Source organism: Narcine bancroftii, chromosome 2 (genome assembly GCF_036971445.1).
Source record: "Narcine bancroftii isolate sNarBan1 chromosome 2, sNarBan1.hap1, whole genome shotgun sequence".
In the NCBI taxonomy this organism is placed as follows: Eukaryota; Metazoa; Chordata; class Chondrichthyes; order Torpediniformes; family Narcinidae; genus Narcine; species Narcine bancroftii.
In genome coordinates, this window is record NC_091470.1 from 210335809 (window position 1) to 210457704 (window position 121896).

The 121896-nt window shown below is 45.9% G+C and overlaps 1 protein-coding gene across 1 annotated transcript; it reads right to left on the bottom strand.

The window, feature by feature from the left end:
* Positions 1-65250: 65250 nt before the first annotated feature.
* dipk1c (divergent protein kinase domain 1C) lies at positions 65251-112164 on the bottom strand. Its single transcript, XM_069915383.1, has 4 exons — positions 111815-112164; positions 101688-102377; positions 90098-90262; positions 65251-65458 (listed from the first exon to the last, which is right to left on the bottom strand). The coding sequence occupies exons 1-4, from the start codon at positions 111980-111982 to the stop codon at positions 65255-65257; spliced, it is 1227 nt and encodes a 408-aa protein (XP_069771484.1). The 5' UTR covers positions 111983-112164; the 3' UTR covers positions 65251-65254.
* Between the last annotated feature and the right edge of the window lie 9732 nt (positions 112165-121896).

The window sequence follows — 121896 nt, forward strand, 5'->3', positions numbered from 1 at the left end:
GTAACACAGCCGGTCAGACATGTTGATGGTAACATTGTCAATCAGAAGGGTCATTGGTAACACTGCCAGTCAGACGGGTCGGTGGTAAAATCACCAGTCAGACAGGTTGGTGGTAACACCGCCGGTCAGACAGGTCAGTGGTAAAACTATCATTCAGACTGGTCAGTAGAGCCATGGCAAGTCAGACTGGTTGGAGGTAACACCGCCAGTCAGACAGGTCGATGTTAACATCACCAGTCTGAAGGGTCATTGATAACACTGCCAATCAGACGGGTCAGTGGTAAAACTGCCATTCAGATGGGTTGTTGGTAACACTATCATTCAGACAGTTCTGTGTTAACACTGCCGGTCAGACGGGTTTGTGGTCACACTGCTGATCAGATGGTAACATCGACAGTCAGACAAGTTGGTGGTAACACTGTCAGTCAAACAGGTCGGTGGTAACACCACCCTTTGATGGGTGTGTGGTAACACAGCAGGTCAGATGGGTCAGTGGTAACACTATCATTCAGACGGGTCTGAGGTAACTCGCCAGTGAAAAGGGTCGTTGGTAACACACATTCAGATGGGTCAGTGGTAACAGTGCTGGTCAGATGGGTCGGTGGTAATAAAGTTGGTCAGATGGGTCAGTGGTAACACTGCTGGTCAGACTGGTCGGTGGTAACACCGCCAGGCAGACGGATCGGTGGTAAAATCACTGGGCAGATGGGTCGGTAGTAAAATCGCCGGGCAGATGGGTCAGTAGTAAACACGCCAGTCAGACAGATCAATGGTAACACCGCCAGTCAGACAGGTCAATCGTAACACTGCCATTCAGATGGATCGGTGGTAACACTGCAATTCAGAAGGGTCAATGGTAACACTGCCGGTCAGGCGGGTCTGTGGGCACACTGCTTGTCAGATGGGTCAGTGGTAACATCGACGGTCAGACAAGTTGGTGGTAACACCGCATTTCAGATGGGTTGATTGTGGGGGGCGTGGCAAGATGGCGTAGGGAGCGGACGTGCCTTCCCGGTCTCCCCCAGGCAGTTATATAAATACCCGTTTTAAGAATATTTCTTTTCTGTTAAAAGTCTTTGTTTTGTTTATCAATTGTTTTTAGTTTAAAATGGCAACAAAGATTAAGGAAAATAGAGTTCAAATACAGAACAAAACTACACTCTCCGACTTTGGAAGAAACTCGGCCTACTTGCCCAGACAGAACCACGGAGTCAAGGCTGGAATCTTCTTAAGAACGGAGCTCATTAATTGGACTGTCGGATAAGCTGGCCTTGGACACCCCTCTGAAAGATGTTTAAAATGGCAACAAAGATTAAGGAAAATAGAGTTCAAATACATAACAAAACTACACTCTCTGACTTTGGAAGAAACTCGGCCTACTTGCCCAGACAGAACCACGGAGTCAAGGCTGGAATCTTCTTAAGAACGGAGCTCATTAATTGGACTGTCGGATAATCTGGCCTTGGGCACCCCTCTGAAAGATGGTGATGAATATTGCCCGTGAGTTTTAAAAATCCAGATAACATTAAAGTTTATTAGTGTTTTTTTTGGATGGAATATCGGAAGGATGAACTTATTATCTATAAATACGGAACAAAATTACATTCTTTGACTTTGGAAGAAATTTGACCTATTTGCCCAGACAGAGCCGGAGTTGGTGCTGGAATTTTCTCAAGAACAGAACTTATTAAAGTTGATTTCAGACTTCTTTTTGAAAGATGGCGACGAATGTTGATTTGAAATATTTGAAATATTTTCTGAAGATAAACATAAATATGGAACTCTTTGACCTGCAATAAGGTTTATCAGTGATTTTTTTTTGGATGGAATATTGGAAGAGTGAATTTATTATCTGTGAGTATGTATACATTGCAAACAGATTTTAAGAGTTTTGAAAAGGTTTTTTTTAAACTAAACAACAAGATCAGTTTAATATTGAGAAAATTGGAAAAAACGGAAACTTTATTAAATTTGGAAACTCAGTAGAAAGAAACTATGAACAAGATTGATGATTTATAAAATTAAAGTTGAAGGAGCAATGTCCAAGAAGAGTTAAAAATTTTGAATAAGTTTTTCTTGAAAATAAACAATAATTTCAACTTAACATGAGAAGATTGACAAAGTGGAAAATTTGATATTAAATTGGGAAACATAGAAGAAAGAACTTATGAATAACATTGATGCTTTAGAAGATCAAGACCGAAGGAATTATGTTCAAGAAAATTTTAAAAGATTTGAAAAATCTTTTTTTGAAAGTAAGCTACAAATTCAACTTGAGACTGAGAAGAATGGAAGATTCGGTGTTGAACTGGGATGTTCAGAGGTGTTTTAATTCAGTGGATGAAATTCAGGAAGACTTGAAAAAAAATTTAAAAAAAAAGCTTTTATTGATTGTAAACAATGTTTAACTCAGTGTTGGGAGGGTGGAAAGGGTGCAAAATTTAATATCAAGTTTGGATTTTCAAAAAAAGGAGTTTATGAATAAGATTGGTTAAATTGATGGACCGGGGTTTTATGGATATAAGAAATGATGATTTTTCAGTTTATACGTGTATTTTGTCTGCCTGGGGGTGGGGGGGGGAGGGAGTGGTACTTCTGCTCCCGAAAGTCATATGCCACTTGTGATTTATACCACACCCATTTGGGTTTTTGGGAATTAACTACCACAAGGTGGTTTCCTAAGGGGTTAGGGGAGGTGGGGGGGGGGGGGTGAAAATTTGAAAATTATTTAGTATCTATTATGTAATATTATACTAAGTCAATTTGAAATGAATGTATGGAGAAACTATAAATAAATTTCAAAAAAAAAGATGGGTTGATTGTAATATCGCCAGACAGAAGGTTTGGTGGTAACATCGCAAGTGAAACTGGTTAGTGGTAATAACGCCTGTCAGATGGATCAGTGGTAAAATCGTTGGTCAGAAAGGTTGGTGGTAACAGCACCGGCCAGACGGGTCAGTGTTAACACCGCCGGGCAGAAAGGTCCATGGTAACACAGCTAGTCAGACAGGTCGGTGGTAACATTTTGGCTTTGAGATGGGTGAGTGGTAACACTACCATTCAGACGGGTCAATGGTAACACATCTAGTCAGAGGGATCGATGGTAACACTGGCATTCAGATGGGTCTGTGTTAACACTGCCAGTCAGACGGTTCTGTGGTCACACTGCATGTCAGATGGGTCGGTGGTCACATCGACAGTCAGACAAGTTGCTGGTAACACCACCGTTCAGATGGGTTGATTGTAACATCGCAAGTCAAAGTGCTTAGTGGTAATAATGTCTGTCAGACGGATCAGTGGTAAAATCGCTGCTCAGACAGGTTGGTGGTAAAATCGCTGGTCAGACGGGTCGGTATTAACACTGCCATTCAGATGGGTCAGTGGTCACACTGCCAGTCAGATGGGTCGGTGGTAAAACTGTCATTCAGACCGGTCGGTGGTACCATCGCAAGTCAGACTGGTCGATGGTAATACAGCTAGTCAGATGGGTCAGTGGTAACATTGGCATTGAGATGGGTCAGTGGTAATACTGCCCTTCAGATGGGTCAGTGGTAACACCGCCAGGCAGATGGGTTGGTGGTTACACTGCCGGACAGACGGGCTGGTGGTAACATTGCCGGACAGATGGTTCGGGGTTAACACTGCAATCCAGATGGGTCGGTTGTCACACAAGTGGTCAGATGGGTCGGTTGTAACACTGCCTGTCAGTCGGGTCAGTGGTAATGTCGCCATTCAGACTAGTTAGTGTTAACACTGTCATTCAGATGTGTCGGTGGTAACACCACTGGTCATTCAGTTTGGTGGTAACATTGACAGTCGACAGGTTGGTGGTAACACTGCCGGTAAGACGGGTCAATGGTAACATCGACAGTCAGACAAATTGTTGGTAACACCGCTGGTCAAATGGGTTGGTGGTAACATCACCAGACAGAAGGGTCAGTGGTAACATCACAAGTCAAACTGGTTAGTGGTAACACTGCCAGTCAGACAGGTCGGTGATAACACTGCCATTCAGAAGGGTCGGTTGTAACATTGCCGTTCGGACAGGTTGGTGGTGACACTGCTGGTCAGACTGGTCGGTGGTATTACTGCAGGTCAGACAGGCTTGTGGCACACTTCCATTCAGACGGGTCAGTGGTAATATCGCTGGTCAGACTGGTGGGTGGTAACATCGCCGGTCAGACGTATCAGTGGTAAAATCGTTGGTCAGACAGATCAGTGGTAACACTGCCGGTCAGATGGATCAGTGGTAAAACTATCATTCTGACCGGTCGGTGGTACCATCGCACATCAGACTGATTGGTGGTAACTCTGTTGGTCAGAAGGGTCAATGATAACATCACCAGTCAGAAAGGTCAGTGGTAACACTGTCAGACAGACAGGCGGTGGTAACATTGCCAGACAGACGGTTCGGTGGTAACACTGCCATTCAGAGATGGGTCGGTGATCACACTGAAGGTCAGATTGGTCGGTTGTAACACTGCCTGTCAGACAGGTCGGTGGTAATGTCACCATTCAGACTGCTTAATGTTAACACTGTCATTCAGATGTGTCGGTGGTAACACAGCTGGTCAGTCGGGTTGGTGGTAACACCACTGGTCAGTCAGTACAGTGGTAACATTGACAGTCAGACAGGTTGGTGGTTACACCACCGGTAAGACCCCAACAATGAAGACGCTGTTTACATCCGGTACCGCACGGATGGCAGTCTCTTCAATCTGAGGCGCCTGCAAGCTCACACCAAGACACAAGAGAAACTTGTCCGTGAACTACTCTTTGCAGATGATGCCGCTTTAGTTGCCCATTCAGAGCCAGCTCTTCAGCGCTTGACGTCCTGCTTTGCGGAAACTGCCAAAATGTTTGGCCTGGAAGTCAGCCTGAAGAAAACTGAGGTCCTCCATCAGCCAGCTCCCCACCATGACTACCAGCCCCCCCACATCTCCATCGGGCACACAAAACTCAAAACGGTCAACCAGTTTACCTATCTCGGCTGCACCATTTCATCAGATGCAAGGATCGACAATGAGATAGACAACAGACTCGCCAAGGCAAATAGCGCCTTTGGAAGACTACACAAAAGAGTCTGGAAAAACAACCAACTGAAAAACCTCACAAAGATAAGCGTATACAGAGCCGTTGTCATACCCACACTCCTGTTCGGCTCCGAATCATGGGTCCTCTACCGGCACCACCTACGGCTCCTAGAACGCTTCCACCAGCGTTGTCTCCGCTCCATCCTCAACATCCATTGGAGCGCTCACACCCCTAACGTCGAGGTACTCGAGATGGCAGAGGTCGACAGCATCGAGTCCACGCTGCTGAAGATCCAGCTGCGCTGGATGGGTCACGTCTCCAGAATGGAGGACCATCGCCTTCCCAAGATCGTATTATATGGCGAGCTCTCCACTGGCCACCGTGACAGAGGTGCACCAAAGAAAAGGTACAAGGACTGCCTAAAGAAATCTCTTGGTGCCTGCCACATTGACCACCGCCAGTGGGCTGATAACGCCTCAAACCGTGCATCTTGGCGCCTCACAGTTTGGCGGGCAGCAGCCTCCTTTGAAGAAGACCGCAGAGCCCACCTCACTGACAAAAGGCAAAGGAGGAAAAACCCAACACCCAACCCCAACCAACCAATTTTCCCTTGCAACCGCTGCAATCGTGTCTGCCTGTCCCGCATCGGACTGGTCAGCCACAAACGAGCCTGCAGCTGACGTGGACTTTTTTACCCCCTCCATAAATCTTCGTCCGCGAAGCCAAGCCAAAGAAGAAGACAGGTCAGTGGTAACATCGACTATCAGACAAGTTGGTGGTAACACTGCCGGTTAGATAGGTTGGTGGTAACATCACCAGACAGAAGGGACGGTGGTAACATCGCAAGTCAAACTGGTTAGAGGTAACACTGCCAGTCAGACTGGTCGGTGGTAATACTGCCGGTCAGACAGGCTGGTTGCACACTTCCATTCAGATGGGTCAGTGGTAATATTGCCGGTCAGACTGGTGGGTGGTAACATCGCTGGTCAGATGTGTCAGTGGTAAAATCGTTGGTCAGACGGATCAGTGGTAACACTGCCAGTCAGATAGTTCAGTCGTAAAACTTTAATTCAGACCAGTCGGTGATATCATCGTAAGTCAGACTGATTGGTGGTAACTCTGTCAGTCAGACGGGTCAATGATAACATCGCCAGTCAGAAGGGTCAGTGGTAACACTGCCATTCAGACGGGTCGGTGGTAACACTGCCGGTCAGACAGTTCTGTAGTAACACTGGCATTCAGACAGGTCAGTGGTAACACCGCCAGGCAGACAGGTTGATGGTAACATCGCCGGGCAGACGGGTCAGTAGTAAAATTGCTGGACAGATTGGTCAGTGGTAAAACTCTCATTTAGATGTGTCGGAGGTAACTCCGGCAGTCAGACGAGTTTGTGGTAACATTGATGGCCAGACGGGTCAGTTGTAACACTGCCATTCAGAGGGTCAGTGGTAACACTGCCATTCAGATGGGTCAGTGGTAACGTTGACAGTCAGACAAGTTGGTGGCAACACCATCGGTCAGATGGGTCAATTGTAAAATAGCCAGACAGTTGGGACAGTGATAAAACTCTCATTCAGATGTGTCGGGGGTAACACTGCCGGCCAGACGGGTCGGTTGCAACACTGCCATTAAGATGATCAGTGGTAACACTGCCGGACAGACTGGTCAGTAGTAACATTGCCGGTCAGATGGGTCGGTAAAAAATAAAGCAGGGGCAAGGTTTCATCTGACGTCCTTTCACTTTTGACCGAGAACCTTAGAACATAAGAACTAGGAGCAGGAGTCGGCTATCCGCCATCCGGCCCTTCGAGGCTGCTCCGCTATTCACTAAGGTCATGGCTGATCTAATGATTGGCTCGTCTTCTCCTACCATCCTTTTCCCCATATCCTTATGTAAAAATCTATCCAACCTTGTCTTAAATATATTTACTGAGGTCGTCTCCACTGCTTCAATAGGCAGCGAATTCCACAGATCCCCCACCCTCTGGGAAAAGCAGTTTCTCCTCATCTATGTCCTAAATCTGTTCAGACAAAGGGTGTTTGGTTACTTTGTTTCTATTTCCAGAAATAAGCCAGACCTGCTGAATATTTGCAGATTCTCCTATTTTTTTTCAATTTCAGATTGCCTGCATATGCAGCTTTTTATTTTCAATTAAAGTCAGATATGGAGGTTTCTGTGCGGGAATTTTGCAATTTTAAAGGTTTAAAGCACAATCCTACTGAATCAAAGGATTGTAAACCACAAGAACTATGTGGGTCCAGAATTGCTTAATTGAATAATATGCAATATTGTCTTTTTAATATTTTTAAATGTAATTTGGCAATGCAGTGCAGTAACTGTGAAAGTAATAGAAATTCTCCGACTACAATACAATGTTGGAACAGAGAGCAGGTTGACAGAAGTACAAGTAAATGAGGAAGGTTTTTTTTTCCTTAATTCATTTTTTGGGACTTGAGTGTTTATTGCACATGCTGAACTGCCCTTGAAGACATCAAACTATGTGGCAATCCCTGGAATATCCAAATGGCAACAAAACAGCATAGTTGTTACTGGTGCAGACACCAGGAAGTGGGGAGCAGAGACATAGCTCTTCTGCAGGGCCCCACTGCCCAGTCTTCAGAAAGGCTCAGGCCAAAAGCGTTGGTTATACATCCTTACTCATGTGGACGCTATGTAATGTTAATAGACTTCTGGAAATTAAAATCAATCCTGACTTCCTACAAAATAAACTGTGCAGACGGAGAGAGGAGGGAAGTTTCAGAGAGACTGGATCTATCTTCCATGCTTCTTGGAACATGTTTTATTTTTACCAATTTTCTGCCTGATTTCAGGGAATTGACCTGAAACGTTACTGTCGGCTGAATACTTACAAAGCTCTCTGCTTTTATTTCCCCTTTCTGAGGAGATCACTTTGTGCAAACACTGCAGGAGTTCAGCCATTTCTTTGCAGCAGCGCAGTGGAACTTACGCAGTTTTGGGAAGGTCCCCAAGTCTCTGGGTTGTCCCCAGAATCATCCATGACAGAGCCCAGAAGTGGCTGAGTAAGTCTTTGATGTGTCCACAGTAGAAAGTAGGACCTAATTTCAGCGCAAGCAGTCTAAGCAAATGCAGTGTGATGGATAATGCCACATTGCATGTGTTCTCCATGCAAGATTCTCAGCATACCATTCACAGGAAAAGTCACAGAGTCACAGTGTGGAAACAGGTCATTTGGCCCAACTTGCGCACACTGACCAAAATGTCCCACCCACACTAGTCCCATCTGCCTGCATTTGCCCCATCCTATATGTGCATCCGCCCAAGTGTTTCTTAAACATTGCAATATTATCTGCTTAAACCACTTCCTCTGGCAGACCGTTCCATAGGCCCAGGACCCTTTGTGTGTTCCGGAGATATGTTCATGCCTGCGTGTCCATGGACCAGGAGTGAACAGTGTCCACAGGTACAAGGATTGGTGGGTGCCATAGGGAGTTGAGTGTGTTTTCGATGGGGATGATTGTATTATAATCTGAACGTGTAAGTAGTGTGTCACTGAAGCACTGTAATATGTGATTTTTAAAAAATGTATAACCATATAACAATTAAAATACGGACAAAGGCCATCTCGGCCCCTCTAGTCCGCACCGATTTAAGAGAATTCCACTAGTTACACCTACCTGCTCCCTGCCCATAACCCTCCAATCCCCTCACATCCATGCACTTATCCAACCTTCTCCTAAATGACAAAATTAACTTTGCTGCAACCTCCTCTTCCAGAAGGTCATTCCACTCAGCCACCCCTCTCTGTGTGAAGAAGTTTCCTCTCATGTTACTTCTAAACTTTTGTCCCCCTTACCCTTAACTTATGACCCCTTGTTCAAATCTCACCTACCCTCAAGGGGAAGAGCCTATTCACATATAACCATATAACCATATAACCATTTACGGAGCGGAAACAGGCCATGTTGGCCTTTCGAGTCCGCATCGGTTCACTGATTTTGTGCGCCCTCTTCAGGCATTGGTGATTTTAAGTGTAGTGTATCTTTGAGAATTTTAACATCTATCCATAGGTACTCTGTACTTTGGATGTGAAATCTCATATTAAAATATTCAAAAACATTGGCTGTGTGGGAGAAGCCAGTGAGTGGCCATGGACAATTACTTCTCAGATTGGAGGCCTGTGACTAGTGGTGTGCTGCAGGGATCGGTGCTGAGACCAGTGTAGCTTGTCATCTAGATCCACAATCTGGACAACAATGTGGTGATTGGATCAGCAAGTTTGCAGACAATACTCATCTACTCTATCTATTCCCCTTCATAATTTTATATACCTCTATCAAATTCCCCCAACATTCTACGCTCCAATGAATAAAGACCCAGTCTACTCAATCTTTCTTTGTATTCTAGATACTGCAATCCAGACAACAATTTAGTAAATTTTCTCTGTACCCTCTCTACCTTATTGATATCCTTCCTCGAATTTGTGGACCAGAACTGCACACAGTATTCCAAATTTGGCCTCACCAATGCCTTGAACAGTCTCTACATCACCTCCCAGCTCCTATATTCTGTGCTTTGATTTATAAAGGCCAGCATTCCAAAACCCTTCTTTACCACTCTATCCACATGAGAATCCACTTTCAAAGAATGATGAAGCATCATTCCAAAATCACTCTGTTCCTCTGAATTCCTCTTCACTGCATATGTCCTGTTTCGATTATTCTTCCCAAAATGAAGTACTTTGCCCTTATCAATATTAAACTCCATCTGCCATCTTTCAGCCCACTCATCTAAGCAGCCCAAATCCTTCTGCAGACCCTGAAAACCATCTGCACTATCCATAACTCCCGCTATTTTTGTATCATCTGCATATTTACTGACCCAATTTACCACTCCATCATCCAAATCATTAATGTAAATGACAAACAACAAGGGACCTAACACCAATCCCTGAGGCACACCACTCATCACCAGCCTCCGTCGTGACAGACAGTTATCCACCATGATCTCTGTTGCCTATCTTCTAACCACCGTTGAACCCATCTGACTATCTCAACATTAATATCTAGCACCTGACCCTTCCTTACCAACCATCGATGTGGAACCTTATCAAAGGCCTTACTGAAATCCATATAGACAACATCTACTGCTCCTACCCTTATTAACCTCCCTAGTCACCTCCTCAATAAATTCAACAAGATTTCACAAATCTCTGTTGAGTGTCCCTGATCAGTCCCTGTCCCTCTAGATACTTGTATATATTATCTCTAAGAAAACTTTCCATTAGTTTACCAACCACCAACACCAAACTTACCAGCTGATAATTGCTGGGCCAACACCTGGAGCCTTTTTTAAACAGAGGAGCCACATTTGCAAAACGCCAATCCCACGACACTATGACTCCCTCCAGTGACTGTTGAAAAATCACTGTCAGAGCCTCCACTATTTCCTCCCTGACTTCCCTCAAGGTCCTGGGAAAAATCCTGTCGGGACCCGGAAACTTATCAACCTTAAATGCCTCAAAAGATCCAATAGGCCTTCTTTCCTAATCCTTATGTTTTCTATAATTACCCCTTTTTCCTCACATCCTACATGATTCCATATCCTTTTCCCTAGTGAATACCAATGAGAAGAACTCATTCAATATCTCCCCCATCTCATTTGGTTCCGCACACATTTGTCCACTCTGATTCTCTAAGGGCACAATTTTATCCTTTACTCTCCTTTTACTATTCTTTGGTTTGGCTTCGCGGACGAAGATTTATGGAGGGGGTAAATGTCCACGTCAGCTGCAGGCTCGTTTGTGGCTGACAAGTCCGATGCGGGACAGGCAGACACGGTTGCAGCGGTTGCAGGGGAAAATTGGTTGGTTGGGGTTGGGTGTTGGGTTTTTCCTCCTTTGTCTTTTGTCAGTGAGGTGGGCTCTGCAGTCTTCTTCAAAGGAGGTTACTGCCCGCCGAACTGTGAGGCGCCAAGATGTACGGTTTGAGGCGATATCAGCCCACTGGCGGTGGTCAATGTGGCAGGCACCAAGAGATTTCTTTAGGAAGTCCTTGTACCTCTTCTTTGGTGCACTTCTGTCACGGTGGCCAGTGGAGAGCTCGCCATATAACACGATCTTGGGAAGGCGATGGTCTTCCATTCTGGAGACGTGACCCACCCAGCGTAGCTGGATCTTCAGCAGCGTAGACTCGATGCTGTCAACCTCTGCCATCTCGAGTACTTCGATGTTAGGGATGAAGTCGCTCCAATGAATGTTGAGGATGGAGCGGAGACAACGCTGGTGGAAGCGTTCTAGGAGCCGTAGGTGATGCCGGTAGAGGACCCATGATTCGGAGCCGAACAGGAGTGTGGGTATGACAACGGCTCTGTATACGCTTATCTTTGTGAGGTTTTTCAGTTGATTGTTTTTCCAGACTCTTTTGTGTAGTCTTCCAAAGACGCTATTTGCCTTGGCGAGTCTGTTGTCTATCTCGTTGTCGATCCTTGAGCAGGAAAGGGCTTTGGCAAATACTAGAGCGCATCGGATGCCCCCCAAAGCTCCTCAACATGATTATCCAACTGCACGAAAACCAACAAGGTCGAGTCAGATACAGCAATGAGCTCTCTGAACCCTTCTCCATTAACAATGGCATGAAGCAAGGCTGCGTTCTCGCACCAATCCGGTACCGCACGGATGGCAGTCTCTTCAATCTGAGGCGCCTGCAAGCTTACACCAAGACACAAGAGAAAAACTTGTCCGTGAACTACTCTTTGCAGATGATGCCGCTTTAGTTGCCCATTCAGAGCCAGCTCTTCAGCGCTTGACGTCCTGTTTTGCGGAAACTGCCAAAATGTTTGGCCTGGAAGTCAGCCTGAAGAAAACTGAGGTCCTCCATCAGCCAGCTCCCCACCATGACTACCAGCCCCCCCCCACATCTCCATCGGGCACACAAAACTCAAAACGGTCAACCAGTTTTACTATTCACATATTAATGAAAACCCTTCGGATTTACTTTCACCCTGTTCGCTATAGTCACCTTGTACCTTCTTTTCGCTTCCCTAATTTCTTTCTGAAGCTTCTTTTTACAATCCATGTATTTTCCAAGCATCTCGTCCATACCTTGCTTCCTGTATTTAATGTAGGTCTCCCTTTTATCTCGATCCAACTTTGAAAAGCTTATCTCTTGAACCTTTGGCCCTGCCTTTTATTCTAACAGGAGCATAAAGGTTCAGTACCCTCAAAATCTCACCTTTAAATGACCTCCAATTCTTCTCCACCTCCTTCCCATAAAACAAATTAGCCCAAACTACTCCTTACAAATCTCTTCTCATTTCATCAAATCTGGCTTTCCCCCCACTCAAAAACCTTAATCGTCGGAGCAGACCTATTCCTTTTTATAATTATGTTGAAACTAATGGTACCATGATCACTGGATCTGAAATGCTCCCCAAGACACTCCTCAGTCACCTGCCTTAACTCATTCCCCAACAGTAGATCCATCATTGCCCCTTCTCTAGTGGATACCTCAACATATTATTGCAAAAAATTATCCTGCACACATTTTACAAATTCTAATCCATCCAACCTCTTCACAGAATGTGTTTCCCAATCTATATTAGGAAAATTAAAATCCCCCACTAACACAATATGATTATTACAAATCTCTGCTATTCCTTACACATTTGCTCCATTTCTTGCTCCCCACTATAATACACTCCTATAATTATAACCTCACCCTTTCCATTTTTTAATTCCACCCATACCACCTCCCTTGACGAGTCTTCCAATCTATCTCGTATCAGCACGCTGGAATATTTTCCCTGACAAGCAATGGCACACCAACCCCACCTTTTACCCCTCACATTCTATCACACCTGAAGCAGAGAAATCCCGGAATATTTAGCTGCCAGTCACATCCATCCTGCAACCACGTCTCACTAATCACCACCACGTCATACTGCCAAGTGCCTATCCACACCATCAGCTCGTTCATCTTCCTTAACAATACTCCTAGCATTAAATGCATTTCAGAGATTTTCCACATCTTACCTTTTGCTTATCCCCCATCTTTACGGATAACTTTATTACCATCATCTCCCTCCAACCTCCATCATGACACTGATCCTTTTCCTCCTTGATCATCTGCCTTTCTACCCCCAAACTTTGTCTACAATCCTTCTCTCTTTGCTGACAAACCTCTTTAATGTTTTCCTTTATATGGACCCCTTCCCCAAACCACACTAGTTTAAAGCCTCCTTAGTAGCCCTAGCAAATGCCCCGCCAGGATCCTGGTCCCTTTGGGATTCAGATGTAATCTGACTGTTTGGTACAGGTCCCACCTCCCCCAAAATAGGTCCTAGTGATCCAAGAACTCGAATCCCTGCCCCTTACTCCACATCTTTATCCATGCATTCATCCTCCACTTGATTCTATTCTTGCCCTCACTATCATCCAGAGATTACCCCCTTTGTGGCCCTTCTTTTTTAGCTCCCTTCCTAATTCCCTATATTCATTTTTTTAGGACCACTTCACTCTTCCTCCCTATGTCATTGGTACCAACATGTACCACGACTTCTGGCTCATTACCCTCCCCCCTTAGGATGTCTTGGATACAAGAAGTTACATCTCTTGACCAATTAACCCCATCACTCTTACCTCGCTCCTCCTCTTCCTCACAACACCACCCGAGCTCCGGTTGCCACCTCCTCCGATTCACCGCTCGAACCAGAGAGGTCTGAGCCCCGGTAAGCACTAGAATTTAAGGGTTTACCTTAGTCTTTACCTCCAACACTCTTCCTCCACTGAAGAAACCATCTCTGTGAAAGGAAAAAAAAAAGCCTCCCTCTGTGAATTGTTCAATTCTTACACTCACATCTAAAAACAACCAAATATGGTTTGCATAACTCAGGAGAACAGTTCTGTAAAATATTACCATACCATGCTGAAATATCCCAGAAATCCCATCTGAAGCACTGCACCATATCAAAGTAACCGACCTTATCATTATTCAGAGTGTTGTGCCAGCCTTTCTGAGTAGATTGCTGCATTGCGACCTCTCTCTCTTCCTGTCAACTGGTTGCCACAAGGAAGAATGAACAAGGCCCAAATGTTCATTTGAATCAGGACCTATTGTATAGATCAAAGGCAAATGTACTATCAACAAAGGAAAATATAACTTAGAAGCTAAAGTCCTGGTTTCATGACCTCTTACATAATTTCCTTAATTCCACACTGCAGGGCTACATGCTGAGGAATGCACCAATGGTTTGCGCTGGGGGGAAGACCGTGGTCTAGAATCCATCCCTCACCGGGCATTGAGGGGCTGAGACCAAGGGGAAGTCCCTCAATCAATGGGTGGGGAGTAAAGACAAGGGACCACAGTGGTGGCAATGGTGCTACGTAGCAAATCAGAGGATTAAGTAACAATGTATTTAATGTAATCAGTTTTACATGTAAGAAGAGTTTGGGTAGGTACAGGGATGGGAGAGGTATGGGGGGCTATGGAATGGGTGCAGGTCAGTGGGACTAGGCAAAACAATGGTTCACAGAATAGAAGGGCCGAAGGGGCCTGTTTCTGTGCTGGAATGTTCTTTGGTTCTATGTAAGTAATAGAATGAAGGATGCAAAAGGCCTTCAGTGCAGAATATTATTATGACTACAGGTTCAATCCAGTAAAATGATGTTGTTTTGATTCTGTATATAGTAAAATCCATTGTGGTTGTGAAGCCACGATCATACTTTAAAACCCTTCACTAGATCACAAGACATTGGACCAAAAACATGCAATTGGCCCATCCAGTCTTCTCCTATCTGAAATGGTTGAATAGCTATGTTCTTTTAATCTTTTCTATGGTGAAAGGAATTGGAAATTTCATAATTTTATGTGGGGATTTATTCTTGGGTGGATTTATTATTTTTGTGAAGCAATTCACACTCAAAATTAAGCTCCAATTAGCTCTTTCAATTGCCATTTTGTAACTAACCACAGCAGCCAGTTTAAGAAACATTTCCAAGTGAATGAACTGCAAACATCAGCAGAGCCTTGGGTTTTACATGGCCTTTCATTGAAAGTTAAGGACCAGTGACTTTTTTTGCAAAAGGCAATGTTTTTACAAGTGTGTAGTGTAGGTGAGAGACATCTGCTAATGTGTTAGAAAAAATACTGGACAGCTTCCAAAGTTCTCTAACTTATTTTGACACCAGATGAAATTTCTGACTCAATTATTGGCAAGTTAGTTGCCAGGTGTCACTAATTAACAACAGTTCATTAATCAAAAGCTGGTGGTCCATGACTCTCATTAAAGAGTTATTCACAATATCTGATATTGCACTGAAAAAATGAGAGCTCAAATTATGTTGCCAGCTGCACATTTCATTGTGTACAGGAAGAATCGAAAGCTGCATATATTTCCCAGCCTGTGATATTTTATTTGAGGGGAGCATTAATCAATCTATGGTTGAGGAGCTAGTGCTTTAAACCAAAGAACATTACAGCACAGAAACTGATCTCTTCACCCTTTCTAGTTTGAGCTGAAGGGTTCAAGGAGGAGGCCTGGCAATTATCGGCCTGTAAGTTTGACGTCTGTGGTAGGTAAATTAATGGAGAAAATTCTTAGAGATAGTACTTATAAACATCTGGATAGACAGGGTCTGATCAGGAACACTCAACATGGATTTGTGGGAGGAAGGTCATGTTTGACCAATCTGATTGAATTTTTTGAAGAGGTGACTAGGAATGTGGATGAGGGTAGCACAGTGGATGTTGTCTATATGGCCTTCAGTAAGGCCTTCGATAAGGTACCACATGGAAGGTTAGTTAGGAAGGTGCAGTCTTTAGGTATAAATTTTAAGATAGTCAAATGGATTGAACATTGGCTGAAAGGGAGAGGCCAGAGAGTGGTAGTGGATAATTGTCTGTCAGGTTGGAGGCCGGTGACCAGTGGTGTGCCTGAAGGATCTGTATTGGGCCCATTGTTGTTCGTTATATACATTAATGATCTAGATGATGGGGTGGTGAATTGGATTAGTAAATATGCAGACGATACTAAGATAGGTGGAATAGTGGATAATGAAGAAGGTTTTCAAGGATTGCAGAGGGATTTGGGCTGCTTAGAAAAGTGGGCTGAAAAATGGCAGATGGAATTTAATGGTGATAAGTGTGAGGTGCTTCATTTTGGTAAGAAGAATCAGAATAGGAGATACGTGGTAAATGGGAGAGCATTGAGGAATACAGAAGAGCAGAAAGATTTAGGAGTGACGGTACATCGTTCCCTGAAGGTAGAAACTCACGTGAATAGGGTGGTGAAGAAGGCTTTTAGTATGCTGCCCTTTATCAATCATTGCATGGAATATAGGAGTTGGGAGGTGATGTTGAGATTGTATAAGACGTTGGTGCGGCCTAATTTGGAGTTCTGTGTGCAGTTCTGGTCGCCTAATTATAGGAAGGATATAAACAGAGTGGAGAGAGTGCAGAGAAGGTTTACCAGAATGTTACCTGGGCTTAAGCATCTAGAGTATAGGGAGAGATTGGACAGATTAGGTCTTTATTCTTTGGAGCGTAGAAGGTTGAGAGGGGATTTGATAGAAGTATTTAAGATTATGAAAGGGATAGACAGAGTGGATGTGGATAGACTATTTCCGTTAAGAGGAGGAAAGATTAAAACAAGAGGACATGAGTTAAGAATTAAGGGGCAGAGGTTTAGAGGTAACATGAGGGGGAACTTCTTTACTCAGAGAGTGGTAGCCGTGTGGAATGATCTTCCGGGAGAAATAGTGGCGGCGGAGTCAATTGTATTATTTAAGAAAAGGTTGGACAGGTCTATGGATGAGAAGAAGATGGAGGGTTATGGGCATTGTGCAGGGAGGTGGGACTAGAAAGGGGTGTTTGGTTCGGTGCGGACTAGAAGGGCCTAGTGGCCTGTTTCCATGCTGTAATTGTTATGTTATGTTATTTTATTTCTGCCTAGTCCCATTGACCTGCACCCAGTCCATAGCCCTCCATACCTCTCCCATCCATGTACCTGTCCAAATTCTTCTTAAATGTTAAAATTGAGCCCACATTCACCTTTTTAGCTGGGAGCTTGTTGCACACTCCCACCTCTCTCTGTGTGAAGAAGTTCCCCCTAAATATTTCCCCTTTCACCCTTAACCCATGTCCTCTGTTTGTATCTCATCCACCCTCAGTGGAAAAAGCCTATCTTCATTTACTCTGTCTGTCCCCCTCATAATTTTAAATACCTCTATCAAATCTCTTTTCATTCTTCCATGATCCAGGGAATAAAGTCCCAACCTGTTTAACCTTTCCCTGTAATTCAACTCCTGAAGTCTGGGCAACATCCTAGTAAACCTTCTCTGTAATTTTTAAAAATCTTATTGATACCTTTCCTGCAGTTAGGTGACCAAAACTGCACACAATGCTCCAAATTTGGCCTCACCAATGTCTTGTATAACTTTACCATAACATCCTAACTCCTGTACTCAATACTTTGATTTATGAAGGCCAATATGCCAAAAACTCTCTTTACAACCCTGTCCCCCTGTGACACCACTTTCAGGGAATTGTATGTCTGTATTCCTAGATCCCTCCATTCTACCCCACTCCTCAGTGCCTGGTCATTCACCATGCTTGTCCTTGGTTTGTCCTTCTGAAATGCAATACCTCACACTTGTTTGCATTAAATTCCATCTGCCATTTTTCAGCCCATTTTTTTCAAGCTGGTCCAGATCCCTCTGCAAACTTTGAAAACCTTCTTTACTGTCCACAATGACTCCAATCTTAGTGTCATCTGCAAACTTCCTGATCCAATTTATCACATTACCATCCAGATCTTTGATATAGATGACAAACAACAATAGTCCCATCACCAATCCCTCAGGCCCATCTCTATTCAGGTCTCCAGTTTGAGAAGCATCACCCACCACTACTCTCTGACTTCTCCCATCTAGCCATTGTCGAATCCAGTTCACTTCTTCACCATGAATACCAAGAGTCTGAACCTTCCTGACTAACCTCCCATATGGGACCTTATCAAAGATTTAACATGACCTACCATGCACCAAGCCATGTTGACTATACCTCATCATTTTCTGGTTATCCAAATAATTGTATTTCCAATCTGTTAGGACACATTACAGTAATTTACCTACTACTGATGTCAGCGTCTATAATTTCCAGAGTCACTTCTGGAGCCTTTTTAAAACAATGTAACAATCTGAGCTACCCTCCATTCCTGCAGCCCCTCACCTGTTGCTAAGGACATTTAAATATTTCTGCCAGAGCCTCTGCAATTTCTACTCTAGCCTCCCTCAATGACAGAGGGAATATCTTGTCAGGTCCTGGGGATTTATGGACCCTTGTTTGCTTTAAGACAGCAGGCACTTCCTCTTCTTTAATTTGTATAGGTCCATGACCTCACTGTTTATTGTCTTTATTTCCCTTAACTCTGTGCAAGTTTCCTAAGTGAATATTGATGAAGAAATAAAAAGTTAAGATCTCCCCCATCTCTCTTGGCTCCATACAAAGCTGACCCCTCTGATCTTTAAGGGGATCAATTTTATCCCTTACTATCCTTTTGCTCTTTAATAAGCCTGTTGATGCTCTTTGTATTTTCCTTCACATTGTCTGCCAAAGCAATCTCACATCTTATTTTGCCCTTCCCGATTTCTTTTTTGAGGTTTTTCCTGCATTTTATAAACTCCTCAAGTACTTCATTTGCTCCATGTTGCTGATACCTGTTATACACCTCCCTCTTCTTCCAAACCAGATCCCCAATATCCCTCGAAAACCAACATTCCCTGTGCCTGGTAACTTTGCTTTAATCCTGTCAGGACATACAAACTCTGTACTCTCAACCCTGTTGGGACCTTTGAAGGTCCTCACACATCCTCGCCGGGAAACAATTTATCTCAATCCACGCATTCTACATCCTTTCTAATTTCCTCAAAATTAGCCTTTTTCCAATTTAGAATCTCAACCCAAAGCCCAGATTTATCCTTCTCCATAATTAATTTGAATCTATGATCACTGGACCCAAAATGTTCCCTTACACATACTTCTGTCACCTGTCCTGTCTTGTTCCCTAAAAGGAGATCCGATATTGCATTCTCTCTAGTTGGTACCTCAATATATTGATTTAGAAAACTTCCCTGAACACATTTGACAAACTCTAAGCCATCCAGTGTGGGAGCCCCAGTCAATAGTTAAAATCTCCTATGATCACAACTTTGTTTCCTGCAACTGTTGGCTATCTCTCTACAGATTTTCTCCTCCAATTTTCACAGATCATTGGGCAGCCTATAATTGTTGATCAATGGGATCTTCTCTGGGGAAGGTATGCCCTGTACAAACAGAACAGGTTGCACCTGAACTGGAGAGGGACAAATATCCTTGTGCGCAGACGTCATCGAGCTGTGGAGGAGAACATTTGCTTGGTGCTCTGCACGGTATATTCCATTGATGCAGGGAAAGGATAGTAAGGTGAAAGAACTATGTGTACAAGAGATGCAGAAAATATCATTAAGAATAAAAGAAAAGCTTACAAGAGCTTTAAAAAATACCAAAGGGCAAAGCTCTCGAGAATTACAAGATTGCCAAGAAAGAGCTTAAGAAAGGACAGGAGAGCAAGACGGGGCCATGAGATAGTGAGTAGGATTAAGGAAAACCCTAAGGCATTCTCCAAGTGAAGAACAAGAGGATGACTCACGTAAGGATAGGACCCATCAGGAGTGATCATGGAAATGTGTGCATGGAGTCAGAGGAGGTAGCTGAGGTCCTTAATGAATACTTTGCTTCTGTATTCTCCAGAGAAGAGGACATTTAAATTGTGAGGATGACTTAAAGTGGACTGAAACATGAGCATGTTGACATTAAGAAAGAAGATGTGTTGGAACTTTTGAAAAGCATGAAGTTAGATAAATTCCCGGACTAGACATGATTTACCCAAGGCTCAAGATGTTCAAGATGGCGGCATATGAGGTTACAGCAGCCACTTCAGGTCCCGATCAGGAATGACCACCCTCTACTACCCATCAACAACAGTAGTGGAGAGAGCGGAGAGCACCAGGTTCCTTGAAGTTCACTTAACTAATGACCTATAGTGGACACTCAATATCTCCTCACTTGTCAGGAAGGCACAACAGCGACTGCACTTCCTGAGAAAACTGAAGTGGGCAAGGCTACCAGCCACCATTATGTCAACCTTCTACACAAGCTCCATCGAGAGTGTCCTGACCGGCTGCATGACAGTGTGGTACGGTTGCTGCAGAGAAATGGATCAGAGATCAATCCACAGGACCATAAGCGTGGCAAAGAGGATCAATGGAGTTTCCCTTTACCCCCATTGGCATGATCTACCAAGATTGTTGACTGAAGAAGAGGGTGCACTAAGTCAAGGAGGACCCCTTCCGCCCTGCACACAGCATCTTTCAGCTGCTCCCATCAGGGAAGAGATACAGGAGGATCAGATCTGAGCCAGCACCACCAGGCTGAGGAATAGCTTCTTCCCACAGGCAGTGAGAATGCTGAACAACCAAAGGAACTGCTTGCACTGACCATCCAAGACTCTCACATTCATGAAACAATATTTATTTATTTATTTGTACTGGTGGTCCAGTCTTTGTGTTTGTCTGTATGTGTGTTACGTCTGGCTGGCTGTCTGCATGGTTTGCACCGAGGACCAGAGTATGTTGTTTTGTTGGGTTGTACTTGTACAATCAGATGATAATAAACTTGACTTGACTACAATGGGGAGCGAGGGAAGAGATTGCTGAGGCACTGGCGATGATCTTCACATTGTTACTGCTGACAGGAGAAGTATTGGAGGATTGGTTCTCCTGCTCAAGAAAGGGAGTAGAAATAACTCAGGAAATTAGAGAGCAGTGAGTCTTACTTCAGTTGTGGGCAAACCTTTGGAGAAAATCCTGAGAAATAGGATTTACTAGCATTTAGAGAGGCATGAACTGACTAGGGGGAGGTCATGTCCCACAAGCCTGATTGAATTCTTTGAGGATCTAACCATGAACATTGATGAAGGTAGAGCAGTGGATGTAGTGCATATGGATTTCAGTGAGGCATTTGATAAGGTTCCCATCCAAGGATCATTAAGAAAATAAGGAGGCCTGGAATCCAAGGAGTTGGATACAGAGTTGGCTTGCCTACAGGAGGCAGAGGGTGGTTGTAGATGGTTCACAATCTGCATGGAGGTTTGTAACCAGGGGCATTCCACAGGGATCTGTTCTGGGACCCTTTTATAATTGACCTGAATGAGGAAGTGGAAGGGTGGGTTAGTAAGTTTACAGATGACATGAGAGTGGACGGTGATGTAGATAGTCTGGAGGGTTGCCGAAGACTACAAAGGGACATTGATAGGACGCAGAGCTGGGCTGAGAAGTGGCAGACAGAGTTTAACCCAGAAAAATGTGGTGGTTTATTTTAGTAGATCCAGGTTGAAGACAGGATACAATGTTAATGGGAGAACTCTGAGCAGTGTTGACAAACTGAGAGATCTTAGGGTTCATGTCCATAGGACATGCAAAGCTCCAGCACAGTTTGATAGTGTTGTTAAGAAGGCGCATGGTGTGTCAGCCTTCATTAACTGTGGGATCAAGTACAAGGGCCGTGAGGTAATGTTGCAGCTGTTCAAGACCTTGGTTAGACTCAGTTAAAATATTGTGTTCAGTTCTGGTCATCTCATGACAGGAAGGGTGTAGATCCTATGTCTTTTCTTCTTGGAGAAGTAGAGATAGAGGTGACCTGGTAGAGGTGTTCAAGATGATGAGAGGCATTGATAATGTGGATGGCCAGGGGGTTGTGGCCAGGGCTGAAATGGTTAACACCATGGGGCATCGTTTTTTCAGGTGCAAGGAGGATGCAAGGGGTAAGTTCTTCACACGGAGAGTAGTGGGGGTAGGCAATGTGCCGTCAGCAACAGTGGTAAAGGCAGCAACAATAGGATCTTTTTCTTTCATAGTATATGGAAAAACTTTGACCATGCATGTAGTCAATTACAAAATTAAAAATACAAGTACAAAAGTAAATCCAGTAGTTGTTCCATGATGGTGATACCAAACTCCTCAATCCCCACCCAGCCAAGAAAAAAGCCCAAAGAAAAGGATAGGTATGGAAAAAAATAGATGGAAAAGACAAAGATAAAGATGGAAAAGAAAGCAGAAAAGAGCCACACACTCATGGATCAAAAATTCATGTTCAATTAATTTTCTTTGGAGAAGATCAATGCAGGTTTCGAGGATTAGGATGAACATAGTTAAAAGTTTACACCAGAGATTTGTAAACATGTACGCCAAACTTGTAACAATATGTTGTACTTATTTTTTAAGTGATAGGTAATTTTCTTGAGGGGAATACAATGATGTATTTCTGCATTCCAATGCACCAGACCATGCAACTGCCAGACATTTTCTAGCTTCAGCCAACACAAATGACCAAACTATATTAGTTTGTTTGGATAGTTAGAGTTTAGGTCTTACCCCTGTAGTATTACCCAGTAAAAATTATTCTGGGTTTTGTAGAGATTTGATACCTGTGATCTGCTCCAGGAAATTTCCTAGATCAACCCAGAAAGTCCTTACTTTGGAACATAATCAAGATGATTGTAAAACCCTTCTCGCCACATCTAAAACATCTGTCCGATAGGTCTGATTTGAATTTATTTAGTTTCTGAGGTGTGAGATATAATTGATGCAAAAAGTTGTATTCTACTTGCAGCAGGATCTTTGAAGAGACTTTTCGATGGGTCCGTGAAACTGACATGTTACACAGTAGGGAAAATCTAGGTTGTTGGTAGAGTAGATTATTATGTCAGCACTACACTGTGGGGCCTAACCTATGCTGTAGACTTCTATGTTCTAACTGGGTAGGGGGAAGGGAGAGGAACATGAGTTGATAGGTGATTGATATGTACAGATGACAATGGTGGGAGGGGAGACAAAGAGAAGATATTTTGAGATATTCAGGGTGTGTGTGACAGGTTGGTAGATATTCTGAGAAGGTCGTGGTGTGTGGGACTGGCCAAGAGGAGTGTTTGGAGTCAAGGCGTTGGGAGCTCCCGTGTGTGGTAGGCCGAGGGGAGTGTTTGGAGTTGGGCATCGGAAGCTCTGGTGTGTGGTAGGCTGAGGGGAGGGTACGGAGTTGGGCTTCGGGAGCTGCAGTGCGTTGTAAGCCGAAGGCAGTGTTTGAAATTGGGCACCAGAAGCTGCGGTGTGCGGTAGGCTGGGGGAGGGTTCAGAGTTTGACATTGGGAGTTCTGGTGTGCGGTAGGCTGAGGGGAGGGTTCGGAGTTTTCACCAGGAGCCGTGGTGTAAGGTAGGCCAAGAGGAGGGTTTGAAGTTGGATGTTGGAAGCTGCGGTGTGTGGTAGGCTGAGGGCAGTATTTGGAGTTGGGAGCCAGGAGCTGTGGTGTGCAGTAGGCCGAGTGGAGGGTTTGGAGTTGGGTGTTGGGAGCTCTGGTGTGCGGTAGGCTGAGAGGAGGGTTCGGAGTTGGGTGTTGGGAGCTCTGATGTGTGGTAGGCTGAACTGAGGATTCATAGTTAGGCGTTGGGAGCTCTGGTGTGCAGTAGGCTGAGGGGAGGGTTCTGAGTTGGGCATCAGAAGCTCCGGTGTGCTCTAGGCCGAGGGGATGGATCGAAGTTGGCACCAGGAGCCGTGATGTCTGGTAGGCTGAGAGGAGGGTTCGGAGTTTGCACTAGGAGCCGTGGTGTGCGATAGGCCAAGGGGAGGGTTTGGAGTTGGGTGTTGGGAGTTCTAGTGTGCGTTAGGCCAAGGGGAAGGTTCGGAGTTGGGCACCAGGAGATCCGGTGTATGGTCAACCGAGGGGAGGGTTCAGAGTTGGGAGTTGGGAGCTCCTGGGTGCGGTAGGCCGAGGTGAGGTTCTACGATGGGCGAGGATAGTTTGTCTGGGTTTACTTTGTTCTCCCTTGGCTACTGAGGTGCATTGTAATAAAGTAATAGAAAACCTGGCTGGGATAAAGCCAAGATGACAGAGACAGTTGCAGACTCTTCATGTGTTTATCATACTCCTCCAATTTGTTTTCATTTTACATTTAAAATGTAAAATAATTAAATAACACAAGTGCTTTTATTTGGTTATGATTTTAAATTCAAATAACAATTATGTACTTCCTTTAAAACTGCATCTTCTTTACATTCCTTCCATTTTGATGTTAAACATAAAATAAAAATGTATAATTAATTTAAAATAATTTGGTCTGGTCGTGGACATGCGCACATTAATACACTTTGTGCACTGGCTGCAAACAAGAACACATGCTCACCCACCCACCTACACACGCTCACACACCCACCTATGCACACGCACTCTCACTCCCACACAACATATTCTCACACACTCCCACATACACACACATTCCGACACACACACGTGAACACAGAGCCATGCACAAACATGCACACACATGTATACACATACACATGCACTCACTCACACAATCTCGAACATACATGCACAAACACACACAAACATATTTACTTGAACACTCACACTCACACAAACACTCACACATACATGCTTGCACAACATTCATTCATCCACATACCTACACACACTCATTCACCACACACACGCTTACATACACAGTCATAACATATGCTCACCACACACGCACTCACACACATTCATACACATACATGCATTCTTGCATGCGTGCACGCACATACACACATTCAAACACACACAGACACAAGCACTGTGACAGATTATGTTATATTTTATATTGTATGTTTTAAAGGAGATACATTCCGGCATGTTTTTTAGTGTGGGTCACAAACATTTAAAAATCGATTTCATTTAAAATGCCAAAGCTCTGCTCAAGCCAGACAGTACAGGCTCTGAGTGCCTTTGCAAAAACTTTGAAGAATGCCTATAGAGACTTCACAAGTGGGTGTTGTAGAGTAACGGATTGTTGCTTTGGAAAGCAACAGATGAACGGACACGGAAGATGGGTCCGAACCCACAGTCTGTCTGAGTGCAGTTGGCATTTCGAAGGGTGTCATGGTTTTCCCTGAGTGAGAGAGAGAGAGAGAGATTCAGTTCTACAGTGTTACAGTCAGCAACAGCAGCTGGGACTGGAACAGGACAAGCTGGCAAGCTTGTGGAAAACCCCATTTGGAAGATGGGTTGTGAGTGCTTAGTTCAGCCTGGTCAAAACCCTTGTGGTTCATGCAAGAGGAGAGGACTGGCTGCCTAATGATTCACTTGGAATAAGAGAAACAAAAAGGTACTCTATGGTGACCTGAAAGAAAGAGGATGTCATCTGGAGAACCCTGAAAGGGGGAAAGTTTCATCAGCAAGACACTGATGTGGCTGATTAGAAGGGATCAGTTTGTGTCCAATGAGCAACAAATCTCTCTCTGAAAACCAACAAGAACCTTCCTGACCAGTAACCATTTACCTTTCAAGCACCAAAGTCTGGTGAACTTTATAAATGTTCTGTGCACAATATAAGCATTGCCTGCACCAGTGAACTTGAAGGAATGAGAAGTGAGATTGGACTGTGAACCAAATAACTTTTCTGAACTTCCACACACATTACATTCTCGTGCGCTTAGAATTAGAAAGGGGGATAAGTTAGGTTGTTAATAGTAATAAGTTAAAGTTTAATCCTGTTTTCATGTTTAAGGATAATTAAAAGCAACTTTTGTTTAAGTAACCATTTGTCATATGACACAAAATAGCTTTTACCTGCTGGAAGGCAGACAGATTCACCAGTGGCAGAAATTGCCGGAAGTGCCTCTTAATGACTGTGATTTACAAACAGAGAAAAAGAGTCCCGTCCTTCCCCCCGCCACCCCAAGGGTCAGCGAGTGTCTGTAGATTCACCTCCAGCACTTCTGCAGTCTCATAGAGTTTAGTCCAAACAATTCACAAACTGAGCTCCAGATCCAAAGCTCCGACACAGTCAGGGACCCTCTCACATCCTGGCTACGATACTTGGTACCCCTTCAGCCAGTTATGAGCCAGTCTCCAGCAGTCCACATGCTGGTGGAGCGTGTCCCTTGACCACAGTCGCCAGCAGACTCCGTGGGTTCCTCATCTCGAATCACCAGCAGCCCACCACCTGTGTGGGTTCTTCAGCCATGGAACCCCTCGCTGGTCCGCCATGGTGATCACCATCTCCTCTACTTCTCCTTCTCAAACAGGGGTGGGGGGGTAGTCTCCCTGTTTTCTGGTGCCTTGTGCCAGGTCTCTGCTCCCCTGGTGTATGCAACCCCTTGAGACTCCTCCCAATCATTACAGAATTTATTTTTATTTTGTTCATGTTCATTTTTATTTTGACAATGCAGCACGGTAACAGGCCATTTGGCTCATTGAGCCTATGCCACCCAAATACCTCAATTAACCTGCCAACTCCTGTGTTTTTGGAGAATGGGAGGAAAATGGACCAACCAGCGGAAACCCATGCGGAGAATGTTGAGGCTCTACAGACAGCAGTGGTTTTGAACCCAGGCCACGGCTGCTGTCATAGCATCGCACGATCTGCTACACTAACTGTGATGCTCATTTCATTTAAGGTTATTTCTTCCCCAGGGATCACAAAGGGATAATCTCGCCAACCCCTTCCCTCAGTTTCTTCCAGAATTTCCCTTCATGTCTCTTGTGGGAATTACACTTTCTCTGTTATTTCTTCATGACAACGCTGATCAGAGTGAAACGTGGATTATTGTACAAAGTTTCTCAGGCAATTGAAAACCTCAGATAGAATCACTAAAGTATTTAATATTTGGAAGATCCTCACATAGCAATCACGTGGCTGGCCATTTCACCATGACTCATTTTGACTATCAGTCGGATCTTGGAACGCCAATTCATTTTTCTCGTCCACAGATTATCTCCAATTACCAAGGTGCCCAGCATTAGCTCTGCTTGTTTATTGAGACAGCTAGATATGATATTACAGAGAGAAACATCATGTGCAGGTTGGTAGTGTTAGCAGCTTTCTTTGAAAGACTATGCTAAGGAAGCCACTTCCTTGTCAAGCACCACGTTCCGTTCTGATTCGATGTTTGCGTTACCAGGATAGAAAATTGATTTTAAGACGAGCAGTACAGAATGCTAGAAGAAATTAGGTCCCTCTACTTGTTAAGAATAATAGAGTAATTTTCTATGCTGATTTGAGTCAAGCTGTAATTAAACATCGTAAATCTTTTAATTCAGCTAAAGCTGTTTTGTGGAAGGAGGGTTATAAGTTTGCTTTTTGTTGTCCTGCTGTGCTTAAAGTATTTTATAGGAGTATCAAATTCAGTTTTTTAATGATGCTTTTGCTAATTCTCTACCTGATAATAAGCAGGGGAAAGAATAGGAAAAGATCCCTCAACTGCTTGTTTTGGTTCCGAAAGGGAAGAATGGAAAGCAAGAGATGGAAACTCAGCAGTTGATCGATATCGGAACTGATGATGATCCAGGTTAACCGAGATTTGGATGAAGCTTATCTTACCTACTTAATTTTTTATTTTATTTTTTAAAATATTTTATTTTTGCTTGTTCTGTTCAGGGGGGGAGGGGTGGTTTGAATGCCAATGCTTCTGAAGTCATCGGTCAGTTTGTGGCATTTATCACTCCTGTACAATTGAGGGGGGTGATACCATTCTATTGTAGTCAGGTTTTTTTTTCTCTTTTCTTTCTTTCTTTGAGAAGATCTCTAAACATGTTTGTAATAGAGCCATGGAGAGGTGCCTCTTATGTGGGATGTATATGTGATTTTTTTTAAGGCTAATTTAAATTTTGCTACTTTTAATGTTTACGGGCTGAATAATCCGATTAAGAGAAAGAGGGTATTAGCCTATATTAAAAAGTTGAAAGTTGATATTGCTTTTTACAAGAGACAAATTTGACTGAAAAGAAACATCAGAAGTTAAAGAGAGATTGGGTTGGACAAGTTATAGCATCTTCTTTTAATTCTAAAGCAAGGGCTGTTGTTATTTTCATTCATAAAAAGTAATCTTTTAAATTGGACTCCGTTTTTGAAACAGTTGGTAGACTTTTAATAGTTAACTGTAATTTTTTTTCTGAATATTGGACTTTAATGACTGTTTATTCCCCTAACATAAATGATAAGCAATTTATGGTAGTCTGGTGGCGCACTCACTCAGGGCGAACTCGCCCTGCGTGTAACGCCATGTGGCGGGGCAGCCCTGGGAAGATTAACCATCAGCGGTTTCTTCCTCACTCAAACCTCCCATGTGGTGCATGCCCCAGGCAGCAATTGAGACGTCATCATGCACATGGTGGCTGAACCAATGCTGCCCCCGCCAAATTCAAATAAAACAGTTGTTAACAATCCTCACCATGGTGGGTGTGCTTCTTACACTGCTCACCTGCCATATTGGTGACCCCAACGAACCAAGACATTTTTCTGGCCTCTAAACCACGGATTCAGCAGAGGTTAACGCAGTCTCGATCAAGCTTCCCCCCTTCTGGATCCAATGCCCGAGGACATGGTTCGGGCAAGCAGAAGCACAGTTCCAGCTTCGAAACATCTCCGCAGATGCCACAATGTTTTACCACGTCTTGAATGCACTGGACCAAGACACGCAGCAAGGGTGGACAACCTCATCCACTAACCCCAGCTGTGGGTAAGTACACCGTCCTCAAAAACCTGCCACTGGCGACATTTGGGCTCACCCCCCAGCAACGGGCTTTGAGGCTCCTGCACCTGGACAGGCTTGGAGACCGCAGTCCCTTGGGACTGATGGACGAAATGCTGGCCCTGGTGGAAGACCACAAGCCCTGTTTTCTCATCTGTCGAATTTTCCTCGAGCAAATGGCAGAGGACATCCAACTTCTCCTTACCAGCGAGGATTTCTTAGACCCAGACAAAGCTGTGGCCCAGACAGATGCCCTCTTGTGAACGAAAAGGGAGATTGAGACAGCCCTCAACAAGGTGGCATGACTGGGAATCAGCCAACTCCAAACCTCCTCTAAGACCAAGCTGGAGGAGAGCCAGTTACAAGTGGGGTTGGTTCACCCTGAGCGAGTGCGCCACCACACAACCCCCCAGAACCGGCTATGTGTCTCGCCACTTGGGCCTGGCCGTCTGCAAGAAGTCCAGATGAGCTACCTTCAGGCGGTCCACCGTGAAATGTTCCTCCCTCCTCCTGAACACCCAGTGTGAAGGTTCTGCTGAACCAGTGTAGGACCTTGTACAGACCCTCGTATGGGCGCTGTAGCCCACCCAAGTGGCGAGACACCCGCCCAAGTGGTGAGACACTGGGGGGTTGTGTGGTGGCGCACTTGCTCAGGGCGAACCAACCCCACTTGTAACGCCATGTGGCGGGGCAGCCCTGGGAAGATGGCACCAACAGGGGTTTCTTCCTTACTCAAACCTCCCACGTGGCGTGCACCCCGGGCAGCGATTGAGATGTCATCACACACATGGTGACTGGACCAATGCTGCCCTTAAAGGGGCATGTGCCAAATTCAATTAAAACAGTCATTAACGACCCTCAGCACAGTGGCTATGTTTCTTACACTGCTTACCCACCACAGTAGACTCCTTTTTTAATTTAAGTCAAGCTTATAACATCTTGATAGGGGGTGATTTTAATTGTTGTTTAGACCCATTGTTAGATAAATCTCCAAAGTCAGTTATTAGAACAAAAATGGCCAAACAGTTAATGACATTAATGAAAGATATGAATCTAGTAGAGATTTGGAGGAAATTTAATCGTAAGGAGAAAGATTTTTCATTTTATTTACCTTGAAATTACCTCTATTCTGGAATAGATTTTTTTAGTGTCAGCGCAGTTACAAGGGCAAGGTTTTAAATCTGAATATATCAGGATTTTGTCTGATCATTCTTTGTTGTTCATTACTTGTACTGGTTCAGAGAGAGTGGAGAACACATATCGTTGGAGATTTAATCATATTTTGTTGAGAAATTCTGAATTTATTAAATTTATGAGGGATCAAATAAGTTGTTTCTGAAAATAAATGTAGATTCTGTTGATAGTAAATTTGTTTTATGGGATGCTTTGAAAGCTTATTGTGGGGTCAGATTATTAGTTATATAACTAAAATTTAAAAAAAATCAACATGGTTGAAACTAATAAATTAGAGAAGGAGATAGAGATTTTGGAAAAAGGCACAGTGGTATTCTATGAAAATTAAGAAAGCTTATTTAACTACATTGAAATTGCAGTATAATTCATTACAAACTTATAAATTTGAGAAGTTATTCCAGAGAACTAAACAGCATTATTATGAGTTGAGAGAAAGGGCCCATAAAGTGTTAGCGTGGCAATTAAAAACTGAACAGGCCTCTAGAACAATAAATGCCATTAGACATGATTTGATGATTACATAAACCTCAAGAAATTAATGATGAATTTGGTACATTTTATGAGAAATTGTATAATTCTGAAGTATTGGAAGATAATGTTAAAATTGATAACTTTTTGTCTGAATCGACCCTATCTTTCCATAAGCTTGCCAGCTTGACCTGTTCCAGTCCTAGCTGCTGTAACACTATAGAAGTGATCTCTCTCTCTCTCTCTCTCTCTCTCTCTCTCTCTCTCTCTCTCGCTCTCTCTCTCTGTGTGATAAGAGTGAAATTATACCTTTGGCTGATGTGGATTACACGTCTTGTAAGTATATTGCAAAATTTAAGTGGTCTGATTGGATTAAATATTTAGGAATTATAATAGATAGTAATTATAATCATTTATATGAATTGAATTATTTACTTTGGTTCTCTAAAATTAAATATTATTTAAATCAGAGGAATGATTTACCTATGACATTAATAGGACTGTGTGAAAATTAATGTCTTTCCCCATACTTAATATCTTTCTTAGTCTATTCCTTGTAGGATTACCCCCAATTTTTTTAAAGATTTGAATGCTTTGGTGAAGAAATTTTTGTGGAAAGGGTGTCGTTGCAGAAATTGACTTGGAAATGTGCTTTAGGAGGATGGCAATTTCCTCATTTTCAGAATTGTTATGAATCAGAGCAGTTGAAATTTATTAATAGATGCTTGAAGTGGATAAACCTTTGGTTTGGGCCAAGATTGAATTATCTCAGATTGACGAGAAGAGGATGGATCATTTTATTTTAAAATGGAATTCCCAACTTTTATAGAGTTCTAATTTCCCACTGTTGAAGCATTTAATGGAGTTATGGACTAGGAAGAATGGAATTATAGGTAAGGAAGGTAAGGTTTTTTCCCTTTACATTAAATAATCGATTTTTGAAATTGTGGGAATAGAAAGGAATTAGATTGGTAGAAGATTATTATGAGGCTGGGTATTTCATTCCATTCCAAAGAATGAAAGAGAAATATGAAATTCCCTTGAAAACTTTGTTTTCTTATTATCAATTTAGAGCTTTATTGTTGAATAATTTTAGGCGAACGTTACAGTTACCTAGACAGTCTAAATTTGAAAGTTTACTAACTGAAGGTGGTAAGAAAGGATTTATATCTGAGATGAATGCTTTATTACTGAATAAAATGTTTAAGCCTGATATTTATAAATCTAAATTAAAATGGGAAAAAGATTTGTCTGTATCTATTTCTCAGGATGATTGGATGAGTTTATGTGAGGAGAGTATGACTAAAATTGTAAATGTAAAGTACAGATTGGTTCATTATAATTTTCTTCACCAGTTATATTTAACTCCTGAGAAGTTAAGGAATTAAAAGTTTATTTCTTCTGATTTATGTTTTAAGTGCCATCAACAAGTTGGCTCTTTCTTGCATTCTACTTGGTTTTGTGAAACAGTGAGACCTTTTTGGAATAGAATTAAGGAACTTTTAGAAGCTTTATTTAAATTTACAAATTTCACAATCCTATGGAATTTTTATTAGGTTTTATTAAGAAATTGAGTTTGGAATTAAAATTAGATAAATCTCAAATTGCTTTTTTGAGATTGGCATTAGCAGTGGCTAGAAAATGTTTGGCAATCACTTGGAAAAATGAGACTGATTTGAGTATTAAATGGTGGCATTCGGAAATGAGGTCTTGTATTCTGTTGGAAAAGATCATGTATAATTTATGTAACAATTATTTTTCCTACAATTACTGGGGTTGCGCCAAACCATAATGATAGTTGATGGTTGTTATGGCAGTTGATCTCCTCTTCTATTCTCTTTTTTCTTTTTTTCTTTTTGGGTAATTTAGAGGGGGGTTGGGATGGGTGGGGGGTTAAGGTTGGGGGGGTTGGGGGATTATATGGGGTAAAATATTATGTACTTACTTGTATTTTTATTGTATGATTTATTGTAATTAATAAATAACATTTACAAAAAAGAGAAAGAAAATACTATACTGAGAAGACATGGTGATCTGGACATTCAGCAGAGCCACAGAAGAGGGCGCCACTGAGTGGTTCGATCATGAGGTTGTCCTTATGTCTTCAGTGGTAAGTTAGGCCCAGGGTGTTGAGTCCACAGAAATAATCTTCAGCAAGTCAGATTTTCCTTAGGAGCACTGGTGAGCAGATGAATGGCATTGGTGAATCTGAGGCTGCAGCAGTTTCTATCAGAATCAGAATCAGAAACAGGTTTATTGAAAGGCCAATTTTGAAGAAATGAGAAAGGATCTAGAATGCGTGGATTGGGATAAGTTTTTGGGCAAGGTTGTGCGAGGTAAGTGGAGAACCTTCGAAGATGAAATGCTAAGAGTACAGATTTAAATTGTTCCTGTCAGGATTAAAGGCAAAGTTACCAGGCACAGGGAACGTTGGTTCTCAAGGGATATCGGGAATCTAATTTGGAAGGAGAGTGCAGTGCATAATAGGAAGTGGGCAACATGGAGCAGATGAGGTACATGAGGTGTCTAAAAAATGCAAAACCTCAAGAAAGAAATCAGGAATTGTTTTAAAAAAAAAAGGACACAAGGTTGCTTTGGCAGACAATGTGAAGGAAAACTGTAAGGGTTTCTACAGGAACATTAAGAGTAAAAGGATAATAAGGGACAAAATTGGTCCCCTTGAAGATTAAATTAAATTAGACATACAGCACGGAAACAGGCCAATTTGACGATGAGTCCGTGCTGGCCAATTTATACCTCATTAACCTACACAGCTGTATATTTTTAAAAGGTGAGATGAAACTGGATCCCCCAGAGAAAAACCCACACAGACATGGAGAGAACATACAAACCCCTTACAGACAGCGCAGGATTCAGACTGAGGTCCGGTCCCAATTGCTGAAAAGGCATTGCACTGACCGCTACGCCAACCGTGCTGCCCATCAGAGTGATTGGCTTTGTATGGAGCCAAAAGAGATAAGGAGGTCTTAAATGTTTTTATTTGCATCAGTATTCACTCATGAAACAGATACGGAGTCATGTGTTCAAAACAAGCTTGGAGGTCATGGAACCTGTACAGATTGAAGAGGGGGAGGTCTTCAGGCAAATAAGGGTGGAAAAATCCCTTGGACTTTGAGGGAGACTAGTGTAAAAATTGTAGGGGCTCTGGCAGAAATATTTAAAATGTCCTTTGTTACAGGTGTGGTGCTGGAGGTTTGGAGGATAACTCATGTTGTTCCGTTGTTTAAAAAAGGCATCAAAAATAACCCTGAAAATTATAGGTCAGTGAGCCTGACATCAGTAGTAGATAAATTATTGGAAGATGTTCTAAGAGATCGGATATACAAGGATTTGGATAGCCAGAAATTGATGAGGGATAGTCAACATGACTTTGTCCACGGTAGATCATGTTTAACCAATCTTATAGAGTTTTTCAAGGAGGTTATCAGGAAAGTTGACAAAGGAAAGGCTGTGGATGTTGTCTATGTGGACTTTAATAAGGCATTTGGCAAGGTCCCACATGGGAGGTTAGTCAGGAAGGTTCAGACGCGTGATATGTGCGAAAAAATGGCAAATGGAATTTAATGCAAACAAGTGTGAGGAGTTGTAGTTTTGAAAGACAAACCAAGAAAGGATGTTCATGGTAAATGGTAAGACATTGAGCCATCTGGAAATACAGATACAGATATAAACAGGATGCAGAGTTGGCCAGAAAAGAGGCAGATGGAGTTCAATCTGGATAAGTGTGAGGTGTATTTTGGAAGGACAAACCGGAAGTACAGGGTTAATGGTTGGTTATTTAAAAATGTGGATGAACAGAGGGATCTTGGGGTCCAAATCCTCAAGGTTGCTGCACGGGTTTATAGGATAGTTAAGAAGGCCTACGGGCATCATTAATAGGGGGACTGAATTCAGGAGTAGAGAGGTCATTTTCCAACTCTACAAATCTCTGGTAAGACCAGCCTTAGCGTATTGTGTTCCTTCTGGTCACCTCAATACAGGAAGGATGTGAAAGCTATGGAGAGAGTGCAGAGGACATTTACCAGGATGCTGCCTGGATTAGGAAACATCTTAAGAGGCAAGGTTAGCAGAGCTGGGACCTTTTTCTTTGGAGCATAGAAGGATGAGAGGAGATGTGATAGAGGTCTACAAGATTATGAGAGGCAGAGATAGGGTGGACAGCCAGCACCTGTTTCCCAGGGCAGGATCAGGAAACACCAGAGGACATGTGTACAAAGTGAATGGTAGGAAGTTTAGGGGGGACATCAGGGTAAATTTATTACTCAGAGAGTTGTGGGTGCCTGGAATGACTTGCCAAGGATGGTGGTGGAGGCTGAAACATTGGGAGCATTTAAGAGACATTTAGACAAGCACATGGATGGGGTAGGGGAGCATTTGCATCGTCAATGACCTTGTTTTCCTAACACTCACATCTCCATCCTATGTACAGGCCTGTGTGAAAATACATTATTATGTACATTTGTGCAGGAGATACACACGTGCAGAGATACATGGAACACATTAGATGCAGTTCCAGATGGGCAGACATTAAACTATGTGAGCTGTACTCCTGGAGGCTCATGCTAAAGAATGCCATTTAAACTGAAAACTGATGTGGACTGGAAAACATTTATAGGGTAGGGAGGCTTTACTATATTTTTATACATATATGGGTTGGCACAACATTGAGGGATGAATGGGCTTTAATGTGCTGTATTATGTTCTATAATTCCATAAAAGTGGTGTCACATGTGAACCATAGAACAATTACAGCACAGAAACAAGCCACTTTGGCCCCTCTAGTCTGAGCTCAACCACTTTTTCTTGTCCATTCCCATTGACCTGCACCCAGACCATAGCCGTCCATACCTTCCCCCATCCATGTACCTGTCCAAATTCCTCTTAAATGTTAAAATAGAGCCCACATTTACCACCTCAGCTGGATGCGTGTTCCACACTCCCCCTCATGTTTCCCCTAATATTTAAGAGGATTTTGGACAGGTACATGGATGGGAAAGGTATGGGGCGGGGGGGGGGGCTAGTAGAATTAAGCAGAAAAATGGTTCAGTACAGACTAGAAGGGTTGAAGAAGCCTGTTCATATGCAGTTATGTACATGGTTCCATGGTATCGTCATGAACATTTGTCACAAAATTCCTTGTTTTGCGACAGCTGTATTGTTTATTACAGGTGCAAAAATTGCTATAAATTACAATGCCTAAATTTAAAATGTAAAAAAAGGAAATAACGTGCAAAAAAAAAGTGAAAAGTGTGGTAGTGTCCACAGGTTCATTGACCATTCATAAATCTGCTGCCGAGGGAAAAGCTGTTTTTGAATGATGAGCATGTGTCTCCAGACCCATGCACCTCCTTCCTGATGCTAGCAGTGAGAAATGGCATGGCCTGAATGGTGAGAATCCTGACGATAGATGCTGCTTTCATGAGATATCCCTTCTTAAAATTAGAGGGAAAGGTGAGTGGCAAAATGGTTGTTGAATTGTGGGGAATCAGAACTGGGGTTGGTGACTGGGATCACACTGAGTTAACAGGGTCACTTGGTCAAGGGCAATGGGTGAGTTGGGATCACGAGGAGTGGGGAGACTGGGAGATTGGGGATGATTACTTCCTGAGATCAGGAGGTCTGTGGTTATGGGAGAAGAAAGGGAATCCACTTGGATGAAGGCTGTCTCTCCGCGACAATGGGATGTTGTCTAAATAGGAATTCCCAAGGGAGAGAAGGCAAATTACAGAAACTTCCCGAGGTCAGATTCCTGCCAATTATCTTATGTAGTGGTTAACATAACACCTTTTACAGCACCAGTGATCAAGACCAGGATTTGAATCCCACGCCATCTGTAAGATATTTCTACTATGACAGATTATGTTGTGTTTGTATTGTATATAAATATCTTTTTGGATGATAAATTGGGGCAGGGTTTTTTTAGTATAGGTCATATACAAACACTTCGAAACAGATCTTATTTAAAATAATGGAGCTCTGCTTATGCTAGACAGGCTGGCGCCAAGAGCATTTGCAAAAGCTTTGGAGAGTGCCCAAGAAACTTCCCTAATGGATTGTTGTTTACAAAAAGGCAACAGATGAAAGAACTTGTCAGAGCCCCAGGCTGTCTGGAGGGGAACTTGCTGTTCTAAGAGGGTCATGTGATTTTCCAAGCAGTGAGAGTAAAACAGGCTTTCTCTCTGAGGGAGGGAGAGGGAGGGAGAGGGAGGGAGAGGGAGGGAGAGGGAGGGAGAGGGAGGGAGAGGGAGGGAGAGGGAGGGAGAGGGAGGGAGAGGGAGGGAGAGGGAGGGAGAGGGAGGGAGAGGGAGGGAGAGAGAGAGATATTAGTTCTGCAGTTTTACAGTCAGCAGCAGCAGCTGGGACCTGAACAGGACAAGCTGGCAAGCTTGTGGAAAACCCCATTTGGAAGATGGGGCAAGTTTCTTTGGCAAGATACTGAAGTAGCTGGTTATAAGGAATCCTAAATAACAAATCAACAATAAATCTCTCTCTGAAAACCAAAAAGAACCTTCCTGAGAGGTAACTGTTTACCTTTCAAGCACCAAAACCTGGTAGACTTTATAAATGTTAAATTCTGTGCACAGTTTAAGAATTGCCTGCAACCAGTGAACTTTAAGGAATGAGAAGTGAGATTGGACTGTGAATCAAAGAACTTTCACACACATTACATACATGTGCACTTAGAATTAGAAGGGGGTTAAGTTAGGTTAGTTAACAGTGACAAGTTAAAGTGTGATTCTGTTTCCATGTTTAAAGATAATTAAAAGCAACTTTTGTTTAAGTGACCATTTGTCTTGGTGAGTATCTATTGGTGCTGGGTTTTGGGGTCCTCTGGACCTGGAACAGTCCGTTCTCCCTGTGTCTGTGTGGATTTTCCCTGATGTCTCTAATTTCCTCCCACCATTCGAAATGTATCAGGGTGGAGGTTAATTGGGTGTAAATTGGATGGAACAGGCTTGTGGGCCAGAATGGCCTGTTACTCTGCTGTATTTGTCTAAATCTAAATCTGGGATCTGTTCAGGGACTTCACTTTGAAATGCTCAGCTGCAGACTAAATGTGCCTAAAGACAGGTGTTGTGGCAGAACTAAACTGACCAATTTGCCCTGGCAATGCTTTAAATGAGCATTTGCATCGTCAATGACCTTGTTTTCCTAACACACACATCTCCATCCTATGTACAGACTTGTGTGAAAATACATTATTATGTACATTTGTGCAGGAGACACACACGTGGAGAGATACATGGAACACATTAGATGCAGTTCCAGATGGGCAGACATTAAACTATGTGAGCTGTACTCCTGGAGGCTCATGCTAAAGAATGCCATTTAAACTGAAAACTGATGTGGACTGAAAAACAGTTGGTGAATCATACTCAAGACAAATATTTTATTTCTATATATATGTTTCTTATGTGGAATCTTGAGAGTTACAATTGGCAAGTGATGAGTTACCTTCCTGCTGGGAACAGGATGCTCCCCTCTCAAAACTTCTTCTCAGATTGATTGCAAAAGGCAGCACTCGGGGACAGCCAGGTGTTAATTGGCCTCATGCCTGAAGCCCCAGACTCAGTCTGTCTGTTGAGGGATTGCCCATCTAGTCAGTAGTGAAGGATCCACATGATTTAATGTGATTCTGAATGATGAGGTCATTTGTTTCTGTAGAACTTCAAAGTGGTTCCGATCATATTTCAATGGGAAAGCTTGCTGGAGGAAGGAGGCAAACATTAGTTATCTCTTACACAGCCAGCAGGCAGATCTATTTGAAGAGGTGTATTAGGTCTGAGCTTGCAACATGTCCCACAAACCAAGGGAAATATGTGAAACATGAAGCTCATGATTCACAGTTTCTTATTCATTCAACTATTTCATGAAAATAAAATCATTTTTTACATTTACGTTTTTTGTTCCTTTTCTGAATTTAGGGGCATAGGTTTGCACTGAGGCAGTTACTGCAGATGTTGAACATGACTGACTGCATTTCCAGTAGAATTATGTTCCTTCGCCACCCCCCCTCCCCGCCAGCACCCCCCTCCCACCACCCACACCCCCCACCACCTGCAGCATACTTAGGGAATAAAGGACCCACTTTGACAACTTTACTGCTCAAAGGCTTTTGAAATCAATTTGGTTCCAAAGAAAATTGAACTTTAAAATGAGCAATTAATCTACATGGTTCTTTAACACAATACTGTTCCTTTTCACAAAAAGCGCAAGACATCGGAGCAAAAATAGGCCACTCAGCCCCTCGAGTCTGCCCTGCCATTCAATCATGAACTGATCCATTTTCCTGCTGGCTCCACTGCCCGGCCTTCTCCCCATAACCTTTATTGATACCCTGGCTAATCAAGAACCTATCAAGAATGTATCAAGAAGGAAAGCACCACTAAAAACTCCAGAGACCAAAATTAAAGTAGATAGTCTCGGGTGAAATGGAGAACGTCACTGCCCGGAGTAGGCAGGTCATTGCAGCAGTACACCTACTGGCACATCTCTCAGCGATTTTGCCTTTTGCAATTTTGGTGCTCATATGGGGTGGGTTTAAAGTACAGAAGGTTTGGGTCTGGAACTGTATTAAAGAAATACAAGACAAAAGGGAAAGTTGCATCAGCAACACGCTTCACTGCCATTTTAAATTATATACTCAAGAAGAACTTTAAAAAATGTCAGTAGAATATAATTTTGCTCCAACTGAAGGAACTTTAATGTGTTTGTGATTACATGAGAGTACTGTTTATTAATCCTGCAGTTGCATATGGTTTATATGAGAACATCAATGGTTACAGCAGCAGCTACCCAGGTTCAAAACTGTCAGGAGATCGTACATTCTTAGAGAAACCACACATGGGATAGTAGGTTAAGTGGGAGTAATTGAGCGGCATGGGATCAGGGACTGGAAGGACCTGTTATAGAGCTGTTGGTCTAAATGTAAACAATGTAAATCATATTGCTTCCACCCAAGTCAAGGAATTATTAGCAGGGATCTTGGGCTGGCTCTCAAAAAGAGTTGCCAATCTCTTTCCCCGTAACTTTGGAACTGTTTTCAAACATTGACCTGAATTCCTTTTGGGGCCAAGCATGAGTTCTGCACCTAACATTATCCTTGGACATTTCTTTTCTCCCAAATATCCTACTCGAAGTTGGAATACTTAGTTCTAGGCAGGAATTATGGATTGTTTGATTGTTTTGTGTGCTGAAAAGAGTAAGAAGCTTAGTTCTGTGCTCTATCCAGGCACACTATCCCGGCAAGCCAATGACACAGCAGTGAGTGCGACAATAGCAAACAATTAAATAGACAAATAAACAGGAGAACAGTGTATGGAAGGGTGTAATTCATCAAATAGTGCAGGGTATGGAGAAAGCACCCACCACATTAGTTGAAGAATTATTAAAACAGACACTGCAAGGGTGTGGGGCCCATGAAAGAGTCCAGTAACAATGCAAAAGAAGCTATCCTTGAAATTGGAGGTTTGTGCCTACAGCCACTTGCATCTCTGCCTGATGGAAGGGGAGAGAAGAAATTAGGATTGGGATGAGGTGAGCCCTGTAATATTTTAGCAGTTCTCCCAAGAGGGCAGGAGGTCTCAGTAGGGCCGATGGATGGGAGGGGGTGTGTGAGTCACCCTGAGCTGCCTTCACATCTCTCTACAGTTTCTTGTGGTCTTGGGCAGAGCAGTTCTCATCCTGGGTTGTGATGTATTTGGACAAGATACACACTATGAATCATGTTAGGGTTGGGGTTAGGGTTAGAGACTTCGGGGACATGCCAAATTTCCTCAGACTTTGAAAAAAGTAGTTTCTGGATCTGGGTGTAGAACGACAGGAGATTCCTGATGACCTTCATCACCCCTGAGTGGCACTGAAGTTGGTCCTTGTTGTCTCCCTGAGTCACAGGAAGAAGATACAAATTCCACTCAGCACTTGAACTCAAGACTGAACTCTGGTGCTGTGATGTGGTGTGTCTGCTGGCTGTGTCCCTGTGCCTCCATGCGTGAAATGCTTTGATGGAATAGACAGTCTTTGGCACTGGTTCCTTCTTAAACTCTTCACCTCTCTGTGGCGCAGCCATTGGCATTTGCAACATTGTGTAACCGTGTTCATTGTAGCAAAGTAAAAGATAGGCTGAAGTGGTGTCCCCGAATGGTTCTAAAGTTTATAGAACCCACAACACGCAGCAAGATGAATCCTGCCAACTCGCCCAAGCGGCAACCACCAATGGATCTCCTGCAGCAGTTTACACTGTAAGCATCCACTCGCCGCCATTCTGGGCAAACCAGCCACGCAGCTGGCTGCAACTTGCAGAATCACAGTTCACCCTGTGAGGAATAACAGCCAAGGACACGAAGATCTGGCATATGGTCAGCACCTGGACCCCGCCACAGCAGTGAAAATCGCCCCGTTTGTCAACAACCCACCCATGGATGGCAAGTACACGATGTTTAAACGGTTTTTGTTCGAGTCATTTGAAATTAATTGACATGCAGGGCCTAGGTGATCGCAAACCCTTAGAACTGATGCAGGATGGAGTTTGTGGCCCTGTTCTTTTCCAATTTGCTGGTCCTCGTTGCCACCTCCATCTCCAACGTGGACTTTGCCGAACCGCACCTCGTGGCAAGAGAAGCTCTTCCGTACTCCGCAACCCGACTCCATCCACGTGCAGCCCATTTGCACAGTGAGATCAACAGCACAAACCTCAGCCACCTCATGCGCCCCCATGGCAGCCATCACTGCAGCCCAGCCACCACACAGCGACAAAACAGCAGGGTACTGCTGTTACCATCATCAGTGGGGCCGCAATGCCAGATGGGGCATACTGCCCTGCACATTTTCAGGCAGCAAACCCAGTCTGATGCAGGAAAATGAGCAAGCTGGTCGCCGTTAGTGACCTCAGCAGTTGGCACCAGAAAAGGCCTGCTTTATCTTTGCGACCAGAAGGCCCAGTTAGAATTCCTGATGGACACCGGTGCAGAAATCAGCATAGTTCTGCCCACGTTCTTTGAGTGAAAGAACAATGCCAGAGGCCTACCCCTACAGGCTGCCAATGGTTCAACCATCCCCACCTATGGGACACGGTGCATAACCATTCACACCAGAATACTATTTTCAGGTGGGACTGTACCATTGCCTCAGTAAGCCAGGCTCTCCTTGGAGCAGATTTCCTCTGAGTGAACGAACTCCTGGTCGACCTCAACCTATGCCAGCTGGTTAATGCCACCACCTTCCAGGATTCTCCCTCACACTGTGCCAACACACTTTCCAGCCTTTGGGAGTCCATGCTCTCGAACAAAACGAGTACAGTGCACTGCTCGCCAACTTCCCTGCTCTACTGGCCCCCAACTTCCATGATGAGGAACCAGAGCATGGTGTGTAACACCACATTGAGACCACCAGACCACCAGTGTACGCCTGGGTGCAGTGACTGCCACAAGATAAGCTCTTCCAAGTCAAGGCCGAGTTTGCCATAATGGAGAAATTGGGGATCATCTGCTGTTCCAACAGCTCATGGGCTTTGCCACCACACATGGTCCCAAAGAACTCTGGTGGCTGGCATCCCTGTGGAGACCTCCACAGGCTCAATGATGCATGGTACCAGACAGATACCCCACCCCACACATACAGGACTTTGCTCCATGACTCCAAGGTGCCCAGAATTTTTTCAAAGTCGATCTGGTGAAGGGTTACCACCAGATCCCAGTGCACCAGGACGGCGACTGGAAGCTGGCCTCTTTGAGTTCCTGAGAATGCCATTCAGGCTGAAAAACACAGCCCAAACATTCCAGCACCTCATGGATGTAGTGGCAAGAGACCTGGAGGGGATTTTTGTGCACCTGGACGACATCCTCATTGCCAGCCCAGACACCAGGACCCAAAAAGAAAATTTAAAATGCCTGTTTGCCCTGGCTTTCAGGCTTTCAGACCATCAACCCGTCCAAATGCCAGTTTGGTTTGTCCACCTTCGACTTCCTTGGGCATCTCCAGCAAAGGAGCAACACCAAAGGAGCTCCAGCAAAGGAGCAACACCTTCGCCTTCAAGGTTGAGGCCATTCGGAACTTTTCCAGGCCTAAAACCCTCAAAAGCCTGCAGGAATTTGTTGGGATGGATAATTTCTATCATCGCTTCCTCCCAGGAGCATCAGCCGCCATGCAGCCTCTCTTCAAACTCATTGAGGCAGGTAACAAAGAGCCCAGCTGGTCTGTGGAGACACTCCAGGCATCTGAGGAGACCAAAACAGCACTCTCCAAAGCCATGTTCGTGGCACCCCTGGATCCAAACTTACCCCTGCTGTTAACGACAGATGCCTCAGACTGGGCAGTAGGCATAGGGCTGCAACAGTGGGTTCCAACAGCTCGTGGAACTAATCGCCAGTAGCGGCCACTCACTTTCTTCAACAAGCATCTCCAACCGAGTTGAAGTACAGCGTTTTTGATCATAAACTGCTGGCAATGTACCTGGCCACACACCATTTCTGGTACATCCTCGAAGGCCAAGTGTTCACGGCCTACACGGACCACAAGCCACTGGTGCAGCCGTTGGGCAAAGTCTCGGACCCATGATTGGCGAGGCAATAATGGTACCTTTGTATATCTCTGAGTATACAACAGACATCTGCCACGTAGCGGAGAAGTCCAACGTGGTAGCTGACGCACTGTCCAGGCCAACGATTTCCAAGGTGACGGGTGGCATTGACACAGCTCAGCTTGCCCAGGGACCAGGCTGAAGATACCAACACAAAGGCATACCGCACCGCCATTACCAGTCTACAAATTGAGAAGTTCGTACTGAACCCAGGAGGCCCAACAATATTTCTACAGGCCACCCCAGGCCAATCCTGCCCACAACCTGAAGATGCCAGGTATTCAATCAAGTGCATGGACTCTCTCATCCTTCCATCTGGTCAACAGTCCACCTCATTTCGGATAGGTTCATATGGCACGGGCATGCTGAGGGATTTGGAAGGGCTTGTGCATGAATCACAGAAGGTTGGTTTACAGGTACAGCAGGGGATCAAGAAGGGAAATGGGACTTTGGCCTTTGTTGTTGGAGGGATTGAATTTAAAAGCAGGAAGGTTCTGCTGCAACCGTACAGGGTCCTGGTGAAGGCACATCTGGGGCACTGCATGCGTTTATGACCTCCTCACTAGAGAAAGGAATCTGCTTTGGAGACAGTGCAGAGGAGTTCACCAGGTGGAGTTGAGGGGCTTCACCCATAGGGAGTGACTGAGTTGCCTGAGAATATCCTCGCTGGACTTTAGAAGAATGAGAGGTAATCTAATAGAAGCATATTACATTTTGAAAAGGATAAACCAGATAGAAGCAGTGGTTTCCACTGGAAGGTGAGTTGAGTACTAGGGGAACTACGCTCAAGATTCAGGGGAGAAGATTTAGGGCAAAGATGAGGGTGAGCTGCTTTTCCCAGAGAGTAGAAAATCTGTGGAATTCTCTGCCGAGGGAAGCAGTAGAATGTGGCTCATTAGATATATTTAGGGCAGAGTTAGATTGTTGCGCAGTTGGGGAATCATGGATTGTAGGAAAATGGGAGATAGGTGGGGCTGAGTCCACAGCCTTAAATTGTGGAGCAAGTTCGTTGGGATGAATGGTTGACTCCTCCCCCTGTTTCTCATGTTCTGGCCAGATCACCATCATGGAGACTTTCTGGTTTGAAATCCTTCTTGTGTAATGCAAGCTCTTCTGTGGGGGTGGCACAGAGGTTCCGCTGATCGAGCAGTCTCTTCACGTTCCAGGTTCAATCTTGACCTCCGGCAATGTCTGTCTGAGTTGGTCTGTTTGCCCCGTGACCAGGAGGGTGCAGGGTGCAGATGAGCAAAGTCTCTGGGATGGGATTAAGAGATGTGGGAGAATAAAGTTAAATGAGGCTGGGATTGTTGAAAATGGGTACTGGCGTGGACTTGGAGGGTGAAGGCCTGTTTCCATGACTATGCATGTAAAATGCAGGACTCAGTTTAGACATATCTCACGGTACAGGCCATTTTGGCCAAAAGTCCGTGATGCCCAATTTACACCCTATTAACCTACAGTCCCAGTACATTTTAAAGGGTGGGAGGAAACCGGAGCCCTTGGTGAAACCCCACGCAGACACAGGGAGAACGTACCAACTCCTTACGGACATCATGGGATTTGAATCCCGGTCGTGATTGCTGGTGCTGTAACAGCTTTTCGCGAACTGCTATGCCCAACCATGCAGCCCAGTTGTGAAATGAACATCGCAAAGCTGCAAAAGGAAATTGGTTTGAGAAAAGAACAAATGATTGCACCTAGATCACAATTTTATAACTCTAATACTTTCTGAAGTAATTATGATCCAAACAAACAGTTTTGAAGTTCAATCATTGTTATAAGATGGCTAATTTTCACACGCCAAGATCTGATGAACAGCCATGTGATAAGAATGAAATAATACGGTGGTGCTGTGCAATGAGACATAGCAATTGGCCAAGACATGAGCGTCTTGCCTGCTTTCCCTTGGAAGAGCCATGCACCTGAGGGTAGACAGGAGTTTCACTTCACACCTCACTTACAGGACAAGATGCTTGACAGTTCCGTGCTCCACCACGGACACACTAGTATTCACACCCCCCCACTCTCATCCACACTCGCACACACACTCCACCACGGGTTTGATGCCAAATGGTACACCAATGTGTATATGTACATATGTACAGATGGTAGTGTAGGATGACTGTGATTGGCTGAGAGCGTAGCCACACCTACTGGCAGGTCTTAAAGGATTGCTCCTAGCCAGACCAGGTCATTCTGGACTGGTCGACCTATTTGTGATATGCTCCAATCTTTAGTTAATAAAAGCCTTGGTTTGGATCAACAAGTCTTTGGTTCTTTCGATGCGCATTACAGTGCTTGAACTTGCAACTGTCTGTGCAGACTGGGCTAGATCTTCACACTGCATGAATCAAGGACTCAAGTCAATGAACATCAGCTGAGCTGGAGTTGGAGATTCCCATCGCAGAAGTTCTGACGTTATCCATCTCCAATCACTCTGATGGCAGATTCACCATGGAAACCCTTGGCTCTGCACTCACCAAAAATAGAAATGATTGAGATGCATGTGGAAAGGATCGGGGAACTTGTGGTGTGGTGGCAGGACAACCACCTCCCCCACAATATCAGTAACACCAAGGACCCAGAGAAAGACAGACTTCTGGAGGAGTGCCAGGGCTCATTCCCCAGTCTGCATCAACAGTGCTGAGGTGGAGATAGTAGACAGCTTTAAGTTGTTAGGAGAAACATCTCCAGTGGCCTGTCATGATCCATCCACAGTGACACAGTGGCCAAGAAAATTCACCAACAGCTTTATGTCCTCTGAAGCCTGAAGAAATTTATTGTGTTACCTGCATCGCTTAACAACTTCCACAAGTGCCCCATTGAAAGCATCCTGTCAGAGACTGGTCCACCCAAGGCTACAAGATCTGCAGAGAGTTGTGAACATGCCTCAGACCATCACAAACTCCTCCCCACTTCATTGACTTCATCTACAACTCACATTACCTTGGACTCATCCCATCGTGGCCACACTTTCTTCATTCCCATCCTGTCGGGAAGAAGTTCTGCAAGTGTTGGATCACACAACTCCAGATTCAAGAACAGTTTCTTTCCTGCCGTTATCGGAGTCTTGAATGAAGCACAAAGTAGTAAAATTACTGATCTTGGGTGTGTCCTATTTGTTGTTGTCCTGTGTATGAGATATTTCCTGGTCTGCTCGTGAAACAACCTCTTGCACTGCCTCTTGGAACATGTGACAATGAAGTTCAACTTGCAACTTCTTAAACTAGTTAGAGACCTATAATGAGTCTCCTCCTCAACAGCGTGAGTCATTGACATTCTATGGCCCTTTCTCGGGAAGATCCCATGGAAGATTAAGCATACAAGCAAGACAAAAATATTTGGTTTCTGGTCACCAAGCTGCAGGGAGAAATTGCCATTGTGCACACAATAATATTTCACTTGCTACTGGATGAGTGAGTGTTGCATGGATTAAGTCGTTCTGTCACTGAGGCACCCAGCTCTCCAACCCCATAACACCTTGAGGCCACCTCGTTGGTTGGAGTGAAGACTGGGATTGGTGAAAGCTCCTTTTTCTGCAAGTAAGGTTTGAAAGGGACTGCTGAGGGAAGGTCGACTGAGTAGAAGAAATGTTTCTGTTAACCAACTAGGAGGGATAAATTGGACACATTATGTGAATATGAAATTGGGTACCTTGGCTGGGGGTTGGGGGAACTGAGAAGTTGAGGAAATATGCAGAGAGAGAGACGGGGATGGAATATAAAGGATGATGTTTAAGAGGGATTACGATTGTTTGCACATCAGCATATTGTAAGCATTCCTGATTTGATGAGATATTAAACATTCAGTGGCATTGAAGCCTCTCCCATCCGCACCTCCATCACACCACCGACAGACTTTTTCTTCTCAGCAGTGGGAAAGACAAAGTACTAGAAATTAAATTGTGCCAAGCATGTTTTCTGAGGGTTCGCCGGGTATAAAATTGGTTGCAGACATAAACTTAACCCTTGGGTCATGAAAAAAGGCTCAGTCCTACATCAGAAGCATGCAGAAGGGAGTCACGTGATGGAGTAGTGGCCGGACGGTGAACTTCAGCCCTCTCCAGAAAAGTCGGAAAAACAAAGGAAAACACAAAGGCACAAAAATAAAAATTAAAGAAAAGTGAGTATAAAGGTGGAAAGAAGATGGCGACGAAAAAAGAAAAATCGAAATCAACGGTAAGAAGAGAGGAAGAGAAGACAACAGAAGAAGAAGGAGAAGGCCTTACCTGTTCGAAGAGGCCCGCGGTGGAGAGAGAAACCCGCTCCCTCAGGTCGGTAGAAAGTGGACTACAAAAATGGCTCGCTGAGCCGAGTAAAAGTGCACAACCGCGCATGCGCGAGGAGTCACGCATGTGCGATGCGCATGCAAAAAAACACACCGACGGGAGGGGTGACCAGCTGGGGAGTCGATCTCCAGAGCCGGGAATGACAGCTGCAGAATACCTGCAGCAAGAGGAGAACATAGAAGACAATGAAAACAAGAAAGAAGAGAAGAAAAGGGCAACAAAGAAACAACAGATGGTCAACCCAGAGGTAGAAGAAGAGGAAGAGGAAGAGTGCAGTGAAATAGAAGAAGAAGGGAAAGGCAAGATAAAGGATATACTTTCTCTTATTAAAGAATACATGGAGTCATTTAAAGAATGGCAAGCGCAAGAATTTAATGATTTAAGAAGAAGAATAAACAATACAGAAGAGAAATGAATAAAATAGATATGACCTTAACAGAAATGGGAAAGAGAATGGACAAGATGGAAGAGCGGGAAGCAGCAGTAGAAATGGAGGTAGAGGACTTAAAAAAGAAATTAGAGGAATCTAATAAAAAAGTTATAGAGACACAAGAACTGTTAGCTCAGAAAATAGATATAATGGAAAATTATAACAGAAGAAATAACATAAAGATAGTGGGCCTTAAGGAAGATGAAGAAGGCAAGAATATGAGAGAGTTTATGAAAGATTGGATCCCCAGGATCCTAGGATGTCTAGAACTACAGCAAGAAATGGAAATAGAAAGGACACATAGAGCAGTGGCCTTTAAACCACAACCACAACAAAAGCCAAGATCTATTTTAGTAAAATTCTTAAGATATACTACAAGAGAAAAGGTACTGGAGAAGACAATGGAAAAAGTAAGAGTGGGCAACAAGCCACTGGAGTACAAAGGGCAAAAAATCTTCATTTATCCAGATATAAGTTTTGAACTCCTGAAGAAGAGAAAGGAGTTCAATACAGCAAAGGCGATTTTATGGAAGAAAGGGTATAAATTTATACAAAAGCATCCAGCGGTATTGAAAATATTTATTCCAGGACAACAAAACAGACTATTCTCGGATCCAGAGGAAGCACGAAAATTTGCAGAACAATTACAAAATAGACTGAGGGATGAAGACGTGTAACGAGAGTACAAAAGACTGCGAACTAAAAAGACACATAAGTTTTGAACTCCTGAAGAAGAGAAAGGAGTTCAATACATCGAAAACGATCTTATGGAAAAAAAACTATTCTCGGATCCAGAGGAAGCAAGGAAATTTGCAGAACAAGTACAAAACAACCAGAGAGATGAAGATATGTAATAAGAGTGAAAATGACCACGATTTATATGAATGTGGGTAAAGAGGTATATGTGTGTCTATGTATAATGTGCATACATGAATGTATCCATATTTAGAGGAAAATATAGATAGTATAGACAAGAATTAATAAGGGAAGGAAATGGAATAGAGGGAATAAGGAGGGAACTAAAAGAGTGACCTTTGTTACATATGAAAAGTGAAATCTTTTTTGGGGGGGGCTGGGTGGGGAGGAGTTGCGGTCACTGCAAAATCAGTTGACGCTTGCGAGTGAATTCGCAAATCCAAATGGAGAGGGGAGATGTGGTTGTCCGACAAGGGATAAAGGACAACTCAGGAGGGGAAGGGGAGATTGGGGCTAAAGAAGTTTTAAATAGGAGAATAAGGAAAATGTTTGATGTTTTAGGAATGTTGTCTTATAAAGGGTTCAAAACAAGAAAACAGAAATGGATAAGAAGGAAAGGTAATGATGGAGAAACAGAAAGGGAAGATAAACAAAGTATAAAATGGCTACATTGAACTATATGACTTTAAATATTAATGGAATACATAACCAAATTAAAAGGAAGAAACTGCTAAATTTACTGAAAAAAGAAAAAAATGATATAGCATTTGTGCAAGAAACACATTTAACTGAATTGGAGCACAAGAAATTAAAGAGAGATTGGGTAGGACACGTAACAGCTGCATCGTATAATTCAAAAGCAAGAGGAGTAGCTATATTAATAAGTAAAAATGTGCCATTTAAAATAGAAGAGGAAATAATAGATCCAGCAGGGAGATATGTAATGATAAAATGTCAGATATATTCGGAGTTTTGGAATCTACTCAATATATATTCACCAAACAAAGAAGATCAAAAGTTTATGCAAGATATCTTTTTGAAGGTAGCAGATACGCAAGGGAACATATTAATAGGAGGGGATTTCAACCTGAATTTGGATTCAAATATGGACAAAACTGGGAAAAAAATTAACAGAAAGAACAAAGTAACCAAATTTATAATTAAATCGATGGAAGAAATGCAACTTTTGGATATATGGAGGAAACAACACCCAAAGGAAAAGGAATATTCATATTACTCGGCTAGACATAAAACATACTCAAGAATAGACCTATTTTTGTTATCAGCTCGTATGCAAGATAGAGTAAAAAAAACAGAATATAAAGCTAGAATACTGTCAGACCATTCACCCTTAATATTGACAATAAAGTTAGAGGTCATCCCTCCAAGAATGTATAGATGGAAATTAAACCCCATGTTACTTAAAAGGCAGGATTTTAGAGAATTTATTGAAAAACAAATAAAAATGTATTTTGAAATAAATACGGAATCAGTGGAAGATATTTTTATACTATGGGATGCAATGAAAGCATTCATTAGAGGGCAAATAATAAGTTATGTAACCAAGATGAAGAAGGACTATAATCAGGAAACAGAGCAGTTGGAAAGGGAAATAGTAAATATAGAAAAAGAATTAGCAATGAAGGAAGATACAACTAAAAGAAGAGAATTGGCAGATAAAAAAATAAAATATGAAACACTACAAACATATAAGGTGGAGAAGAATATAATGAAGACAAATCAGAAATATTATGAACTAGGTGAAAAAACGCACAAAATCCTAGCATGGCAGCTTAAGACAGAACAAGCTAAGAAAATGGTATTGGCATCAAGGAAAAACGACAAACAAATTACATATAATCCAAAAGAAATTAAGGAAAACTTTAGAGAATTCTATGAACAATTATACTGAACTGAAAACGAAGGGAAAGAAGGGAAAATAGATGAATTTCTGACTAAAATTGAACTACCAAAACTACAAATAGAGGAACAAAATAATTTAACAGAGCCATTTCGAATAGTAGAAATACAAGAGATAATAAAAAAATTACCAAATAATAAGATACCAGGAGAGGATGGATTCCCAATAGAATTCTACAAAACATTTAAGGACTTATTAATTCCGCCCCTCCTGGAAGTAATCAACCAGATTGATAAAACACAAAGCTTACCAGATTCATGTAAAACAGCAATAATTACAGTAATACTAAAGCAAGGGAAAGATCCACTCTCACCAGCGTCATATAGACCAATATCTTTACTTAACACAGATTATAAGATAATAGCTAAACTATTAGCAAACAGATTAGCAGAGTATGTACCGAAAATGGTAAATTTAGACCAAATTGGATTTATCAAAAAAAGACGCACAACAGACAATATTTGTAAATTTATTAACTTAATTCATGCAGTAGAAGGGAATAAAGCACCTACAGTAGCAGTTGCTTTAGACGCAGAGAAGGCCTTTGACAGAGTAGAATGGAATTATTTGTTCAAAGTATTGCAAAAATTCAGTTTACTGGAGAAGTATATTAATTGGATTAAAGCATTAGATAAGGGACCGTTAGCGAAAGTGACAGTAAATGGACATGTATCAAAGCAATTTAACTTAAGCAGGTCAACACGGCAGGGATGCCCACTATCACCTTTATTGTTTGCGTTAGCTATAGAACCACTAGCAGAATTGATAAGAACAGAAAAGAATATAAAAGGAATAAAAATAAAAGACAAGGAATATAAAATCAGTTTATTTGCGGATGATGTTATAGTGTACTTAACAGAACCAGAACTATCAATAAAAGAATTATATAAGAAATTGAAGGAATATGGAGAAGTGTCGGGTTACAAGATAAACGTAAATAAAAGTAAAGCAATGCCTATGAATAATGCGGATTTCTTAAAATTTAAGAAGGAATCACCATTTAGATGGCAAATGCAAGCAATAAGATACCTAGGTGTACAAATAAATAAAAATCTCGGCCAACTATATAAACTCAATTATTATCCACTAATGAAAAAATTACAGGACGATTTAGAGCATTGGAAAGATTTACCACTAACACTAATAGGAAGGATAAACTGTATTAAAATGAACATTTTTCCAAGGATATTATACTTATTTCAGGCATTGCCAATACAACTGACAGAGAAATTCTTCAAGGAGTTAAAGAAAATAATAAGGAATTTTTTATGGAGAGGGGGGAAACCGAGGATAGCACTAGATAAATTAACAGAATGGTATAAACAAGGAGGCTTACAACTGCCAAACTTTAAAAATTATTATAGAGCCGCACTTAAGATACCTATCAGATTTTTATCAAACAAGGGAAAAGCCAGATTGGACGAGATTAGAATTAGATAAAATAGGGGAAAAGATACCTGAACACATATTATATAAATGGGATGAAAAATTGGTACAACATAGAAGTTCTCCAGTATTACATCATCTCCTCAATATTTGGAAGAAGATTCATGTAGAAAGAAATAAAACAAATTATCAATTACCAAAACTAATATTGACGCAAAACAAGTTACTCCCTTTTACAATAGATAACCTTTCCTTTAGAGAATGGGAAAAAAAAGGGATTAAAAGAATAGAAAATTGTTTTTCAGGAAATAGATTCTTATCCTTTGAACAAATGAAAGATAAGTACAATATAACTCAAGATACAGCGCTGGCATATTACCAATTGAGATCCTACTTGAAGGATAAATTAGGAAGCAGTTTGAGTTTGCCAGAGGGAAGTAACCTTGAATATGTGATTACAGATACAATGATAATCAAAAGATTTATAACAAATATGTATATTAAACTGCAAGAAAAGGAGAATGAGGAAACAAATGGTAAAACTAAACAAAAATGGGAACAAGATTTAAATATAAAGATAAAAAAGGAAACATGGGAGAAGTTATGCTCCGGAACGATGAGAAATACAATAAATACGAGGTTACGTATGATACAATATAACTGGATACACAGGCTATACATTACACCTCAAAAGTTAAATAAATGGGACCCAACAGTATCTGATAGATGTTTTCGATGTAAAAAAGAAATGGGAACAACAATTCATGCAATCTGGACATGTGAGAAAGTAGAAAAATTTTGGGAAGATCTAAATCAGATATTAAATAAAATAACAGAAAACAATATACCAAAGAATCCAGAGATCTTCCTCCTAAGTAACATAAAAAACAAAGAATTTGGAATTGATTTGGAGGATGCACAAAAAAGATTTGTTAAGATAGCTCTAGCCGTAGCAAAAAAATGTATTATGTCAACCTGGAAATTGGAAGATAATTTGAAAATACAACAATGGTATATAGAAATGAATAAATGTATTCCATTAGAAAAAATAACATGTAGTTTAAGAAATAATATTGAAATATTCAAACAAATATGGGAGCCTTACATTAAATACAATAGCGAAAACCTACCGGGGACAATCATTACCTAAGTTAACGGAAGGAAAAGGAAATGAAAAGAATTGACTCAGTAGAATTTCTGGTGTATTTTTATTGAATTACAACATTGTCTGACTGGTTTAATATATCCTAGATTTTATACCTTAAATGGACGGGAGGGGGGAGGTAGGGAGGGTGGGATTGGAGGAGGGGGGGGAGAAAATGGCACTGTATATGTGTGAAAAGGAAAAAGTGTGTACCATGGTATTTATGGTGTGAAAAATAAAAAATTTTAAAAAAAAAGAAGCATGCAGAACATGTTGGCTGCAGGCCAGTCAATAGGCGACACACCTTTCTATGAAGGTGAATTGTGTAATTGGAATTAACGTTCTTGGTGTGGCACCCGTAACAGATCTGCTGTGAACGGCAGCAGTCAGCAGCGCCCCTATTTGAAGGAATCATCAATGGTTACCGCTTTGCATTTGGACTCAGTGGCAGCAGAGCAGTACAAAGCTCTGGAGATATTAGGCCCCTTTCTAGGGATGAAATGCTGCTCCTCCCTTCACTCAAGGCTTCTGGAAGCAATGGTTTGAGAAGCAGACTGGAGGATGAATGGAGGTTTGAAGTTGTGAATATATTAATTGGAGCATTCAGGAGTTGCCCTTCAGTGCACAGTCGGTGGGCCTGGTGTGGGCGGGACATGTTGGTCAGCGTGGGCAAGTTGGGCCAAAGAGCAAAATACTGTATGCCTCTACGACTCTATCACACAGTAGTAAATCACAAAAACCTGTACACCTTGTGATTGAAGTAAAAACACAAAATGCTGGAACTCAGCAGGTCAAACCGTGTCCTTTATGTAACCAAGGTAAAAATACAGAACCAATGTTTCGGGCTTGAGCCCTTCTTCAAGCTATGAAAGAGTGCCGGCAAAGCCAGGAGATAATAGGTGTAGAAGGGAGGGAGGGGACAGTAGCGATGAGGGGGTGAGGGGAAGGGATGGCTGGGTGGAGGGGGAAAGGGGGAGAGAACTGGAAAAACTGGAAAGGGGAGGGGAAAGAAAAGGTGAGCAAGTTATCAGAAAGCAGAGAAGTTAATGCTCATGCCACTTGGCTGGAGGGGGCCCAGACATTGTTCCTCCAATTTGTGGGTGATCAGGGTGGGATTTTACACAAGGCTATGGACAGACATGTGAGTATAGGAGTGTGACTCAGAATTGAACTGGTTGGTCACTGGGAGGTCTCTATGGTTACAGACAGACAGGAGGTGCTGAACAAAGTGATCTCCTAGTCTGCGACCGGTCTCTCCGACGTAGAGAAGCCCACAAAGGGAGCACCAGGTGCAGTAAATCAGTCCTGTGGATGCACAAGGGAAGTGTTGCTTCACGTGAAAGGCCTTTTCGGGGCCCCGGACCGTGGTGAGGGAGGAGGTGTGGCTGCAAGTGTTGCACCTCCTGCGGCCACAGGGGAAGGTGCCAGGGGTGAGGGACAAAAGGTGGGAGGGATGAGTGTTCATGGGAGTCATGGAGGGAGCAGTCAAGGCCAAGAGGGGAGGAGAAGGAAAAATGTGTCTGGGGTGGGATAATGTAGTAAGTGCCGAAAATTCCAAAGGTGTTGGATGCAAAGGCTGATGGCGAGGGGGGTTCAATGTTTGTTGCATCTGAGGCCAGAGGGGGCCAGGGCAGATGAGTGGGAAGTAGAGAAGATGCAGGTGAGGGTTGTTGATGGTGGTGAAGGGGAAGCCATGTTTGTGGAAGAAGGCAGACATTTCAGAAACTCTGGACTGGAAGACCTCATCTTGGGAACAGATGCAGCGGAGAGGGAGAAATTGAGAGAAGAGTTGCAGGGGACAGGGTGTGAGGAAGTGTAGTCCAGGTAGTTGTTGGAGTTGATGCGTTTGTAATATATGCCAGTGGAAAGCTTGTCTCCCAAGATGGAGACAGAGAGATCCAGGAAGGGGAGAGTGTTGTCAGAGATGGACCAAGTGAGTTTGAGATCAGGGTGGAAATTGGCTGCGAAGTGGATGAAATTGACAAGCTCATCACGGATGCATGAGGCATCCCCGATGTAGTCATTGATATGAGAGGGATTAGACCAGGGGAGAAAGGATAGAGTCAAGGTTGGATGAAATTAGTTCAGTGGGGCAGGAGCCGGCAGAAACCATGGGTCTGTCTGGATGGTTGGGTTTGTGTATCTTGGGCAGAAGGTAGAAACGAGCAATACGGGGATGGGAGACATGAGGTTGGTGGCCGTGGGAGGGATGTGACCAGAGGTGATGAGGTTGGAGATGGTGTTGGAGACAGTGGCTTGATGAGCCGTGGGTCCATCAAGTTGTATCAAGTTTTTATTTGGCAGTTTACAATTTTTTTTTTTAATTTGAAACCTCCAGTTCAGTAAACTCCAAAATTCAACAAGGCTGGTTTGTGTCAGAATCCAAATGCAGGCTTTGATAATCCCTTCCATACAAAAATGCATAAATTGCATATTTGTCAAGATCATTTTGAATGTCCTAATTTTCAGCAAGTTCAGACTAATGCTGTTGTAATTTCCTGTATTCAACTTTGCCTCTTTGAAGTATTGGCCTGCCTCCACTCCATGGAAACATTTTCAGTCCAAAATGAGCTGCTTAATATAACTGCTGTCTAGGTGAATTCCCTGGATGCATTCCCTATAAGAACAGCCTGTGTAATGGAAACTTCCAAAATTGTTTTTCTTTGTATTTCTCCTTCGTTAAAAAGGTTTCTCTCTTTTCTTGCTCCTTTGCAATTTTTCTCATTTAGGAAACAAATTTGAAGTTGGAGGTTCAAAAGGTTATAGCAATCATATTAATTTTAATTCCAGTAAAATACAAAAGTCTTCAGACGCTGTGTAGTAAAAGCACAGAAATGTTGGAGGAACTCAGCTGGTCTCGCAGCGTCCACAGAAGGTAAAGATATATTCCCGATGTTTCAGGCCCTAGCCCTTCCTCAAGGTTGAAACTTCTATTCAGAACAGTTGAGAACGGCAATTTGAGCTCTTTTATTGCTTTCTGCCAATGACATTTCCTTTGCAGTTTCGCAAACCTGTGCATGTTGGCATGTAATGGAGAGTCCACAGAAGGAATGGCTGGAGGTCTGCTGTAGAAGACCCCAGCACTGTGTTTAATCAGGGTTCTTTGGTTATTGGTGGCTGTGTTTTTTTAAAAAATCCTGTCAATGATTGCATATATTTATTAAAAAGTGGTGAACAATGAATTTTTGCATGAATAATGCGTTTTGGTTCCATTTAGGAGCCAAGAATGAGCAAACAAAAATGTCATAATTCACTGCTGTGGAGAAATGAAATGTGGTCCACAGATGTCGTTCCTTTGGGTAGGGAATGGGGTTCTCATGTTTAGCATTAGAGTGGAAGAGAGATGTGCCCAAGTCATAAAGCAAGCCGTTGATATGCTCAACTTGCACCACAGAATAAGACTAATGAAACTCCAGTTGAAATGTAACATCCATGCAACGTTTATGACTGGGTCGCTGATGGTTGGGACTTGGATGCAAACAGCATAAATGCTGGAGATGTTCATTCTCCGAACCTTTGATGATGACACCCATAATGTTTCTGCCCATATCCATGTAGAGCAGTGAAGAACACTGAAAATTAATCTTCACTGTGAATTCATCAAATCCCTATGACTCAGAGGTATTGTTGGTTCAAAATTAATTTATTTCTGCCATGGAAGTTTTGAATTTGAGGGAATAGTCAGATACTTTGAGGTAACGCCGTTCCAAAATATCCACTGGGTTTCAATAACAGATAATGACAGGATAATAAAGGCAGAGTTGAAATTCATTGATTTATATTCCAATTGCGTCAAGTAGTTGAGAGTTTGAGTTGGTAAAACCTGAAAATAGTTGAAATATGAACTTTGAATATTTCTGAAATAACACTTGGTCTAAAGGGATTTTATAATCCTTATCTCAGCTTGCAGCTTGAAAGGATTTATGCAGGGAAATATTTTGGATGCTATTTGTTATGGAGTCCTTAAAAAAGGGATTGTGGTGGATGTTCCCTTTGAGGTCCTTTTAGCAGAGGGAGTGCAGCAGGAACAGGTATATGGTAGATCGTGTGTGGCATATGAATCTATCTTTCTCTCACTCCACTTGTGCATCAAGGCACTGTCAAAAATATGTTATCAAACCAAAGCATCAGGCAGGCTAAATAGGCTCCATTAATTAGCACAGTCAGGCCAATGTATTGTGGTCTACTTGCAGGAATATCATTCAATATATTGATTCTGTACTAAAGTAGAAAGTAAGACCATAAGACCAGAAGACATAGGACCAGAAATAGGCCATTAGGCCCATCTAGTCATTAGATGATCCATTTTTCCACAGCCCCACTGCCTGGCCTTCTCTCCATAACCTTTGATTCCCCTCGCTAAACAAGAACCTATCAATCTCTGCCCAATGACCTGACCTCCACAACCGCCTATGGCAACAAATTCCACAGATTCACCACCTCTGGCTGAAGAAATTCCTTTGCATCCCTGTTCTAAGTGGAAGCCCTTCTATCTTGAAGTTGTGCCTTCTTGTCGTAGACTTTCTCACCATGGGAAACAACCTTTCTACATCTACTCTGCCCATGCCTTTCAATATTCAAAAATGTTTCAATGAAATTCCCCTTTATTCTCCTAAATTCCAACAAGTCCAGGCCAAGAGCTGTCAAACGCTCCTCATATGATAATCTCAGATTCAATCCAGTGAACCTTCTCTGAACCCTCTCCAACAGCACATCAGGATTTTCCATCAATCATCCAGGAGATTGGTCTAAAACTGCCCTTCTTCCCCGAGATTCTTTCAGAAGTGTTCTGCTTAAAGAATAAATATGATTCAATAAGATTTTCAATTATTCATTCACCAAGCCACTGGAGATGTAGGCATTCAATTTGCCCTGGGCCATTCATAGAAACAGTTGGCAAATGTATTTGCATAGTGAAGAGTTCTGTAAAATATCCAGAAATTGGAAGCAGTACCTGATTTATTTGTCTAATTTATTATGATGGAAAAAATAGGTAAAGGTTTCAGCAGATTTGTCTGGAATATAACAACATTAACTCTACTAACATTTTAAACAGCAATTCTAATTATATTCAGCACATGCGAGAATAAATTCAGTCTCTCTTACAAAAACATATCACACAAGAATTGAACAAACGGCATCAAACAGTTGTAAAAACAATCATTTTATGACCATAAATTTTTTATAGGTTGTAAATTATATGTCTGCCTTGACTTAAATGTAAAAAAAAATCAGTCAAATGCTAAACAGGCCAAAGATTAGTTAATACACAGGCACCCAGCAGGTCCCAATGCATCTAGAGGAGGCAAAGTGATTGAACCAGCATTTTGGGCCTGAGCCCTTCCTCAAGGTTGAAACTTTTTCTCGTTTTGGAAACAAATTTGAAGTAGGAGGTTCAAAAGGGATATTATAATCATATTAATGTTAATCCAGTGAAACACAAAAGTCTGCAGACATTGTGATTGTAGTAAAAACACAGAAATGTTGGATGGTCTCATCCGGCTTTGCAGCGTCCATAGAGGGTAAAGATCTTTACCCAACATTTCAGGCCTGAACCCTGGATGAACGGTGGTTATATATTTTTGCTTCCTATGGACTCAGTGGAACCTGCAGAGTTTCTCCAGCATTTTGGACCAGACCACAATCACTGAGAATCAGTAAGAGCTTCTCCACCACAATCTCCACCAGTACTGGAGCACCACAGGGCTGTGTTCTTAGCCCCTACACTACTCACTTTACACCTATAACTGTATGGCTCGACATGGCAATAACACCATCTACGAATTTGTCAATGATACCATGGTAGTGGGTTGTATAAAGGAAGGGATGAGTCAGTATATAGGATGGAGATTGAAAACTTGGCTGAATGGTGCACCAACAACAACCTCGCAATCAATGTCACCAAAACTCTGGAGCTGATTGTTGACTTCAGGAAAGGAAAGCCAGAGGTGTTCAATCCGGAGATTATTGGGAGATCAGAGGTGGAGATAGTGAGGAAATTTAAGTTCTTGGGAGTATTACAAGCTCCTTTTTCATATAGTGAGAGTGTCACTACAGGATTCAACCATTCGCAGTTTTGGAGAGACAGGGTGGCAACAGCAAGGCCAGGCTGTACCCAAATTTGAGACCTTGGAGATGAGGAAGAATATTGGTTGCTTTTTCCAGGGACACAGGTGATGAGAGAGTCCTGTGTGTGGAACAATGAAGGAGCAACATATTATTGATCAGTGACCATCAGATAAAAACTCTGTGTGATAATGGACAATTTGGCTGATTCTTCCTGCCAGGAAAAGGAAAAATTCTGTATCAGATTGTGACCAAAGGAAAGGTCACTTTGATTATCCCTTACCTAGATTTTGGAAGCATTGTGGAAGTTATATGTTTTGTTTCCCCTACGCAAGGAAAAGGGGAGTTGTGACAACTGTACAAAGGAGAGGGTGTATCTCTGTAAGAAACTCGACAAGGATTTGTGAGTTTTCACTCAGTCTCTTCCATCTCCTTTGTAATTACTTGCCTGCATTTCAGCAATGGATTTCTAAGACTGACTTTGGAATGACTTTCCCGAATTATGTCAAAGTTGTAATGGTTGGGTCACACACACACACACACACACACACACACACACACACACACACACACACACACACACACACACACACACACACGTCTACTCGCACATATTTGGGTTTGATTTGACTAATGTGTTATATTATTTGTAGTTATTAATAAATATAGTGTTTTAAAAGAAAAAAATGACCCTACCTTGGTGGAGCACGAATAAAAGATCTCACAACTGGAGGGAGAACAAACGTTTTTATTAGTTTATAAGTAAGGGTAGGGTCTCACAGTGGTCTTCAGAAGGGTTCTGGGTTTAGGCAGGAAACCAGGGTTATATGTGGGCAGATGGGTGCGGAGTCGGGAGGTAGGGCCAGCCATCAGCAGAGCACATGTTTTCTAATCTCCGTCCTAAAGGGCCTGTATTCTTAAACTATGCCCTCTAGTTCTCGTCTCCCCCATCATTGGGAACAAGTAATCCGACTTCACCCTGTCTATCCCCCTGATAATTTTGTATACCTCAATCATGTCCCCCCTCATCCTTCTAAACTCCATCGGATACAAGTCCAGTTTTTCTAGCCTTTCAGCATATGTCAACCCCGCCATCCCTGGAACTAACCTTGTAAATCTGCGCTGCACACCCTCTATAGCTAGTATGTCCTTCCTCAAAATTGGAGACCAGAACTGGACGCAATACTCCAGTTGGGGTCTCACCAGGGCCCTGTACAACTGCAGAAGGGCGTCTCTGTTCCTATACTCCAATCCCCTCTTTATGAAAGCCAACATGCCATTTGCCTTCTTCACAGCTTTCTGAACCTGCACGCTAGTTCAGTGACCGGTGAACAAGTACTCCCAGATCCATTTGCTCCTCCCCACTCCCTAGCTTGTCTCCATTTAAATAATACTCAGCTTTCCTATTATTGCCCCCAAAATGGATAACCTCACATTTGCTCACATTGAACGTCATCTTCCATTCAGCAGCCCACTCCCCAAACCTGTCCAAGTCACTCTGCATTTTCCTGACATCCTCCTCACACCCCACACCGCCAGCCAGTTTCGTGTCATCTGCAAATTTGCTCAAGTTATTAATAATCCCCTCATCCAAATCATTTACATAAATTACAAACAACTGAGGACCCAATACCGATCCCTGCGGCACTCCACTCGTCACATCCTGCCATCCTGAAAAAGACCCACTTACTCCAACCCTTTGTTTCCTATTTCTTAACCAATTTCCTATCCATGTCAGCACCTTACTTCCAATACCATGCTCCCTGATCTTGCCCACTAGTCTCCCGTGCGGTACCTTATCAAAGGCCTTCTGGAAGTCCAAATATACCACATCCACTGGCTCTCCCAAGTCCACCCCCTTTGTCACATCCTCGAAAAATTCCAGAAGGTTAGTCAAGCATGACTTACCCTTAAGGAATCCATGCTGACTAGCCCTTATACTATCATTTCTGCCTAAGTGTTCTGCTATTACTCCTTTTATGATAGATTCCAATATCTTCCCCACCACTGACGTCAGGCTGACCGGTCTATAATTTCCCGTTTTCTCCCTCCCTCCTTTCTTAAAAATCGGCACCACATCAGCCACTCTTCAATCCTCAGGGACCTCCCCCGAATCTATGGAATTTTGGAAAAGGCAGACGGCTTTGGGCTGGAATAGGATCTGGGAGCGGTGCAAGCTGTGGATTTCCCCTGGCTTCCGCTTGCGCGGCAAACCCTTGCCCAATGCCCTTTCTTGCCTCAGCTGGAAAACACTGAGGCTTTAGCTGGGCAACGAGATCGGGGATGCTGGCTCTTGCCGCAGAAAAAGCATTTTCTAATGTGGGAGCGCTCGCTGGCATGGGAAACGGCAGCCGTTAGGGCAGGGGTAGCAGGAGCAGCCGGTCCTTAGAATGGCTCACCTGGATGAGTTAGCTCATTAGCTTCAAGGTCGTCATTCTCGAGCTTGGCCTGTTCAAACGATTTGGCCAGTTCAACGTGGCCAGCCAGGACCTTCTTACCCAGCATGAGCATTCGCTGCCTCATGTACCTCGAGTGGACCCCACGACTAGAATGTCCCAGATTTGTTCTTCTTCATGGACATGACCTGTAGCTGCTTCATACTTGCACTTCTTGGCAAACATCCACAGATCCAGCAGGTAATCATCAATGGTCTTTCCTGGCCGTTGGCAATGTAGAACAAGTCAGTGCCTCCCTAGGACCTTGTTTTGCTACTTCAGGTATCGAGCCTTCAACACCTTGATGGCAGCATCATATGTAGCGCAGTCTCTGATAACTGCATACCCTTTCATTCCGACCTCCTGAGTTCATTGGTGTGAAGAAGTCTCTGGTCACATTCATGTAGGCCTGGAGGCAGTCTAGCCAGTACATGAACTCCTCAGCCACAATGGGGGACAGTGGGTCTATCAGCAGCAAACCTGGCTTGAGCAGTGCAGCCAGCATTTAGGGAATAAGCTAATACAAATGCAGTGCAAATAAAAGCTCTCACAACTGGAGGGAGAACAAATGCTTTTATAAGCTTATAACTGTGTCCATCAGTGGTCTTTGGAAGGGTTCTCAGTTTAGGCGGGAAACCAGGGTTATATGTAGGCAGATGGGGATGGAGCCGGGAGGCAGGGCCAGCCCTCAGTACAAAACACCACTAGTGAATCCCAGTTCACTGCATTTGATGAAATTCCATTGCTGCTGGTCACTATCTTGGAGCATATTTCCTTAAGCTGTAGTGGCGCTACTACAACTCCCAGTGGGCATCGAACCACCCATGTGATGTCAGTGCATGATGACATCAGTGCGTTTCAAGCTCATGATTCAGGCTTTTAAAAGGTTGTATGGTGATGAAGAGAAAATCCATTTGATTCACTCTAGAAACGCCTTATATGGTTATTTCGTTGTGTCCACTGTGAGTCCAGTGGCCACAAATGGTGACCTTGACGAATCCAAGAACTGTGAAGCTCCCATCTTTCTGGTCAGCTGAGGCTGAACTGTAGTTCCAACATGCTGAAACAATTTCACCTTCGCAAATTCGAATTGGACACCACTCATTATTACCATCTTGTCAGTGCCCTGGGCCAGGCCATGGCTAAGAGGGTTGGAGACTTCCTATGAGATCCTCCATGTACCAGGAAGTATGATGCTTTAAAAGCACTTTTATCACACGTATATGTTATGTCCCGTAGGGTAAGGACAACCAAACGACTACATCTCGATGGGTTGGGAGACCGTACCCCTTCAGAACTAATGGATGAAATGCTGTTCCTGGCAGCTGGTGACAGGCCCAATATGTTATTCGTGCAGCTCTTCTTAGAGCGAATGCCAGATGATATTAAGCTCGTGTTACCCAAGTGTTCATTTGAAGACCCGGGGGCTGTAGCGGCGGAGGCGGACATTCTATGGCACAGCGAGGAAAGACAAATCTGCACAAGCAACCTCTCCACTCTTGACCTCGTGTCATACTCTAGTACTCTTAGCACATCACTCCCTACAAGCAGGCAACACTCCAAAATAAGCAAGCAGCCTTGTGTTGGTGTTATTATCACAGCCATTGGGGTGGTTGGAGGCATTCAGCTCGTGGATGATGGCCGCGGCCAGCCTATGGCCCTCGGGTCACCAACTGGCAAATTGGAGACCCCCATTCAACCTGGCCGAGGGCGAGATTTACCCCAGCTTCCTTGCAGTCAGGGACATGCCCCGCAGGAACAGCGAGCGACCGGGCAATGGCAAGGCCTGGAGGCCCGTCAAGCCCACTGCCTCCCCCAAGCTGTGCATCAGTCAGCTGGCCAGGAGGCACGGTCCACCGCCGGCCACCCATGAGATCCCCTGCCCAGCCCTGCCCTGCCAGCCCAATGACATCTTCACCTTTGCCTTTGCCAGCCTGACCAACCCGGACTGGATCAACATTGGGGCGTCGGCAGCATCCTGAAGCTGCACTGGAGTGTCTGGAAGACCTGTCTCGGATCTCACCCACTGCCTTGTGGGCAAAGCCTCTTTAGACAAAGGCTAGGAGAAGGCAATTCTGACCAAATCCCCGGGTTCGGCTCGCCCAGCCATCAGTACCTGATGTTTTGAAGACAGAAGATTTATTACTTTTGAATGAATGAAGAATAAATTTAATGTGCCAAATAATGCTTTCTTTTGTTGCTTTCAAGTTTAGGCTTTTTTGATTGATAAAATAGGTTCTACTTTGCTGTTATCTACTCAAAGAGAATATGAATAATTGATTAATAATACTAATATAAATAAATTTATCTTTAGAGTGTATAATTTACTTAAAAAAAAAGCACTTAAAATGGGGGTACATTAATTGTGATTAAGATGGGAAACAGATTTAAATTGACAAATAGAAGAGAAAGATTGGATGCAATTATGAAGGGATAATATGACAAAAAACATTACAGGCAGGTTAGTTCAATATAATTTTTTGCATCATTATATTTAAACTCCTCAAAAACTAAAGAAATTGAACCCTATGTTATCAGATTTTCGATGTGGTCTAGAAGTTGGATTTTTTTTTCATTCTACTTGGGAATGTTCTAAAGTTAAACACTTTTGGTTGGAGTTGGGAATTCTTTGCAATGACTAATGGGAATTAAGTTCCTGTGGGACCCGATACTGTCTTTTTTAGGTAATATTAAGATTAGAAGGCCGACATTGAAAGTATCAAATTGAATTTCTATGAATTGGTTTAGCACTTTCCAAGAAGTGTGTAGCTATTTCTTGGAAATCAGTTATAGAGTTGGGAATGAAGAGGTGGCATGCAGAGTTATAGAGTTGTATCTCACTTGAGAAGATTACTTGAAATTTATGAAATAGATATCAGGTATATTGGAAGATTTGGCGCCCCAATTTACATGATGTAGGTATGAATGTTTAATAAGCTCCTCTCTTGGTAACCCCAGTACCATTATATTATTAAAAAACTTCATGTTATACAATTTTTTCTACTGACATTCTCCAGTCATTTTTGTTTCTTTTTCTTTTTTTCTTTTTGAATTTGGGGGTGTGAAAGGGTGTTTAAGCCACATGTATAACTTTTGAAAATATGTTATTGAGTGAAATGTATTTACTGTGTGGTTCAAAAACTGTTAAATAAAATAATTTAAAAATTGAGTTTCAACACAAGATTTCTAAGACTGGACTTTGAATTGACTTTTCAGAATTGTGTCTAACTTGTAATAGTTTATGTAATCCACGCTCATACACATACATTTGCACATAGTTGGGGTTGTTTAGATGTAAGATGTTAGGAACATAGGAAGTAGGAACAGGAGTAGGCCAAAAATGGCCCATCGAGTCTGCTCCGCCATTCAATACGATCATGGCTGATCTAATTTACCTAACTCCACCTACCTGCCTTTTCCCCATATCCCCTAATTCCTCTATCATGTAAAAATGTATCTAACCAAATTTTAAATATGTTTAATGAAGCAGCCTCAACCACTTACCTAGTTAGAGAACTCCAAACATTCACTACTCTCTGGGAAAAACTATTTTTCCTCATCTCTGTCCTAAATCTACTCCCCCGAATCTTGAGACTGTGTCCTCTCGTTTTAGTTTCCCCGGCCAGCTCAAAAAACCTTCATACATCTATCCTATCCATACCCTTCATAATCCTATATGTTTCTATAAGATCTCCTCTCATTCTTCTGAACTCGAGCGAATACAATCCTAGACGATTTAATCCCAGGGATTTAAATCCCCAGGGATTTAATCCTAGACCCCTTCCTAGACCCCTTCATAGGATGAGATTTTATTTTTCACCACCTATCCTGCTTTCATGTAGAATGGTTAAAACTGGCCCTGCTGTTCCAGTTGTTTGTGTGTGCAAATGTGTGTAACAGACATGGTGGTCAGATCAGCAAATACCATGAATTGTCATGGAGCTTCCTTGCACATCAAGGTCAATGAACAGAGGTAAATGTTGACCACTGGAGAGCAAGTTCATTGCTTTTATTTCATTGTTCTCTTTGACCAGCCTTAAACAAGTGGTACAGTTCCGAGAACGTGCCCTCTGTAATCTTCTTGTCCACTCTCCCCTGGCTAGAAAGCTCTGCACATCTTTGTATTGCTTTGTCGAGCTGCGGTTGCAGTGGATGGTACACCCTGAGCTCACTCAGCTTTGGTGAGAATAATGGGCGGAATATTTTGTCACAAATGACCTGTGTGAAAAAAATATATAAATTAGAGGAGTTTTAGTGATGATCCCACAACTGCAACAGGAAAAGAAATAGCCCATACTTTGCAGTAGACATATAGAATGGAGTCTATTCAGCCTGAATCCTTGCAAAAAATTCAACAGAGTTCTTTTCCTTTAGCCCTGCATCTCATTTTCCCTCAAGTCTGTATCCAGTACATGCTGAATGCCCTAACTATATAAACACAATGCTGGAGAAACTCAGCAGGTCAAACAATGTCCTTTATGTAGCAAAGGTAAAAAAAATACTGACATTTCGGACTTGAGTTCTTCTTCAAGGGCTGGAAAAATGTCAGTAGGCGTCCAGATGAAAGAGTGGTGGTGGGGGGGGGGGGGGGGTGGAAGAGGGAGAATATATAAAGGACACTGTTGACCTGATGAGTTTCTCCAGCTTTATATTTTTACTTCAACCAGTGTCTACAGATTGTTGTATTTTACTTTTGAAAGTCTGGACTTCCACTGTGTCCCCTTGAGAAAATGAGTTGCAGTGATAACACTCTTTGCCAAAGCAAAGCCTTTCTCCTCTCTTCTCTCTCCTTTCCCTATCAATTTACATTTGCTTCCTCAAGTTTATCAGTGGGAGCAACTTTCTTTTTAATCTGTCCATTCTGAATTCTTGGTGATCTTGTGCACTTTCACCGATCTCCACTCATCCTTCTTTGCTTTGAGGGGAGCAGCTTCAAGCCAACATCACTCATTCTTGAAACTTATTTTACTGAATAAGTTTTATATTCCCTCAGATGTTCTCTCTGGGCAATCAGTGGAGCAGGGGGTACTTTGAAGTCAGTGCCTATTATCTTCAAGTAAAAGATAGGATTAGGTCCACAAGTCCTAAATTTGGGCAAGGCTAATTTCGATGACATTAGACGGAACCTGCAAAGGTTGATTGAGAGAGGCGGTCAGCTGACAAAGGAGTGCCAAGAACGAGCGAGAGTTTTAGAAGTGAGGTGGGGGATGTGGCCTGATGGCGAAGGAAGAAGTGTAATTCTGTCTTCCCCCAGTTGGATTAATAAATACACAAATTAAAATACTTTTAAAAGTGTTGAAAGTTTGCTATGAAGTTGTCTGAATGCTAAAAGACTATAATGGCTGCTAATACAAAGAAGTCGAAAGCATAGATTCAGAAGAAACTTCCTTTTAAAAGTACAGAAGAAATGAAAGCCTACTTACCAAGTGGAATCGATTGGACAGCCAACCAAGCAGCAATGCACTCCAGCTCATTTAAGTATTACACCCACAAGATCGCACTGGGCTTCCAATTTTTTTCCTCTTATCTTGATCAGCACGCCCGCATTCAATAAAGGAATTGGCCGATATGAAGGTACTTTCAAAGGGTCTCTACCTTGTTTTGGTATAACTTATTATTGCACTCAAACACAAATCTGATAAGGCTTGTTCTTGAGTTACCTGATGAAGAACGTCCATAAATAAAGAGGACAGATCATCATAAAAAACTTTGTAAGATTCAACAGTGAACCCATCTTCTACTGGAGATTTCCCATTAAGCATTTGTTGAATAGCATCCTTCATTTCTAAATCTGTAAAAGTAGAATCCACTTTCCTCACATCATCTTCCCCTAATGGAAAATTTAATTCTAACAAAAAAGATTCAATGGAACCATCTTCTCGAACTCCCTCAGAAGCATATAATTTCTGATAAAATGATAAAAAATTGGTCATTGATTTCCTGAAAATGTCGGGTCTGGGTCTGCAGGTGTGCAGACCAGAAGCAGGGTGATGAAAATGGCAAAATTAAAGGAATAACAAGGAAAACCTTTTGGCCAAACTGAAGAAATGGAAGAAGAGTCACTGACTGTTACTGAAGGGAAAGAAGGTAGGCCTCAAGGAAAGACTAGTGATACTACTTTTGATGCTGTTTTTACAATTTTGGAATCTATAGCTCATCAAATGGGTAATATGTCAACATAAATGTCTACTCAGATTGACCATGGATTTATGATATGACTGAAAAATGAATAATATTTGTGAAGAAGTTTCTTCTGTTAAGAAAGATATTTCTGTCATTAAAACTGATGTTAACAGATGCTTGAATATGGTGGATACAGTTCAAGACAATATTAAGAAGATGGAAGGTGCCTTTCAAGTTTGTAAAGAACAAGTGGATCGTAATAAAGAAAAAATAGAAAAAGTGGAAGATTCTTTTGTTGGATGGGAAATTCAGAAGAAGGACTTATTGAAAAAGAATGACTCTTTGGAAAATCAAAGCCGCCAGAATAATGTTAAAATAGTGGGAATTCCTAAAGGAATTGAGGGTTTGGATCCAATAAAAAAAATTTAAAAGTGGATCCCTGAAACACTGGGATTGGAATTTTTTTCAAAAGATTTGGAATTAGATAGAGCACATAAGGCCTTAAGAAGTAAATCATATTCGGGTCAACCTCCATGAACTGTTTTGATCCGTTGTTTACGGTACCAAGATAGGTAAATTATTTTGAGAGTAGCAGTTCAAAATGCTTGCAGATATCAATCCCCATTGATGGTACAGGTTATTTTTCTATCCGAATTTGAGTCAAGAAATTATTAAAAGGCATAAAGAATTTAATTCTGCTAAAGAGATGCTTTGGAGGAAGGGTTATAAATTCTCTTTTAGATACCCTGCAGTTTTGAAGATTTTTTATGGAAATTTCCAATCACAGTTTTTTGAGAGTGACCGTGATGCTTTAATTTTTGCTAATTCTTTGCCAGACAGGGCTACTGAAAGGCAACCTTCACCTAAGAGGAACACACCTGATAAGAAGAATGGAAATGGGAATGGGAAGACAAATATGTCAGAGTTTGATTGATATTGATGATCCGGAACAAGCTTTGGGATTGAATTCATTGGGGTTGTGAGTTGATTTAGACTTCTAATTTTATGTCCGGTTTGGGGGATGGAGGTCAGTGAAGCTTTCGGAAGTCATCCACCACCTATGGGAGGGATTTTATTTCTTTCCACACCCAGTTAAGTGGGGAGTTACTACCTTTGTAGTTTCCTTTTCTAAACAAAAACCTTTTTATTTGTGCAAGTTTTATTTTGTTTAGAGAGGGGTTTAGTGTTTGTTTAATTTAGATTACTTAGCAAGGGGAGCTTCAAATGTTTTATTGGAGAAGGATTTTTTTGTGTGCATAGAAGGAATAGAAAGAAGGGGGTTTTTATTTTACTCTGATAACAATGTCTAGTTTGAACTTTGCAACATTTAATGTGCAGTGTTTAAATAACCCGATTAAATGAAAACATGTTTTAGCATATAAAAAAGATGAAAGTTGATATTGCTTTTTTGCAGGGGAAACATTTAACCAAAAGAGAACATTTGAAATTGAAGAGGAATTGGGCCAGTTATGCAATTTCATCTTCTTTTAATTCGAAAGCAAGAGGAGTGGTGATTTTGATTCAAAAGAAAATACCATTTGAACTTGAATCTTCGATGGAATCAGCTGGCTGAATTTTAATGATTAATTGTGAACTCTTTGCTGAGTCATGGTCTTTGTTGAATGTGTATGCACCTAACGTCGATGATGAACAATTTATGACTGAAGCTTTTTTAACTTTAAGTCAAGCTAAAGAAAACATTTTGATTGGGGGAGATTTTAATTGTGTATTAGATTCACTATTAGATAAATCTCCGAAAATCGTGAAAAAAATCAAAAGCAGTGGTCCAATTGGTTTCTTTGATGAAAGACTTAAACCTGATAGAGGTTTGTAGAAAGTTAAATCCTACTGAGAAAGTTTTTTTATTTTATTCCTTGCGCCATGACTCATTTTCAAGTATTGACTTTTTTTGGTATCAGTACACTTGCAATCACGTTTTATTTAAGCTAAATATAAGAGTAGAATAATTTCTGATCATTCATTGCTATTCATTTCTTGTGTTGGAGCGGAAGTTATTCAATTAACCTTTCAGTGGAGGTTTAATGTAATGTTATTGAAAAAAACAGAATTTGTAAAATTCATTAAGGATTAAATTGTTTCTTTCTTGGATTTGAATAGGAATGCAGTTCAGAGAAATTTTACTTTATGGGATGCTTTGAAGGCATTTTTACGTAGTCAAATTATTAGATATGCATCAAAGGAAAAGAAGAAATTTTTGGCAGAGACTGTCATTGAAAAAACAGATAGCTGATTTGGAAAAGAAAATTCAGAGGAATTGTATGGAGGATAATAAGGCAGTTTTGACAAAATTGAAGTTACAATATCTTCTTTTTCTTTGGCTTGGCTTCGCGGACGAAGTTACAATATAATACATTACAAACATACCAATTTGAACCAATTCAAAGATCTAAACAATGTTATTATGAGTTAGGGGACAGAGCCCATGAAGTTTTGGCTTGGCAATTGAAAACAGATCAAGCATCAAGAACTTTAATGCTGTGAGGAAAGATAATTCAGTTACTTTTAAACCTCAGGAAATCAATGAGCAATTTTTATAATTTTTTCAGAAATTATATGCTTCTGAGGGAGTTCGAAAAGATGGTTCCATTGAATCTTTTTTGTTAGAATTAAATTTGCCAATATTAGGGGAAGATGATGTGAGGAAAGTGGATTCTACTTTTACAGATTTAGAAATGAAGAGTGCTATTCAACAAATGCTTAATGAGAAATCTCCAGGAGAAGATGGGTTCACTGTTGAATCTTACAAAGTTTTTTAATGATGATGTCCTCTTTATTTATGGATGTTCTTCATCAGGTAACTCAAGAACAAGCCTTACCAGATTTGTGTTTGAGTTCAATAATAAGTTATACCCAAACAAGATAGAGACCCTTTGAAAGTACCTTCATATCTGCCAATTTCTTTATTGAATGTGGATTATAAAATAATAGCAAGTCTATTGGCCAGTAATTTCGCTAAGTATTTACCACAATTGGTAAATGCTGATCAGGCTGGTTTTATTAAAAATAGGTATGCTTCTGATAATATTCTTAGAGTGATTTCACTGATCAATGCTTCACATCAGCAATCTGACCTAGGTCAAATGGTGAAAAAGCTTTTGATAGGGTCAAATAGAATTTATTATTTAAAGTGTTGAAGAAATACAAGTTTCAACCTTTTTTATTGGTCGGGTGATGGCATTATACAATAATCCTGTAGTTAGGGTGGCAAAAAAATGGTCAAAACTCTTCTTTCTTTAAATTATCGCATTCAACTCAAGGTTGTCCTCTGTCGCCAGCTCTATTTGCATTGGTCATCAAACCATTACCTCAATCTATTAGACAGAATGAGAATATCAGAGGTATAAAGTTAGTAGATGATTAATACAAGATTAATCTATTGGTGGATGATGTTTTGATATATTTAACTAATCCAGAATGATCTATATTTTACTTGCAAGAATGTTTAGAACAATATGGTAAATAATCAGGATTCAAAATGAACTGGGACAAAAGTGAAATATTACCAATTTCTGAACGAAATTACAACCAGTGCAGACAAATTACTAAACTTCGTTGGACTGATAAAATTAAGTATTTAGGGATAACGATTGATGTAAATATTCAATCAAAGTATGCTTTGGGGGTTTGCAGTTACCCAGTTTTCAAAATTATTATGAGGCAGCTTGATTAAGATTTATTAATCATATGTTAGATGTTTCGTCCCCCTAGTTGGGCCAGGGTAGAATTGGCCGGTATACTGGAACCTTGTCCACATCAATTTGTATTTAAATGGAATTCTGTTTTATTACAAAGATACAATGTACTGGTTTTTAAACACTTATTAGGGATTTGGTCCAAAAGGAATTTATTAATAGGCTCAAAAGGTAAAATATTGGCTCAGGCCCCAATATATCAAAATAAATTAATTCCTTCTAAATGAGATTTTTAGGAAATTAGCAGATCAAAGGAATAAAGTTAATGCAGAATTGTTTTGAAGAGGGTAAATTTTTATCATTTAAGCAACTTAGAGGAATTTGGGATTTCAGGGAACTCTTTGTTTATTATCAAATTAGAGCATTAGTGAAAGAGCTTGAGTTTGGAGTGATAAGAGGAATTGGATCAGCTGCAACTGGAGTGAAGGGGGCTGAGGGGTGATCTTGAATAGGTTAATAAAATTATGAGGAGCATCAGTAAGGTAGAGAGATGCAGTCTTTTTCTCAGTGTAGGGGAGTCCAAAACCAGAGGACAAGAAGATGTGATGGGAAACCTTAAAATGGATTTGAGGGGCAACTTTTTCCAGACAGAATGTGGTATATGTGGAGAGGAGATGGAGTGCCTACCTTCTCCCCGCTTGCGTGGGTTTCATCTGGGTGCTCTGGTTTCCTCCCACCATCCCAAATGTTGGTCAAATTTTATAATTAGGCAGCAATCGGTTGTGGGGTGAAAGGGCCTGTTACTGTACTGTATGTCTAAATTATTTTTAAAATAATGCCAATTTATCAAAACTGCTCATTCTACACTTGGAGTGTGTCACTCTGCTCCTCGCCTGTCCATGTGTCTGTCTGAACACCTGTTAAATGTTGTTGTGGTTGTTCTTCTTCCACCACCTCTCCCTCTCCCACCCTGTGTAAAGAGTAGGACTGTTCTTATAAGTTTCCGCAGATTCTGTAACATGGTAACGTTGCCATGAGGTTATGTTTGATAACATTAATCAAAGAAATAATAGAACATTTTTGAGATTTGTTTTCCTTGCATTTCTGTGTCAGCAGCACCAAATAGTGAAGGCCTGCAGCTTGTGCTGCCCTCACAGGGTTGTGGGAAGACTGCATACTTCAGCGCTAGACCTGAACACCTTCCTCACAGCAAGGCTGCGAGAGGGGAGGGGAAGCACCAGGGCAAGGAGGTGGGGTGATCAGCAGTGTGTGCGGCCAGTTCCACCAAGCAATCTACTGCCTGCTTGCCACAAATAGCCCCCAAATTCCACCAAGAGATGAGGTGATTTTTTGTTTTGAAAACTTTTATTTATATAATACATACAAAGTACAATGTAATACATATTTTGTCCCATAAAAACCCCCCGATCTGTCCCACCCTACCCGCTCCCAAAAAAATGGAGGAGAATAATTAAAACAATACATTAAGATATGTGTCGTGGTTTGGGACCACATGGGAAAATATTTTAACAATTAGTACGCATCCAATCCATTTACAGGCTCCAAACTTTGACAAAAAAATGATTATTTTGTAAATTATGTTATCTTCTCTAAAGGAATACATGACCTCATCTCCGTGTGCCATCGTTGAATATTCAATTGAATCTCATTCTTCCATGTAACTGCAAGATATTTCATGGCTACTGCTAATGTCATCCTCAGAAAAGCAATTTGAGATTTATCCAATTTCAACTCTAAACACAAGGATTTAATATCACCCAATAAAAATATAAATGGGTCAACTGTAATTTTAAATTTAAACGTAACTTCCAAAATTCTTTAATTTTATTCCAAAAAGTTTAACCGCACATAACCGAACCAAATGTAAAAAGGTTCCTACTTCCTTATGACATCCAAAGAATAAATCTGAAGTGGCATATTTAAATTTCTTCAATTTCTCAGGAGTTCAATATAATTGATGAATAAAAGTATAATGAACCAATCTATAACTTTCATACCATCTTCACATACCGACATCCACTCTTTCAGAGAGATAGATATTCCCAAATCTTTCTCCTATTTCACTCTAGTCTTATCTACATCTGGCTTGGGGGGTTCTATCCTGCAATAAATTATACACATTTGATATGAAACCCTTCCTGGTACCATCAGTAATTAAACTCAAATTTAGATCTTCTTGGAAGACACAAGGTACACCCAAAGTTTTCTAACAATAAAGCTTTAACTTGATAATAAGTTTTTTTTTTTTTAAAAGTACTCAAAGGTACTTCATATTTCTCTCATTCTTTGAGAATAAAATGTCTTGCCTCATAATCTTCTACCAAATTCATTCCTTTTTGTTCCCACAAGTTCAATAATTGATTATTAATCATAAATGGTAAAAGTTTTTGAAATAAAGGTGTCTTAGCTGAGCCTTTACCTTCTGTACCAAACTGTTCATTCTTATTGATCCACAACTCAAGCAGATGCTTCAAAACCGCTAAGTTATAACTACATAATAACTGAGAATTCCATCAGTAAATAAATTGATCCATCCTCTTTTCACCAATCTGACATAATTCAATAGTGGCCCAAACCAAAGGAGTATCCTCTTGAAAAATTCTATTTATAAATTTTAATTGAGCTGATTCAAAGAAGTGCTGAAGGTTAGATAGTTGTAGAGATGTTAATTTTTGTAATGAAACTCTCACCATTTTGTCTTTCCACAAAAACATTCTTATCAAGGAGTTAATATCCTTAAAAAATTTAAGGCATCTTACATGAAATGGATTGAAACAAATAATTGAATTCGAGGAAAAATATTCATCTTAATACAATTCACCCGTCCTATTAATGTTATTGGTAAATCCTTCCACCTATTCAAATCATCTTTAATTCTAGTCAATAAAGGTAAATAATTCAACATAAATAAATGATCATAATTATTATTAATAATACCCACATATTTAATATGATCAGAACATCTAAACTTCACAATCTCTCTACATGATGAATAATCCATCTCCACCAAAGGCATAATTTCACTCTTTTCCCAATTAACCTTATAACCAGATAACACTCCATATTATTGCAAATTTTTGTGTAAGGTCTCCAAAGACTGTAAAGGATGAATTAAAAATATCAACACATCATCTGCAAACAAATATATTTTGTATTCATTAGAATTCACCTGTTATTGCATCATCTTGCCTAAACATCTGTGTCAAAGGACAATCTGTGTCAATAACCAATGTAAAACAGAGCTGGTGACAAAGGACAACCCTGTCTAGTTGATCTGGTTAATATAAAAGGTGAAGATATCTGTCCATTTGTCACCACTCTCACAGTAGGTCTTTTATAGAAAGACTTAACCAATAAAAGAGGCCCAAATTTAAACTTTTCCAGAACTTTAAACAAAAATCCCCACTCAACTCTATCAAAGGCCTTTTCAGTATCCAAGGAGATTACCATCGGTAAGTCGGATTGCTGCTGTGAAATATTAATCAAATAAATCAATTTTACTACATTGTCTGCTGAATAATGGTTCTTAATAAAACCTGCCTGATCCATGCTAGTATATTGGCCAAGACCTTGGCTACTATCTTATAATCCACATTTAACACAGAATTAGGTCTATATGATCCCACATTCAAGGGATCCCTATCCTTCTTAGGAATCACAATAATAATTGCTTTAGAAAAAAAGGAACCAACTTTAGCTGCCTGGTCTAAAACACCCATCAACAAAGGATCTAACAAATCTTGAAACTCCTTATAAAATTCAGAAGTAAACCCATCATCACCAGGGGATTTACCACTTGGCTTATTTCAAAGAGCCTCTGTAAATTCACTAATAGTAATACCAGTATCTAAATCCTTTACCTCCCTATCATTTAAAGTAGGAAAAGTTAAACCAGATTTAAAAAATCATCAATAGTTATCAAATCGTGCCCCACTTCAGATGTATAGAGCTTCTCATAGTTGAAATTTATCATTAATTTCCTGAGGTTTACATAATTTTTGACTGATATCAAATAGCATTTATTGTCCTAGATGCCTGTTCTGTTTTCAACTGCCGTGCAAAGACCTTATGCGCTCTCTCCCCTAACTCATACCATTGCTTAGTCCTCTGTAAAAAGCCTTTCAAATTTATGTTTGCAACAAATTATACTGCAATTTTAAATTTACCAATTGTATTTTTTTTTTATCTTCCATTGAAACACATTATTAATATTTCTCCAGAACTTTAATCTCCTTTTCCAGCTTGTTAGCTTCAGCCAATCGCCGCTTCTTAACTTTAGCCAGATAACTAATAATTTGTCCCCATAAATAAGCTTTCAAAGCGTCCCATAAGACAAATTTAGAATCAGCTGAACCCACATTTACCTTCAAGAAACTTCGGATATGATCCCATATGAATTTACAAAATTCCAGATCTTTAAGTAGGAAAGAATTAAAACACCACTATAGACATTCTCCATCCTCTCCGAAGCATTACAAGTAATTAATCCATGGTTTATACACAGCTTCCATAATTCAACCTTGCAATTGCACATATACTAAAAACAAATCTATTCTTGAAAAAGAATAATGTTGAAGTGAGTAAAATGAAAAATCTTTTTCTTTAGGATTTAATTTTCTCTATATATCTACTAAATTCAACTCCTTCATTAAAACCATCAACTGTTTAGCCATCTTAGTTCTAATTATCAATTTAGGAGATTTATCCAATAATGGATATCTTCTTTGGCTTGGCTTCACGGACGAAGATTTATGGAGGGGTTAAATGTCCACATCAGTTGGTAATATGCCAGCGCTGTATCTCCAGTTATATTGTACTTATCTCTCATTTGTTCAAAGGATAAGAATCTACTTCCTGAAAAACAATTTTCTATTCTTTTAATCCCTTTTTTTTCCCATTCTCTAAAGGAAAGGTCAACCTTTCCTTGCATCAATATTAGTTTTGGTAATTGATAATTTGTTTTATTTCTTTCTACATGGATCTTCTTCCAAATATTGAGGAGATGATGTAATACTGGAGAAGTTCTATGTTGTATCAATTTTTCGTCCCATTTATATAATATGTGTTCAGGTATCTTTTCCCCTATTTTATCTAATTCTAATCTCGTCCAGTCTGGTTTTTCCCTTGTTTGATAAAAATCTGATAGGTATCTTAATTGTGCGGTAAATTAGGAAGCAATCTGAGTTTACCAGAGGGAAGTAACCTTGAATATGTGATTACAGATACAATGTTAATCAAAAGATTTATAACAAATATGTATATTAAACTGCAAGAAAAGGAGAATGAGGAAACAAATGGTAAAACTAAACAAAAATGGGAACAAAATTTAAATATAAAGATAAAAAAGGAAACATGGGAGAAATTATGTTCTGGAACGATGAGAAATACAATAAATACGGGGCTACGTATGATACAATATAATTGGTTACACAGACTATACATTACACCGCAAAAGTTAAATAAATGGGACCCAACAGTATCTGATAGATGTTTTCGATGTAAAAAAGAAATGGGAACAACAATTCATGCAATCTGGACATGTGAGAGAGTATAAAAATTTTGGGATGATCTCAATCAGATATTAAATAAAATAACAGAAAACAATATACCAAAGAATCCAGAGATCTTTCTCCTAAGTAACATAAAAAACAAAGAATTTGGAATTGATTTGGAGGATGCACAAAAAAGATTTGTTAAGATAGCCCTAGCCGTAGCAAAAAAATGTCAACCTGGAAATTGGAAGATAATTTGAAAATACAACAATGGTATATAGAAATGAATAAATGTATTCCATTAGAAAAAATAACATATAGTTTAAGAAATAATATTGAAATATTCGAACAAGTATGGGAGCCTTACATTAAATACAATAGCGAAAACCTACCGGGGACAAACATTACCTAAGTTGATGGAAGGAGAAGGAAAGAAAAGAATGGACTCTGTAGAATTTCTGGTGTATTTTTGTTGAATGACAACATTGTCTGACTGAATTAATGCAACCTAGATTGTATACCTAAAATGGATGAGGGGGGGGGTGGGGGGTGGCTTGGGAGGAGGGGGGGGGGGGGAGAAAAAGTCACTGTAAATGTGTGAAAAAGAAAAAGTGTATATCATGGCTATTGTGATTTATGGTGTGAAAAATAAAAAATTAAAAAAAAATGTCCACATCAGCTGCAGGCTCGTTTGTGGCTGACAAGTCCGATGCGGGACAGGCAGACACGGTTGCAGCGGTTGCAGGGGAAAATTGGTTGGTTGGGGTTGGGTGTTGCGTTTTTCCTCCTTTGTCTTTTGTCAGTGAGGTGGGCTCGGCAGTCTTCTTCAAAGGAGGTTGCTGCCCGCCAAACTGTGAGGCGCCAAGATGCACGGTTTGAGGCGATATCAGCCCACTGGCAGTGGTCAATGTGGCAGGCACCAAGAGATTTCTTTAGGCAGTCCTTGTACCTCTTCTTTGGTGCACCTCTGTCACAGTCGCCAGTGGAGAGCTCGCCATAGAACACGATCTTGGGAAGGCGATGGTCCTCCATTCTGGAGATGTGACCCACCCAGCGTATCTGGATCTTCAGCAGCATGGACTCGATGCTGTCGGCCTCTGCCATCTCGAGTACTTCAACGTTAGGGATGAAAGCGCTCCAATGAATGTTGAGGATGGAGTGGTGACAACGCTGGTGGAAGCATTCTAGGAGCCATAGGTGATGTCAGTAGAGGACCCATGATTCAGAGCCGAACAGGAGTGTGGGTATGACAACGGCTCTGTATACGCTTATCTTTGTGAGGTTTTTCAGTTGGTTGTTTTTCCAGAATCTTTTGTGTAGTCTTCCAAAGGCGCTATTTGCCTTGGCGAGTCTGTTGTCTATCTTGTTGTCGATCCTTGCATCTGATGAAATGGTGCAGCCGAGATAGGTAAACTGGTTGACCATTTTGAGTTCAGTGTGCCCGATGGAGATGTGGGGGGGCTGGTAGTCATGGTGGGGAGCTGGCTGATGGAGGACCTCCGTTTTCTTCAGGCTAACTTCCAGGCCAAACATTTTGGCAGTTTCCGCAAAACAGGACGTCAAGCGCTGAAGAGCTGGCTCTGATTGGGCAACTAAAGCGGCATTGTCTGCAAAGAGTAGTTTACGGACAAGTTTCTTTTGTGTCTTGGTGTGAGCTAGCAGGTGCCTCAGATTGAAGAGACTGCCATCCGTGCGGTACCGGATGTAAACAGCGTCTTCATTGTTGAGGTGTTTCATGGCTTGGTTCAGCATCATACTGAAGAAGATTGAAAAGAGGGTTGGTGCGAGAACACAGCCTTGCTTCACGCCATTGTTAATGGAGAAGGGTTCAGAGAGCTCATTGCTGTATCTGACCCGACCTTGTTGGTTTTTGTGCAGTTGGATAACCATGTTGAGGAACTTTGGGGGGCATCCGATGCGCTCTAGTATTTGCCAAAGCCCTTTCCTGCTCACAGTGTCGAAGGCTTTGGTGAGGTCAACAAATGTGATGTAGAGTCCTTTGTTTTGTTCTCTGCACTTTTCTTGGAGCTGTCTGAGGGCAAAGACCATGTCAGTAGTTCCTCTGTTTGCGCGAAAGCCGCACTGTGATTCTGGGAGAATATTCTCGGCGACACTAGGTATTATTCTATTCAGGAGAATCCAAGCGAAGATTTTGCCTGCAATGGAGTGCAGCGTGATTCCCCTGTAGTTTGAGCAGTCTGATTTCTCGCCTTTGTTTTTGTACAGGGTGATGATGATGGCATCACGAAGGTCCTGAGGAAGTTTTCCTTGGTCCCAACAAAGCTTGAAAAACTCATGCAGGTTGACATGCAGAGTTTTGCCGCCAGCCTTCCAGACCTCTGGGGGGATTCCATTCATACCTGCTGCTTTGCCACTTTTCAGTTGTTCAATTGCCTTATATGTCTCTAGCCTTCGGGGCTGTTGAGGGAGCTGGAGCAGGGCAGAATCTTGGACTGAGCGGTTGGCACTGAAAAGAGATTGGAAGTGTTCTGACCATCGGTTGAGGATGGAGATCTTGTCGCTGAGGAGGACTTTGCCGTCTGAGCTGTGCAGCGGGCTTTGGACTTGGCGTGAGGGGCCGTACACAGCCTTTAGAGCCTCGTAGAAACCCCTGAAGTCGCCAATGTCCGCGCTGAGCTGGGTTTGCTTGGTGAGGATAGTCCACCACTCATTTTGGATCTCCCGGAGTTTGCGCTGAAGATGGCTGCATGCGCGACGGAAGGCTTGTTCCTTCTCTGGACAGGACGGCTTTGTAAGGTGAGCCTGGTGGGCAGCTCGCTTCTTTGCCAGCAGCTCCTGGATTTCCTGGCTGTTATCGTCGAACTAGTACTTGTTTTTCCTGGAGGAGAAGCCCAGTACCTCTTCAGTGGATTGCAGTATGGTAGTCTTCAGCTGATCCCAGAGGGTTTCAGGGGACGAGTCCGTGAGGCGGATTGCATCGTCGAGCTTTGCTTTGAGGTTTGCCTGGAAGTTTCCTCTCACTTCATCTGACTGCAGGTTTCCAAAATTGAACCTCTTTCTGGGGGCTTTACTGTTCCTGGGCTTTGGCTTCAAGTGAAGGTTGAGCTTGCAGCGAACCAGCCGGTGGTCAGTGTGGCATTCCGCGCTGGGTGGAGCACATCTCGTTTGTCTCTTTCTCGCACCAGGATGTAGTCCAGTAGGTGCCAGTGTTTGGATCGGGGATGCATCCAGGTAGTCTTCAGGCTGTCCCTCTGCTGAAAAAGGGTGTTTGTAATGACAAGCCGCTGTTCTGCGGAGAGCTCCAACAGGAGGCGCCCATTGTTGTTGCACTTGCCGACACCATGCTTGCCCAGGATTCCTGGCCAGGTTTCTGAGTCTTTGCCGACGCGAGCGTTGAAGTTGCCAAGGATGACAACCTTGTCAGCTGCAGGGGTGCGTTGAATGAGGTTGCGCAGGTCAGTGTAGAACTTGTCCTTTTCTGCTGGTTCCGCCTGGAGGGTTAGAGCATAGACACTGATGAGGGTGATGCGACGCTTGTTTTGAAGGGGGAGTTGCATGGATATGATCCGGTCCGATTGGCCTGTAGAGAGGTTTTCGAGTTTGGAGGCAATAGAGTTCTTGACATTGAAGCCTACACCAGATAGGCGTCGTTCATCCAAAGGCTTGCCAGACCAGTAGAGATTGTAGTCGCGCCTCGTTCTTGGAGGCTGCCTACATCAGCCAGGCGGACTTCACTGAGAGCGGTTATGTCGATGTCAAGATGAGGAGTTCATGTGCAATAAGGGCAGACTGACATTCAGGTCGGTGGCTGTCAGCCTTGTCTCGCATGGTTCTGATGTTCCAGCATGCTAGCTTGAGTTTGTGAGCATCTGCGGAGGCGGGGGGAGGCGGGGGGAGGCGGGGGGAGGCGGGGGGAGGGCGGGGGGAGGCGGGGGGAGGGCGGGGGGAGGCGGGGGGAGGGCGGGGGGAGGCGGGGGGAGGGCGCGGAGGGGGAGGGCGCGGAGGGGGAGGGCGCGGAGGGGGAGGGCGCGGAGGGGGAGGGCGCGGAGGGGGAGGGCGCGGAGGGGGAGGGCGCGGAGGGGGAGGGCGCGGAGGGGGAGGGCGCGGAGGGGGAGGGCGCGGAGGGGGAGGGCGCGGAGGGGGAGGGCGCGGAGGGGGAGGGCGCGGAGGGGGAGGGCGCGGAGGGGGAGGGCGCGGAGGGGGAGGGCGCGGAGGGGGAGGGCGCGGAGGGGGAGGGCGCGGAGGGGGAGGGCGCGGAGGGGGAGGGCGCGGAGGGGGAGGGCGCGGAGGGGGAGGGCGCGGAGGGGGAGGGCGCGGAGGGGGAGGGCGCGGAGGGGGAGGGCGCGGAGGGGGAGGGCGCGGAGGGGGAGGGCGCGGAGGGGGAGGGCGCGGAGGGGGAGGGCGCGGAGGGGGAGGGCGCGGAGGGGGAGGGCGCGGAGGGGGAGGGCGCGGAGGGGGAGGGCGCGGAGGGGGAGGGCGCGGAGGGGGAGGGCGCGGAGGGGGAGGGCGCGGAGGGGGAGGGCGCGGAGGGGGAGGGCGCGGAGGGGGAGGGCGCGGAGGGGGAGGGCGCGGAGGGGGAGGGCGCGGAGGGGGAGGGCGCGGAGGGGGAGGGCGCGGAGGGGGAGGGCGCGGAGGGGGAGGGCGCGGAGGGGGAGGGCGCGGAGGGGGAGGGCGCGGAGGGGGAGGGCGCGGAGGGGGAGGGCGCGGAGGGGGAGGGCGCGGAGGGGGAGGGCGCGGAGGGGGAGGGCGCGGAGGGGGAGGGCGCGGAGGGGGAGGGCGCGGAGGGGGAGGGCGCGGAGGGGGAGGGCGCGGAGGGGGAGGGCGCGGAGGGGGAGGGCGCGGAGGGGGAGGGCGCGGAGGGGGAGGGCGCGGAGGGGGAGGGCGCGGAGGGGGAGGGCGCGGAGGGGGAGGGCGCGGAGGGGGAGGGCGCGGAGGGGGAGGGCGCGGAGGGGGAGGGCGCGGAGGGGGAGGGCGCGGAGGGGGAGGGCGCGGAGGGGGAGGGCGCGGAGGGGGAGGGCGCGGAGGGGGAGGGCGCGGAGGGGGAGGGCGCGGAGGGGGAGGGCGCGGAGGGGGAGGGCGCGGAGGGGGAGGGCGCGGAGGGGGAGGGCGCGGAGGGGGAGGGCGCGGAGGGGGAGGGCGCGGAGGGGGAGGGCGCGGAGGGGGAGGGCGCGGAGGGGGAGGGCGCGGAGGGGGAGGGCGCGGAGGGGGAGGGCGCGGAGGGGGAGGGCGCGGAGGGGGAGGGCGCGGAGGGGGAGGGCGCGGAGGGGGAGGGCGCGGAGGGGGAGGGCGCGGAGGGGGAGGGCGCGGAGGGGGAGGGCGCGGAGGGGGAGGGCGCGGAGGGGGAGGGCGCGGAGGGGGAGGGCGCGGAGGGGGAGGGCGCGGAGGGGGAGGGCGCGGAGGGGGAGGGCGCGGAGGGGGAGGGCGCGGAGGGGGAGGGCGCGGAGGGGGAGGGCGCGGAGGGGGAGGGCGCGGAGGGGGAGGGCGCGGAGGGGGAGGGCGCGGAGGGGGAGGGCGCGGAGGGGGAGGGCGCGGAGGGGGAGGGCGCGGAGGGGGAGGGCGCGGAGGGGGAGGGCGCGGAGGGGGAGGGCGCGGAGGGGGAGGGCGCGGAGGGGGAGGGCGCGGAGGGGGAGGGCGCGGAGGGGGAGGGCGCGGAGGGGGAGGGCGCGGAGGGGGAGGGCGCGGAGGGGGAGGGCGCGGAGGGGGAGGGCGCGGAGGGGGAGGGCGCGGAGGGGGAGGGCGCGGAGGGGGAGGGCGCGGAGGGGGAGGGCGCGGAGGGGGAGGGCGCGGAGGGGGAGGGCGCGGAGGGGGAGGGCGCGGAGGGGGAGGGCGCGGAGGGGGAGGGCGCGGAGGGGGAGGGCGCGGAGGGGGAGGGCGCGGAGGGGGAGGGCGCGGAGGGGGAGGGCGCGGAGGGGGAGGGCGCGGAGGGGGAGGGCGCGGAGGGGGAGGGCGCGGAGGGGGAGGGCGCGGAGGGGGAGGGCGCGGAGGGGGAGGGCGCGGAGGGGGAGGGCGCGGAGGGGGAGGGCGCGGAGGGGGAGGGCGCGGAGGGGGAGGGCGCGGAGGGGGAGGGCGCGGAGGGGGAGGGCGCGGAGGGGGAGGGCGCGGAGGGGGAGGGCGCGGAGGGGGAGGGCGCGGAGGGGGAGGGCGCGGAGGGGGAGGGCGCGGAGGGGGAGGGCGCGGAGGGGGAGGGCGCGGAGGGGGAGGGCGCGGAGGGGGAGGGCGCGGAGGGGGAGGGCGCGGAGGGGGAGGGCGCGGAGGGGGAGGGCGCGGAGGGGGAGGGCGCGGAGGGGGAGGGCGCGGAGGGGGAGGGCGCGGAGGGGGAGGGCGCGGAGGGGGAGGGCGCGGAGGGGGGAGGGCGCGGAGGGGGAGGGCGCGGAGGGGGAGGGCGCGGAGGGGGAGGGCGCGGAGGGGGAGGGCGCGGAGGGGGAGGGCGCGGAGGGGGAGGGCGCGGAGGGGGAGGGCGCGGAGGGGGAGGGCGCGGAGGGGGAGGGCGCGGAGGGGGAGGGCGCGGAGGGGGAGGGCGCGGAGGGGGAGGGCGCGGAGGGGGAGGGCGCGGAGGGGGAGGGCGCGGAGGGGGAGGGCGCGGAGGGGGAGGGCGCGGAGGGGGAGGGCGCGGAGGGGGAGGGCGCGGAGGGGGAGGGCGCGGAGGGGGAGGGCGCGGAGGGGGAGGGCGCGGAGGGGGAGGGCGCGGAGGGGGAGGGCGCGGAGGGGGAGGGCGCGGAGGGGGAGGGCGCGGAGGGGGAGGGCGCGGAGGGGGAGGGCGCGGAGGGGGAGGGCGCGGAGGGGGAGGGCGCGGAGGGGGAGGGCGCGGAGGGGGAGGGCGCGGAGGGGGAGGGCGCGGAGGGGGAGGGCGCGGAGGGGGAGGGCGCGGAGGGGGAGGGCGCGGAGGGGGAGGGCGCGGAGGGGGAGGGCGCGGAGGGGGAGGGCGCGGAGGGGGAGGGCGCGGAGGGGGAGGGCGCGGAGGGGGAGGGCGCGGAGGGGGAGGGCGCGGAGGGGGAGGGCGCGGAGGGGGAGGGCGCGGAGGGGGAGGGCGCGGAGGGGGAGGGCGCGGAGGGGGAGGGCGCGGAGGGGGAGGGCGCGGAGGGGGAGGGCGCGGAGGGGGAGGGCGCGGAGGGGGAGGGCGCGGAGGGGGAGGGCGCGGAGGGGGAGGGCGCGGAGGGGGAGGGCGCGGAGGGGGAGGGCGCGGAGGGGGAGGGCGCGGAGGGGGAGGGCGCGGAGGGGGAGGGCGCGGAGGGGGAGGGCGCGGAGGGGGAGGGCGCGGAGGGGGAGGGCGCGGAGGGGGAGGGCGCGGAGGGGGAGGGCGCGGAGGGGGAGGGCGCGGAGGGGGAGGGCGCGGAGGGGGAGGGCGCGGAGGGGGAGGGCGCGGAGGGGGAGGGCGCGGAGGGGGAGGGCGCGGAGGGGGAGGGCGCGGAGGGGGAGGGCGCGGAGGGGGAGGGCGCGGAGGGGGAGGGCGCGGAGGGGGAGGGCGCGGAGGGGGAGGGCGCGGAGGGGGAGGGCGCGGAGGGGGAGGGCGCGGAGGGGGAGGGCGCGGAGGGGGAGGGCGCGGAGGGGGAGGGCGCGGAGGGGGAGGGCGCGGAGGGGGAGGGCGCGGAGGGGGAGGGCGCGGAGGGGGAGGGCGCGGAGGGGGAGGGCGCGGAGGGGGAGGGCGCGGAGGGGGAGGGCGCGGAGGGGGAGGGCGCGGAGGGGGAGGGCGCGGAGGGGGAGGGCGCGGAGGGGGAGGGCGCGGAGGGGGAGGGCGCGGAGGGGGAGGGCGCGGAGGGGGAGGGCGCGGAGGGGGAGGGCGCGGAGGGGGAGGGCGCGGAGGGGGAGGGCGCGGAGGGGGAGGGCGCGGAGGGGGAGGGCGCGGAGGGGGAGGGCGCGGAGGGGGAGGGCGCGGAGGGGGAGGGCGCGGAGGGGGAGGGCGCGGAGGGGGAGGGCGCGGAGGGGGAGGGCGCGGAGGGGGAGGGCGCGGAGGGGGAGGGCGCGGAGGGGGAGGGCGCGGAGGGGGAGGGCGCGGAGGGGGAGGGCGCGGAGGGGGAGGGCGCGGAGGGGGAGGGCGCGGAGGGGGAGGGCGCGGAGGGGGAGGGCGCGGAGGGGGAGGGCGCGGAGGGGGAGGGCGCGGAGGGGGAGGGCGCGGAGGGGGAGGGCGCGGAGGGGGAGGGCGCGGAGGGGGAGGGCGCGGAGGGGGAGGGCGCGGAGGGGGAGGGCGCGGAGGGGGAGGGCGCGGAGGGGGAGGGCGCGGAGGGGGAGGGCGCGGAGGGGGAGGGCGCGGAGGGGGAGGGCGCGGAGGGGGAGGGCGCGGAGGGGGAGGGCGCGGAGGGGGAGGGCGCGGAGGGGGAGGGCGCGGAGGGGGAGGGCGCGGAGGGGGAGGGCGCGGAGGGGGAGGGCGCGGAGGGGGAGGGCGCGGAGGGGGAGGGCGCGGAGGGGGAGGGCGCGGAGGGGGAGGACGCGGAGGGGGAGGACGCGGAGGGGGAGGACGCGGAGGGGGAGGACGCGGAGGGGGAGGACGCGGAGGGGGAGGACGCGGAGGGGGAGGACGCGGAGGGGGAGGACGCGGAGGGGGAGGACGCGGAGGGGGAGGACGCGGAGGGGGAGGACGCGGAGGGGGAGGACGCGGAGGGGGAGGACGCGGAGGGGGAGGACGCGGAGGGGGAGGACGCGGAGGGGGAGGACGCGGAGGGGGAGGACGCGGAGGGGGAGGACGCGGAGGGGGAGGACGCGGAGGGGGAGGACGCGGAGGGGGAGGACGCGGAGGGGGAGGACGCGGAGGGGGAGGACGCGGAGGGGGAGGACGTTGACCTGTCCTCGGGCCTGCACAAAGGAGCATTTAGGTGGAGTGCAGTGTGCGCAGTACTGGCTCCACCCTTTACACCCATGGTTCGTGTGCCGTGGCCAAGCTGGCTGGGACGTGGCAGCGAGGTCCTTGGGTCGTAGGTTTAATATCGGTGTGGCCTTCTCCTATGCAGGTTTCTTACCCGGGCTGGAGGGGTCTGCCTCCCCTCTTAGGTCGGTCCATACTGCCCGGACCAGGGCCGAGGCCGCCGCTGCTCTCCCTGTGCCCGGAATGGGGCCGCCGCCTCCAACTCTCTGCCCGGACCGGGGCCTCCACCTGCCTCACTTAACCGAGGCCGGGGCCGCCGCCTCCCCCTTGCTCCTGCCCAGATCGGGGCCCCCGTCGCCTACCCTTTGCCCGGACCGGGGCCTGGGCCGCCTCTGCTCTCCCTGTGCCCGGACCGGGGCCGCCGCCCCCAACTTTCTGCCCAGTCCGGGGCCTCCGCCTGCTTCACTCGACAACAATTAAAGTCACAATGCAGTAATTTTATCACAAGCCTGATTCAAATTAAGAATCCACCATATTTTTTTCATCAACAACATTTGGAGCATAAACATTCATTGAAGCCCAAGACTCAGAAAAAAAATGTACAATTAACAATCAAAAGTTTGCATCTGCTTAAAAAAATTTCCAAATTAAAAGGTAATTTCTTATTAATCAAAATAGCATCCCCTCTTGCTTTAGAATTAAAAGAAGATGATATACCTGCCCAACCCAATCTCTTCAATTTCTGATGCTCTTTATCAGTACAAATTAGTTTCCTGCAAAAAGGCTACGTCAACCTTCAACTTTAAGTTATGCCAATACCTTCTTTCTTTTATTAGTGTTGTTTAGCCTGTTAACATTAAACGTAACAAAATTTAAATTAGCCATACACGAAAAAAATTAAATTGCTCCTCCAAGAGAAATAGAAAGAAGAGTGGAATGATCTTCCAAATGAGATAGTTGCAGCAGGGTCCCTTCTGTCATTTAAGAGAAGGTTGGATGTGTTTCTGGAGGTGAGGGTGTTGGAGGGATATGGGTGGAGAGTAGGACCATTGAGCTAGTGGAATTGTTCTGGTGAACTGGTACGGACTTGCAGGCCTGACATGGCCTGTTTACGAGCTGTAGACGGTTATAATAATTTTTTTTTAAAAATACCCAACTGTGTTACCTCTCTCAATCATGCAGGAGTGACAAATGCCACAAAGTGACCGATGACTTCGAAAGGATCCGCAGTTGGACCAGCCCCTCTTTCTCCCCCCCACCCCCACAGAACAATCAAATTACAATACATATATTCATCTCAAGTATGAACTCTTCTTCCAAGTCACGATTCACTTGGTCATCATCAGTACCAACATCAATCAACTGGTGAGATTCCATCTCTGATTTACTATTCCTCCCCTTGGAAGCAACAAGCTGCTGGGAATATTTATTTGAATTCTAACTCTGCTCATTATCAGGTAAAGAATTAGCAAAATCCAAAGCCTCTCTGCATCATCCAAAAAAAATTGAGACTGATAGTCCCGGTAAAAATTTTTTAAAGGTTGCAAGACCTAAATAAACAAATTTATAACCTTTTCTCCAAAGAAAAGCTTTAGTTGAATTAAATTCTTTACTATGTTTAATCACTGTTTGACTCAAATCTGCATACAAAAGACCCTGTTATTTTTTTTAAACAGGCAAAGGCCCCTGATTATTTCTCACATTTTGCACCACAAATCTCAAAATCAATTCTCTGTCCTGAGAACACAAACAGCTTATCAAAATACACCATGGTGGTTGTCCAGAAAATGGCTTCCTCCTTAAATGCTCTATAAGCTCTATCCAGTTTCAGTCCATTTGGGAAATATGTTGATCCCAAGACCTCCAGAATCCATTTTTGAAAAAAAAACTGAACTTGTTCCAGTCCCTCAAAATCCTCCAGAAAACCGACGTGCATAGGTCCTGCATAGGACCATTGTTCCTCCGACTCTGGTTCTCCAAGGCATCAATCTTCTTCAACAAATCAGTCTTTTGTATTTCCCAACCAGTAAACATATCTTCTATCTGTTCCATCTTCTCTTTACAGAAATCAGCATCATCTTTACAGTTAATAAACTCTTCTTCAATCTTTTTTAAATTCATCTTGCACTTTATCCACAGCTTTCAGACATTTAGTCACATACATTTTAATTGTACTTTCATCTCCACAAGTTGCTCCATCAAAATAGAAAAACCTTGGCTTATTTGTAAAGTCAGATCAGCAATGAATGGTGAACCTAACTGGGGAGATCCAGATTCAAACTTGGCAGCCTGGCTCACCCTAGGCCTATCCTGAAATACTGCAGTCTCTTCCTCCATTAAAAATTGCTCCTCATCCTCCAATTCAACGATGTTCTCTTCCTCCTCTGTTGGGAAATCAACTGACGCTGTCTCCCCCACGCCCCCACCCCCATTGGCCTGGGCCTTTTCAAGCGTTGTGCACATATGCAGTTGATCATCTTGACCAGAAATCGATTGGCGCTGTTCACCGGAACCATCTTGCACATCGGGACGCAGAGTCAGCACTGGTGTTGAAAAGGTCCTGCCAATGGACTGCCGCTGAGGTCGGGGCTACGAGGAAATAGAGACTGCAGGCTTCAATATTAAGGTAGGCAGAGTTTCTTCCGACAATCCTATCGATTTAGTAGTCGTTTTCTTAGTTGCTTGAGCTTTTGTTTTTCTCATTGTTGATAGTCTGTTACTTCAGCTATATTACCTATTATTTTTTTTAATTAAAAAGAGTAATTTAAGAACTTTAATATGGTTTTTTTTTTAAAGTTCTACCAGGAGGGGGTGTTTTCCATGTCTTCTTCCTATGCCATCACGCCATGCACCCCTGGATGAGGTGATCTTTGAAGGCAATATTCACAGTATGATGCAGAAAAGTGAACCAACATCAAAAACTTGCAAAACAGAGGGAGACAGTAACATTGACTGCAAGAGGCCAACTTATTGGACATATTTGAAGCAGAGGTTGATTGATTATTGATTGGTAAGGGTGTCTAATGTTGTAGGAGTAGGAAGGAGATTGGGGTTGAAAGAGAAAATGCATCATCCATAATTTGAATGGTGCAACAGATTCAATGGGCTGAATGGCCTAATTCTGTTCCAAAGTCTATGGTCTAATACTTGGATCAGTGGTGTACATTGGGCAGATGTTTTGAACCATATATCAACATCAGACTGGAACACATTGGCAGTTATCGTGAAGGAACTCAAGAGTTTCGATAACTTTGCAGAGGGAGGAGGACTGGAGAGAGAACAGCAAGTTCCAGTGGAGATCAGGGGACAACTTGAACATGGAGCTGAGATATGTGCAAAGTCAATGGGTTTGAAGTAAAGAAGAGGAAGTCATCAGCAATGTTGAGTGATGAACATTGAGGGAGAGGATGTGTTATAGGTTCTGCAATTTCAAAGGGCAATTAATTGCCAGCCCCAGAAGGAATTAGCTCAAGTTTTGACACTAATTCTCATTGTTAAGAGACAAAGGACTGGAAGGATCGTTCAACAGGGAGGTGGAGCAGAATAGAATAGGTGACTGAATCCCGAACCATCTGGCATTGGTCGTGGGGAACCTGCCGCAAAAATCTGGGCGGCAGAATTAGCACTGATTCATCACAGACAGGTGGCAGGAGGGGGCGAATGTCTTAAATGTTTTCAATGAATTAACAAGAACTGCTGGTGAGGGCAGAGTAGTTGCTGTAGTTACCACAGTTTAAAACAATGTCTGGATGAACCCTTCAACAGCCTCATATACTGGCGCTCCCAACACTCGCCCAGGTCGCCTCCCCGCCAGAGCTCCCAACTATGGACCATGGCTGCCCACCTACTGGAGCTCCTGAAGCCCCAGCCTCCCACCCATCTAAGCTCCTGATGCTGCAGTACCCATCAATCCAAACTCCCAACCATGGAACCTCACCTTGACTGCCCACCCATCCGAATTCCCAATGATGCGACTGCGGACTTACCACATGGTCCTGGCCAACCAAGCTCTCGATGCCTTGAATAACGCAGGTACTTACTGAGGTCAAGAGTCTGACAAGTGTAAAAGCCAAACCCTTCTTTTTGCCCCCCCCCCCAAAAAGTGGTCCAAAAAATTTGAGGATTGCACAAGTATTTACAGTACTCACTCTGAAGTGGAATTAAACGACATTCTCTTTTGGCAGCACTGCCAGTGTTAGGCCGAATGGCCTTGTTCAGTGTCTCAAAGTATTCTCAGTGTGTATTCAGCAGGCAAAACTAACGTTGAATAACTGCCAGTGAGGGGGGCAGAAAATTTAGAGGGTAAACCAATGGGAGTGAGATTGCTTTGTGAGCCAGCATCCATATGATGGATTGAATGGCCTCCTTAAGTACAATGATGACAAAGATGACAGAAGATGGAAAGACCAGAAACACATGTCAGGGTCATTGGTTAGTGTCAGACAGATGGTGTTAGGATTGGAGAACTGATGTAATGGTAAGCAACCTCCGACCACAGTCAATAATACCCAATCCAATTTTATATCAGACAGACATTAAACTTCAATTTTAGATGAAAATACAGTAAAATCCACATTATCCACAATTCAAGCAATCGCACCCTCAAGCAACCCACAAAAAAAAAACCATGGAAAATAAATAGTTAAAAAGACGTTAGTTTAAAATTGATGCCTCAAATGGTCAGTTCACCAATCATGCAACACACAATCTCAAGCAAACAGAAAATTCACTTATCTGGCATCTACCATTTCCCATAAGTACAAGGGGTTTTACTGTATATTCATTGAACTCAGAACAATGTTTAACAAACCTGCAGGTTGTTGTTTGACCGTTCTGCTCTGCATCTTTTAGTCTTCAAATTACACTGAGAGAAACAGTCAAAAAAGTTGCAGTCTTCATCGTTTGTACAATTTTGTTCAAGGATGTCACGCATTTTCGGTTCAAAGAAAGCCATGTCTACATCTATCGCTACAACCTAAAGCAGAAAGAGAGAAATGAATGAATGTCTCCAAAGTCAACAGCATCTCACTGATGGTTCCCACTAGAGTCGCATTAATAACAGTCAAAAAGTCTTTCAGCACATTGGCCTTCATCAGTCAGAGCATAGAGTACAGAATTAGGGAGCTCATGTTGCAGTTGTACAAGATGTTGGTGAGGTTCCATTTGGAGTATTTTATTCAGTTTTGGTCACCGTCCTGCAGGAAAGATGTTGTTAAGGGCATCACAGTTTGCATAATATCTTTACAATTCCAGCGCTGTAAGGAGTTTGTACGTTCTCCACGTGTCTGTATGGGTTTTCCCCGTGGACTCAGTTTCCTCCACCATTTCGGACGGCAGCCGGGCGGGCCTCAGCCGGGCGGGCCTCAGCCGGGCGGGCCTCAGCCGGGCGGGCCTCAGCCGGGCGGGCCTCAGCCGGGCGGGCCTCAGCCGGGCGGGCCTCAGCCGGGCGGGCCTCAGCCGGGCGGGCCTCAGCCGGGCGGGCCTCAGCCGGGCGGGCCTCAGCCGGGCGGGCCTCAGCCGGGCGGGCCTCAGCCGGGCGGGCCTCAGCCGGGCGGGCCTCAGCCGGGCGGGCCTCAGCCGGGCGGGCCTCAGCCGGGCGGGCCTCAGCCGGGCGGGCCTCAGCCGGGCGGGCCTCAGCCGGGCGGGCCTCAGCCGGGCGGGCCTCAGCCGGGCGGGCCTCAGCCGGGCGGGCCTCAGCCGGGCGGGCCTCAGCCGGGCGGGCCTCAGCCGGGCGGGCCTCAGCCGGGCGGGCCTCAGCCGGGCGGGCCTCAGCCGGGCGGGCCTCAGCCGGGCGGGCCTCAGCCGGGCGGGCCTCAGCCGGGCGGGCCTCAGCCGGGCGGGCCTCAGCCGGGCGGGCCTCAGCCGGGCGGGCCTCAGCCGGGCGGGCCTCAGCCGGGCGGGCCTCAGCCGGGCGGGCCTCAGCCGGGCGGGCCTCAGCCGGGCGGGCCTCAGCCGGGCGGGCCTCAGCCGGGCGGGCCTCAGCCGGGCGGGCCTCAGCCGGGCGGGCCTCAGCCGGGCGGGCCTCAGCCGGGCGGGCCTCAGCCGGGCGGGCCTCAGCCGGGCGGGCCTCAGCCGGGCGGGCCTCAGCCGGGCGGGCCTCAGCCGGGCGGGCCTCAGCGGGGCGGGCCTCAGCGGGGCGGGCCTCAGCGGGGCGGGCCTCAGCGGGGCGGGCCTCAGCGGGGCGGGCCTCAGCGGGGCGGGCCTCAGCGGGGCGGGCCTCAGCGGGGCGGGCCTCAGCGGGGCGGGCCTCAGCGGGGCGGGCCTCAGCGGGGCGGGCCTCAGCGGGGCGGGCCTCAGCGGGGCGGGCCTCAGCGGGGCGGGCCTCAGCGGGGCGGGCCTCAGCGGGGCGGGCCTCAGCGGGGCGGGCCTCAGCGGGGCGGGCCTCAGCGGGGCGGGCCTCAGCGGGGCGGGCCTCAGCGGGGCGGGCCTCAGCGGGGCGGGCCTCAGCGGGGCGGGCCTCAGCGGGGCGGGCCTCAGCGGGGCGGGCCTCAGCGGGGCGGGCCTCAGCGGGGCGGGCCTCAGCGGGGCGGGCCTCAGCGGGGCGGGCCTCAGCGGGGCGGGCCTCAGCGGGGCGGGCCTCAGCGGGGCGGGCCTCAGCGGGGCGGGCCTCAGCGGGGCGGGCCTCAGCGGGGCGGGCCTCAGCGGGGCGGACCTCAGCGGGGCGGACCTCAGCGGGGCGGACCTCAGCGGGGCGGACCTCAGCGGGGCGGACCTCAGCGGGGCGGACCTCAGCGGGGCGGACCTCAGCGGGGCGGACCTCAGCGGGGCGGACCTCAGCGGGGCGGACCTCAGCGGGGCGGACCTCAGCGGGGCGGACCTCAGCGGGGCGGACCTCAGCGGGGCGGACCTCAGCGGGGCGGACCTCAGCGGGGCGGACCTCAGCGGGGCGGACCTCAGCGGGGCGGACCTCAGCGGGGCGGACCTCAGCGGGGCGGACCTCAGCGGGGCGGACCTCAGCGGGGCGGACCTCAGCGGGGCGGACCTCAGCGGGGCGGACCTCAGCGGGGCGGACCTCAGCGGGGCGGACCTCAGCGGGGCGGACCTCAGCGGGGCGGACCTCAGCGGGGCGGACCTCAGCGGGGCGGACCTCAGCGGGGCGGACCTCAGCGGGGCGGACCTCAGCGGGGCGGACCTCAGCGGGGCGGACCTCAGCGGGGCGGACCTCAGCGGGGCGGACCTCAGCGGGGCGGACCTCAGCGGGGCGGACCTCAGCGGGGCGGACCTCAGCGGGGCGGACCTCAGCGGGGCGGACCTCAGCGGGGCGGACCTCAGCGGGGCGGACCTCAGCGGGGCGGACCTCAGCGGGGCGGATCTCAGCGGGGCGGACCTCAGCGGGGCGGACCTCAGCGGGGCGGACCTCAGCGGGGCGGACCTCAGCGGGGCGGACCTCAGCGGGGCGGACCTCAGCGGGGCGGACCTCAGCGGGGCGGACCTCAGCGGGGCGGACCTCAGCGGGGCGGACCTCAGCGGGGCGGACCTCAGCGGGGCGGACCTCAGCGGGGCGGACCTCAGCGGGGCGGACCTCAGCGGGGCGGACCTCAGCGGGGCGGACCTCAGCGGGGCGGACCTCAGCGGGGCGGACCTCAGCGGGGCGGACCTCAGCGGGGCGGACCTCAGCGGGGCGGACCTCAGCGGGGCGGACCTCAGCGGGGCGGACCTCAGCGGGGCGGACCTCAGGGCCAAAATGGCCTGTTACTGTGCTGTATGTCTAAATTTATATTTAAAAAATTAATTTAAATTTAAAAATTCAAAATTTAAGCTGGAGAGGGGGAGAGAAGATTTACAAGGATGTTGCCAGGACACAGTGGGCCTGAGCTATCGGGAGAGATTGAGCCAAAAGACACATACCACCACATTCAGGAACAGTCGCTTCCTTCCCCTCCACCCTTAGATTCCTAAACATCAAACTCATGGTGATTCATTTCAGGACTTGTTCTTTGTTCATTATTTATTACTGAATATTTATTTTCTGTACTTGCAGAGTTTGCTTGCACTCACTTTTGCATGCACATCTTTTCAAGATTGAAGTTTTGCAATACTGATAAGTAGAAAATCTACGTGGACCACAGGAAAAAGGATTGTATGCAATGTTGTGCATGTACTCTGACAACAAATCTGAACTTTAAACTTTGAGCAACCTAGGGGTTTATTCCTGAAGCTCAGGAGGATGAAGGTATATCTCAGAGGTGTACAAAATCAGGAGGGGAATAGATCAGGTGAATTGAGCAGAGTAGGGGGATTAATAACAGAAGACAGGATTAAGGTGGGGGGGGGGGGAAAGAGGGGGGAGATTTAAGAGGAACCAGAGAGGTAACTTTGTTATTCTGTTGGTGATTCCTAACCCACAAAGACATAGGGAGAATGTACAAATTCCTTACAGACAGCGTGGGATCCATACCCCAATCCTCAAGGCAGGCACTGTAAAGGCATTGCACTAACCAGTACACCAATCATGCGGCCACAATTCTCAGTCTGACTGACTAATTTGCCTATTTGTTTTCAGAGATGGATACTTTGAGGCAGACATTACCTGTGATCTTAAACCTTCGTTTCAAGACCATCCCTTTATAACCATATAACCATTTACAGCACAGAAACAGGCCAATTTGGACCTATTAGTCCATACCGAACATCTTCTCGTACCTAGTCCCACTGACCCATAACCCTCCACACTTCTCCCATCCAGATTCCTATCCAACCTTTCTTTGAATATTAACATCGATTGCTTCTGCCACCTCTGCCGCGAAGAAATTCCCCCTCATGTTTCCCCTAAACTTTTCCTCTACTACTCTCAATCCACACCCTCTGATCTGAAAAGGCCTATCCACATTGACTATCTGTCCCCCTTATAATACCTCTATCAAATCACCCCACAACCTTCTACGCTCCAGGGAATAAAGTCCCAGCCTTTATTCAAATCAACCTTTCCCTGTAACTCAAACCCCAGCCACATTTTCGTAAACCTTCTCTGCATTTCTCCATTCTGCTTATATTCTTCCTGTAATTTGGTGACCAAAACTACACACAATATTCCAAATTTGGCCTCACCAATTACTTATACAATTTCAACATAACATCCTAACTCTTGTGTTCTGTACTCTTATGAAAACTCACATACTAAATGCCTTCTTCACCAGCCTATCCACATGTGATCCAACTTTCAAGGAATTATGTACCATGACTCCTAAATCCCTTTGTCCAATGCATTCCTTAATTGTCCACTGTTTAACATGCATGACCTATTTTGATTAGTCTTACCAAAATGTAGCACCTCACATTTATCAGTATTAAACTCCATATGCCATCTTTCAGCCCACTCTTCTAACTGCCCTATATCAACTTGCAAGCTTTGATAATCTTCCTCACTGTCCATAACACTGCCAAACTTCGTATCATCTGCAAATTTACTAATCCAATTTGCCTTCCTATGATCTAGATTGCTAATATATACGGCAAACAGTAGTGGACCCAGTAATGATCCCCGAATCACTCCACTCATCACCGGCCTCCATCTCAACAAAGAATTTTACACCACCACTCTCTGGCATCTCCCATCCAACTGTCATTGAATCCATTTCACTACTTCATCATTAATACCTAATGCTTCCACGTTCCTTACTAACCTCTTATGGGGAACCTTATCAAAAGTCCAAATAGACAACATCCATCACCTTCCCCTCACTCTTTTTAGTAACCTCCTTGAAAATCTCAGTAAGATTTGTTAGACAAATCCCTATCTTTCCAAATAGTTATGTATACCATCTCTAAGAACACTTTCCATTAATTTACCCACCACCGACATCAGACTTACAGGCCTATAATTCCCGGTTTATTTTTGGATAATTTTTTGAACAGCGCAACAAAATGAGCTCCTCCTCCAATCTTCCGGCACCTCCCCAGTGGCCAGTGACATTTTAAATATTTCTGTCAACGTCCCCACTATTTGTTCACTAACCTCTCTCAGGGTCCTAGGGAATATTTTGTCAGGACCTGGAGATTTATCCACCCTGATCACTTTCAATATAGCCAATACTACCTCCTCATTAATTCTTATATTATCCATGCGCTCCCTCCACCATCTGGCTCAATATTCTTTTCTTTAGTGAATATTGAAGAAAAAATATCATTTAACATTTCTCCCATCTCCTCTGACTTCTCATGGAGCCTACCCACCCCCATCCTCAAGGGGCCCAATTTTATCCCTCATTATTCTTTTATTTTTAATGTACCTTTAGAAACCCTTTGGATTTATTTTTACTTTTCCTGCCAAAGCAGCTTCATGTCTCCTTTCAGCCTTTCTAATTTCTTTCTTAAGGTTTTTTTTTTTAAATACACACTCCTCATTCCTGAAGCAGTTCATCCCTTCCCTGCTGTTTATACCTGTTGAACAGATCCCTCTTCCTCCAAACCAAGGTTCCAATATCTTTTGAAAACCAAGGCTCCCTACAGTTTCTAACCTTTTCTTTAATCCTCATGGGGACAGACCAACTCTGCACTCTCAGAACTTCTCCTTTGAATATCCTCCATTTATCTGCTACATTCTTCCCTGAAAATATCTCATCCCAATTCACACCCTCATCCCCTCGAATCTGCTTTCTTCCAGTCAAGAATCTCAGCCTTTGTCCCATCTCTATTCTTTTCCATTACTAGCCCAAAACTAATAGTATTGTGATCACTGGACCCAAAGTGTTTCCCAACACAAACTTCTGTCATCTGACCTATCTGGTTCACTAATAGGTTATTCAATACAGCCCCCTCTCAAGTCAGTTCTTCTACGTATTGATTAAGAAAACTTTCCTGAATGCAATTAAACTCTACCCCATCCAGCCCACTTACTGTATGGGCATCCTGGTTAATGTTTGGAAAGTTAAAATATCCCATAACTATCACCTTGTGTTTATTACACATATATACAATCTCCTTACAAATGCTCATCTAATTCCCTCAGCCCATTTGGTGGTCTATAATACACTCCCATTAATGCCTCTGCCATTCCTCAATTCTACCCAAATAGCCTCGCTGGACAATCCCACCAAACCATCCTGCCACAGCACTGCTGTAATGTTCTCTCTAATAAGCAATGCAACTCCTCCATCTTTGATCTCTCCCTCCCACCCCTCCACACCACCCCCACCATTCTATCTTGCCTAAAACAACAAAATCTTGGAAAATTTAACTGCCAAACATGCCCTTCCTGCAACCAAGTTTCACTGATGGCCACAATATCATATTTCCATGTGGCCATCCATGCCTTAAACTCATCCCCCTTATTTACTATGCTCTTGGCATTAAAATATATATGCATTTGAGAGCCTGTCCTCCACAAACTCATTTTGTTATCATCTACCTTTACCTCCTTCATTTATATTTTCATTCTGTTCCCTCCATTCCTTCCAGTCTAGGAGTTCTTCCTCCATACTCTCATTCTGATTCCCACCACCCCCCCCCCCTGCCAAACTAGTTTAAACCCTCTCCAACAGCTCTAGCAAATCTTCCTGCCAGGATATTGGCCCCCTCCAGTTCAAATGCAATCCGTCCCTTTTGTACAGGTCAGACTTGCCCCAGATGAGATCCCAATAATCCAGAAATCTAAACCCCTGCCCCTACCCCAGCTCCTGAGTCACACATTCATCCTCCACAACTTCCTATTTCTACCCTCACTATCACATGGCACAGGCAACAATCTCAAGATTGCCACTCTTGAGGTCCTGTTGTTAAACTTCCTCCCTAACTCCATCTAATCCCTTTTCAGGACCTCATCCCCACTTCTAACTCTGTCATTGGTCCCCACATGCACCACGAGTTCTGGCTGCTCAACCTCCCCCTCCAGAATGCTGTGATCTCAATCGGAGACATCCCTGACCCTGGCATCTGGGAGGCAACATACCAACCAGGGTCCCCAATCTCATACAGCAAACCTCCTATCTGCTCCCCTAACCGGTGAGTCCCCAACTACAAGAGCCCTACTCTTTCCCCCTTCCCTTCTGAGCCAAGGGTCCAGCCCCTGTGCCAGAGACCCAACCTCCATGACTTGTCCCCTGTAGATCATCCCCCACTCCCCAACAGTATCTAAAGCAGTTGTTGAGGGGAACTGAAAAGGGGTACTCAGCACTGCTTACCACCCTCCCCCTCCCCTTTCCCCATAGTCAACCAGTTCCCGGAATCCTGACTGCTGGGGGTGACTGCCTCCATAACTCCTATCCATCACTTCCTCTGCCTCCCTTATGATCCGCAGTTCATCCAGCTGAAACTCCAATTCCCTAACCCAATCTCCTAGAAGTTGTAACTGAATGCACCTTTTGCAGGTGTCATCACCAGGAACATCCCACATCCTGTAATTGGAGTACTCAACTGTCTCCATCACCTGCTCTTCAATTTAAATTAGAGTAATTTAGCTTAACTTAAAAAAAACCTTACCTCAGAGAGATCTCTTCCTCAGTCCAAAGCCTTGAAACCCCACTCCTTTACTAGGCCCACTCACTGGACTGCTTCTTTAACAAGCCCTCCTTTTTATTGGTTCCTGCTAATTTTATTAATTTCCCAATTAATCCCTCCCACAATAAACAATGACCAGCAGTCACCAGACTCTCCTGGCTGAAGGTTCCTCACCCAGTGAACAGTAAGGTAAGCTGTCCCCACTTTTTAAATTCTCCTGCCCTCCCATCATCACGCGCCTGTGCACTAGGCCCCCACTTGACTTCCAAAATCAACACAGAAAATTAAATAAATACATAGATAGCAATAAATAAGTAAATAAATATTTTAAAAAGACAATAACTGATCACAGATAACCAGCAACTCTCGTGACTAAGTCCCCTCACCCAGTGAACCATGTCCCCTTCATCCTCTTTGTCTCTGAGATACTTGGGCAAACCCTGTCTAGGCTATATTACACCCACTGATGCTGAATTAAAATTTAGTCATTTCAGCAGTGGTGTTCACTCCTGATTTTAATCCCCACAAGGAAATGAATCAGTGTGTGCACGTGTGTCTGTCTGTCTCTGTGCATGTGTGGGGGTATGCGCAAGTGCGTTTCGGTGTGTGTGATTGTGAAGAGTGTGTGTATGTGTGTGTTTGTGAGGTTGTATATGTGCGTGCTTCTGTTGTTTGAGGGATGTGTGTGTGTATGTTTCAAAACAAAGGAAAGAGTGGGTTATTCAATGCACTGAGTTCATTTTGCCCTTCTGTATGTGGCGCTGTTAGACAGAATCAGACTCTCCAGTGCAGGATCTTGTCATTCTTTATCTTGCTCTTGTGGGAAGTATTAAACATGCACGCCACGGCCTGCTGATCCATGAGGAGCGTGAATCTCCTGCCGGATAGGTCATGGCGCCAGTGCCGGACCACTTCCATAATCGCCTGGGCCTCCTTTTCAATGGCGGAGTGCCCTAGCTCGGAGCTGTGGAGGGTCCTGGAAAAGAAGGCGACAGGTGCTTCCCCCCCTCGGTTGAGGGTAGCAGCAAGGGCCACCTCGGAGGTATTGTTCCCCACCTGGAAGGGGAAGTCCTCATCCACAGCCTGCATCGTGGCGTCCGCGATGTCTTGCCTGATGCGGGTGAAGGCTGTCTGCGCCTCAGGTGGGAGGGGAAAAGTTGTGGCTTGGGCCAGTGGGCAGACCTTGTCTGAGAAGTGAGAACCCCACTAAGAGTAATAAGAGAACAGCCCCAGGTACCTGCGGAGGTCTTTAGTGTGGGGGGGTGGAGGGTTGAGGTAACTCCATTAATGGGCGCATCCTTTCCGGATCTGGGCCTACGACTCTGTGGGCCACGATGTACCCCAGGATGGCGAGGCGGGTGGTGCTGAACACACACTTCTCCTTGTTGTAAGTGAGGTTCAGCTCCACGGCCGTCTGGAGGAATTTTTCCAGGTTAGCATCGTGGTCCTGCTGGTCATGGCTGCAGATAGTGGTTATCCAAATATAGGAACGTCGGCTTTAGCTTATGCCAGTCTACCATGCGATCCATCTCCCACTGGAAGACGGAGACACTGTTCGTGACCTCAAAAGGAACCCGACAGAACTGACACAGGCGCCCATCCGCCTCAAAGGTGGTGTAGGGCTTGTCCTTCAGGTAGATAGGGATTTGGTGATATGCCGACTTCAGGTCAATCGTGGAGAAAACCTGGTAGCAGGCAATCTCATTGACCATGTCGGCAATCCTCGGCAGGGGATAGGCATCCAGCTGGGTGTACCGATTAATGGTCTGGCTGTAATCCACGACCGTCCTCGGCTTACTTCCCCCTTTGACCACCAGGACTTGAGCTCTTCAAGGGCTGTTAGGGGCTCAATAACACCTTCCACCAGGAGTCGCCGTGAGCCGGAAGTGACGTCGCTGTAGTTCTCAGTGAGTGGCGAGGGCTGGTGCAGATGCTCGGGGCACATGCTGCGACAGTTGCTGGTGGGGCCGGAAGTGGCGCAGTCAAAGTCAGGGAAGATGGAAGTCGTCGCAGGGACAATGGCGCCGTCCGGCATATGCACGTGGTGGGATCCACGGGGGAGGTAGGGAGGTCATAGAGGGCTGCTAAGCTGCCGGTAGGTTTAAAGAGGCACACTTTTGCAAAGTGGCCTTTCTTGCTGCATCTGGAACAATACTGGTTTCTAGCCAGGCAGTTTCGGCGTGATCATCGGTCTGACCCACACCAGGACCCACAGTACTTACAGGGGCACCGAGCGCCTGCCGCAGTGACGTTCTCCTCCCCAGCTCGGCCTGGGGCTGCAGCTACAGTGTGAGAGGGCCATGAGGGAGCCTGGGGAAAACTGGAATTGAAGGCTTCGACATGCAGGGCTACTGCTTCTAGGGTTTGGACCACTTATTTAAAATTCCTCATTTATTGAACAATGGATTAAGATTCCCAATCTGTCCTGGTGGGATGCCTTGTCCTGGATGATTTCTTGGTGCCTTCCCAACATCTAATGGCCTAGCCCTGATCCTCTCATTCTCCACACGATGACCATACCTCACAAGAAGTTTGTGCGAACCTCCTCTAAAGCAGAGACCTCCACCACTGCACTCCTCCACCCTCATGGATTTGCTCTTTCATTGAGCCATTGATCCTTTGTTTGCATTCTCCTCCTCCAAATTAAAGGATCCAATCTGATTAGGGCATAGATATTGTCCAGTAGCTTCTGCTGGATGGCCCTCGAGCGTAGCTCTCGGACGAAGGTGTCCTGGATCAGCCTCTCGACCTCCTCTACACCTACCCTGAATTCAGCCAGACACAGTCGGGCCAACTCTCGCAAGTGTCCCAGTAAGATTCAGCCGTCTCCCCGGGTTGCTGGGCTCAGGTGTTGAGGAGGTACCTTGCACAGACCACATTCATGGGGGGCTTGTACAAGTTCTCAAGAGTTTTCATTGCGCTCTTGTACGTGGTGCGGCCTTTGGTTACCTGGAAGGCTCGGGGACCCAGCTTTGACCAGAGTAGGACCAACCTCTTCCAATCGCAGTCCAGGATGTCACCCTCGTGTGCCTCGATGATTGCCTCGACCACGTGCTGTCAGATCTCAAAGCGTGTCTGGGCTTCTAGGTGGCGTGGGTTGACCTCGAGGCCCCCTGCGCACAGGAGTTTTTCCATGGCAGCCGTGGGAAAATTTTGTAGATTAAATTGTGGTGCGCTGTTAGACAGAATCAGACACACATAAGGTAAAGACGGAACAACAGGTTTTAATCCACAAAAATCTCCACAGTGCCAGCCTAGCTGTGGCTGCAGCAACTCAGTGTGAGGCCTCGGAAGGCCGGCACAGGCTTATATCCTGGAGGATGATCAACACCCGACCGGGTGGGGCTTGATCCATTCAGGCCGACTGATTGGCAGCCGGCCAGGTGTTGTCCTGTCCCCTTACGGAGGTACGGAGGTTGCACCCTGCAGTAGATCTTCACTAATCTGTAATCCTTATTTGCCAGCTTTTGTTTCAAATCTCTTGGCATTTCCACTGGGAAAAATAATATCTAGTTTGGATATCATAATTATTGAACAATTTGGAACTACTTTCTGAACTGATGCTATGCATTTTAGATCTGTAATTTTCCTCACTGTGAAGGATTGGGGCCTTGTTGGAAGCACTCAGCTGAAGTGATCAATACTTTCTCTGATGGCTCAGTGTCTGTGATCTTGCCTTCCTTGTCCCCTTTTAGATCCTGAAGCTGCTGTAGATTTTTGGTGCACATTGAAACCCTCTGCATCTTTTGGAAGGATAGTTTGGGGTACCATACATCAAAGGGAAAGACAACTGTGCATCTCAAATGTATGACACTTTTGAAATGCATCAATGCAGAGCCTGTCCTTTTCATTCTCTCAACACACACACACACACACACACACACACACACACACACACACACACACACACACACACACACACACACACACACACACACACACACAGACACTCACACACACTTTACCGTTAGATCGGCCCTGATAGCGAAGTTCTCCGGCTTGATGTCACACAGGTGAAGCTGGTAGGAGAAATCATTCTCAAAGTGCCTGGCGAGATCCAGAAAGCTGAGTGCGATTCCATTAGTTGCCTGCCACAGTGCCCTGCTACTGCTGCCTCGCCAGGAACTCAACCCCTCCAAGGCGAAGAGGCTGTGATGCCAGGTGTGACCAGCAGGGAGGTACTCCACAGCATAGAAATGTCCGCAGGAGCCCACCATTTTGAGAACATGTTTACTGAGATCCTGCAGTAACTGGAAAAAGACATATTCCTCTTGCTGCAACAGAGACCACATGCTGGCTATCTCTGCCCTTGACAATGAGCCCCTCCTGTCTTTGAAGTGCTTGGTCCAGAGTTGTGGTCCTGTGATGTTCTTCACTTCCAGACCCAAGGAGTGCTTGATTTCCAGTGCAGTGAAGACCAAGATGTCAAGATCTAGAATGGAGCTGTTTTCTTGTTCTCCAAGCAGGTACAGGCTGTCATAGCTTAAGAAGTCCTCCAGTTTGGATTTCAGAATTATTGGCATCCCGTTCCAATCAGTCTGGATGACTTTTTTGCCTTTATCGTAGTGGAGGCATCGTTTGTAGACCATTGTGTGCGTGACACATAAATCCTCACACAGATCTCCTGTTAGCACTCCCTGTTGATAGTTATGGCACTGCAACAGAAACAGAAAGCTAGATCAGTCCGTGGTACTTTACCGAAGGCCAGGGCACCATGTATGAAAATTCAGTGCATTTAAAGTCTAATTAAACTGAAAGATGTATTCATCAACAGCCTTATCATTAGATTTGAAATATTATATAGCAGGTAATATCTCCATATTGTGTGTGTGTGTAACGACAGTTAAGATTGTGCATTAGCTTTATTATTCTAATGTTTTAAATCATGAATTGAGACTAAGGCTTGATATATTGCCACAACTGTATTGAAGTGAATTTTGCTGAAAGTTGTTTTTACATTGAAATGATTACAGAAGCTATCCTCCAATGGAGAGGAAGCAAAATAAAGCAAATAGGCTCATTCTCACTTAATGAGGTATTCTGAAATACAACACAGTACAGCCCTTTGGCCCTTGATGTTGTGCTGATCCATATATCCTTCAAACAAATACTAAATCCTCCCAACACCGTAACCCTCTATTTTACTTCCATCCATGTGTAAGTCTAAGGCCTCTTAAATGCCCCTAATGTTTCAGCCTCCACAACCATCCCTGGCAAGGCATGCACCCACAACTCTCTGTGTCCCTAAACTTCCCTCCCTTCATTTTGTACATATGTTTTTTGGTGTTTGTTGATCCTGCCCTGGGAAACAGGTGCTGGCTGTATGCCTCTCATAACCTTGTAGTCCTCTATCAAGTCTCCTCTCATCCTTCTATGCTCTGAAGAGAAAAGTCCCAGCTCTTATGTCCCATAAGACATTTTCCAACCCAGCCAACATCCTGGTAAATCTCTTCTGCACCCTTTCCATATCTTCCACATCCTTCAAATACTCTGTGTGATTTTACCAGAGGTATGTAGAGTTGTAACATGACCTCTCAACTCTTAAACACATCCCATAAGGCTTAACTATCCCATCAACTTGTGCGGTTATCTTGAGGGATGTATGGAATTGGACCCCAAGGTCCCTCTGTTCATCCATACCCTTAAGTAACTGACTATTAACCCTGTACTCAGCCTTCTGGTTTGTCCTTCCAAAGTGCACCACCTCACACTTATCCAGTTTGAACTCCATCTGCCTCTTCTCCACCCAACTCTGCATCCTGTCTCTATCCTTTTGTAACCTACGACAACCTTCAGCTTCATCCACAACTCCTCCAACCTTCATGTCATCTTCAACTTACTGACCCATCTCTTCATCCAGGTCATTTATAAAAATCACAGAGCAGAGGTCCCAGAACAGACCCCTCTGGTACTCCACTAGTCACCGACCTCCAGGCAGAATACTTTCCTTCCACTACTACTCTCAGACTTTTTCCTTCGAGCCAATATTTTACCCAGATTGTTATTTAAAATTCCTTTTATTGAACAATGGATTAAGATTCCCAATCTGTCCTGGTGGGATGCCTTGTCCTGGATGATTTTTTGGTGCCTTCCTAACATCTAATGGCCTAGCCCTGATCCTCTCTTTCTCCACACGATGACCATACCACACAAGTTCGTACGAACCTCCTCTTAAGCAGAGACCTCCACCACTGCACTCCTCCACCCTCATGGATTTGCTCTTTCATTGAGCCATTGATCCTTTGTTTTCATTCTCTTCCTCCAAACTAAAGGATCCAAGCTGGGGATCTGTGGACTGTGCTTCAGTTTTGCCTGTCTCCACCCTCACTTTCCTCTCAAGTATATTATTGAGCATTTCGTACCACCTGCTCTTGGGCTGATATAGAATAGACAAAGTGTGCTCACTGCCAGACACCTCCTCTCTGACTCTTCCCTTCCTTGACCTCTGAATCTCCATTACTGGGTGATGCACCATCAATCACTCCACAGACTATTGGAGTTCGGCTGTCCTGCACTGAGCTGCAGGGGGCTGTGGAACGGCCACCTTTACGCAGGAGCCTGTGGGGAGGGGCCACAGGTCCAACCAGCCAATAGGTGTGCCAAACCAGGTAATTAAACGTGACAGTGGTTTATGACATTGGGGATCTGTGTCTTTTCATCTGTCGGCTGCTTTCCTGAGGCAGTGGGAGCTATGGAGTTCATGCAGGGGAGAGAGGTGTGTTGATGCATGACCAATTACACAAAGTCTGGAACGGAAGGCTTTTATTAGCAAGAGATGGACAGCATCCCTGTGTTGCTGGCTTTCCCTGACCCAGGCTCAAACTGGGGGAAGGGTTGTGGCATGACAGCCTTTATGGGGGATAAAGGAGAAGAGTCACAAGCCGGCCAGTGGGAGCAGGGTCAACCAGGAAAGATCATATTATTTACATACACAATAGTGGTTTCACCACATTCAACCCTTATTTTAAAAAGAAGTCCCTGGGTGGGGTTTGCGGTCAGGTGACCTCATATGTCCGGTGGCTTCCATTGGTGTTGTGACCAGCACGCCCCCATCCAGGGTGTCTGTGGTGGTCTCTGTCGGCTCTGCTTCATCTCGATTAACCCAGCTGGGATATTTGGTTGTGTCGGGAGGGTGGGAGCATATGTGTCAGCTGGCATGTTGGCCGGGGTGGTGGGGGTAGGGAACTGAGGTTCTGGAGAGCTGGGGGGGAGGGGTAGTGTACCTGTCAGCTGGCTGAGGGGGTCCAGATGCTCTCGCATATGCCAGGTCCCGGATTGATACCGTGTCCTCTCATCCATCCGGGAATTCGACGTAGGCATACTGTGGGTTGGCATAGAGCAGCTGGACCCTCTTGGCTAGTGAGTCACACTTATGGATTCTTACATGTTTCCACAATAGTACTGGCCCAGGGGACATCAGCCAGGTGGGTAAGATAGTTCCCGACGATAATCTCCTGGGGAATGTAAAGAGTCTCTCGTGAGGTATCTCATTGGTGACCATACACAGGAGGGACTGGATAGCCTCTGGGAGGATCATGGCCTTTGCAATGTCGGCTTTGTTACGGTCAAATGCCTCACAAATGTCAATGAGGGCACGGGCCTTTTCCACATAGCTGGGAATAGGAGAAAAACCCCAAGCACCTTTTCAGGGCCTTGGAGCAACGGGGGAGTGAGTGTTCTAACAGGTGACGCATGCGGTCAGTGTCGGGACTGATGATTCCATTCTCTACAACGCAGCCTAGTATAGCCTAGCAACGTGTGAAGACACACTTCCCTGTGTTGTACGTCAGGTTGAGGTGTTTTGTGGTGTGGAGGAATTTTTGGAGGTTCTCGTCATGGTCCTGCTGGTACTGGCCGCAGATGGTAATGTTATCGAGGTATGGGAAAATGGCTCGCAACCCATGTTCATCCATCACTCGATCCATCTCCCTTTGAAATAGACACCCCATTTGTAACCCCAAAAGGGACTTTCACGAAGGACCATCTGCCTCAAAGGTTGTGTAGTGATAAATAGACTTGAGATCTATGGTCGAGAAAACCCTGTATTGAGTGATCTGGTTCACCATGCAGGGATAGGGAGTATGCGTCAAGCCGGGTGAACCTGTTGATGGTCTGTGAATAGTCTATGATCATCCAGTGTTCCTCCCCACTCTTCACTACAATGACCAGGGTTCTCCAGGGGCTTGTACTCCACCCTATCACCCCCTCAGGGAGAAGGCGAGCCACCTCAGACTTAATAAATGCCCTGCCCCTGGCTGTGTATTGCTGACTTTTAGTGGCGATGGACTTACAGTCCAAGGTGGGATTCGCAAACAGGGGCAGGGGGAATCCAGAATGTTGAGTCCAACCCCAGTAGGATGGGTGTGCAAAGCTGTGGCAGTATTAGGAGTGTGACATCACGGTATACCGTGCCTCGGATAGTCAGTGTCACAGTACAACTTTAGCCAATTTGGATTTGGTGGCTAGGGAGACACTTTGCCTCTCGGGCTGCACCCCAACGGAATGGTGCTGAAGAGTGTTTGGGTGAATGAAGCTCACTGTGCTCCCACTGTCGAATAGGCAGGCAGTGGAGGGGCCATTTACCTGGACCTCCATCATGGCTCTGGAAAGTTGGTGTGGTCTGCAATGATCCAGGGTTACCGATGCCAGCATCAGCTCATCGTCTGAAGAATTCCGTTAGCTGTCGTTGGTCTGATAAGATGATGGCCCTCATGGCACACACATGGCCTGGTCATCATTCACCAGAAGGGAAGAGGGAGAAGACAGAAGTGATGTCGTCACGATCAGTGATCTCCCCAGAGCGCATGCACAAGCTTTCCAGGTCCCTGGAAGTGATGGCAGAAATTACTGCATTAAAGATGGCGCCCCCCCCCATTTGCACGTGGCGCTGCTGAACTTGGGGGTTTGTTTAGACCTACAGATCTTCGCAAAGTTTCCCTTCTTCCTGCAGTTGGAGCAAATGGCGTCCTTGGCAGGACAGTGTTTCCTCAGATGCCTGCCCTGCCCACAGAAGTAGAACTCTGGGTGGTTGCTAAATGCTGTGGAAGTCAGTGTGGGGCGGAAAGGGGTTTGCGATCCCATCTCCCAAGATGGTGGCACCCCTGTTCCTCACAAGGCAATTGTGTGTTCACTGGAGAATGATTCAGCATCGTGGATGGCCACCTCCAGAGTGTTCGCCAGTTTGATGGTCTGAGGTCGGCTCTGATCAAGTCGTCTCTGCCTCACGTGATTGGAGCGGATCCCTGCCACACAGGTGTCACTGATCAGCGGTTGTGTGTGCTGTTCTGCACTCACCGCCTGGCAGTTGCAGTCCCTTGCAAGCTCCTGGATGGCCCTGACAAAGTCGTTGAATGTCTCCCTGGGTTGCTTCCTGCGCAGGTGGAGTATGTGCCATGCATAGATTTTGTTCACCTGTACCTTGTGCTGGTCTTTTAGGGTGTCCATGGCATCTCCCTAGGTCTGGCAGTCCCGGACCATCTGGTAGCCCTAAGTACAAAAATAGCAGATGGAGCTTGTCTTCGATGTCCTAATCGCAGCTTCAGAGGCTGTGAGGAATCTTTTGAAACAGTGGCACCAGGGTGCGAATTTGTCGGCTGCTTCAGGTTCTCTCAGGTCAATCTCTAGGCGGTCCAGCTTCAAGTATCTGTCCATGTTCCGAAGAAATAAAGTCTTGCTAATAAAATTGAAGCACGAAACAGTCTAAAGTTGTTGGAACTGAAGGTTTTTATCAGCAAGAGATAGACAGGTGTGGCTGGCTCTCGAACTGGGGGCAGAGTTGTGGCATGACAGCCTTTCTGGAGGATAAAGGGGAGAAGTCACGAGCCGGCTAGTGGGAGCAGGGTAAAAATATAAGATCAAGGCATTTACATACAAAATAATGGTTTAGCTGTTTCAGCGACTGGGTTTCTGTTCTGTAAGGACATTCTCCCAGTGTTTGCCTGGGATTTCCCAGAAGGCTCCGGATTTCCCCACCATTCAAATAGGTTAATGGAGTGTAATCAGGCGCCATGGACTTGTAGGCCAAAGGGCCTGTTCCCATCTAAATTAAACTCTTGTGGGCTTGGGCACAGCAGTTCTCCTCCCAAGCTGTGATGCAACCAGACCGAATACTTTCTTTGTTGCTTTGATAAAAATTGATAAGGGACACGTGCCAAATTTTTGGAGGAATTGGTGGATAAGCCAGAGTGAGTGCTTTTTTCAGATCGTGCCCGGCAGATGTTTGAGATGGCCAGTAGACAGCCAGTGATTTGTGCTGATTTATTGAGCTTCTTGTCTGTTGCTGAACTTGCCCAGGCAAGTGAAAAGTATTCTACCTCGCACCTTAGCTGTGCCTTGTATATCTTGGAAAGGCTTGGGCAGTCACAAGATGAGCCCTCCACTGCAGAATGCTCCTCCTCTGATCAACTCTTACACCCACCCCTTCCCAGAAATTGATAGTGAAGGAGACACTGGCAACAATGTTAACCTTCCTCTTGAGGCCACTGCCTAGAATTTGTGTAGTGTGAACATGACTTCTCTTTCACCAGTCCAAACCTGAATGTTATCTGGTCTAACATGCGGTGAAATGCTGCCTCCTGATCTGGACTGTTCCAATGACTGAGCAACGAAGCAATTGGAACAGGTTCAGACTCAGGTATTGCCCTAAACAACTCCTGCAGAAATATCCTCAATGGCGACAGTTCAATATTCCAGCCACTAAACACTTCTTGCTCCCAGCACTAAATTAATCCTGGCCTCTCTCATCACTGGACTCAGAGGCAGTAAGGAGAGATATGTTTCCCAAAAGCCTTGCTGAATATCATAACAAGGTGTTCCCAAATCAATGGAAAGGAAGAAAATCTTAGCCATAAACTTTATCCGCAGAATCTTGAGCCTGTTATGTGTTATTGTTATTTGGCTGGGGTTATCAATTCAGATGGGGTGGGTCGGGGGAGGCTCAATAATAGTTTTAACATTCAATTAATCAAAACACCAAAGGCATAAAGTACATGATGTTCTCTAGACAGAAAAAAAGACTACTGGAGAATTTACAAGGAATTGCTTCCAAAATATTTTTTTAAGATCGGCTTCTTGTGCCATTTTGCCATTCAGCCACCAAGAATAGAAAGAGATGTGAGAAAATATTTTTAGAACTTAAGTTGCTTTCTACTTTTTCCTCATTGGTGTTTAAATTAGGAAATGTTTCCTGACTGATGATGGTTGGATCGTTGTTTTGATGTGCCCATCTCCCCCCCACCCCGCCGCCTCCTCCCCTGATAGAGCTGTTCACGGTATCCAGCAACCTCGTCTGAAATATAAAGTAACACTTCACTGAGTATGACGGATTAATTTGCCTTTTCCACGCTTAATTAGCGGGACAATTGGTGACCTGGTTTGGTTGCAAATGTTCTAAATGAAGGTGTATTTCAAATATTTATCTTTCCATTGCTAAAGATGGATTGTGGTTTCATGACGGAAATAATGGAACCATTCGAATCTGATAATTGGTGCACGTGTTAATTAGTAATTCTAAAGTTAATAGTAAACTAGATTTATTTATAATTCTGCTCTAGTAATTTATTTTTTAATAAACCTTTCCAGATATTGAATACTACCTTTCATCAGTGATCTCCAGTATTATATTAATAAGACACAAAATGCTGGAGAAGTTCAACAGGTCCAACCTTATGTAGCAAAGGTTTGAGCCCTTCATCAAGGTATCAAAAAACATCGTTTATGAATTTTTATCTTTGCTATATAAAATGCACTGTTGAACCTGCTGATTTTCTCCGTCAGTGTTTCTGAGTTTCCCTAGCCGCGTTTCCCCAAGTTTCCCCGGCCACGTTTCTCTGACCGCGTTTCTCCACGTTTCTCTGTCCACATTTCCCCGCTGGTGTTTCCCTGAGTTTCTCCGCCGACGTTTTCCCCAAGTTTCTTCACATTTCTCCGCTGATGTTTTCCCTGAGTTTCTCTGGCTACGTTTCCTCAAGTTTCTGCATGTTTCTCCACCAACGTTTCCCCTGAGTTTCTCCAGCTGCGTTTCCCCAAGTTTCTCCACCAACATTTCCCCTGAGTTTCTCTAGCTGCGTTTCCCCAAGTTTCTCCATGTTTCTCCACCAACGTTTTCCCTGAGTTTTGCCGGCCATGTTTCCCCAAGTTTCTCCACCAGTATTTTCCCCGAGTTTCTCCAGCCACATTTCCCCGAGTTTCTCCAAGTTTTTTTGCCGGCATTTTTCCTGAGTTTCTCAGGATGTGTTTCCCCGAGTTTCTCCGGCTACATTTCCCTGAGTTGCTTCGCGTTTCTCCGCCAGCGATTTCCTGAGTTTCTCCAGTTGTGTCTCCCTGAGTTGCTCCACATTTCTCCGCCGATGTTTTCCCCGAGTTTCTCAGGCCGTGTTTCCCCGAGTTTCTCTGCTGGCATTTTCTGGCCACGTTTCCCTGAGATTTTCCACCAGCGCTTCCCCGAGTTTCAGCGGCTGCATTTCAATGAGATTTTCTGGTTGCGTTTCCCCGAGATTCTCCGGCCGTGTTTCCCCAAGTTTCTCCAGCAGTGTTTTCCCGAGTTTCTCCGCCAGCGTTTCCCCGTGTTTTGGCGGCTGCGTTTCGATGAGTTTCTCTGGCTGCGTTTCCCGAGTTTCTCCATCAGTGTGTTTTTACTTCACTCACTGTGTATGCAGGTTTTTGTGTGTTTCTGAGTGGAGGAAGGAGTCCTTTATCGCTTTCCAAATGGTGTTTGATGATCCTCTCTTAATGTTGGGGTCAACCGAGGGATCAATAACACCATTTGACCGGAATCAGATTGGAAGCCATACAGTAATTTTTGGTGATGTTTCCTCCATCCTATATAATTATTGTTGGCTTTTGAAAACATGGAGTTGGCCCGCCCACTGATGACTCATACCCTATGACCCCCCCCCCCCCCCCACCCCTCCCATATGGTCCTGGGCCATAAAGGTCCAGCCACCTCTCCCATGCACCATTCCTGTACCTGAATCAGGGCCAGCAAGATTAAATTGTATGTTAAAGCGGATGGTTCCCACAGCCTCGTCTTTGTGGTTACTGGCAGTGCACTACATAATTAAATGATTTACTGTTGCTAAAATTAGAAGCAGGGTGAAGTGGACGGTTGTGATAATCCTGCCCTGATCCCGAGCTCTGAGTCTGATCACACAACAGGCAGGGCCACGTCCACAGAAGGAGTTTGGAGGGAGTGAGAATGATGAGGCAACAGGCAGGGCCATGTCCACAGAAGGAGTTTGGAGGATGACAGAGCAGGAAGGCGGCTGAAAATGTGTTTGAAAGTTGTGGCTGAAGTCCACTTCCCTGCATTACACTGGTATCTAATTGGCGGAGACGTCGCCGCGATTAATTAGTCGCGGCAACTTGGGCGACTCGGGAGACAAAAAAATGGCTTGCGCTCCCACCAAGGCAACCCCAGGGTGACGTCCGAGACGTCTCCAGACAAGGTGACAACCGATTCGCCCGTGGCGACATCACCAAGACGTCTCCGCGACCTGATGGAGACTGGAAAAAATCTCCCAAAAAAATCGAGCATGTTTGAATTTCCCGCGACTCCCCAGAGACCCGGCTAGTCTCCGGGAGACGTCGGGGAGACTCGAGTTGCCACCTAGTCTCCAGGCCAATAAGACTTCTGGGCAAAGATTGCAGAGCATTGGTCACATTCAACGACGTCGCTGAGACCACCCCAACCTGTCACTTTAAACTCGGGTGATTAAAATCCCTGGAGTCAATTCGTCTCTTTCAGCTGCTGTTTCTAATGGAGTTTCATGGAGAGACGGTTAGACAAGAGGCCAGCATCTGCAGTGTCTGGTCAGGAAACCTTGTCCAGTTCGGGTGGCCAGCACAATCTGGAGCCGCTTGGCCCAACGCAACGCAACTTTCCCAAAAATAGCACTTCAGGATTTTTAAAAATGGGAGAATAAATGGTTAACGAATTCGGCTTGAATTTTGTCTTAGCAAAAACAATAGGGCGCTTGTGAAATATGAACGGAAAGGAAGTTTGAGTGGAAGCCGAGTCCTGTGGGCTCACCCCGCTGCCTCTCTCTCTCTCTCTCTCTCTCGCATTTACACATCTCTTCTTTCTGTTTCTTACCAGCCTCCCGATCATTCCTTTACTTTTCTGGTCGGTGCAATATTCTGCCAAGAAATTCCTGTGGACGAAGACCGAGATGTTCACAAGCACCCAGCCGGCGACCCAGACAAGCAGACAGACCCCCGCCGACGTTCTCCGCCTGAACGGCCGGCAGCAGCGCTTCGCCATCCCGACATCGCTCGCTCACTGGTCAAGCGGCGGTGGCCGGAACCGCTGGAGCGTGAGCGGGGCTTTCACAGCAGGTGCGGGGCTTTCACGGGCATTCTCCGGGGAAGCGGATTCACCTTCCGCAAACACTCGCTCCGGAGCCCGATTCTCGCCTCGATGACACATTCAGAAACAAACACACACTCACACATATTCACACTCGAACGCACACACAAACACACATAAACACTCACACGCAATCACACACTCACTCACACTCCTGCACACATTCAAATACACACTCACTCACACACACAAACTCACATACTGGAATAGTCACACACACTCACAAAAACTCTCACTTGCACACACATACACTTGCACACACCCTCACACACAAACTCTCCCACACACACTCATACTCACACACACACCCTCAGACACCGATCCACACACATGCTCACACCCACACATACACACACTCACACACACACTCACGTGCACACACACACATACATACAAACTTTCACATACACTCACACGCACACACTCATACACACACTCACTCACTCACACACCAACACATACTCACACACAATTATACACTCACTCACACTCAAACACACACACTCACTCACACACCACACAAACACACACACATACATGCACACACTCACAGAGTTACACACACACAAACACTCACACTCCCACACACACATACACCCTCACACACCGACACACACACTCAAACTCAGACATCCACTCACATACCCACGCAGTCACACATGCTCACATTCTCACACACACATACACCCACACACATACACCCTCACACACATACTATCACACACTCACACATACACAATCACACACACATAAAATCACACTCACCCACATACAATCACATACTCATGCACACACCATCACACACATACACTCACACACATATAATCACATACTCACACACATACACTCACTCGCATACACTATCACACACACACACACACTTAGAACTGCTTTGAACTGTGCAGGTCTGGTCTGGGTGAATTACCTTCCCTAGGGCATACTTGGCTCATGGACTTCCTGAGAAGAGTGAAGCAAACCATTATGCCACCCTTTTATAAGGACCTCTATTGAGAGTGTCCTGGCTGGCTGCATCACATCTGCTGCAGAGAAATGGATTAGAGGTCAATTCACAGGACCATAAGTATGGCAGAGAGGGTCTCTGGAGTCTCACCTCCGCCCCCCACCCCGACTCCCACCGATGGGATGTACTGGGAGTGTTGTCTGAAGGGGCGTGCAAACTCATTGAGGACTCAACTGTTCCCATGAGGGAAGAGATACAGGAGTATCAGAGCCAGCACCACCAGGCTGAGGAATAGCTTCTTCGCATGGGCAGTGAGAATGATGAACGACTAAAGAAACTGCTCACACTAACCATCCAAGACTCTTATAAGTACAAAACAATATTCATTTATTTAGTTTGTATAGATATATAGTTGGCCTGCATATGTATTGTTTGTACATGTTATATCTGGTTCTGTGTCTGTGTGTTTTGCACAGAGAACTGAAGAACGCTGTTTTGTTGGGTTGTACTTGTACAATCAGATGACAATAAAATGACTTGACTAGATTGGTGATGCCCTTGGACAAGATTTTGTAGTCAATGTTTAGCAATGACATGGGTCTCCAATTCCTGATATTCTCCTTCTCCCCCTTTTATTTGAAGAGGAGTATAATGATGCCCTTCTTCATCATTACCGACCTCAGATAGGGGAGAGGTTGGTGCGTCAGAACCTCAGGTGGGAGGGCGAAAGGGGCGTCATGACCTCAGGTGGGAGAGTTGCTCCTCGTATTTGTGGGTGGCCTCAACTTATCAGCCTCTGTGGCCCAGAAGGGTAGGGAAAGGAAAAGGAGGGCAATAGATATGGGGATTCGATGGACAGGACAGATCGGGGATTCTGTGGATACGATAAAAAAACCTGGTGCTAAGGTCTGGGATGCAGCTTCTTATGCCCATGACATCCTAAGGGTGAGCCAGAGGTCATGGTACATGTTGGTACCAACGAAATAGGGAGTAAGAGTGAAGTGGTCCTAAAAATGAATATATGGAGTTAGGTATGGAGCTAAAAAGAAGGACCTCAAAGGGGGTAATCTCTGGATTACTTCCTGTGCCACGTGATTGTGAGGGCAAGAATAGTATCAGATGGAAGATGAATGCATGGCTAAAGGGGTGGAGTAAGGGGCAGGGATTTGAGTTCTTGGATCACTGGGACCTCTTTTTGGGGAGGTGGGACTTGTACCGAATGGACGGGTTACATCTGAATCCCAGGGGGACCAGGATCCTGGCGGGGACATTTGCTAGGGCTACTAAGGAGGCTTTAAACTAGTACAGTTGGGGGAAGGGGTCCATATAAAAGAGAACAGCAAAGAGATGGCTTGTCTGCAAATAGAGAAGGCTTATAGACAAAGTTTGGGGATGGAAAGACAGGTGATCGAGGAGGAAAATGATCAATGTACTGATGGAGGGAGTTGATGGTAATAAATAATAAAGTTGTCCGTAAGGATGGGGAAAAGCAGAAGGTAAGATGTGGAAAATCTCTGAAATGCATTTACTTTAATGTTAGATGTATTGTAAGGAAGGTGGATGAGCTGAAGATGTGGACAGAAGGGTTGTGACTGGCAGCTAAATATTCTGGGATTTCACTGCTTTATGTGCAATAGAATTGAAGGGGTGGGGGTGGGGTGTGATGTGGCATTGCTTGTCAGGGTAAATATTACAGCAGTGCTGAGGTGAGATAGATTGGAAGGCTCGTTAAGGGAGGCAGTGTGGGTAGAATTAAAAAATGGAAAAGGTGAGGTTATAATTATAGGGGTGTATTATAGACCACTTAGTGGGAGCGAGAAATGGAGCAAAAGTGTAAGGAATAGCAGAGATTTGTAATAAGCACAGGGTTGTGTTAGTGGGGGATTTTAATTTTCCTAATTTAGATTGGAAAACACATTCTGTGAACCGGCTGGATGAATTAGAATTTGTATAATATGTGTGACCAGGAAGGTTGATGAAGGTAGAGCAGTAGATGTAGTCTATATGGATTTCAGTAAAGCCTAAGGTTCCGCGTGGAAGGTTGGTGAGGAAGGTTCAGGAGCTAGGTATTAATGTTGAGATAGTCAGATAGGTTCAATGGTGGTTAGAAGATAGATGCCAGAGAGTGGATAACTGTCTGTCAGGAAGGAGGCCATAATGAGCGGTGTGCCTCAGGGATCGATGTTAGGTCCCTTGTTGTTTGTCATTTACATGAATGATTTGGATGATGGAGTGGTAAATTGGGTCAGTATAAATGCAGACGATACAAAAATGGGGGAAGTTGTGGACAGTGAGGATGGTTTCCAGGGACTGCAGAAGTATTTAGACTGCTTAGATGAGTGGGCTGAAAGATGGCAGATGGAGTTTAATATCAATCAATGTGAGGTGCATCATTTTGAGAAGAATAATCAAAACAGGACATATGCAGTGAAAAGGAGGGCATTAAGGAATGCAGAGGAACAGAGAGATCTTCGAACAATGGTTCATCATTTTTTGGAAGTGAAATCTCATATGGATAGGGTGGTAAGGAAGGCTTTTGGTATGCTGGGCTTTATAGATCATAGCATAGGATGTAGGAGTTGAGACTATTCAAGGCCAAATTTGGAATTTTGTGTGTAGTTCTGGTCCCCAAATTACTGGAAGGATATCAATAAGGTAGAGAGGGTACTAAAATGTTGCCTGGATTGCAGTATCTAGAATACAAAGGAAGATTGAGTAGACTGGGTCTTTATTCATTGGAGTGTAGAAGGTTCAGAGGGGATTTGAAATAGGCTCTTCCCCTTGAGGGTAGGTGAGATGGGAATGATGGGAATGAGTTAAGGGATAGGGGGAAAAAGTTTAGAAGTAACATGAGAGAGAGCTTTTTCACTCAGAGAGTGGTGGCTGAGTGAAATGACCTTCCAGAAGGGATGGTTGCAGCAGGATCAATTTTGTAATTGAAGAAAAAGTTGGATAGGTGTATGGATGTGAGGGGATTGGAAGGTTATGGGCAGGGTGCAGGTAAGTGGGACTAGAGGAGATCACTTAAATCAGTACAGACTAGAGGGGCCGAGATTACCTGTTTCTGTACTGTAATTGTTATATGGTCAATGGGATGTGGAACTGAAGTGGCTGGCAACTGGGAGATCCTTGCTATTGCAACAGACCGACTGTAGATGGTCAATGAAATGATCTCCCAGTCTGCATCCAGTCTCCCTGATGTAGAGGCCACATCGGAAACAGCAGATGTAGTGAATGGCCTCTAGTGAAGTGAGAGTGGCTGGGAGGTGCAATTGGTGGGAATGACGAATAGATGACAGTCATGGAAGGAGTGATCACTATGGAAAGCAAAGGGGAGGGGTAGACCTGTCTGGTACTGGGATCTCATGTTAGGTGGAAGAAATTGCAGAGAATGGAGGGGTGGTGGGTGAGGATGAGGGTGAGGATGAGGTGTTCCCTTGTTTTCTTTCAGTGACAGGTGTACAAGGGTACCCATGTTCCTTTATAAATCACCACTTCCCGATTTGTAACTGTTGAAATCATTCCTTTTGTTTTTACTACCAAAATGGATAACTTCACTTGTATCTATGTTAAATTACAGCTGTCGTTTATTTGTTTACTCACTTCCCCAAGTTGCCTCTTTGCATCCTCCTTGTAGTGTTATGCACAGTCTGAACATTTGCTTGAGGTGTCCGAGGGACATTGATAGGACAGGGAACATAGAAATGTACAGCACAATACAGGCCCACAGTGTTGTGCTGACCTAATAACCCATTCAAAGAACTGCTAGAATTTCCCTACTGCATAGCCTTCCATTTTTCTCAGTTCCATGTACTTTTAAAATATCCTGTTGTACCTGTCTCCACCATTGTTGCCGCCAGCACATTCCATGCACCCACCACTGTCTGTGTGAGAAATTTATGTCTTACATCCCCTGGGCTGAGAAGTGGTAGACAGTGTTTAACCCAGAAAAATGTGAAATGGTTTATTTTAATAGTTCAGATTTGAAGGCAGAACACCTGAGAGATCTTGGGATCCATGTCTGTAGACTGCTGCAACGATTGATAGTACTGTTAAGAAGGCATATAGTGTGTTGGTCTTCAGTAACCGTGGCATCACAATCAAGAGCTGTGGGGTAATGTTGCAGCTGTACAAGATCTTAGTTAGTCCCCACTTGGAACATTGTGTTCAATTCTGGTCACCCTCACTGCAGGAAGGATGTGGATGTTATGAAAAGGGTGCAGAGGAGACTTACAAGGATGCTGCCTGGATTGGATTAGAGAGCAGGCCTTATGGGGATAGGTGTAGTGAACTTTTCACCTTACAGTGATGGAGGACGAGGGATGACCTGATAGAGGTGTACAAGATGATGAGAGACATTGATTGCATGGACGACTAGAGGCTTTTTCCCAGGGCTGAAATGGCAAACAAGAGGGGGAATCATTTTAAGGAACTTTGGTGTAAGTACAGGGGGATATAAGACATAAATTTCTCACACAGACAGTGGTGGGTGCATGGAATGTGCTGGTGACAACAGTGGTGGAGACAGGTAAACCAGGATATTTTAAAAGTACATGGAACTGAGAAAAATGGAAGGCTATGCAGTAGGGAAATTCTAGCAGTTGTTTGAGTAGGTTATTAGGTCGGCACAACACTGTGTGCCTGTATTGTGCTGTACATTTCTATGTTCCCTGTTCCTCACTATCTCACCATTTAAAAATATTACATATGGTTCCTTCATCGAAACATTGAAATGTATTGTGAACAACTGGGGACCAGCATTGCTCCCTGGATGTCCACTTGTCACAGCCTGCCACCTAGAAAGGTCCATTTATTCCTTTTTTTCTTTCTTGGTACAGACTAGAAGGGCCAAACGGCCTGTTTTCTGTGCTGTAGTGTTCTATGGATCTCGTCCAACAGGCAGTTTTCAATCCTTATTCCTCAGATCTGATACACCATGTTTATATACAGTATGTATGTGTATGTGTGTATTTATATGTGTGGGGGGGGTGGGTGTGTGTATGTATGTATGTGTGTGTGTTTGTGTGTATATGTGTGCTTGCATGCAGTGTGTGTGTGTGTGTGTATGTGTGTGTGTGTATGTGTGTGTGTGTGTGTGTGCAGTGTGTGAATACACATACTCAATTGCACAGGAAGAAAGAAGTCATTTCTAAGGCACCTGTGCAGAATGCCTCATCACTGGAACAAATGTGACCAAAGTTAGTGTAGGCAAGATGGGAGGAAGTGTATTGAAGGTAGCTGTGGGATTATGGGCTGATGCTGGTGTGGGATCAAGCCTTTCCATCCTCTACTATGATGACAAGGTCCAGCGTAAGCTCGAGTCCCCATCTTCCATCATTTGCCTGACACCTGCAGAAATCAATGTTGAAATGAGCAAATACCTTGAGGAAGGGCTCAGCCCTGAAATGTCGGTAATGGATCTTTACTTCCTCTGGATGCTGAGATCCTCCAGCATTTCTGTATGTTTTTACTACAATCACAGACTTTTGTGTTTCACTCGCCTGGATAGTGCACTCTTTCTTTCTGACTGTATGTAAGCTGGCTGGCCACTTTTCCTGCCATTTAGCTTCACTTTCCCTTTTTCTCCTTTTTTTATGTTTGCTTACTCTGGTATACTGGGCATCTCCCACAATTTAAATGTAAATTTAAGTTTATCAGTTTATCTGTATCGAGTGCAATGAGAAGGGTTCTTCTGAGAGCAGTCTAACAGGTTAACTCCAACATTTAGACACTGGTATGAAGTAGAGCACAATTTACACTGAGTTATAATTAAATCAAAGACCTATTAGCACCAAGCACATTATGGGGTTCATTGAAGAGCCTGATGGTGCGGAGAAGAAAAGCCTTTAAGCCTGTTGGTGTACCCATGAAGACACGGGGAGAATATCCAAATTCCCTATAGACAGTGTGGGATTCGAACCCTGGTCCCAATCCCTGGCACTCTAAAGGCGTTGCACTAAACGCTACGCTAAATGTGCCACCCAACAACAAAGATTTTCACAGATATCTCTGTAATGTGGTCACTGTCTAAAATAGGAACCATAGCAATCAGTTTTTACCATTACGTTTTCACAAGAAGCAACAGGATAATATCAAGGTAATGTGGCGGCTCACCACTAGGCAGGCGAACCGGCCCCGCTTGTAAGCCACGCGGTGGGGCAGCCGGCCAAAATGGTGCCATCGGGGGTGTTCCCTTCCTCCCAGCACGGGGCTCAGAAGCCCACGCTAGGGGACCACGTGACACCCGGGTGATGTCAGCGCCCTCCAGCACGTTTCTCAGCCAGGTCCAGGCTGGGAGTATAAGTACAGCCCAGCAGCCTGCAATAAACTAGTCCGCTCACTGAGCTCAACCCGTCTGGTTGTATGTGTTCATTCAGGAGCAGAGTAGCTGCCGCTACAAATGGTGACCCCGACTGGTTCAAACGTCTTTGAACCCATCATGAATGAGCCTGGGATCAGCGCTTTAGCCGTGAAACTGCCTGAATTCTGGGATCAAGAGCAGGAGTCCTAGTTTGGCCACGCGGAGGCTCAGTTTCATCTCTGCCAGATTTTGTCCAACAGAACCAAATTCTACCATGTGGTCGCTGCCCTGGACCAGGCCACCACCAGACGCATCCTGCACCTCGTTCAGCACCCACCCACCAAAGACAAATACAAGACCATTAAGTGAGTGCTTACTGGATCCTTCAGACTATCCAGACACCAGCATGCGGATGCTACACCTCGCCGCCCTTGGGGACAGATCCCCAATGGAGCTGATGGATGAGATGCTCACGCTCATGGGTGAGCACACCAACTGCCCACTCTTCGAGCGCATTTTCCTCGACCATATGCCCGGGAACATCCAGGAGAGCTTCACCGACCTGAGGAAGGTCACCCAAAAGGCCCAAGAGGCTCGCACGATTCCTGGAGGGCTCAGAGGTCCAGCAGGTCACAAGACACAGGCACGACCATGCCAAGCCTGCCCCTAGCGCTGCAGTAGAGCATCCAGCCCCTGCAGGGGCCTCCAAGAGCATAACCAAGGCCATAGCATCTGCTCCAGGCCTCTGCTTTTACCACCAGCACTGGGGAGCCAAGGCTCGGAAGTGTCATCAGCCCTGCTCATTCCAGGGAAATGACCAGGCTGGCCGTTGTTAATGGCTGCGATGGCTGGCCAAGGACACAGTGTCTTCTACCTGCGGGACTCAGTCAGCGGCCATCGGTTCCTCGTTGACACTGGAGCTCAGATCAGCGTCATCCCGGTCACGGCTGTCGAGTCCAGCAACCGACCTCATGGACCCCCCCTTTGTGTGGCCAACACAACAGCAATCTGAACGTATGGAGACAAGATAGTCCACTTCCAGATTGGCCAATGAAATTTCGCGTGGAGGTTCATCATCTCGTCCCTCCTGACTGCCATCCTGGGTGCAGACCCTCCACGCACACGGGCTTCTGGTGGAGATTCGAGGTAGGCGCCTGGTGGATGTCCGTACTTTCCAGGCCGTTCGCCTGGAGCAGCAGGTGCATGGACATTGGAAGCAACTGGCATTCTTAAGCCGCCTGCTCCGCCCGCCAGAGCACAAGTATAGTGCCTTTGCCACGAGTTACTGGGCATGTGAAGCGAAAACCAACAAAGTCGGGTCAGATACAGCAATGAGCTCTCTGAACCCTTCTCCATTGATAATGGCGTGAAGCAAGGCTGCGTTCTCGCACCAACCCTCTTTTCAATCTTCTTCAGCATGATGCTGAAACAAGCCATGAAAGACCTCAACAATGAAGACGCTGTTTATATTCGGTACTGCACGGATGGCAGTCTCTTCAATCTGAGGCGCTTGCATGCTCACACCAAGACACAAGAGCAACTTGTCCATGAACTACTCTTTGCAGATGATGCCGCTTTAGTTGCCCATTCAGAGCCAGCTCTTCAGCGCTTGACGTCCTGTATTGCGGAAACTGCCAAAATGTTTGGCCTGGAAGTAAGCCTGAAGAAAACTGAGGTCCTCCATCAGCCAGCTCCCCACCATGACTACCAGCCCCCCCACATCTCCATCGGGCATACAAAACTCAAAACGGTCAACCAGTTTACCTATCTCGGCTGCACCATTTCATCGGATGCAAGGATCGACAACGAGATAGACAACAGACTCGTCAAGGCAAATAGCGTCTTTGGAAGACTACACAAAAGAGTCTGGAAAAACAACCAACTGAAAAACCTCACAAAGATAAGCGTATACAGAGCTGTTGTTAGACCCACACTCCTGTTCGGCTCCGAATCATGGGTCCTCTACCAGCATCACCTATGACTCTTAGAACGCTTCCACCAGCGTTGTCTCCGCTCCATCCTCAACATTAATTGGAGCGACTTCATCTCCAACATCGAAGTACTCGAGATGGCAGAGGCCGACAGCATCGAATCCACTCTGCTGAAGATCAAACTGCGCTGGGTAGGTCACATCTCCAGAATGGAGGACCATCGCCTTCCCAAGATCGTGTTATATGGTGAGCTCTCCAATGGCCTCCGAGACAGAGGTGCACCAAAGAAGAGGTACAAGGACTGCCTAAAGAAATCTCTTGGTGCCTGCCACATTGACCACCGCCAGTGGGCTGATATCGCCTCAAACCGTGCATCTTGGCGCCTCACAGTTCGGCGGGCAGCAACCTCCTTTGAAGAAGACCGCAGAGCCCACCTCACTGACAAAGACAAAGGAGGAAAAACCCAACACCCAACCCCAACCAACCAATTTTCCCTTGTCTGCCTGTCCCGCATCGGACTTGTCAGCCACAAACGAGCCTGCAGCTGACGTGGACATTACCCCTCCATAAATCTTTGTCCGCGAAACCAAGCCAAAGAAGAAGACTGGGCATGTAC

Bases quoted from the DNA above. Each gene is read 5' to 3' on its own strand.
- dipk1c (XM_069915383.1), bottom strand. From the start codon at position 111,982: ATGGCGAAGCGCTGCTGCCGGCCGTTCAGGCGGAGAACGTCGGCGGGG. The intron at 90,263-101,687 runs GTAAAGTGTGTG...TTTCTGCTTTAG, and splicing joins CTATCAGGGCCGATCTAACG to GTTGTAGCGATAGATGTAGA. The intron at 65,459-90,097 runs GTTTGTTAAACA...TTTTTCACACAG, and splicing joins GGTCAAACAACAACCTGCAG to GTCATTTGTGACAAAATATT.